This window comes from Dendropsophus ebraccatus, chromosome 13 (assembly GCF_027789765.1).
Source record: "Dendropsophus ebraccatus isolate aDenEbr1 chromosome 13, aDenEbr1.pat, whole genome shotgun sequence".
Classification (NCBI taxonomy): domain Eukaryota; kingdom Metazoa; phylum Chordata; class Amphibia; order Anura; family Hylidae; genus Dendropsophus; species Dendropsophus ebraccatus.
This window is the reverse complement of record NC_091466.1, coordinates 54,697,779-54,841,957: the sequence shown is the minus strand read 5'-3', so window position 1 is coordinate 54,841,957 and position 144,179 is coordinate 54,697,779. Positions and strand designations below refer to the sequence as shown.

General features: G+C 43.4%; 1 protein-coding gene and 1 long non-coding RNA gene across 2 annotated transcripts; one reads left to right on the top strand and one right to left on the bottom strand.

Moving 5' to 3' along the window:
* The first annotated feature begins 22,457 nt into the window (after positions 1 to 22,457).
* Positions 22,458 to 27,801, top strand: LOC138771233 (uncharacterized). The gene is made up of 5 exons (XR_011359569.1): positions 22,458 to 22,717; positions 23,264 to 23,557; positions 23,712 to 23,834; positions 25,681 to 25,731; positions 27,395 to 27,801. It is a non-coding gene; the product is annotated as an uncharacterized lncRNA (long non-coding RNA).
* Positions 27,802 to 49,519: 21,718 nt separating this feature from the next.
* On the bottom strand, positions 49,520 to 119,689 carry ITPKA (inositol-trisphosphate 3-kinase A). Its single transcript, XM_069949932.1, has 7 exons — positions 118,940 to 119,689; positions 68,862 to 68,952; positions 62,935 to 63,148; positions 54,010 to 54,214; positions 52,497 to 52,598; positions 52,003 to 52,074; positions 49,520 to 49,780 (listed from the first exon to the last, which is right to left on the bottom strand). Exons 1-7 carry the CDS (start codon positions 119,477 to 119,479, stop codon positions 49,580 to 49,582), a joined length of 1,425 nt encoding a protein of 474 aa, XP_069806033.1. The 5' UTR covers positions 119,480 to 119,689; the 3' UTR covers positions 49,520 to 49,579.
* Positions 119,690 to 144,179: the final 24,490 nt, after the last annotated feature.

Here is a 144,179-nt window from a genome sequence, read left to right as displayed (position 1 = left end):
CAGGGAGAGTGTCAGTGTAGGATTTAGCGTTCCAGTAGGCAGAGAATATACTAGCAATATAAACAAACAGCCCTTTTCAGGGCTTCAAATCGTTGTTTAATAGTATTACTACAGACTACTGGCTGGGACTTGCAGTGCAGCTACCATGATTTCAGCAGCACACTGTGGTGATCTGCTGCTGGCAGAAAGGGGACATTAGGAGTTGCATACAGACCCCTAAGAAGTGCTCAGTACTCTTTTTTGATTTTGGGGCTGGTGGAACTGCTGTACTACATTGGATTGCTGGAATTTGTAGTACACCTGCATAGAACTTCACTGCTCATTAGACGGGGTGTCAGAGAGTGTGTCTAGGTCCAGCCAGTACCAGATAGTACCGTACAGCCCTCCTTAAACTAGTCGGTACTACACTGTATTGCTGGGATTTGTAGTACACCTTCATAGAACTTCACTGCTCATTGTAACGGGGGTATCACAGAGTGTGTGTATAGGTCCAGCCACTACCAGATTGTACCTTACAGCCCCTCAAAACTTGTGTATACTACACTGTATTGCTGGGATTTGTAGTACACCTGCATAGAACTTCAATAGAATGTTAACCCAACTGCTACAGTCAAATTGAAAATCGAAAGGGTGCTGGGGGTAGAAGACTACTTGTTGGCTACTGCTGGGCCTTAACTGGCATCCATGTTGACTACTGCTGGGCCTTTACTGGCATCCATGTTGACTACTGCTGGGCCTTTACTGGCATCCATGTTGACTACTGCTGACTACTACCTTCCTTGTCTTGTCCATTTCAAACCAAATTATCTGTGGATGTCGTCTTATCTTACGAGTGTTCTATGCCATTCTTTTACCAATACCTTCTACCTTTTATCAATGTTGTAGCCGTTTTTAAGGCAGGATTGACCAGAGCAGTAATGGAGAACCATGTTGACTGCTGCTGTGCCTGCCCTTGCGTCCATGTTGGCTATTGCTGGGCCTTTACTGGCATCCATGTTGACTACTGCTGGGCCTTTACTGGCATCCATGTTGACTACTGGTGTGCCTGCCCTTGCCTCCATGTTGGCTACTGTGGGGCCTTAACTGGCATCCATGTTGACTACTAGTGTGCCTGCCCTTGCCTCCTTGTTGGCTACTGCTGGGCCTTAACTGGCATCCATGTTGTCTACTGGTGTGCCTGCCCTTGCCTCCTTGTTGGCTGTCAACCCGGGGAAAGCAGCTCAACATGAAGATTCTTGTTATCTCCTCTCCTCCTCCTCCTCCTCCTCTTCCTTCAATTCTAAACCAACAGCCAAGTCTTCTTCCGCCATGTAGTGTCTGGCCTAAATTATTGCGGAGGAGCAGGACTGGTTGCCGGGGGCCCGTCGATCGTGCCCCCGCCAACCAGCCAGCTGTTTTATTTTTTTTTTTTTTTTTACTCTTACTCTGTGTCAGGCCTAATTTTTGTGAGGTTCCACGCCTGCCTCATCTAAAGGCTGGTAATGGCCACTTTATGTTTTTTTTTTTCTAACCTTCAATTTAAATGTTAAAATCAAATAGACTTCAATTCAAGTGCTATTTTGCAGGGCTGTCTGGTCATCTATTGTATCTCCAAGATACACGCCACTGTTCAAAGGAACAGACAGTGATAATGGTGGATCCTAATTTAGCATCCTTGTGTTGTCCATTTCGTCCCAGACAATCTGTGGATGTCAACTTGCGGGTGTTCTCTGCCGTCCTTTCATTTTTTAGCTCGGGGCCTCTTAAGAAGACTGTATTGTTATTCTTCGTCCCTACCTCAAAAGAGATGCCTCTAATGCACAACTGCATGAGGGTGTGAGGCTAAATCTAGCCATAATCCGGCTATTTTAGTTTTAGGGTACAAACCCACTTGCCGGATCTGCAGCGAGTCTCCTTGCTGCGTTTTTGCAGCGAGACTCGCTGCAGATCCTGGCCCTATACTTTCAATAGCAGAGAAACTCGCAGCAGGGATGTACATCCCTGCTGCGATTTTGTCTGCAGCCCGCCCCATTAACCCCCCGGCCGCCGGACATTATACATTACCGGGTCCCCGTTCCTGCTTGCTTCGGGGCTCCCGGTGTCTTCACGGCCCGCCCGGCCAATCAGTGCGCTGCGGCAGGGCAGCGCACTGATTGGCCGGGCAGAACGTGCCGGGAGCCGCCGAAGCAAGCAGGAGCGGGGACCTGGTAATGTATATCCTGCCCGCCCCCCCTGCAGCCCCGATCGCCCCGCAGCCCCGGCCGCCCCCCCGCAGCCCCGGCCGCCCGATCGCAGCCCCGGCCGCCCGATCGCAGCCCCGGCCGCCCGATCGCAGCCCCGGCCGCCCAATCGCCCCCCCCCCCGCAGCACCGATCGCTTACACGCCCCCGTGCGATCGGTGCTGCGGGGGGGGGGGCGATCGGGCGGCCGGGGCTGCGGGGGGACGATCGGGCGGCCGGGGCTGCGGGGGGGCGATCGGGCGGCCGGGGCTGCGGGGGGGCGATCGGGCGGCCGGGGCTGCGGGCGGCTGGCTGGGGCATATACTTCACCTGGTCCCCGCTCCGGCTTGCTGAAGACATCGGGATCAGGTGAAGTATCAGCTCCGGCGGCCGGGGGGGTTAATGGGGAGGGCTGCAGACAAACTCGCAGCAGGGATGTACATCCCTGCTGCGTGTTTGTCTGCCATTAAAAGCATAGGGCCGGGATCTGCAGCGAGTCTCGCTGCAAAAACGCAGCATGAAGACTCGCTGCAGACCCGCCAAGTGGGTTTGTAACCTTAGGAGCAGAAGCACTGCCGTGGGTAAGCGCCAACAGGCGGTGTTCAAACTGATGAACAGCACCTTCTACCTTCCTTGGATGTTTTAGCCTTTTGAAGGCAGGATTGACCAGGCCTCTTACCAGTAGCTTCTTTCCTTCCTTGGATGTTGTAGTAGCCTTTTTGGAGGTAGGATTCACCAGGCCTTTCACCAGTACAGTCTACCTTTCTTGGATGTTGTAGCCTTTTTAAAGGCAGGAACGACCAGGACGTTTTAATACGCAGGCTACCGAACTTGCCCTCTCTTAGAGACTCTTTAAAGGATTGAAAGTGTATTCGTTCAAATTCTGGGCCCTCTTGAGAAGACTGTATTGTTCTCTGTGTCCTCACTCACTGTGACGTCACACTACGTCTGCCGAGGAGCGGGACTGGTTGCCGGGGGCCCGCCGATCGCGCCCCCGCCAACCAGCCAGCTGTTTTATTTTATTTTTTTTTGGTCTAGCCGTGGCCTCACCACCCCAGGTCAAGAGGCATCAGGTGTACCCTAGATGGTGACTGACAGCTGGGCTAGCAGTCCAGCACCCGGGTTCGTGTCCACTAAATATCCCAGCCCCTGGACTCACTCCAATTTTTGGGTGGGCTCACTTGCTTTCTCACTCAATTTTTTAATGGTTCTCTGTGTGCTCAATGCCATGCAGTGTTTGGCCTAATTTTGGGGAGGCTCACTTGCTTCCTCACTCACTTTTAATGGTTCTCTGTGTGCTTACTGCCATGCTAGGTCTGGTATAATTTTTGGAAGGCTGACTGGCTACCCCTTCTACCTTGTTCACTCTGTCCTCACCGCCATGCTGTGTCAGGCTGAAATTTTTGGCTTGTTCATGATATGCTACCTCTGTTTTAATGGTTCTCTGTGTTCTCACTGCCATGCTGTGTCAGGCTGAGTTTTGGGGTGGTCCATATGCCTACCTCTGTTTTAACCAGGCTGTTGCACAGAATTAGGCAGCCTCAGAGGCATGCATACATGCTGGCCCTGCTGTTTCCTGTCCATTTCTGTGGTGTTTCCATCATTTTCTGAGGTTGACAGGTTTTCACACGACCTTCCACCTACCGAACTTGGGTCCCCTGCAAAAATGCTTGAGTCTCCCACTGACTGATTCGTCTCGAGTAACGAGCACCCGAGCATTTTAGTACTTGCTCATCACTATAGATAAAGTATCTTTTGAATGTGAACTACTTCACATATGTATTAAGATTCAAGAGAGAAAAGCTGTTATTTTAGCATCATCTAGAAGATTTCTTTAGGGATTGATTATTTTGATGGTTTCTAGTCATCCTTCTGTGGACTTTGTTGCACACTCCTCTACACTCTCACTTTCTCCTTTTTTCCCATTGTACCTGAGGGTGGCGCTATGTGAATTCATTCTATTGATGGTTGGTCCACCAAGATGGTGAATGATGCCTATGTAAAAATAAGTTGTATGGGAATACTTTTCTTCATTATAACAATATTTACCTTTAAGAGAAACAGATCACCGTTCTCAGGGAGCCAAAGATAACACTGTCGGCTGCTGGTTAAAGCACTCAATGCAGTGAAATATTAGGTGCATTGCTCCCTGAGAAACATGAAAATGCAAAAAAAGGTGCCTGTGCAGCCTCATTTAAGACTAGCCAGATATCCCTCCGGAAAGGGCACAGCCAAAGGGTGGCTCCTGTAGGAAAACCACCATATTAAGTGGCCCCATAAGTCAATGTAATGACAAGGGGGGGGGGGGGGAAACCAAGGTCAGGTATCCCTCCACAGACAGCATTGCTCCCACCTAGCCAGAATCCTGCTCCACACTGGTGAGGGGCAACACCCCTTGGTTTTTCCCTTGTCATTACATTGATTTATAGGGCCACTTAATATAGTGGTTTTGTTGGTTTCCCTACAGGAGCTACTCCTTGGCTGAGTCCTTCTTGGAGGGATATCTGGCTAGTCCTGTGTTTCCAGACTCTTAAATGAGGCTCCATGGGCTCTTTTATTGCAATATATACCTTCAAGATATGGGAATAGCAGATGAATCTGTTTCATTGGATAAGCCCTTTAGTCAGGTAGCGTTAATGAGAACATGGTTTAAAACCATTGGGAATGGGACATAAAAGCATGCATGTCGTCTGGGTACTGTATTGTTTGGGTACTTGTGCAGAATGTAATTGTATTATTTGGTTGACCCTAGACCCTCTTCTACTTTTCTAGAATCTATACAAGGGGCTAAACATCATGGTTTACTGGCACACCAATTTTTTTTGCAGAGCTAACAGAACAAACACTGTCCAATAAAAACATTCAAGTTCATCTGCTTCCCCCATAATACAAAAATCTTGATATTTATTTTTATGTAACACTTCTCAGCTACCACGTCTAGGAATGATATGGGGTGTGAATGACAAAAGATAAAAGAACCCTTAAGAATATGACCAGGCTATTTATATGTTATTTACCACTTAAAAAAAAAATGCTGAAAGAGGAGGGATCCTTACATTGTATAGAGCAGACTTTTTCTAACAAGGAGACTGAACATTATCTGTGCTAAAGATACTTGCTCTAAGACAGTGATCCTCCTCCGTTACAGAATATGCACATACTTATACTGCTCATTCTTATTCAAGGTAAGAATTTACTAAATTATTTTATTTACTTACGCTGCTATGTTTATCTCATTGGCCAGTGCTTTAAAAAAAAAAAAAAAAAAGTGTTTCAAATGTTTGGGCTATTTAGATTTAGTGCTGTATCTAGAAATGTGTAAGTACATTTTGAAGACTTACCAAAAATGCATAATCTACCTTAACAATAATCTATGTCAACAGTGACAATGTAATATGACAAAATGACATGCATAAAAAGATTATATCTGATTAAAAAAAAAGTTATACAAATAGGTTTTATTTGGGGACTATTTCTTTTAACACTATCATGAAGTGTGGTCCAAATTTTATAATGCTTTTAGAATACTCAATGGCTAGGTTCACACTATATAAAATTGACGTCCATCTTTTATAATAGCGGCCGGCGTTGTGCAAATACAGTGTGTTATTGCACAAATTGGCAATACAAGCCATACAATGACAATAGTTCACGTTAGTCTGAACTAATGTAAGCGGGAGGTTAAAAAAAAAAGTTATACTGTGAAATAGACTTAAAAAAAAAAAAAAAAAGGATCAAAAAAGTCAGTGTTTTTTAACCCTTTAACCCTTTAAGGACGTGGCCCATTTTCGTTTTTACGTTTTCGGTTTTTCCTCCTTGTGAAAGGTCATAGCACTTGCATTTTTCCACCTAGAAACCCACATGACCCCTTATTTTTTGCGTCACTAATTGTACTTTGCAATTACAGGCTGAATTTTTGCATAAAGTACACTGCGAAACCAGAAAAAAATTCAAAGTGTGGTGAAATTGAAAAAAAAAACGCATTTCTTTTATTTGGGGGAAATGTGTTTTTACGCCATTCGCCCTGGGGTAAAACTGACTTGTTATGCATGTTCCTCAAGTTGTTACGATTAAAACGATATATAACATGTATAACTTATATTGTATCTGATGGCCTGTAAAAAATTCAAACCGTTGTTAACCAATATACGTTCCTTAAAATCGCTCCATTCCCAGGCTTATAGCGCTTTTATCCTTTGGTCTATGGGGCTGTGCGAGGTGTCATTTTTTGCGCCATGATGTGATCTTTCTATCGGTACCTTGATTGCCCATATACGTCTTTTTGATCGCTTTTTATTACATTTTTTCTGGATTTGATGCGACCAAAAAATGCGCAATTTTGCACTTTGGGATTTTTTGGCGCTGACGCCGTTTACCGTACGAGATCAGGAATGTGATTAATTAATAGTTTGGGCGATTACGCACGCGGCGATACCAAACATGTTTATTTATTTATTTATTTATTTGTTTACTTTTATTTAAAACCTGGGAAAAGGGGGGTGATTCAGACTTTTATTAGGGGAGGGGGCTTTTTACTATTAACAACACTTTATTTATTTTTTTTTACACATGTACTAGAAGCCCCCCTGGGGGACTTCTAGTATATACACTTGGATCTCTCATTGAGATCTCTGCAGCGTAGATATGCTGCAGAGATCCATGAGATCGGCACTCGTTTGCTTTCGGGTGCTGCAGCCGAAAACGAACGAGTGCCGAGCCGAGGACGGCGCCATCTTGGACGCGTCCCCGGCCGGCATCAGTAACGGAGATCGCTCCTCCGGGATAAGGTCCCGGAGGAGCGATCTCCCCCACTAGACCCCAGGGAAACGTTGCCTCCGGTAATCGGAGGCAGCTGTCAACTTTGACAGCTGCCTCCGATTAGCTAATTAGCGGGCACGGCGATCAGACCGTGCCCGCTAATAGCAGCGGTCCCGGGCTACTCGCGGCACCCGGGATCGCGGCACTTCAAAGCGGGGCTGCCGCGCGGGCCCGCTTTGAAGTGCAAGTGCGGACATATGACGTACCGGTACGTCATATGTCCTTAAGAGGTTAAGGACGGGGCCCATTTTCATTTTTGCGTTTTCGGTTTTTCCTCCTTGTGTTTAAAAGGCCATAGCACTTGCATTTTTCCACCTAGAAACCCATATGAGTCCTTATTGTTTGCGTCACTAATTGTACTTTGCAATGACAGGCTGAATTTTTGCATAAAGTACAATGCGAAACCAGAAAAAAATTCAAAAAGTGTGGTGAAATTGAAAAAAAAAGCAATTTTTTTTTTATTTGGGGGGTATTTGTTTTTACGCCATTCGCCCTGGGGTAAAACTGACTTGTTATGCATGTTCCTCAAGTCGTTACGATTAAAACGATATATAACATGTATAACTTATATTGTATCTGATGGCCTGTAAAAAATTCAAACCATTGTTAACAAATATAAGTTCCCTAAAATCGCTCCATTCCCAGGCTTATAGCGCTTTTATCCTTTGGACTATGGGGCTGTGTCAGGTGTCATTTTTTGCGCCATGATATGTTCTTTCTATCGGTACCTTGATTGCGCATATACGACTTTTTGATCGCTTTTTATTACTTTTTTTCTGGATTTGATGCGACCAAAAATGCGCAATTTTGCACTTTGGGATTTTTTTGCGCTTATGCCGTTTACCGTGAGAGATCAGGAATGTGATTAATTAATAGTTCGGGCGATTACGCATGCGGCGATAGCAAACATGTTTATTCATTTATTTACTTTTATTTAAAATATGGGAAAAGGGGGGTGATTCAGACTTTTATTAGGGGAGGGGGCTTTTTATTGACAACAATACTTTTTTTTTTTTTTTTTTTTTACACATATACTAGAAGCCCCCCTGGGGGACTTCTAGTATATACACTTTGATCTCTCATTGAGATCTTTGCTGTATAGTTATACAGCAAAGATCAATGAGATCGGCACTCGTTTGTTATCTGCTGCTGCAGCAGATAACAAACGAGTGCCGAGCCAGGGACGGCGCCATCTTGTAGTGGTCCCCGGTTGGCATCAGAGGAGTTATCTCCCCCACTAGACACCAGGGAAATGCTGCGTCCGGTAATCGGATGCAGCTGTCATGTTTGACAGCTGCATCTGATTACTGTATTAGCGGGCACAGCGATCGGACCGTGCCCGCTTATAACTGCGGTCCCGGGCTACAAGCGGCACCTGGGACCGCCGCGGTTCATAGCGGGGCTGCTGCTCTGAACACCTCTTAGGGGCGCATGACGTACGGGTACGTCATGCGTCCTTAAGAGGTTAAAACACATTTTTATTTTTTAATTATTAAATAAGGCTATGTACCCACACAGTATTGTTGCTCAGTATTTTCGTCAGTATTTTGCAACCAAAACTAGGAGTTGATTGAAAACACAGAAAGGCTCTGTTCACACACTGTTGAAATTTAGTGGATGGCTGTCATTTAACAGCAAATAATGGCCGTTGTTTTAGAATAACGGTAATTATTTGCCACTAAATGGCGGCCATCCACTTAATCTCAGCAATGTGTGAACAGAGCCTTTCTGTGTTTTCAATCAACAGGTTTTGGTTGCAAAATACTGACCAAAATACTTAGAAAAAATACTGTGTGTGAACATAGCCTAATACATAGTTTTCTTCTCTTCTGTTATGTCACAAGTAATTACCCATTTTCAACAAGCATAAAAAAGTTATACTTGGTGTTGAATCTGGTCTCCTTTGTATGAGCTACCTATTATTACTAATGTCATATCAAGTGAATTATTTATTTTGCACTTCAGGGCTTTGTTCCCACAACATTTTTTGTGTCCGTTTCAAATTTTTTAAAATGACATCCATGATTTTGAGGTCAAAATGACGTCCGTTATTTTGTGATTTGGCCACCTGTCATAATGGCTGTTGATATGTTGTTCTAGTTTAGGTGGACTGATTGGCCTTTGGGTGCATCTTAAATTGAAAAGTCTATTAAATTTAATAGTAAGGATGGTGATAAAAGAAGAACTGTGTGTGAACAACTAAAAAATAACGTCCGCTGTTTGCAAAGGACGTCCGAAAATAATTGTCATGATCATTATCTGATGTCCATCTCAAAAGACGCCCAATCGCCTATCATTCAATACACTGTATGCCAATGCCGTCCTATTCCATAGACTTCAATGCATTTCATTGAAGTCAATTAAAATTCTGAAACAGACTTTTTTGTTTGTTTGTTTTTAACTTAGTGTGAACATACACTGTCGGGCCAGGTTTACATTATGCAGGTTCCAATGCAATATTGGTCAATGTTTTGTGATGACCAAGACATTCTTTGTAAGGTATGGGCAAAATTGTATTACCAAACAAAAAAGTAAAGAATAAAACGTAGTGCCCATGAATAGGATGCTGCATATTTCAGAAGAGCCTTTTTATTCTATTTCAAGAATCGCAGGCTTTCCTTTACCCTGGACAACAATGGGTGCCCTAATGCCGTGAACAATGGCAGAATGCCTTATTAAGCCCCTTCCCACCAGCTTCCAGTACTCAAGGCTCATGCCCTAGCAGCCTTTTTGTCTAGGTTTATAGGATATCCTCATTGTTCAATTAGTACTGGTTGGTAAAATAGGAGTATTTAAAAAATTACACTGTGTAAACTAGATGGACTGAGGGAGTAAATGGAAGCTGGCACTGCCAAATAATTACATAGTTTTAGATAAAGGGGTATGGTATAAGTTCAGTGATTTATGTAGCTAAAAGAGCAATAAAGAACACTGTATGAGTAAAGAAGGGGTTAATCAGTTAACTCTCCCCACACACACATATCCCCAGGTGGCTGCCAACCTGCTGGTACTGGTACTACTGCCGGCTGCCTGGAGTAACTATCGGTGAAGGGGTTAACTTAGGGGTCAGGGGGAAGTATTGGTGACGCGGACACCGGAGGAGCAACGGAAGATGTCAAATCACCAGCACCAGAGTTGATCAGGTAGCAGTGGGTTAAAATGAGAGGGTTTTCTACCCAGTACAGTGTAAGGATGGGGACACAGGGGGGCTCATTTATCGAATTACAATTTTTAAAAATGATTTGCTTGTCTTGCAGAACGCTCTCAAATCACACTACTCGTAATCCAATGTTTCACTGTATATAAAACTATAACCATGAACTATAATAAATTATATAAGCTATAATTCTATCATTATGTAAACCATATTTCATTGATTAAAAAAAAAAAACCTACGGGGTTTAACCAAAGTCACAATAAATGTCTTCGCAGGGCTCTTGCAGTAATTCAAACGTAGATAAATTGTTCTATTTCCTTATGAAGATAAATTGGACTGTGCTGTGTAACCTTTTAGGCTATGTTCACACAATGTTTGTTTTCAGCCATATTTTTGGACAGCCGTCATTAGGAAATGACGACCGTTCAAAAATACGTCGAAAACAAACGTTGTGTGAACATAACCTTAAAGTCAATGGCCCAGATTTACAAATATTTGCTTGTTTGCACTTACTGACTGGCAAGAACACTTGGACAACACTGTAGTTGTTTCTATTTCTTCTACCCATTATAATCTCAAATCTCACAGATTTACGTATACATAGTATAAGCAGTTGCATGCTTATTGCTTGTAGGAAGGTTGCGCATTTATATTTAGGCATGCACGTTTGCGCAACTACACTGTACTGATATATACATGTACGTTGGAGGTGTGGGTGTATGTACCTGGGGTTTAACCAATCAGTGTAATATGGTACATATAATAGACCAATGTATGACCAAAACAATTAGAGGGTTTGACTAAAACAGTCCTTCAAAAAATTTCCGTTGGCGACAAAAACCATACATTTGCCAATTCCTAAATAGACATAAAACATAACTTTTCTAATACAACACCTGCTCTGTGTGCATACCTCCCAAGTGGCCCTCTTTTGGAGGGACAGTCCCTACTTTTGACCCACGTCCCTTTTTGCCCCTTACATGTCCTTCTTTTTGACCTAGGAATTCCATTTGCATTAATAAACTTTTTATGTTGCTCTAAAAAGTGTCTGGTTTCTTACTGTAGAATAGACCCAAACGCGCAGATTATTCTATCATGTGGTGCAAGTTGGATGCTAAAAATTGTTATATTCAGATGAATCATATGACATTATGGCCCATTTAACACATGCAGTTCATTTGGCCCCATACACACATCTGTAGGTTTTACAGATCCATTCTAAGGACATGTTCCGAGACAGAAAAAACGATTAAGTCATTGTGCGTCCGTCCCACCTATCTAACAGGGGGTCCCTGTAAATGCGGGCAGTTACTGAAACACATTCCTAATCCTATCGCCATTTGCAGGTCCTCAATGACAGACAGGGTTACTGATGTGTGAATGAGATCTAAGGATCAAGTCACACATACAGGATCTGCTGCAGGATCCTGTATGTGTGATAGCATCAATCTGCAGCAGATCCTATATATGTGATTGCATTAATCTGCAGCAGATCCTGTATGTGTGATTGCATCCTTGAAATAAAAAATTTAGAATATATGTCTGTAAAATGTTCCTAGAGTGAGGCTACATTCACACATCAGTATATTTTCAAGGATGAAATTCATGATCCGCATTTTTTTCCTTTGCAATCTGCCAAATATCATCCGTATTGTGCTCCATATTTTACATATCTGCAAAAAAAAGGGGGACGGCTTAAAATGATGTCACTAGCTGTCCCAACCAGCCAGGAGGAGCTTAAATGGTGATGTCACAGAATTGCACAACGCAATTGCGGATGGTTTAGCAGATCGCTTAGTTGTTCTCAAAATGCTGAGGCTCTCATAGACTTCCATTGGATTGTCCATACCACAATTGCGGACCACATTACATCCAGTCCTATTTTTTAAGTTGTGGGTTGTGACCCCCAAAAGAGAATGTGTGAAGTGCACCATAGGAATTAATGGGTTACAAAGTACATATTTGCAGACTAAAAAAGGCCATCCAAAAAGTTGGGAGGTATGTGTGTGTAACAAAGGACCAAAAATAAATTCCCATCGCCATCAAGACGCTGACAGTCTCTTCTATCAACCTATGTGAACTTGTATAACCACTAGTGGCCAAAGGGTGGCAGTAATAGGCTTCCAGTATGCAATGGCACTTAACCCCTTCAAGACCCCTTCAAGACAGAGCCTTTTGATGCACAAAAGTCCGGGTCAAATTAATGCAATGTTCCTCCCCGCCTTTTATTTTTCCACCTACACGGCTGGTTGAGGTGTCATTGTTTTGCACCATGATCTCTAGTATTTATTAATATCATATTGGTGTAGCAGAAAAATTTAGATTGCCCTTTATGAAATTTTTTGTGATATAATTTAAAAAAAATCAGCAACCCTGGTGTGTTTTTTTTGTTTCCGTTTATGCCGCTCACCGTGCAGGAACAATAATGTTATATTTTAATAGATTGGACAATTCCGGACGCTACGATATATAATATGTTTATTTATTTATATTTTTATAATGGGCAAGGGGGTCTTTTAAACTTTTATTGGGAGGGTTTTTTTTTTAATACTTTTAAAAACTTTATTACACTTTTATTTACTGTAAAAGATGCAATCATTAGATTGCATATATTGATCTATGCTATGCCACAGCATAGCATAGATCTGTGTTATTGGCGATCTATGTATAGAGCCTGTCTGAAAGCAGACGCTACACATAGATCGCGGATCCAACAGGACGGAGGTAAGGAGCTTACCCCCGCCTGTTGCCACATGCGATCGGGGGACAGCATGGCTGCGGGGGTCCTGATCACTTAGTGACAGATGCTTGATCTGTCACTGAGCACCTTAAACGCCGCGATCGCTGTAGATCATTGCGTTTAAGGGGTTAGGGTATAAACACACACACCGTATAAGCAGCGTATTTACTGCTGCGATACACAGCAAATATGCAACAAATACGCAGCAGATTAGATCTAAATAACTGAACACACATCTGCTGCGTATACGGTGTGTGTGTTTGTACCCTTAATGAGAGTCGGCTGCGGAATTGCAGCTGACTCTCATTACCTGCAGCCCCGGAGACTGATGTGAGCGGGATCGCTCTCTCTGCAGCGCTCCCGCGCACATCAACATCCCTGTCAGTACAGGGAACAGGTATGTGCAGTAGGAACGTATATATACATATTACTGACGCAAAGGGGTTAATAGTTCTGTCACTGAGATGAATCATACAGATTTAATGCTTTATAATCTGTCACCCTGTATGGAGGCGGTTGATGCTCTAAATGTGTAAGAACATTTCTCTGTAACTGTGTGTACATGTATAAATGTGGTCATAAACTTCTTCATATTAGCATAGAACTCCATGATAACTTAAAACACACACACACAGCTGCTGAGTTTGGTGCTAAGTCCTGTGCTTGCGTCTTTTGGACCTACTTTCTTTGCACCCCCTCCTGCACTCCTTTAGGCAATTTTCCTATGTTTTGTTAGGCAAAATAACTTCCATTATTTTATAATGCCCACCATAAATAAGGTATGCCAAACCAGAGAGTATAGTGGGCACCACCCTATATCCTGAGTGCTAAACCAATGCATATAAGAAACGCAGAAGGACTAGGAAGAAAAAGCATATGCACAAAAAGGTAGCACATCAGAAAAAAAATAAATCTTTATTTAAATAGCCTAATACACAAATTATATATAAAACAGGAGCAGGAGACAAGCCCTAAATGCCAGTCAACATTAAAAAAAAAATAAAAGGTCATCCTTGGTCCAGCTGGCATCCCATCCTGGACTCAACACCCTACCTGACCCCGGACTCAGCACATGAGTACAATGCAAGAAAAAAAATCCCCTAAACTATTACAAAAATAATGGGTAATGCAGTGACTAATAATGAAAATGAAAAGTGTACTGAAAACAATATCACCATGTGCAGTCCAGTAGATAAAAGGATTGGTCAGGTGGGAGCAGCAAAAACACCCCACGCGTTCTGCCGTACCCAGCTTCCTCAGGGATGTGAGTAGCAGTAGTATAACAGAACATATATATAGATAGATAGAGAGAGAGCGAGAGAGAGAGAGAGCCTTAATTACAAAGACAACCCGAGAAACAATCAAAATATAATTACATACCATGTGCAGGGGAACACTGTGTGTTGGACCAAACACCGGCGCCATCTTGTGTATAGGGCACATGCTCCAGAGTCTCAAACACTAGAGACCAAAGATAAGAGTCTACAAGAAGATGGCGCCCGCTATAAAAAGGGAATAGATGGAGTGGACAATCGCTGACAACCTAAATTCTGACTCACAATATGGCATATATTATGGCATATATTAGGGGGTATTGCACTGGCGGAACTACCGCCGTAGCAGCCGTAGCGGCTGCTACGGGGCCCCGCCGCATCAGGGGCCCGTGACGCGGGCCCCTGGAGCATACATATCCTGCAGTACCCGGCGGCTGAGCATGCCTCCCGGGTGCTGTAGCCGGGGGCCGGTCCCGTGCTCCTCCTGACCCGGAGACTCCTTTCCCCAACCATAGGGAAAAGGAGTCACTGGGCCAGGAGGAGCACGGGACCGGTCCACAGCGCTCATGTCACCCCCTGTCTGATGCGCGGCTGCCATCTGATGCCGCGTCCTAGCCCAGGCAGCGCGCGTATCATAGAGTTCTGTGTGGGCTTGTGCTGCGGTTCGACTTCCGGCACAGAGACGTGTGCCGGAAGTCGCGGCCACAGGCCCACACAGAACTCTATGATACGCGCGCTGCCGGGGCTAGGACGCGGCATCAGACGGCAGCCGCGCATCAGACGGGGTGACAGGAAAAAGGCTCGACGGGGGAGCGTGTTGTTAGGTGAGTTTTTTTCTTTTTTTTTTAAACTTGCTTTCCTTGGAAGGGGGCATCTATAAGGAAGGGGGGGGGAGAGAAGGGGGCATATATAAGGAAGGGGAGGGAGGAGAGAAGGGGGCATCTATAAGGAAGGGGGGGGAGAAGGGAAGGGGGCATCTATAAGGAAGGGGGCATCTATAAGGAAGGGGGGGGAGAAGAGGAGGGGGCATCTATAAGGAAGGGGGGGAGAAGAGGAGGGGGCATCTATAAGGAAGGGGGGAGAAGGGAAGGGGGCATCTATAAGGAAGGGGGCATCTATAAGGAGGGGGGGGAGAGAAGGGGGCATCTATAAAGAAGGGGGGGGAGAGAAGGGGGCATCTATAAAGAAGGGGGGGGAGAGAAGGGGGCATCTATAAGGAAGGGGGGGGGAGAGAAGGGGGCATCTATAAGGAAGGGGGGGGGAGAGAAGGGGGCATCTATAAGGAAGGGGGGGAAGAAGAGAAGGGGGCATCTATAAGGAAGGGGGGGGGGAAGAGGAGGGGGCATCTATAAGGAAGGGGGGAGAAGAGAAGGGGGCATCTATAAGGAAGGGGGGGGGGGAGAGAGGGGGCATCTATAAGGAAGGGGGGGGGAGAGAAGGGGGCATCTATATGGAAGGGGGGGAAGAGAAGGGGGCATCTATAAGGAAACGGGGGGAGAGAAGGGGGCATCTATAAGGAAGGGGGGGCAAGAGAAGGGGGCATCTATAAGGAAGGGGGGGAAGAGAAGGGGGCATCTATAAGGAAGGGGGGGAGAAGAGAAGGGGGCATCTATAAGGAATGGGGGGAGAAGAGAAGGGGGCGTCTATAAGGAAGGGGGGAGGGGGGACATCTATAAGGAAGGGGGGAGAGGGGGGCATCTATAAGGGAGGGGGGAGAGGGGGACCGTCTATAAGGAAGGGGGGGGAGGGGGACATCTATAAGGGGGAGGAGAGAGGGCCATCTATAAGGGGGGGGACACCATAGGGGGAGAGCAGGCCATCTATAAGGGGAGAACATAGGGGGAGAGGGGGACAACATAGGGGGAGAGGGGGATATAAACGTACAACATTGGGGGAGAGGGGAACATCTATAAGGGGACAATAAAGGGGGAAAGGGGGCATCTATAAGGGGACAATATAGGGGAAGAGGGGGCCATCTATAGGGGGGGCAACATAGGGGACCATCTATAAGGGGACAACATGAGGGGCATCTATAAGGGGGACAGCGGGGGGGGGGGCAACATAAGGAAGCTATCTATAAGGAGGGGCGACAGAGAGGAGGGCCATATACTAAAATGGGATCACATAGAGTCAGCCTGCCCACTAAATGTGGGTGTAAAGGGGCCAATACAGATGTGCAGTTGGTAGAGATGGTGATGGTGAGTGTGGAGCCTAATATGTCTGTCTGGCAGATTCTGTGGATTCGTGGCCCGGAAAGGTTCTCATAACGGCCCAGGACAGATGGAAAAGAAAATGAAAAGGGAAGAACTCCGATCAGAGAAGACGTCTCCTGTAAGTCACCTGATGTAACTGTACTGTAATTTTTATGGTGTACAGAACCTGTGTAGAGCTGAGTGTGTTGATGGCATAGTGGTCGGTCAGAGGAGGGGGGCCCCAATCAAAAGTTTGCTATGGGGCCCAGCCATTTCTAGTTACGCCCCTGGGGTATTGTCATGTCTCTGGCACCTGAATGTAGTAGTGTTGTACTGAAGCTGGTTCAACGTGGTGAGGGGCACAGTTGGTAATTGTTAATTAGTGATCGATAGATATTGTAATGTGTGACTATTGATATCATTTTACATACTTTAGAACAGTAGCATCATGTATTAATAAGACGGGAGGGTAAATGCGCTGAATAGAAGCTTGTTCATATCGTATTATGAATACGATCGTATGGACGCCATTTTTTGGTGGTCCAGAAAGACTGCATTACATAGCTATTTCAGTATAATTGACGGGCGCCATTTTCTTGGAGTTCAGGGATCCACCTACAATATATTATTTAGTATGCCATTCTATGCAACTCTGTATCTAATGCAATTCAGTGTACCGTTCAGTATCACAGCCATTGTATAACAGCTCTGTAGCAAGCTCTGTATGATTATTATACACAGCGACCATGTTTCTGTGGCCTATGTCTTGAATACATTCGGAAGCTACTTCTCCATAACTCTATAATGTGAACCTTGCCCTGTAGCTAGCAGGCTTGTAAGTCAGAATTTAGGTTGTCAGCGATTGTTCACTCCATCTATTCCCTTTATATAACGGGCGCCATCTTCTTGTACACTCTTATCTTTGGTCTCTAGTGTTTGAGACTCTGGAGCATGTACCCTATAGATGGCGCTGGTGTTTGGTTACATGGTATGTAATTATATTTTGTATGTTTCTGGGGTTGTCTTTGTAATTGGGGCTCTGATATATATATACATACCTCCCAACTGTCCCGGATTCAGCGGGACGGTCCCGATTTTGGGGTCACGTCCCGCTGTCCCGGTACAGCCCCCATGTGTCCCGCCGCCCGCCCCCGCACACTGGTAGAGCAGGAAACATCAGCTTCCTGCTCTGCTAAAACTCTTGTGGCCGAAGGCGTCATTCTGCCTCCGGCCACAAGAGGCCGCTCTCTCCCCCATAGCTCCCAGGGCCGGATTATCACAGGTCTATGGTGCGCCCCCTATACAGTATCAGTACCTGGCAGAGAGAGCTGGGGGCGGAGGAGGAGGCTGCCGGGGTCCGGGGCACATGACCTGCATCAGCCTGGAGGGAGGGAGAGCAGTGGTGAGTGCTCCGGGGAGGGGGGTCTGTCAGGTGTCCCTCAGCTGTGCATGGTGCTTATCCCCTCTCCTTCCCCAGCTCTGTGCCCCCTGTGCTTATCTCCACCAGCTCTGTGCCCCTGTGCTTATCTCCACCAGCTCTGTGCCCCTGTGCTTATCTCCACCAGCTCTGTGCCCCTGTGCTTATCTCCACCGGCTCTCAGTGCCCCTGTGCTTATCTCCACCAGCTCTGTGCCCCTGTGCTTATCTCCACCAGCTCTGTGCCCCTGTGCTTATCTCCACCAGCTCTGTGCCCCTGTGCTTATCTCCACCAGCTCTGTGCCCCTGTGCTTATCTCCACCAGCTCTGTGCCCCTGTGCTTATCTCCACCAGCTCTGTGCTTATCTCCACCAGCTCTGTGCCCCCTGTGCTTATCTCCACCAGCTCTCTGTGCCCCCTGTGCTTATCTCCACCAGCTCTGTGCCCCTGTGCTTATCTCCACCAGCTCTGTGCCCCTGTGCTTATCTCCACCAGCTCTGTGCCCCTGTGCTTATCTCCACTAGCTCTGTGCCCCTGTGCTTATCTCCACCAGCTCTGTGCCCCTGTGCTTATCTCCACCAGCTCTGTGCCCCTGTGCTTATCTCCACCAGCTCTGTGCCCCTGTGCTTATCTCCACCAGCTCTGTGCCCCTGTGCTTATCTCCACCAGCTCTGTGCCCCTGTGCTTATCTCCACCAGCTCTCAGTGCCCCTGTGCTTATCTCCACCAGCTCTGTGCCCCTGTGCTTATCTCCACCAGCTCTCAGTGCCCCTGTGCTTATCTCCACCAGCTCTGTGCCTCTGTGCTTATCTCCACCAGCTCTGTGCCCCTGTGCTTATCTCCACCAGCTCTGTGCCCCTGTGCTTATCTCCACCAGCTCTGTGCTTATCTCCACCAGCTCTGTGCCCCCTGTGCTTATCTCCACCAGCTCTGTGCCCCTGTGCTTATCTCCACCAGCTCTGTGCTTATCTCCACCAGCTCTGTGCCCCTGTGCTTATCTCCACCAGCTCTGTGCTTATCTCCACCAGCTCTGTGCCCCCTGTGCTTATCTCCACCAGCTCTGTGCCCCTGTGCTTATCTCCACCAGCTCTGTGCCCCTGTGCTTATCTCCACCAGCTCTGTGCTTATCTCCACCAGCTCTGTGCCCCCTGTGCTTATCTCCACCAGCTCTGTGCCCCTGTGCTTATCTCCACCAGCTCTGTGCTTATCTCCACCAGCTCTGTGCCCCCTGTGCTTATCTCCACCAGCTCTGTGCTTATCTCCACCAGCTCTGTGCCCCTGTGCTTATCTCCACCAGCTCTGTGCTTATCTCCACCAGCTCTGTGCCCCTGTGCTTATCTCCACCAGCTCTGTGCTTATCTCCACCAGCTCTGTGCCCCCTGTGCTTATCTCCACCAGCTCTGTGCTTATCTCCACCAGCTCTGTGCCCCTGTGCTTATCTCCACCAGCTCTGTGCTTATCTCCACCAGCTCTGTGCCCCCTGTGCTTATCTCCACCAGCTCTGTGCCCCTGTGCTTATCTCCACCAGCTCTCAGTGCCCCTGTGCTTATCTCCACCAGCTCTCAGTGCCCCTGTGCTTATCTCCACCAGCTCTGTGCCCCCTGTGCTTATCTCCACCAGCTCTGTGCCCCCTGTGCTTATCTCCACCAGCTCTGTGCCCCTGTGCTTATCTCCACCAGCTCTGTGCCCCCTGTGCTTATCTCCACCAGCTCTGTGCCCCTGTGCTTATCTCCACCAGCTCTGTGCCCCTGTGCTTATCTCTACCAGCTCTGTGCCCCTGTGCTTATGTCCACCAGCTCTGTGCCCCTGTGCTTATCTCCACCAGCTCAGTGCCCCTGTGCTTATCTCCACCAGCTCTGTGCCCCTGTGCTTATCTCCACCAGCTCTGTGCCCCCTGTGCTTATCTCCACCAGCTCTCTGTGCCCCCTGTGCTTATCTCCACCAGCTCAGTGCCCCCTGTGCTTATCTCCACCAGCTCTGTGCCCCTGTGCTTATCTCCACCAGCTCTGTGCCCCCTGTGCTTATCTCCTTATGGAGGGCACAGAGGTGGTGTATCTACTATATGAGGGCACAGAGGTGGGGTATCTACTATATGAGGGCACAGAGGTGGGGTATCTACTATATGAGGGCACAGAGGGAGTGTATATACTATATGAGGGCACAGAGGGAGTGTATATACTATATGAGGGCACAGAGGGGGTGTATCTACTATATGAGGGCACAGAGGGGGCGTATCTACTATATGAGGGCACAGAGGTGGGGTATATACTATAAGAGGGCACAGAGGTGGGGTATCTACTATAGGAGGGCACAGAGGGGCCTAAGTACTATTTGAGGGTCCACAGTAGGCCTAAACACTACAGGGTGGCATAGAGTGAGCACTGTTACACTGCAGAGCAATATAGATGGGGACTTAGTATAAATGGTGAGGATGGTGCAAAAGCAAAAAGCCTAAAATATTTGTCTGGCAGATTCTTCAGGGACGAGGCATTGCCAGGAGTGGTTTTCATGATGGACTGTACCAGATGGAGAAGAAGAGAAAAAGTGAGCAATTCCAATCAGAGAAGACGCCCCCTGTGAGTCACTGAATGTAGCTGTACTGTAATCATGTAGATGGTGTGCAGAGCCTGTGCACCATTTGTATCTACATCCATATGGGTCAGTGTATGGGGAGATACTGGTCTTTGTATAGTGGATGTTATGTAGTAATGGTATGGGGAGTATAAGTCATGATATGGTGATATTTGTTTTTTATATAATGGTAATAGGTGACGTGGATATGAGGGTGTGGCTATGGGGGCGTGGTTATGGGGAGGGCGTGGCTATAGGGGGTGCGGTGCATTGCCGTGACTGTCCCTCTTTCCTCTCAGCAAAAGTTGGGAGGTATGTATATATATGTGCTGTTATACTACTGCTACTCACATCCCTAAGGAAGCCAGGTACGGTGGAACGTGTGGGGTGTTTTTGCTGCTCCCACCTGACCAATCCTTTTACCTACTGGACTGCACATGGTGATATGGTTTTCAGTTTCATCATTAGTCACTGCATTACCCATTATTTTTGTAATAGTTTGGGGGATTTATTTCTTGCATTGTACTCATGTGCTTAGACCGGGGTCAGGTAGGGTGTTGAGTCCAGGCTGGGACGCCAGCTGGACCAAGGATGACATTTTAGTGTTTTTAATGTTGAGTGGCATTTAGGGCTTGTCTCCCTAGGTTTACTGCTCCTGTTTTGTATATATTTTGTGTACTGTAAGGCTGTAAATAAAGATTTTTTTTTCTTGATGTGCTACCTTTTTGTGCATATGCTTTTTCTTCATAATCCACCATAAATAATAATCATTACTATCGGCGGTCATTATCAAAAAACGGCTGTATTTTTCACTTTAAAAAAAGACGCTGTGGGAATGTTCGCAAAACATTGTTTCTTGTTGGTTTATCATTTTTAAAATGACGTCCATTATTTTGAGGATTGGCCGCCCATTAGTGCAATAACTTATGCTGGTACATTATTCTAGTTTGGGTGGACTAATTGCCCTTTGGGTGTGTCTTTAATTGAAAAGTCCATTGAATTTAATAGTTTAAACTGAGAAAGGACGCAGAAAAAAGAAACTGTGTGTAAACAAAAAATAAACTCCGCTGTTTTCAAAACACATCCGAAAATAATTGACATGATCATTATTTTGACATCCGTCATTTTATACACTGTGTGCGTTGGACGCCCGTCGTTCCATTGACTTCAATGCATTGCAGTAAGCTTAACTGCAGCAATAACGGACATCTTTTTAAATAGAAAAACCGGACGCCTTTTCTCTTTTTTGGATGTTAAGTGAACATTTCCTTTGATTTACGAACATTGGAGGCGATTTATCAAATTGGTGTAAAGTGAAACTGGCTCAGTTGCCCCTAGCAACCAGATTCCAGCTTTCATTCGTGACAGACTCTTTAGAAAATGAAAGGTGGAATCTGGTTGGTTGCTAGGGACAACTGAGCCAGTTTCACGTTATACCATGTTTGATAAATCTCCCCCATTGTGTAAATTGTGATGCCAGTGGTCCCAGTGTCTATTTTCTTGCTTATTTTCCTATCAAGCACCTATTTGTATTATCATAAATTATAAACCATTAGATCTTTATTTGTCATCTTAGTGACAGAACTGTTAGGCCAAGTGTCACGGCATACTGCCACCAAGTGGCCACTGATGGTTATACATGTTCATGTAGGTTGATAGAAGAGACAGTAGGTGTCTTGATGCCTTTGGGCTCCCTGTAACAGAACTATTTCTTTTATTTCACTGTATTATTGCCAACAAAATTCTAACCTTTGTCTTTTGTTATGGGTGTTATATATAATAAGTTATATGTTTTAAATCTATTTAGTAACTGGTAGAAGTTTTTGTAACCAATGGCGATATTTGTAGTAATCAAAATGAGCCTTTTCAACCCAGAAATATTAGATTCCTCCTTGGGAGCATTAGTCTATACACCAGCTAACAATCTGGTCCCATGTACAGGGATCAGTGCTGTCTGTACCCGGTGATGGTGAGCAGGGAGAAACCATGAGTTGGATTAGGATGCAGATGTTGTTCTTTCTAAATTATATTTTTTACAATTTTCATACAATTTTATAATGTTTATTTATTTTTCACTTTTAGTCAATGGATTTTTGGGCTTTCAGCTGGAAGACGTTGTTTTTGCTGATCCTGGCAGCTCGGTAAACCTCACCTGTTTTTCTAATGGAACAAAGCAGATAAAGTGGTACAGAAGAAGAGAAAATGACATACGGACAGTAGTAAAAAACACTTCACAAAAATCTAATAACACTCTTGTCATAGACAATGTTATGGCCCAGGATTCAGGAAAATATTGTGCAGATTTTGATGGAAAAGCTCAAGTCTTTCATAGGAGAAGAACAATCTTTGGGGGTGAGGCGAATTTTTTATTGGCATTCATTTTAACACCTTTAAATAATTTATGGAAGTTTTATGGAAAACCATACAGCAATGTGCAAGATAGTGCTTCTTCTAATATACATTGTATATATGAATGAGAGTCAATTTTGTAATATACATCAGCTCCGGATTTGGCACCAAAATAGGTTTCCAACAAAAAAATTCACTCATAGGTGGCCCAGGAGTACCCACTGGCCAGTATTGGCACAAAACCCACAGGCACATAGGCCTGGAGTCAAAGACCCCCCTTAATTATATACTTTACCCCTAAAATATAACTTCTAGGCAGTTTCACACATAAAGGATCCTCATCGGATTTCCGGGCAAAACATACGGCTGAGTTTTCCCCAAAATATCTGGAGATTGTAATGGGTCTCAGGATCTCAGGAGTGAGAACATTTCAATAGGTATTGCAAATGACAGAAACTCCTTAAAGTAATGACATTGTCCAACATATCCACAGTTCTCAGTTGTTACCCTTGTATTTTTATTGACTTCTATTAATATTTGTGTTTCTAGATATCTCCATCTCCAATACCTCCGTCCATCAATTCAGCCCATCAATGACCAATTTCCTATTCCATTGGCTTGTGTAGTAGTTGATGCTTCCCAACAAGCCTACATAATCTGGATAATATCTGGGACATATAAAGAAGGCAGCACAATCTTTGTGAAGAAACCAGATGGGTCCTTCATCACCACTAATTCTTTCTTACTTTCTAAAGACACCTGGAGAGATGATGAGACCTGTGACCTGTGAAGTCTGGTTTACCTCCACTTCCATTAGTGTCCACTGGGAAATACCACAAAGGGGTAAAAATATAATTTACATTCCACAATGTATTTCACAAAAACTAAGTATATATTATGAATATGTAAAGTTCAGTATACTCTTACCATTGTAGTGTTTCCTAGAGGAAATAATGTTATTGTGCATTTTCGAAACATGTTTTTCCATTGTCTATAGATGAGAGGTTGTCTCTATGTTGGATCTGGGTGGTGACATTAATTGGCGGAGGATTCCTGGTATAAACTTTTAATATATATTACATTTACAAACACCTAGAAACAAGAAAACTGCAGAACAAAAGTGAGTATTTCCTTCATATGCTACATGTAAAGGGGAACTATGAGGTTAGACAAATCTAACCTGATTAAAGCTCCCTATAGTGCATGGGGTGCTGTTCCTGTGCAGTTGTTAATGTAATTGTGTCTCCAGTAAGGCTGTTAGGGGCACTGAGGGTGGAGCTATCACCCCCAGAGCACCAATCCGCCCCATCCCCGGCTGCTCCACTCCACTGGTAATCATTTAAAGGGGTGGGCGGGCTTGCCGGGGATGGGTCTGCACTCTGGGGGCGAGGCAGTGCTCCAAACGGCATTACCGAAGACAAAATTACATTAACAACTGCATAGAAACAGCACTGAGGATGAAGGTCAGAAACATACCTTCATCCCCAGTGCCTCATGCTTAATAGAGGGCTATCAGCAGGTTAGACAAATACCCTTAAAGTGTAATTATCATTTCAGGGGACTTTTCAGCATAAGCTGTTCAGTGTATGTATTGTTTATGAGGAGAAGGACTATATCTGGCCATTCTCTTACTTCTATATGCCATTTTCCACCTGGTTATCACCCTGCAATCTCCATCTCTCTGTATGCTTTTCCTATGCTAAGCTGCAATGTGGATGCAGATTAGTCTCTTTGCTGTCTCCTATACACTATATAAACAAACATCCTGAAATCCTACCTCAATGTATTAAAGTTTAAGAAGTTCCCAGACCAGCACTGGGCAGTCTAACGTGTGCATCCAGCGTTTTCTGTGGCCACAAAGTCTGCACAGGGCTACTTTGCTGCTCTTCCTGCTCACTCATCTCCCTCGTCCTCGACCCCCTCCTTAGAAATATAATGGACAGTGTAAATCAGTCTTCACTTTGCCTCTCTGTAATGTGGACAACTTTGCCTTTATAATGAGCAAATAAGAAAGGGGTGACAGTATAGAAGGCAGCTCTTTTGCCTAGTACAGGTTTTTTCTAATCACTTATACTATTATTTTCTGCACAGTTGTTTGAAATAAAACTACACTTTAAGGCCATGTTTACACATTGTGTGAACATCGGCTGTTTGACCCGGCCCATGTCTGAGATGCTCACCATGCTGATATTGCAGTATTGGCCAGATACACATCACTTAAAGCGACTCTGTACCCACAATCTGACCCCCCACCCTCCCCAAACCCCTTGTACCTTTGGATAGCTGCTTTTAATCCAAGATCTGTCCTGGGGTCCGTTCGGCATGTGATGCAGTTATTGTCCTAAAAAACAACTTTTAAACTTGCAACCCTGTGCCCAACGGCCGGGGCTTAGAATGTTTATGCATTAGGCTGGCACTTAGGAATGCTCCAGGCAGACTGTATTCTATTCATCAGCTGTGTGAATACTGAAAATGGGCTGGACCATTAGGGCACCTGTGCAATGTACAGTCAGGAGAAAATGTTCCAGGGGCATTCCTAATGATGAAGAGGGTGGGGAGGAGGGACGGAGGGGGTGGTGCAAAGTTAGGGCACAGATACTCTAAGCCCCGGTCGTTGGGAAAATCCACTGTGTCCTTAAAGGGTTAAGTTGTCATCTGGTAGAGCGTGGTCTATAATATCCAATCTGGCGATATTGGAGGTAAGTAAAACTTTAGGGGAGATGTCTAGGATTTGAAAACAAGGGCTGTTTTTTCCACACTTCTAGATACAGTGGCACTGTAGTTTGTTCTGGTCAAGTGGATAGTAAACAACTGCAATACCATACACTGCCCATGGACAAGACTGGCACTGTTACTGGAAAAAAAATGTTTAATTCTATAACTATTACTATGACATTTATATATTTATAGCATGTATAATGTAATGTTCGTATAAGGTGTATTTTATTTTTGCATTTATTTTTTAGATTATTAATCTTCTAGATTATAAGTCAAACAAATCTAACTTACATGAAACAGTAAGTAATGTTTTAGTAAAGGGATTCAATCTGGGACGGGGATTCTGGACTTTGAATTTTTATGGTGGCAGGGAAGGGAGTGGACATAAGGTGTGTTGATTATCCAACAATGTTGGTGCTGCCACTTCTTGTGTAGCTCTGCCAGCTACTGCACTGACTAGGCCTGGCCTGAAGCCCGGTAGGCCCTAGATTGCAATGAAGCACTTATATAACCTTCTCTCCCTGATTTGGAAAGATATAACCCATAATGCCTTTATTGGTATGAATAATGTTGAACAGTGTAAGGGTAGGTTCCCGCTGCCTTTTTGCTGTTCGTTTTATAGAAAAAAATGTATGCAATTTGTGCATCTGTTTGAATCTTTTTCCATTGATTTCATTTATAAAATAAAACAGATTAAAATGAATTTCTTTTTTTGCGTACATAAAAACGTTGTTTGTATATTAAAAGTAACAATATAAAAACAGATCTGTTAAACGGACAGCAAAAACACAGTGTGGACCTACCCTTAGGCCCCGTTCCCACTGAGGAAAGGTAGCGGAATTCCGCGACGGAATTGTCCGCCGCGGAATGCCGTTAGCCTCCTGCTCATAATGGGAGTCTATGGGAGGCGCGCGCTCCTGCCCTGTCCGCGCTGAAGAATGAACATGTTCATTCTTCAGCGCGTACAGAGCAGGAGCGCGCGCCTCCCATAGACTCCCATTATGAGCGGGAGGCTAACGGCATTCCGCGGCGGACAATTCCGTCGCGGAATTCCGCTACCTTTCCTCAGTGGGAACGGGGCCTTACAGTTACTGGCACACTATAAGGAAAGACCCTTCAATGGTGGACTGGTAGATCTGAGAAACGCTATAGACATTGCGGGGCTGTGGCTCTGTCTGCTCCCATGACAGTTGTAAGACCTAAGCTAAAGGAGAGAAGATTGAATTGTTCCTCACCACTTCACACTTTGCTGGCTAGTCTGCAACCACTCTATTCCTACTCAGAAAAAAATATATATCTTCGACTTTCTAGGGCTTTTTCCAGTATGCGCTTATTGCTCATGTATCAGCAATTCACGTTCTCTGGGTCTTAAAAACAAAGCAACCAGTAGGTGGCAGCAACATTCACACCACATGAGGATATTAGTATATAATGCAAATAACAGATATATTGTGGGTAGGCACATAATAGAAAGCGCAAATATGGAGGTGACTCCTCTGACAACCACAAAGCAACACAATAAATTGCAAGGGGGCACTACACACCTTTACAGTAGCAAATATTTCATAACCGTCTGACAGTGCCCATTGGTTAGGTTAGAAGAGGCAACAACTCTAAAGTGCAATGCTACCGGTAGTGGATTATAATAGGGGCGTTTTGGGCGGCAGCCCGGGGCCCTGAGCTCCTGGGGGGCCCATAACCACCCAAAAAGACTTAATACTTTCAATGGTGTACTGTCTCCTTGCTACACTTCCGCCATGATTTGCAAAAAATCACAGTTTTTTTATGGCAATTTTGCACAAATCAGGACATCATGACATTATCTATACTGTACTATGAACGCCAGGCTAGTGCTTCCATAGTTACAGTGGGGTGGGGGGGCCCAGGCTTGGTGAACAGCCCGGGGCCTATGGTAAAGTTAATCCGCCCCTGAATGCTACAGTGTCTTCTTTTTCTTCATAGGATAATATAGTTTATGTAGAAGTGAAGATCCAACCCCAGAACCTCAACAGAAGATGAATGAAATCCTGCTCACCCTCCATCAACATCTTATGAAATGGGATTCCTATGAAGCTACCTAAATCCATAAATTCTGCAATATATTCATTAATTAGCTTTTATACTATAGGGGAAATGATTGTCTTCTCACAAGAACATGACCAACCACAAGAGCTGACCACATAAAATTACAAGGCTGAGGTAGCTGCTGGCTTAGAGGGTTTAAGTAACCTACTGGGTGTAGTGTATCTGTTGAGGGAAATACTAACCATGGAGACCACAAGCAAATAAATGTCACCAATGATCTATCTGGTATTGTGTTTGCTATGCACATGGCTAGAAAAGGATAAAGTCCCAACATAATGAAACATTCTGTGTCTCATAAATTCACTCTCTTTGGTCAACATTTAAGAGTTTTTTCCACCATTGCAAATTATTCCCTATCCCCACCACAATCTTGAGAATGGAGTCCCAACCCTCCCGTGGGACCATAGCCAAACGCTCACACAGTGTTGGACTGGGGCATCTGGGGCCCACCAGAGGAAATGATCCTGGAGGCCCACCAATGAAGAATCAGTGATAAACAACATGTCAGTCAGTGTTTGTTCAGTGTTTGTTTGTTGCAGGTTCTAAAGCTGGAGGCCCACCGGAGGATCCTCCGTTCCTCTGGTCCGACACTGCTCTCACTTGCTAACCATGACTCTATTCATTGTTTATGGAAATTGCCAAACGATGTACTAAACCAACTACAGCAACTGCCATAGACAGTGAATGGTGCTGCGATGTGCATGTGCAACCACCACTCTGTTTCAATAGGAGACTCGGAACCCCATTCCTGAAGGTGTCCCAGCATTTCTTAATGCAACTTGCTTGCAATTTATGCAGAAGGTTTGTCATTTTGGTTTAAGCAGTCAGTGTGGATTAGAACCATCCAGTATCTCTCATCTCTCTTCAGCTCAGTAAAACAATGCGGCCACCAGAGGGAGAGAGACAACTACAAACTAGGTTTTCAACACATCTGAAGAATCTTGCTCGGGACTACTGCTCGCCCTTCTCCCTGTGCCCATGCACCCGGAAAGTTTTCTTCTCACACAGATACTGTACACTGGCTGTGTTTTTGGCTTTAGTGAAAAGCATTTTCACTGGACAACAAAGAACATTCCTACTATAAGAAGGCTTGATAAATTTCCACCTATAAAAAGAGACATCTCTGCCATGAAGTTACTTGAAGTGGCTACCTCAGGCAGTGCCACATGCTGACAGAAGAGACAACAGAGGAAGCTTTAGTACCCTGCAAACCAGGGCAAGTGCCAGGGCCTTCTGCTCCTTGGCAAGTCCAACTGTCTACCAGGTGCTGCGATTGGCCCTATCAGTTAATTAAAGGAGAGCTCTGGCAAAAAATTTCATCAAAGTATGTATTACTACCCAAAAGTTATACAAATTACGAATATACACTTATTACAGCAAAGTGCTTTTTTCCCTGCACTTACTGCTGCATCAAGGCTTAACTTCCTGGATAAAATGGTGATGTCACTTCCTGGATAAAATGGTTATCTCACTTCCTGGATAAAATGGTGATGTCACGACCCGACTCCCAGAGCTCTGCGGGCTGTGGCTGCTGGAGAGGATGATGGCAGAGGGATGCTTAGTGTCCCTCCAGTGCCCTGTGTCCCTCTGCCATCATCCTCTCCAGCAGCCACAGCCCACACAGCTCTGGGAGTCGGGTCGTGACATCACCATTTTAAGTGAAGCCTTGATGTAGTAGTAAGTGCAGGGGAAAAAAAGCACTTTATGGTCATTTCCCGTAATAAGTGTATATTGGGGATTTGTATAACCTTTGGGCGGCAATACAATACTTTAATAAAAATGCTCGCCATATAATAATTATAATAATAATTAAAAAGTTAATGGTAAAATGAAGTGTTTCATTAGCCAACAAAAAACAAGCCATAAAATGGCTCTGTAGATAGAAAAATAAAGAAGCTATGGCTCTAAGAAGGCAAAAGGAAAAAAAAAAAACCTCAAACGATTGCATCTTAAAAGGTGTTGAATACAAACTTCTATACTGAGATACTATGGAGCCTGTATGCCTCCTGTAAAGGATCTACACTGTGCCTAAAAAGTAAAATAAAGGCTTTTATGTCTGACTACCCATAAAGTTCTGAGTATGTTCCCTTGTGTGGCTTGGTACCAGTAGCAGTCTTCTGCTTAAGCCAGAGCTCCCTTTATAATATAACTCCTTCCCCCCCCCCCCCCCCCCCCCCCCAGGCCACAAGAGGGGTAGAGAAGAGGAGACGCCGGACCCAGGTGAGTATAAATGTGTGTTTTTTTAATGTTATATGCTATATGAGAGGTGGTTAGCGCACAGGGGGGCTATCCCCTTTGTACATAATTTCAAAGGGCCGGTGAGAAAAAAATGCCAGTTTCCCACTAATGAACATCAATTCTGTATGTATATAGTTCAACAACGTGTCAGGACGGAGCAGGTAGGGACCAGACACGACAGTGAGCCCTGATGCTGAACTCACCAACTGTCCCTACCTACTTGCCTTAACCGACCCTAGGCGGCCGTGGACAACCACGATGACGTTCCCTGCGCTAGATATGTGCACACAGAACAAGACAGACAAACAAACACAATATGGGAGAGTTGAACAGGCAGGGTCAGAACCAAACGGGCAGCACAGTACAAAAACAAGTAACAGTTGGTTAGTCAAAAGTCAAAGCCAGGGGTCAGGTAACACAGTCGAGCAAGCGGAGGGAGTTAGGACGGGGATCGCAGGAACAGACAGAGGGAGCTGGGATCAGGGTATGAACCTAATTAACCAGCAGGGAAAGACTGGCTTCAGCTTTCTTTTATGCTGACCTAGAGCCTGGTCTGAATCCTCATTGGACCGTCGCTCTGATCTCCCAGGCTCCAGACAGGCAGAGGAACCAGTCCATCACACAGACTAATGCTGCGTGTACACGGAGCGATAATTCGCTCGATCGTACGATTAACGATATCGAAAGAACGATGTTTTCTTTAGAACAATCAGCGTTTAGACGGAACGATATATCGTACGGAAAAATCGTTTTGCGATCGCTTAAGCCTATCTTGCACATGGGTTAAATCGGTGAACGACTGTTTACATGGAACGATCTGCAAATTTTTTGCGAACAGCGAACGATAATTTAGGAACATGTTGTAAGATCAAAATGAAGGATTTCTCGCTCGTTGTTTGATCGTTCGCTGCGTTTACACGTATGATCATTCGAATTTGATCGTTATCGTGCAAATTCGAACGATAATCGTTCCGTGTAAACGCAGCATAATCAGCTGCAATAATCAAGCCCAGCAGCTTCTCAGCTTAACTCCGGCATTGCCAGGAAGCTGAGAAGCAAGCGGGCATGTCACACAAAAGCAACAACAAGCCCAGTTCACACCAGGTTACTGCACAATCCTGACACAACGTTTGTGAAAAGTTAACAAAACAACACGTTTACTACTTCAGCTCGGACCTTCACCCGACAATAGACCCTGGTAAGTCACTAAAAGTTGTTGAGTACCACTGATATATAGTTTATAAATAGTTTTACACAATAGTCAGCTGTCATCTCTACATGTAATAGTGATGAATGGCCAATAATTTTAGGATCGAAAGACAGTTTCAGCCAATTATCGCTGTGTAATAGAGCCCTTACTGCAGGATTTACACATGGATTACGTGTCGTTAAGAGGTCTCAGCCTTGTAAGTTCTTTGATAAGCCTCTAACAGAAGGGGATATTGAAATAAGACCCCTTTAATGACAGGTTATATATTTAGTATTTAAACCTGTCTTTATAAACCTATTACTACACCATTTATTGTAAACCTGCTGCATAATCCTAAATAGCCTCCAGGTGGCAGTATTGCTCAATATATGTCTTGTAAAATGCTTCTGCACCTAAATTTGGTTGAACTTAATGCAGTGTCATTTTCACTGATTAAAGCCCTTCACTGATTCACTGAGTTTGGTGCTACTCCTAAAGGGTTTATCCAGCATAAGAGTTTTAAAAAAACAAACAAAAAAAAACCACAGTATTACTTTTGTCCTTTGTGTGTAATATTGCAACTCAGTCCCTTTGAAATGAACAGTCAGAACAATCAGATCATTGCTATTAGTTAAAGGGTTGAAACATCTCTTCACACCAATGTGCTCCCCTGTAAAATTTTTGCATAGTACTAAAAAAAAAAAAAAAAAACTACAAACCTAATACAAGGTCAGAGGCAATAAATATTATACATATAGAGGTGATGACCTGCCACAATGCAAACATTTATCAAGATTCAAGAAACATGAAAAAAAGAACTCAATGGTCTCCAGAACTCCAGTCCAATCCTGCACATCTAGTTGGTAAAAAGACTGACTAGATATCAATAACAACAGTCCGAATGTGATGGGGTGGGTGCAAGTCCCAATCATCCTATGCGGGCAAAAAAAAAAAAAAAAAAAAAAAAATCACACCGACATGCGATGGTCAGGACTTACTTGCACCTCTGACATGAAGATATACTTCCGAGACATGGAAAGAGAAAAAGTAAACACCAATTTTATATTCTCCATACAGTGCATTTAAAGGGAACCTGTCATCACTTTCATGCTGTCCAAACAAGTGATCCGGACCGTCCCCAGTGGATTTCCCCTGTACCACTATCCTTGATTGATAGATGTCTCCCCCAAGGCTGGTGGGAAGGAGGAAAGCCAAATGGGACCACCCTGATGATTTGTGGTTCAGGAAATTCCATTTTAAAAATCTAACATCTTGGTGCCAGATTCCACTGGATGCAGTCAGAGGTCTCCTGAAGACCGATTGGTCAGAGCTATTTTTTTTGGTGGCATCAGGGGGACCTTCACAATATTAGGTTGTTTTAATGTTATGGCTGGTCAGGGTAGTGTAAAGCTCAGAATGTGTTTAACAGCTACCCTGCAGTAAGGTCAGTCTCCTTAGCATCATCACACACCATCATGCCTTAAAGGGGTGGTGTCATGAAGCAAAGTTGGTAAAATCAGATGTGTCCCGTATACATATATGTAAAGGAGAACAAATATGCTGTTTGTCGTAAAGTAATTTACATCACTGTACTGTTTTTCTCACCCATGGATCTAATCACTTGGTTTCCACTGTGACACTGCTGTTGCCATGAAACAATGCACACACTTTCCCGCAATCCCCTTTGCTTGCAGGCCCAGTGGAAACCAACTGCCAGTACTTCCTGAAGACTGCAGTTGAACTGAGCATGCCTGACCACCTTAGTGGGTCATAGCCAAGGACAACAGATTATTAATACAATTCAAGCACATGGAAGATCAGTATGGTTTTATCTATCATCAGGACATTATCATGCTGGCATATTTATAAAATGTTTCATTTCTCATAATGCATCAATTTTACTCGCCCCCTTAGCTTTCTTTCCTGCCCACTGCTGTCATTACTATTGCACAGTAAACACAGGACTGTTTTTTTCACTGATTGTGCATCACATCACCCCAATATGTATTTCTTACTAGCTGATCATGTAGCAGAGCCGACGCGCTATGGTGGAGCTATGGGATGCATAACAGACATCTGTTTATCCAGGGGTGTAGTATAGGTTTAGATCTCTGCTTTCTGACTGTGAATGAAAACATTTTAGTTCCATCCAGACTCTAAGAACATTCATAACACTTACAATATACAGAGCTGTGCCACAAAGACAGGTACATTTGTCTGCATTCACTGACAGCAAGCAGAACCATAACTTTTCATATAACAGAAATCTAGGCTCAGGGACACATGTAAGTCTATGGAAGCAGCACTTTCACTAGCAGTGATCAGGTGCATAAAGATGATGCAGATGATGTCTCCTGGGGGCCTGGTTATCAAGTGAATAGACAGCTAACACCCCCCCCCCCCCCAGAGAGGAGATCACATGTCCTGTGTCTTCAAAGGGAGGGGGAAATAGGGAACAGAGTGTTGTCAGAGAGGACACAGAGAAGATAATTTTATACGTCCAGAGTGGGTATGAGAAAAAAAAAACAGGGAAAGGGTGCAAGATAGGTTATACATGTATATTTGACATAGGGTGGTATTGGGAAGGGGGACTGTTTAAAATATTGTTGTTTTTTTTTACCCGTATAACATGATACTGTATGCATAGTACAATTGGCTGGTATGCCAGATTTTTGTTTTTAGTAGTAAGTACTGTAATAGACCCATATAATCATAGTTACAGAGAACATTATGATTGTGTAAGTGCAAGCACCTCCTTAGAAACCTCTCAAACCTCCAGAATGTGACATTACTATATACTATACATATGGCAGGTGAACAGTTAAAAGCTGGTGAGCTCTGTACAGATGTAAGCATTGTAACCAGAACTGTTACCTGCAGGAACCTGTATGTGCAAAATATGTGATACCAGTAGGGTCTTGGCGGATTACAAAGTGCTGGCAAAGCACATGGAAAAAAAAACGTGTTTAGTAATAGTAGCCATAGGGCATTAAACAAAACACAGTAAAAACAATAGGAAGTACTGTGTTCATGGTATTTATATATAAACCTCTAGGCTTATACAAAATAGTACAAATTGTTATAATAAACCAAGGAGAACTCATGCACCAGATGTTATAGGTTGGATCTAGTGTAAGGCGGCTATTCAGTAGTGGATTATAACAGGGGCGTTTCGGGCGGCAGCCCGGGGCCCTGAGCTCCTGGGGGGCCCATGACCCCCCAAAAAGACTTATACTTTCAGTGGTGTAGTGTCTCCTGGCTACACTTCCGCCATGATTTGCAAAAATCACAGTTTTTTTTATGGCAATTTTGCACAAATCAGGACATCATGACATTATCTATCCTGTACTATGGACACCAGGCTAGTGCCGCCATAGTTAGTGGGGTGGGGGGACCCAGGCTTGGTGAACAGCCCGGGGCCTATGGTAAAGTTAATCCGCCCCTGCGGCTATTTGACGTGTTATATTATCATATTGTCACAGAACTGTAAGAACTTGACATTTAATGGATATGCAATAAAAGTGATATAAACCATATATGTCTTTAAGGCACAAAACATTGGACTGTCACACACCAAAATATCCAACAATAGGAAACATGCAACTATCGCCTGCAATGACTAAAGATAATTGTCATGCCCCATATGAACATCCCTACTGTGTTTCCCCCGAAAATAAGACAGTGCCTTATATTGATTTTCGTCCCAAAAAGGTACCATGTCTTATTTTAAGGGGATTTCTTATTTCTGTCCCCCGGCCTCCCCACTCTGCTCTTCCCCCTCGGCTCTCTCCCCCTGCAGCTCTTCCCCCCGGCAAATTCACAGAACATCAGAACGTGTGGCAGGACAACAGGACATGCGGTGGGTGTAGCAGGACGTCAGGCGGTGCGGACATGGGGGCCATGAAAGTGTACTTGCTGCACCTGCTATCAAGATCCACGAGGGGTGAGTTGGGGGAGGCTATAGGCCTTACTTTTAGGGGGGGGTGCCTTAGGCTGTCACTCAAGAGATGATGCGGCAGACTCATCATGTGACAGAGCCGATGTAACAGGCCAGAGTGGACTTCATAAAAAATGTGCGCAAGATTTATTAAGGGTTTCGCGCTATTTTTCCATCAGCTTCCACTGCCTTCGCCTTTTTTTTCAATTTTTGCACTGGGACGGGACGGGGTTTTCTATTAGCTACTTTTTTCATTAGTTTTATCATGTGCAAATTTTCAGTTTTTGCACGAAACCCTACCCTATGATTGTTCTTGCGCAACAAACAAATTTTGCGCAGCCCATACAAAACTCCTCCTGCTCCAAAAAATTGAGCAGATGATAAATTTTACCCATACACTTATTTCTTCAACCAGGAAAACTTGACTTGATTCAAAATGTCCTGAAACTTTATCTCATAAAGATGGCTTTACATCAGGTGATCAGCACATGGCATGTCGTACTCTGGTCAGTACATGTGTTATGCACTGATCAGGTGACCCGGATGCCCCTTTTAGAGATAGGAGGGATATAGTCTGGCCTAGGCAGATAAACCCCATGCGTTACATCACGTGGATTCCTAACAAAGTACACATGACGGAACACTTACGGTTTATCTGCCTGGTCCCTTTGTGAGATAGCATTGTTATTTCATTATAGTTACTGTGCTTTTTTCTTTTTTGCAGTCCCTTTTTTAGTTGTTTTTGGACCTTAATCCATCTAATCTTTGTATCACGGGCACTTGCACTTTTTTGGCACTTGACAATAGGTTCAGATAGTTTACAAATATTTTATATGTGTGTATCATGTGCTTTTAATTTTTGCTATCTTGACCTTCTTGCCTTCTTCTCCAGAGTCCACCTCTGCCAGTTTCTAGTGTACTGTCTATCTCCTTTGTTTGACCCAGATTTCTGACTACACTTACACGCCTGCCCCCCTGGTGCCACAAACCAGTATCATGTGGTTTGCTGAGCCAATCGCTTCCCCCTACCCCATCCATGCTGGCACCATCCAGGTTCCACACTCTGGAGTGGGATGAAGAGTGAAAACCTACAAGGTACTTTTATTCTGTTTAGAGTGGCCCAAAGCCAAACTGGTTCAGTAGCCCAGCGAGTCCACACCCGTTGCCTGTTAAATTAATATTGCAACTTGAGGGAACACAGTAGATGTTTGCACCAAAGAACAATGCCTTCCACATTTACAGTGAGTGTAATATTCACCCATGCTGATGCCAACATATCGTGTAAACATTACTTCAGAAGGAAAAAGCTCATTAAATCTTAAACAGCTAACGGAACTCGGAAGAACAAAAGGGTAACACATTGGCATCTGACTGACAATTCTGTTCTGCAAATTATAGTCCTTTCATAAACCATCTAGCACTGACAGAATGTTCTTTGTTTCTCCGTTTAATAGTTATAACGGTGTACACTTGCCATCTTCACTCATTGACTTGTCTTTTTTCGAATGGTTATATTAACATATTGTAAGACAAGTCATACAGAGGTTAACAGGACAACATAAGCAACCCACACAGTGGAGCCGAGCTGACGCATCATATTGACAAGAACAAGGTCCAAAAGAAATAATAATAAAAGAACTAAGGAATAATAAAGAACAAATACGTCATTCAAAGAATAACTCACAGTCGGAACATAGAGTTATTATAAAAGATTGTTATTATAAAAGATTGTTACCTGGAAAAAAAAAGGTTAGATGTACAGTAAATAGAGGGGGGAAAAAATTATATAACCATTCTAAGAAGAGGTAGAGAAAGCATAGGATAAACCTGGAGGCGAGAATCTGGAGGACCAATGGAGCTATAATGCATCCAAAATGGCGTCGATGAAGATGGCTTCAACGGGAAAGATTGGCTGGTTTCCATCTAAAAGCAATATGTATTTTAAGGCTATTACTATAAGTTGTATAATTTTATGTGTTTGCAAGATATGCATCTTCTCAGAGCAAAATGTACGGTTTCAGTGTGTGTTAAATACATTGTTGATTATTCTTATGCTGCGTTTACGCGGAACGAATATCGTTCGAATTTTCGGAATAAGGATCACATTTGAGCTATAATAGTTCCGTATAAACACAGCGAACGATTAAGCGAGGAGCGAGAAATCTTTCATTTTGATCTTTCAACATGTTCACAAATAGTCGTTCGCTAAAAGTTCGCATATCGCTTCATGTAAACAGCCTTTCAACGATTCACCCTTTGTGAAAGATGGACTTAAGCGATCTTAAAAACGATCGCAATAAGGATTTTTCTAACAAATTTTCTAACGATTTATTCGTCTAAACGCTGATCGTTATAAAAAACAAATAGTTGCTTCAAAATTGATTGATTGGGTGAATTATCGCTTTGTGTAAACACAGCAATAGGATTCCAAATGACCAATAAAATAGAGCAAGACTACAAGATAAGTCTTTCCCAGATTCATGACATCCCCGGAAAACTTTACTAGCCACATCAGGGTACACAGAGTGCAGTTTGCTGGGAACATAAAAGACTTGGTAGAGAAATTTGCTATTAAAGTTAGTTAAAAGCCATCATTGTAAACCACCTTACATTAATCTAATAATCTGTCCAGCAGTAATGATGTCTTAAAATCTGACTAATGAATGGTATTAAAGGGGTAAGCAAAAGAGCATAAAATTAAGGGTTTTCCATTTTAAAAATATTTGTCCACTATCCGCAGGTTGTGGGGAGTCCAATGTCCGTGGCCCCCGGGGATCTCTCTATAGGTGCCCCAGTTCTTTGGTTATGAATCGTGACGCGGGTCGGTGCGTGACCCACTGTTCCATTTATTCTCTATGGAGCTGCTGGAGAGAGCCGAGTACAGCACTCTTTTCAGTGACTCCATAGAGAATGACTGATACCATAGAGAATATTTTTGAATTCGATTTTTTAATCGAATTATAATTATAATTTCGTACATTTGTAGTCTGCCTTGGGGACTTAATGTAATCAATTCATCATCCATATAGTACACAGCACCTATGTTTTGCTGGATTATCTCAATCTGCTTACTTATTCTACTTATGACAAAGTGACAAAGACATGACAAAGAAGATCTATCATGTCAGCCACATGGGCCTCCAGCTGCCATCAAAACCAATCAGCACATTGTGATTGCGTTGCATGGTGTGCTGACTGGAGAACCGGAAAAAGCTGCATGTGGCAGTGAAACGTGTGTCGGTTCTCGGCTCTTGAGACTTTTTGTTCCATCACCTCTTACTTTCACTTTTCTGGTGCAGGTCAGATACTGGCAGTGCTTTCTCTACCGGGACTATTCACCTTATTGTTCTAAGGTTTTATTTTGGCCTTTGCCATTTAATCTTGTTTATCCACTTGGTATTAGGTTCTGTCCCCACGTACAGACTCGCAGCATAAATCTCACTGCGAGTCTGGCAGGTCCTGGCAGTTCCCTGTCACTACATATTCGCAGCTGTCTAAAAGACCGCTGTGAGTATGTAATTCTGCTGCCCCTTTAACCCCTTCGGCTCCCGCTCTACTGCGTGTATACATTACCTCTCCTTGCTGAATGGGGTCCCAGCGTATGCCGGGACCCGTACAGCAGGATTGGCAGCCAGAGACAGTGACACAAACTAGTATAAAACAGAGACATCCCTGCTTGTTTGATGAAACCAAAAGAAATTCAGCCTTATATACAGGCCCAAAATAAGATAAATCCTGCTCGTCTGAGCTCTAACTAACACAGCAAATCCTGGCTATACAGGGGACGTGCTACCAGTCACCCAACATAAAACAACACAAGTTGGTACAATACCGGTGTGGCTGAGAGTCCCAGCAGAAGCTTTAGCAGCCCTGACCCTCCCCACTGCCAGGAGAGACCTCCATGCACAGCCGCACTCTGCACACTCTGTGCCTCCTCTTATCAGGCAGTGATCAGTGGCCTCCAGCACCTGGGCTGACTTGGGCCAGACACAAAAACCTGGACTGGCCAGAAAGGGAATGACAGGCCCCACTACCAACCTGCCTGTCATTCCATAAATATCCAGGCCCATTTACAGCCACTACAAAGCAGCCAATAGCAAGTAGTTTGCTATGGGTTTTAGCTTTCCTGGATTCCTCCATATCTCACCCAGCTTTCCCTGGATGAGATAGGGACTTTCTGGAACCTGGTGCTCACGTATGATACGTATCTCGGGGAGATATAGCGATTCCCAACCACCATCCCTGTCACTGTCTCACAGTGTGGACAGACCCTAAATAGGCGTGTTTCAAGGGCTATTCTTACTTTTTTACTTTGATATTGGTGCCAAAGCCAGGAACAGTCTATAATCAGAGAACAGGTCATAAAGGGAAGACTGAGATTTCTCCTCTGTTCAAATCAATTTCTGGCTTTGCCTTCAAAAACCTGTCAGATAAATTTCTCTGTGTAAATGCACCATTAGACACATTCATGTGTTTTTTTGTTTCTTGTTTTAGTCCGATGCAATTACAGTCTATGGCCATGTTCACACAATGTATGAGACCGGCCGGTCTCTGAAAAGATCATCACAGCTCGTACTGCAGTACCGGCCTGATGATCTTTAGCCACAGAGTTCTGATGCGGGCGCATCCGTGCGCACGCTCATCAGAACTCTCCACAGTACACTAAGGAGTGAACAGCCGGATCCGCTCGCTTAACAGTGTGCACTCAATGAATATCAGCCGCAGAAAACTGACATGTCAGTAGTTTGCGGTGCCGCGAGACATCCCGGCTGAAGTGTATACTGTGTGTGATCCCATAGGCATCAAAGGCACGTATATTTTCGTAATAATCGTGAACATAGCCTATGTCTGGGAAGCACCACTGGTCAGCATCAGCTAGTTTTCGCTTAGCTTATATACTTAGAACTTTACCTAGTGTCTATGGAAAACAAAAAAATAAAAAATGCAAACACCAGATTACTTGGTGGAGAGAATGCTAGGTGTGTACAGACGCTACTGAGCTAGCAGGAAAAGACTTCAGCTCCAAAACATTCAGAACAGGGAAATAGCTCTGGACAATAATACAACCTTGTACAGTTCAGACTGTGCTGCAAACAGGGCAGGGTTAATGCAATTTGCTGGTTTGAGGGGTAGTTTTGCATGGGGTTTAACCCCTTAAGGACAGAGCCAATTTCTATTTTTGCGTTTTCGTTTTTTCCTCCTTGTGCTTAAAAGGCCATAGCACTTGCATTTTCCCACCTAGAGACCCACATGAGCCCTTATTTTTTGCGCCACTAATTGTACTTTGCAATGACAGGCTGAATTTTTTGAATTGTGGTGAAATAAAAAATAAAAAATGCATTTTGTTTATTCGGGGGGTATTTGTTTTTACGCCATTCGCCCTGGGGTAAAACTGACTTGTTATATATGTTCCTCAAGTCGTTACGATTAAAACGATATATAACATGTATAACTTTTCTTTTATCTGATCGCCTGTAAAAAATTCCTGGTACGTCATGGTGCCGCGGGGGGTGTTCAGAGTGGGGTCCCGCCGGGACTCCGCTCTGAACAGCACCGATCCCGGCTGCAGTGCCTCTATTAGCCGGCGCGGGTCCCGTTTTCACGCCGGCTAATTAAGCACTTCAATGCAGCTGTCAAACCTGACAGCTGCATTGAAGTGCTTTGTATTGCACATCCCTGGTGTCTAGTGGCACGGATCTCCCCCCCGCGATGCGATCGCGGGGGGGGGGGGGGAGATCCGTTCTTCTGGCCAGCCCGGGCCTCAGCCTCGGAATGACGCTGATCCCGGCTCGGCAATAGATTGCTATGGCCTACAGCAGGCCATAGCAATCTATGACCGATATGATGGATCATTGCTGTGTATATACAAGCCCCCCAGGGGGACTTCTAGTTTATGTAAAAAAAAAAAAAGTAAAAAAGTGTTTTTATTAATAAAAAGCCCCCTCCCCTAATAAAAGTCCAAATCACCCCCCTTTTCCCATTTTATAAATATAAATTATTAAATAAACAAATAAATAAACATGTTTGCTATCGCCGCGTGCGTAATCGCCTGAACTATTAATGAATCACATTCCTGATCTCGCACGGTAAATGGCGTAAGCGCCCCAAAAATCCAAAGTGCAAAATTGCGCAATTTAGGTCACATCAAATCCAGAAAAAATGTAATAAAAAGTGATCAAAAAGTCGTATATGCGCAATCAAGGTACCGATAGAAAGTACACATCATGGCGCAAAAAATGGCACCTCACACAGCCCCATAGACCAAAGGATAAAAGCGCTATAAGCCTGGGAATGGAGCGATTTTAAGGAACATATATTTGTTAACAATGGTTTGAATTTTTTAAAAGCCATCACATAATATAAAAGTTATACATGTTATATATCGTTGTAATCGTAACGACTTGAGGAACATGCATAACAAGTCAGTTTTACCATAGGGTGAACGGCGTAAATGCAAAACTCCCCGAAATCAAAACAAATTCGTTTTTTTTTTCAATTTGACAGCGCAAATGATTTTTTTCCGGTTTCGCAGCATATTTTATGGAAAAATAATGCCTGTCATTGCAAAGTGCAATTGGTTTTGCAAAAAATAAGCGCTCATATACGTCTCTAGGTGAAAAAATGCAAGCGCTATGGACTTTTAAACATAAAATGGAAAAATCAAAAGTGCAAAAACGAAAATTGGCTTTGACCTTAAGGGGTTAAAATCGCTCCATTCCCAGGCTTATAGCGCTTTTATCCTTTGGTCTATGGGGCTGTGTCAGATGTCATTTTTTGCGCCATGATGTTTACTTTCTATCGGTACCTTGATTGCGCATATACGACTTTTTGATCATAAACGCATATTTTTGCGCATATACAACTTTTTTTTTACAATTTTTCTAGATTTGATGCGATCAAAAATGCGCAATTTTGCACTTTGGGATTTTTATGCGCTTACGCCATTTACCGTGTGAGATCAGGAATGTGATACATTAATAGTTTTGGCGATTACGCACGTGGCGATACCAAACATGTTTATTTATTTATTTTTATTTATAACCTGGGAAAAGGTGGGTGATTCTGACTTTTATTAGGGGAGGGGGCTTTTTATTGACAACAACACTTTATTTATTTTTTTACACATATACTAGAAGCCTCCCTGGGGGACTTCTAGTATATACACACTGATCTCTCATTGAGATCTTTGCTGTATACTTATACAGCAAAGATCAATGAGATCGTCACTCGTTTGCTTTCGGCTGCTGCAGCCGAAAACAAACGAGTGCCGAGGCGGGGTCCGCGCCATCTTGGCGGAGACTCCAGCAGGTAATAGACAAGGAGATCGCTCCTCCGGGAGCAATCTCCGCCACTAGACACCAGGGAAGTGCTGCATCCGGTAATTAGCAGGCACGGCGATCGGACCATGCCCGCTAATAGCCGCGGTCCAAGGCTACTCGCGGCACCCGGGATCGCGGCGGTTCAGAGCGGGGTTGCCGCGCGGCCCTGTTCTAAAGCCCCTTACCGGCAATAGGGCGTAAATATACGCCCTTTGTCGTTAAGGGGTTAAAGTGTCCACGTCATTTGCAAAGGCCATAGAGGCCTAAAATGTCCTGATTGTAGCAAATTAAATATTGTATAGTGCAGAAGTAATGTTGCATATACAACTTACTAAACTTTTTATGTTGCGTAACCACATATAAACTACAATAAACAATGTGCAAAATATTTAGTACAATATACCTGATAAAGATCCCATTGGGGGATTGAAACGTTGCACCTCTCTGTACCTCATTTAGTCACTGATGTCGGAGTAGTGTGAGAGATAACTTCCTGTAGTATGTAATACAATGGAGGCCAGATATAGAAATGGAGAGATATCAGCAAATAAGAGACTGAAAACTGAAACTTGTTGGCAATTTATTTATACAATAGATATTTTGTGAACAATATACAAGATACAGCTGTTACTACAACTCATGATACAGGTGCTGCAGTTTAGTGTTCTGAATGTGCACTTATAACCGGGTGTATTGTCTTGCAATATTTATATCTTTCTACCAACAATCTCCTTTGTTATAATGTTTTTTTATACAATGAATTAGCATTAAAAGTTTTTTTGTTTTTTTTACATCTCAGTTCTTTTTTTTTTTTAACGACATTTATTAGCAAAATTGTTTCCCATCTGTTCACTGAAAAAATAGATAATATATTATATAACATTTTACAGGCTATTTGTTATCACAGTGCATTCTAAGCCCTCACCCTAGTGGATCGCATCGTCCTGTAGTTGTTTGGGTAAAATAATGCTGCGCTATAGAGTTACTGATGCCTTAGATTACCTAAGGGCCTTGATATGGATGATGTTGGCAAAGGCTTTATGGCTAACCACCGAAATACTGTAACACAAGCAGTAAGTACAGAGAGCACTCATGTACAATATACAGCCCTTAAAGGTGAACTTATTTGCCGCATCGCGGCGCTCCGGTCCCCAGCCGCTTCCTGGTGTGTGACGCCGCTTGAGACGCTACGTCTCAGGTCCGCTCAGCAATTCAGTGAAGGAAGCGGGATCTGAGCGGATCAAGTCACGGATCCCGCCTCCTTCACTAAGTGGCTGAGTGGACCTAAGACGTTGCGTCTCAGGCGGCGTCAGACACCAGGAAGCAGCCGGGAATGGGGGACCGGAGCGCCGCGATGCGGGACCCGCCGCTGAAACCAGGGAGGTGAGTGGACGTCTTTTTCCTCAGCCACCCCCTCCTCGTTCCCATCAAAAAAGTGTCCCCCCCCCGCCGGAGTACCCCTTAAGTCTCCTACCGTTTCCATGCACAGAGAATGGAGGATGAAGGTAAGTCTCCTACCGTTCCCATGCACAGAGAATGGAGGATGAAGGTAAGTCTTCTACCGTTCCCATGCACAGAGAATGGAGGATGAAGGTAAGTCTTCTACCGTTCCCGTGTGCACAAGGCTCTGAGGATGAAGGAAAGTCTCCTACCTTCACCCTTTGTGCCATTCCTGTGCACTTAGTAGTTTAATCCTTGGTCCGGTAAGGCTGTTTGGATCACTTCCCCGCCCCCAGAGGCCAATTTGGCCTTCATGAGAAGGGGTGAACTGGCCGGGGGCGGATTGAGGGATCCCTTATTGCATGGCCTAAAGTTTAAGTTCACACTACGGGAGTTTTTGGCTGTCAAAAAAAACTGCTGCTAGCGGCCATCTATAATGTTCATAATCATTATAGATGTCCGTCATTAGCAAATAATGGACGTCTTTTGTGGCTGCCATCGGCAATGACTCGCGCAGTGTGAACTTAGCGACACACAATAACTATAAAGGCTACATCCTATGGTTTACAACACTTGATCTTTAGAATTATTGTTAAGCAAAAATTCTCTGTGAGGCACATTAGCAATGTAACTATGGGATTGAAATAGATGATCAAGAAGTTTTACACAAGTTTGCATTGTTATAAGTGATAATTATATGGCATACCATTGACTTGGTACTGACATGGCAGAAAATAACATTAATTGGCGCCAGCGAGCTAGGACCTTAAAGGATAAGTCCTGAGAAAATAAGAAGTTTCCATCAGATAGGGGCAAGGGGGACATAAATAACAAGCATTACTTACCCGTCCCAGTGCCTCTGAATAGAGATGATCGAACAGCGGGAAATCTTAGGTTCTATAGAACTTGAAACTTGTTGAACCTTCCGCATTTGATTACCGATGCCTTCCCTGTCCATGGGGAAGGAGGAGACAGCCCTGGTACTGCCTGGAATTCCGGGATTCAGCCTAGGTAATAGGCTGAATCTGAAACCACACGTCACAGGCTCTCGGATCCCCGTCAGAACTTATTTTCCCCCACGTTCTGATGTTGTCACGAAAATGCTCCACCTGGCTGATGGATCGCACGCTTAGCCAATCAGTGACTAGAGCAGGGTCCTTCCCCAGTCAGTGATTGGCTCAGCAGGCAATCCATCATCCAAGTTGTGATGTTGCTGGAGCAGGAGATCCCCGAGCTTTTTCCCGGAGGCACGGGGAAAGGTAAGTAGGGCTTGTTTATTATGTTCCTTCCTGTCTCTACCTGCTTGAAGATTTTTATTTCCTCTGGACTTCTCCTTTATTTCACCAATAAAAAAAAAAAAAGTTTGCAGAACTCTTTTCTGCTCCCCAGAGATCCCTAATCTAGCCGAAACGCCTCCTTGTATCGTTACCATTACTCGATCTTTACACAGCGCCAACATATCCCAGTGCTCAAAATTAAGAATGCAACCCAATTTTTTTTTTTGTTAATCACCAATGTCATCCCCAGTCCAAGATTATTAATATATGGACAAACCGACCAAGCTTCCATAACTCACCTTGACTTCAATTGAGAAAACGTAGAGATAGAGATGTGGCTGCTGTCTAACATCAGAGACCTTTATCTCTGTGTGGGATCCAAGTCATACTTTACTCATTCCTCTAAACTTAACAATTACTTATTGCTTCTAACTTTACATACCTGATGCAATAACTGTTAGTGGGGATACCAAAGATCAAACAGAAGAACAGCATACAAGTAAGGGGAAACTGCAAAACCAATACCTGCTTTCATCTTTGGGACTGTAACAAAAATGAATCCTAAACTAGTACAGTAAGCAATAGTTAAAATAGGGTGGCCTGATAAGGTTTTGGTAAGTCTGTGTACTCCACAAGGACAAATGATGTAGATATCCAGAGCAAGTGTCTGCATGCTGCAACCAATAAAAACATCATGATGGAAATGTCAATGTCATCTTAAATATAGCTTACACTTGTCCATCTGATATCTGCAAGAAAATACTCTTTTCTTTACAAGCATAATACTGGCTCAATATATCATCACCTAGCATGAAGCTAAGAGATGCCAGGCAATGCATTTCGTACAATGGCGGAATATGATATTGCATTTAACTGCACTAAACTAGGACACTTCCAAGCCGCTTCCTTCTTTTCTTAGTCTGCAATGTTGTATTTTCTATTTTGCTTAGATCCATGTACTTATACATATTAAAAGGGACTCTAAGTCACACCTATACAGAATTTAATGGTTACAAGCATTTCTAATCTGTAAGGGTATGTGCACACTGCTTAAAACAGACGGAAACTCTGTCACGTAATCCGTAGCTCATGCCCGCACACGAACTGCGGCGTGCGGGCGCATCTCCGCCCGTGTCATAGACTCCATTCTATGCACAGGAGGATTTTTTCCTCCGTCCAAAGAATGATCAAGTTCATTCTTTGGACGGAGGAAGGAATCCGCCCGTGCATACAATGGAGTCTATGACAGGGGCGGAGACGTGCGGGCACGCCGCTGTCCGCGAGCAGGCGCAATCTGAGAATTCCGCAATGGAGTTTCCGTCAGAATTCCTTAGTGTGCACATACCCCAAGAGTATGTGCACACTGAGGAAAAGGTGAGGAATTAGGTGAGGAATTGAAGAGGAATCCGCTCTTATTTCAGCTTGAAATTCCTCCCGTGAAATGAGATTTCTGCTCTTTTATTCACAGAATTTGCAGAATTTTCAAGCAGAATTTTTTGCCGCTGATCCGCTTTCTGCCCAAAGAATTGACATGTCAATTCCTTGAGAATTCCTCAGTGTGAACCTACCCAAAGGGTAGGTGCACAGCACAGAATCGGCAAAGAGACTTCAAGTAAATTCCGCTGACTGGCCTCTGCTTAAAGTTCCGCCCGGCCCATCGACATTTTCTGTCGAATTACGCCGTCTGCGGAAAGAACTGAAATGTTCACTGTTTAAAGTCTCTGAGCGGATTCCATAGTGTGAACATACCCTGATTTAGATGGAGTTCACACTGATTTTGCGCTTACACTGGAAAGGCTCATGACGTGTGCTGTACTACAGTGGTATTCTCCGATATTCTGCAAGTATGTCAGTATAAAAATATAAAACACAGCAAATAATGCAGTGGTGTACAACCAACCTCCAGCCAATGCAAAACTACACTTCTAAAAGGTGTCCAGGTATGATGGGAAGTAACAGCCAGACTGGTTAAAAAAAAAAGACTGACGGAAATACTATGTGTGAACATAGCCAAACACTGTGTTATTTTAAGTGTGAGGTCTGAGGGGTGGTGCATGACACAGGAACAGGTATAGAACAACCCCAAAGTGAAAATGCACTAAGCATAACAGAGTGTATTAGTGTTTCTTTAAGAAAATAGGAAAATGGAAGACGATTGGCATCTACCTAATAAGAGTTCATTCTGCCTTCCTTTGATTTAAAGGGGTTATCCAGTGCTACAAAAACATGGCCACCTATTGCCAGAGACAGCATGACTCTTTTCTCCAAGTTAGGTGTGGTTTGCAATTAAGCTCCATTCACATTAATGGAAACTAGTTACATACCCCCACCCAAATTGGAGACAAGAGAGGGGCTGTCCCTGGAAGAAAGTGGCCATTTTGTGTGTAGCACTGGATAACCCCTTTAACAGTGAACTCAATATATAATTTTAGCTAGAAACCTAAAGGTGCCTATACAGCTTTAATAGCTTCTGGCTTACCAAAACAGCTATCTCTCCTGTTCACTCCATACTCATGAACAACCAGTTCAGCAAAATAATCATACGTTCAGTAAAAAGAGAGAGGGGATATAAGCCACTGCCAGACAGTTCTGGTGGCAGCTTAACTCTCCAAATACAAAAGGGAGGGTGGGGTTAGTCATCTCATTTATATATGGGCCTTAAGTGTACCACTTTAAAGAAAAAAACTTTGACATATTGTAGAGTGTATAGATCCCAACTAAATGTTCGGACCTTAAACACAGGATCGAGCAAGGGGAGAGACTCTTCCTAGGATGTTCACAATTTAGAGAACACTAGAAACCAAATCACAGAATGATCCACCCTCTATCAAGTATCTAGCATCATAGTGTTATATACAACAGATCACTGTCTGACAATCCAGCATTCAATACACAGGTCTTCTGGATGTGTAGCTGTGAAAATGGTCCATCAGGTTTGGGGTCAGATAACACCCAGTGATAGTTGTGCCCCATGCCCTATGATCATAATGCAGTCAATGAATTCATCGATAAATGGACAGCCCAGGGGGTTCTCAGCCACAGATAACATATAACATATAACAGATAACATATAATGTCTATGTCATATAATGATTGCAGGGGAGAGGTGGCTTTTCTGTAATAAAGTCTGGTAAGGACCCTATTACGCCAACAGATCCCTGACAGACATGTGATTTTTGCAGCCAAAGCCAGGAACGGTCTATGAACAGACAACGGGTCATAAAGGAAAGACTGAGATTTCTCCTCTTTTCAAATCCATTCCTCAATTTGGCTGTAAACATCTGTCAGCTATCTGTTGGTGTAACAGGGCCCGAAATCTAGAAATACAGCGTTAAAAATAGGTAAGGAAATAAAAAACAGACATTTATGATATTGTCAGAAAGCTTGTCCTTATAACACATCATATGATATAAATGAGTTACAAAGTGCAGTGAATAACCTTAGGGCCAGTCCGCATGGAGCAAAAGCGCTGAAGAGTTCCGCTGCGAAATACCGCCTGCTATTTGTTTCAACGGGAATCTGCCCGAGCATAGAGTGGAGACTATGGCACAGGCGGAGATGCGCGCGAGCGGCAGAATTCGCAGCGGGTTATTCGCTGGGATTCCTTAGTATGAAACCACCCTTATGGCGTTTTTTGATCGGTCAGGATCTGAGTGCTGGGACATCCACCCATTGCTAGGACAACCATGGAAGCGCTTGGCTCTCTCTTCCACCATATCCTCGCAGCACAAGATAGATTCTATAGAAAGTCTATAGAGCACATCTCCTGTGATAAAGCTATGGTGAGTGCTTCTCCCCATCTGCTCTAGTGATCAGTGGCGGGCTCAGCATCCAGTAACCCCATCCAATAAAAACTTTTGACTTGTCTCTATGACCTGTCAAAAGTTTTTTAAATGATAGTAACAATTTCAGAAAGCCTTTTGGGCAAGCCTAATTTCCAAATGACAGAGTCTACTTCTTGACTCTTAATACAAAGCCATATTTAGCACCTTAAAAGCCGTACACATTGCACCTGTGAGTCAAACCTGCATATATGATGTGTATGCTGACCTCCTGACCTTCATTCGCAGATGTCAGGGGAAATAAGGATCAGGCTGTTGTATTTTAAGTGTCCAATCCTTTTGTTTTTAGGAATATAAGCTGCTGCCAGATGTATCTAGAGGTGGTCTCCTCCCCTATCCCAACTAAGAATACATACATGCTTAGCTGAGGGGGGGCACTAAAGCCATTACATACATGAGTCCACTTTCTATAAGCGGTCTAGACTAAAACTGTCTGTTAAAATAACTGGCAGTACAAAATACAGGTCTTGTCCGACTCATGCAGCTATGTTATTTGAGAAAATGTGTAAACTCTGATGACATGACTAAAGATTCTGCATTGTAGAGTACGGGAAGGTTTCATCAAACAACGTAAGATTTTGAGAAGATCTCTGCAGAGCGTACCAGGAAGTCATAGGGGGTTGAAAATGATGTATAAATAATCCATTAAAAAAAGTCAGTATGATGAAGATGTACATTACAAGCATTATGATTCCTATGTTAAAAAGCTTCTTCGGTTCCATCACCAGTAGATAAAATCCATCTCAAATAGTAAACAGCATTAAAAATAAATGTCTAATCCTAATGTAGTGGTCAGGGGAAAGTCGCTGAGGAATCCTTATCAAGACGCAATGCTGGATAAGATTTCAATAAGATTGTCAAATCCATAAAGGTAACCATCTTCTCGGTTCCCCTCTTGCCAGGGAATACGGTGATTCAGAGTTTGTCCCTCTGGTAGCAGTGTCGTTTTTCCGAAATCTATAAGCCATACGTTACACTTGCCTTTCTTGTCGTGTACAAACAGCAAGGAGCTTCCAATTACCTAGCAGAAAGCAGAGAGTTATTGTTTTGCTATTACAAAGCAGAACATTTAAGGATAGTGACAACTATACGAGCCGTGTGGCGGGAACGATTCTGTTGGTAGCTAGAAGTCTCCAATAGGGAGGCAAAGTGTTATGTATTTTTATTAAACTTCTTAAAAAGTGGAAGATTATGTAAAAAAGAAATTCAGGTATATTCAGTTTCCTCTCCACAGACTTGTATTCACACATGGAACTATTCAATAGATTATACAAAGAGACTGGAAAGTAGCTATTGCCGGAGGCCTACAAGTGCGGCATGCTAATACTCGCAGGAAAAACCTGGCTCCAGTAAAGCAAAAAAAAAAAAAAAAAGGAAAATATAATACGAAAATAAATCTACAGAGAACAATTCCAATCTCCTCTTCCCTGTAGAGGTGGAGAACGTAACTACACAGGGCTTCAATGGTGGAAAAACAAAGCACATGGACTGTAGTTAAAGGAGAATTTTTTTTTTTATTAAAGTATTGTATTGCCCCCCAAAACTTATACAAATCCCCAATATACACTTATTAAGGGAAATGCTTATAAAGTGCTTTTTCCCTGCACTTACTACTGCATCATGGCTTCACTTCCTGGATAACATGGTGATGTCACTTCCTGGATAACATGGTAATGTCACTTCCTGGATAACATGGTGATGTCACTTCCTGGATAAAATGGTGATATCACGACCTGACTCCCAGAGCTGTGCGGGCTGTGGCTGCTGGAGAGGATGATGGCAGAGGACACTGAGGGACACAGGGCACTGGAGGGACACTGAGCATCCCTCTGTCATCATCCTCTCCAGCAGCCACAGCCTGCACAGCTCTGGGAGTCGGGTTGTGACATCACCATGTTATCCAGGAAGTGAAGTCTTGATGCAGTAGTAAGTGTAGGGAGAAAAGCACTTTATATGCATTTCCCGTAATAAGTGTATATTGGTTATTTGTATAACTTTTGGTGAGCAATACTATACTTTAATAAATATTTTCACCGGACTTCTCCTTTAAATGGTGCCCAAATATTCCACAATGAGTAAAAGACAATCACATGCCTCCATACATCAGCTCTGCAGTTTCTCAAACACAGAGGGAGAGGCTACAATTGCAGTTGAAACTCTTTCATATTTTAATATTTTCTTTTTCTTTAAACATTTCTCAACATTTACAGAAAACCCACAGGCCGAGAAGGGGAAACTACATTCTTTTGAATAGACTTTTTATAAATTCACTGCTGATTTATGCAAATAAAGTGAATAAATAGTGACAAATGAAGAAGTTAATATCGTCACTCATTTATGATGACATCTTCTTTTATTGTAAGAATTCATAAGATTAACGTGGCTTGATCATCAGTGGGTGCTGTCCTGCACTTTTGGTTTGGACTACAAATATACTGAGGGTTTTCGAATGCCATCCACCTAGGACGCCCACCAAACCACTGAAGACTTAAAACAGGTGCTTCTGAGACAAAACGGGAATAAGGTTCCAGTGTATGTGGTGGTGAGCAGGGAGAATGGACGCTCGGAAGACTATTATGGCACCAGATTCAAAATACGTTTACTGTCATGCACAGTGCTGCATGATCATTTCTAAAGAAGAAAAAAAACTTTTAAGGGGAACTACAGCAGGTTAGATTTGTCTAACCTGCTGATAGTTGCCCTTCAAAGTTTTTTAACTTCCTCCTCTGTGTGAGGCCCACACAGTTAGTTGGGGTAAACTCTGGTCCGGAGCACTGTGAGGGGCACTGCCGCATCATACAACCCATCCCTTTTAATGATAATCAATGGGGGATGATGACGCGGAAGTGCTCCTAACGGTGCTCCAAGCAGAGTTTACCCCGACTTAAACACACACCTTCCTCCTCAGCGTCCCGGCCGCTATAGGGGGGCTATCAGCAGGCTAGAATCATTAAACCTGTTGATAGTTCCACTATAATTTTGTTAAAAAAATTAACTATTTGCTATCTGCAAAAAAAGGGTATCCAAAAATGTAAGATATGAATTGTTCTTAAAAAACAAATAGTACAACTGTAAAGAATATGCATCCTGTTTAGTAAGTATTACGGGTATGCCGGCCTTTTGTATGGTCTTCGTTTAGATTTTTATGTTTTTTTACTAGCTCTTGCCGTTTCCGTTGCCCCACCTTGTAGTATGCAATCCCTAGACTTTAACCTACATGCAGGGTGTCAATGATTAACTCACCTCATGATGTTTGAAGAATTCTGAAGATTCCACAATACTTCTAATTTCCTTTAGTCTAATCAGATACTTCTTCTGCAGGATGTAATAAAAAGTTGTAAAATCAGTAGCATGCTTATTACACCTCAAGAAATAACTTTATGCTAGACGAGACCAAACTTTATGTCATTCATATATATTCAAAATATAGCTCTTACTGTTAAAATGCCATTACAGCCGGAAACATATATAACCTATCCACAGATGGTACTGTAAATGTTAAGTTGTTAAAAGCTAACTGCTGGGACACCTATCTATCACAAGTATGGGGCACACATGCTCTGTGTCTTTCATAGAGTTGTATGGAGCAACAGGATACATTTACTGTATCTCCTCCAAGCATGTATGTGCTGATGAGGGGCAATGGAGGGCTGGGGGACCCCCTCCTGCAGCTAAATGAGGACCAAAATGGTTCATCCAACGCTGTGCATAGGTGTTCATTCTACCAGTCTACATACCAAGATTATGATATTTCCATCAATAAATTCAAGGAAGGCTTTGCGGACTTGGTCCCGAGTTTTTGTCGTCTTAAAGTGTGTGTTGCATGTCCCATCACCTTTCTGGAAAATTAAAAAAGCATGGAGAACATTAGTCTTCATTTCTGAAAATAACATCTACCAAGAACTGTTGAAATAGACACCAACTAGTGCTACTATATTTTAAGGCTAGGTTCACAGTAAGTAAAATTGACAGGCATCTTTCATATTAACAACCGTCATTGAACAAATAACATCTGTCATTTCAAAAATATTATTTGCGCAATGACGGTTGTTATTATGAAAGACAGTCTTAATTTTTACATAGTGTGAACCTTTCTTTCTACCACTGCAATATATAAGCAAATAATCATGTTGACTTCCAGTTCCCACTGTGCTCCTCTTGGTCACAAAAGGATGCATCCGTGTGCCTATCCTTAGACCTATCAGAATGTGATCTCTCTTCCATATCTCGGCATTAGCATATATAAAGCATAACAATCAATATAACTTCATGTCTTATAATATTCCTTCTGCCTGGCCATCAAGGCACACAATGCATCTGCACATGCGTGACTGGTATGTGTGCGGACGGGAATTGCCAGTGACATGCTTTCAGTGGGTCTGTGTACTTCCAGTCTGGTGCCATGTTGGCACACTTTGCCTGTCAAAATATTACTAGGGGGCAGGGACACCAACCGGTCACTCCCGACTGAGTGCCACAGCTGCTCCAAAACCCCCCAGCGGAAATGCCCAGGTAATGCCACCTTACACTCTACATTGCAACCAATCACTGACCTCAGAAGCCACATGACCGCTGAGGTCAGTGACTGGCTGCAGCACTACAGTGTATAGAGAAATTTTTGCTGGTCTTCCACAAGAGACTTCAGAGCAGCAGTGGCACTGAACTAGCATTGACTGAAAAGGGTAAGTATAATTTTTTTACGTGTGTACTATTGATTTTACAGGCGATTTTAAGAAACTTTGTAATTGTGTTTATTAGGCAAATATGCCATTATCTGCATTCAAAAAGACTTTCCCCAGGTCCCCCCTCCCCCTCTCTCTCATTCACTGCTCATTATCAGAAAATCTCGACTCTTTTACATTAATCGGCCCCAGTCTGTTCTATGGAGAGGGGAGGGGGAGGAGGGAGATTAGTCGCCAGCAAAGAGCAGAGAACAAAGGATTACACAGCGGGACTGTTGTGAAAGCCAGTATTCAGAGGTCAGAGAGGTCAGTGCTGACTTCAGAGGAAATAGCCCGGTAATGTAGCTGTAAATTAACTCTTTGTTGTCCTATTTTGGTGCCTCATCTCCCTCTATCCCTCCCCTCTTTATAACAGAACCATGAAGACAGGGGGAGAGCTTCAAACTGCTTTTTCATGATACAAATGCATTTTTTGGCTAATAAACTTAATTACAAAGTTTCTTTGTCCCTTGGAAATGTTTTGACAACTCTGGAAAACCCTTTAAGTGGTACAGCATAGCACACTGACCTTAATACCCTCAATCCTAAATCCCAAAGTAGATGTTGAGCTAATAGTTTCTCTCCACTGCATGTATCGGGGTTTGGTGACAGCTTGCTGAGCACTTTCCTCCTCTGTAGGTGCGTTAGGATCCACCTCAATCATCTTCTTATACATGTCCTTCCTTAGCTTGGGCTTTCCTCGGGCCTTCGTCAACTCCTCTTCCAAATACGTCCTGCAAGATGAAGATGATACAAACCAATTATACACAATGCACATCTGTGGACCTCCATATATTCTGAAACCAATTTACAAGTTCATGTATTATTCCATCCATTGACTCTTGCACTTCTGCTTCCCTACCACAAGCTTCCTCATATGTTTTTGTAACCTTGCCTTTTTTTTTTTGCGTAAACTAAAAAAAGACAAAGATTCTGTCCTATCATGCCCTGGGACTGTGTCACAAAACACATCCCATAGTCTTTTTGGAAAGAGGAATGGAAAGAGATGATTTTTTACATAATAGAAAATTTCTTTTTAACAAGCATAGTTGTGAATGTGATTTAGTGCAAGACAAGGCTCTGCTTAATGTTATCTCTGCGTTTTGCTTGAATTCATTTTTTGGGATGTGATGACATGGTTGCAACAATGCTGCTCCTTAAATCTATCCTCTTTTGGTGTTGAAAGGTTGTTTTATATAAGCAGTCCTTTAAAAGACACCATCTTTCTGGACTATCCGTCTGCCTGATCCCACTCTGATCTATAGCTACAGCTACAAAGCTATGGTCAGAAACGAATCGATAAATCTGGGCCAATGTCTCCAAATTACATGGTTGGAAACCGAGTGAGCATGGCCTGGGTATGAATAGTACATTCCACTTTATATATAAATGGATACAAGAAATCCGAGCTAAAGCCTCACAAGAATATCTAAAAATACATAAATGTTAATCTGTAAATTAAAATGCACTAAACAATTAACGAACAACAAGAGGCGGCACTGCCAAATATTAATGATAAATTATACCAACATAAAAAGTTTAAAAAAAAAATCTTCTTTGTTCTGGTACTGCTCCTCTTTTCTCTTCTCTTTTTTCTAGAGACAGCACCTCTCTTGCCTCCAGTTCAGGCGTGGTTTGCAATTAAAGGGAACCTGTCACGTGGTGTGACGGGGCAAAGCCGCCTGACCCCCGTGGAGCCCTGGATACTTACTCTTTTCTGGAAGTCCTGCTCCTGGACCCGGGATGGGGATATCGCCGTCGGCTCCAGTCATTTTCTATGGACGTCAGACTCATCTCTGGTAATTAGCATACAGCGCGCGCTCAGCTTCTGACATATCTCTATCCCGGGATCGGGTCCAGGAGCGGGACTTCCAGAAAACAGTAAGTATCCAGAGCTCCACGGGGGAGTTAAAAAACCTACACCCAAACTGGAGACAAGAATGGTGCTGTCTCTGGAAGAAAACGGCCATGTTTTTGTAGCGCTGGGTAACCCCTTTAACTTGCAAATGGTGATAAAACACTCCCACAGCATAATTTAGACTAGTACTTGGTCTATATACATGTCAGAGGCACAGCACATAATTATATTTAGTAATAGTATATAAGTAATAGTAATAAGTTACTGAAAAAATCAAGAACATTCTCTATTTTGAATCTCAAGTAACTAAGCTAGTAGAGTACAAGCAGCTAACCTGTTTACTTGCGGGTCCACAAACATAACACCATATTTCATCTTTACAACTTAACAGCTTTTTGAAGTTGGCTGTGCTAACTCAACTACATGGAAATGTAATAAAAAATGATAATATGAGAATTCTTTGTAGGTGATGTGACGTTAATAATAAAAAGAAAAGGGTAGAGATTTAAAAACACGCACTTGTTCTTATGCACGTCACCCGATTCGGTTTCCTTCCTTTACCCAACTGCACTGTTTATAGTGTTGCTGTTTTATTGGTTTCAGTTTTTATAGCATAGCTCAGACAATGTGAGCTAGCTGTTTGTTTTGGGTAAAAACAGGGTCACATATTGCACATTTCCTTCAAATCCACAGCTATTTCAATAGTAGGAAGGCTATGTAAAAATGACGTCTGTCTTTCATGACAATGGCCTTTTTTGTGTAAATTATACTAATAATTGACATGATCATTATTTCAATCATTATTACGGCGATTGTTTGAAACAACGCATTGTTTGCATTGACTTCAATGCAAATCATTGAAGTATGAACAACAGACGTTGTTTTCATAAAAAGTATGTAATGTGAACATAGCCTTATATAGTGTGAACCTAGCCTAAAAGTGCAAGAGGTTTTTTTTTTTTAAATTATCCACATCCATCATCCAAAATCAATAAGACGTTGTTCGGTCATTCACAGTAGCAACTATAGGACGACTGCAAGAACGATCATTAGTAACGATCATTGTTCCGTGTACAATTTCAGGTCGTTCACCATAGCGGTCGTTTGAGATAGTCGAAAAATCGCTTTGTGGAATAGTACCCTAAGGCCATGTTTACACTATGGTCTTTTTATATAAACAATGGACGCTGATTCCATTGCAGTCAGCGTCCATTAGTTCTTTATTGCAGGGGGCAGGATTGCATTGCCGTCTGCAGTATGCACACATTGTTATTATAATGTACATGCCTATAATTTCCAGACGCGGTCCACAGAACAGCGCCCGGAAATGATAGCTGTTCACACAAAAAGTCTAAAAGTTTAAAAAGTCTCCATTGCTTAAACATAGTGTGAACATAATGAAGAAAGAAGAAGAATGCTCACCAGCTCCCAAATGTATTTCAATGCTTTATTTTAATTCATACAAACACCGACATGTTTCAGACCCCACTGGGTCCTTAGTCATGGTTTTCTGATGATACATTCATCCTCTCCCACCGTCTGTGCCCGGTGTCAGATGGATTTCCCTACATGATGTCAATATAGATACCACTCTGCCGCTCTATGTCAGGGACTGGTGGGAGAGGATGAATGTATCATCAGAAAACCATGACTAAGGACCCAGTGGGGTCTGAAACGGGTCGGTGTTTTTATGAATTAAAATAAAGCATTGAAATACATTTGGGAGATGGAGAGAATTCTTCTACTTTCTTCATTGTGAAATACCCCAGGAACAAGGGGCACCTCTCACGTGCTCCGTGCAAAGGCAATCCAGCCAAAAGACATAACTGGTTAATCTTAAGACTGTGTGCTGACCTATAAACTTATCGGTTTGCTAGTGTGAACATAGCCTAAGATTGCTGAGACAAAATCTTGTCTCCAAATGTGCCAGCATTTTTATTAAATGTGCTAGACATATTCAGACTCTGTTCCCACTACGGGAACATAATGGGGAAAGGTGGACATCTGGACAATATAGACGGCCAAAAATAATGATCGCGATTATTATTTGCGGCCCTCTATTTAACGAGACCAAATCCGTAGTGGGAAGATAGCCTTATAAAACAAAGCACACATTCCCAGTCATGTTTTAAGTCTCCTATTAAGGGTCTGTTCACACGTACAGACTCGCTGCGTAAAACTCGCACACAACTCGCACGAAAGTAGCTGCGTTTTTTGTGGTGTTGAACTTGCCTGTGAAAATCATGTGAAAATTAAAACTTGCAGGTAAAAATCGCACCAAACACGCAGCGACAATACACATACATTGACTTGATAGCAATCAGTATCGGGGTACAAACACACACACACCGTATATGCAGCAGATACGCAGTAGATTTCATGGTGCAGATTTGATTCTGTGTTCAGTTATTTAGATCTAATCTGCTATGTATCTGCTGCGTATACGGTGTGTGTGTTTGTACCTTCGCTGTGGATTTATGGGTGAGAAACTCTCAGCGATAAATACGCAGCGAGTCTGTACGTGTGAACAGACCCTAGAGTGAGACATTGACTTCAAGGGAATGCTACCTTGAAGAGGTAGTGTGCGAGCTGCACCTCACCTGGCGCTCTGGTAGTCATATTGTTTATAGTCAAATAATAAAATAAATTTATGTTCATTAACATTTCATTCATGTAAGTACATATTTTCCAAGGTCCTAATAAAATAATGTATTTAGGTCATGTTAGGTAACCTACCCTATGACAGATAATAAAAACTATGTCAACAATGACTGTCTACATCTCACTGTAGCTATAAAAGTTAATGTGTTATTGCAAGTGGTAACCTGGAAATGTCCTTCTCTATATCTATATTGTTTACTAGTAAAAAAAATAAAATAATAATTATCATGGATCTGTCCTGGGCGTTATCCTTCTACACCCAGTCTGCCAACAGCGATTCATCAGATTCCGTGTTGAATCATTATCTTATTGCCTCAGCTGGCGAATCAATGGCTACGTATGGCGAGGCCATGATCTGCCAACAGGTACTGCTAGAGGTGGGTAACCAGGCCGGAGCTTTTGTGCGAATAGTCTTGCCGTCTACCACAAGTAGTGACTATTTATGATGGACCACTATATGGATTGAGGGTACAAACACACACACCGTATATGCAGCAGATACGCAGCAGATCTGCAGCAGATTTGATGCTGTGTTCAGTTATTTAGATCTAATCTGCTGCGTATCTGCTGCGTATTTGCTGCGTATCGCAGCAGTAAATACGCTGCGTATACGGTGTGTGTGTTTGTACCCTAAGGATGGTTTTAGAAGTTTTCATGGTTCCTGTCTTGCTGCGACCAAAAGCAAAGTCTGAGCAATGAACTCATTTTCACAAGCCCTATAGTAAGTGAATGTGCTCTGCTGCTCCCTTTCAATCTGTTGACAATTGACTCCCATTATTGAGATCACTTGCAGCTGTTAGACCACCACTGATCACCTAGTTATAACCTTGAATAGGGGACAGCTTTTAATCTTGGGATAACCCCTTCAACATAGTGATTTCCCAAACATTGAAGGGGTTATTCAGTGCTACAAAAAACATGGACATTTTCTTCTAATTAATTGGAATTGCAATTAAGCTCCATCCATGGAAATGAGTTACAAAACACCACTTAAACTGGAGACGAGAGTGGTGCTGTCTCTGGAAGAAAGTAGCCATGTTTTTGTAGCGCTGGATAACCCCTTTGATGGTCTAAGGCTTTGTGCACATGACACAGTTTTGTGCATCATCACCATAATAATTTTAATTTATAGTGTAGTTTAATCTTGGAATAACCCCTTCAAGCAATGTTCTCTTTTTCAACCTAAAGCAACAGAGCCCAGTCAAAAACAAAAGAAAATTGAGGTTTTCTTTTTGCTATACTTCCTATTTCTCACAAAAACAAACAACTTTTAAAAACCTGCTTGTAAAAGGAAAGAGAAAGTAAAAGTATTGCATAAAAATGAACCTTGCAGCGTCTGATTTCCTTTTCTCTGTTCTCACCACAATCACTACGGCTCATACATAAGTAGTGATTCCTCAACTTACAATGGCCTCAAGTTACAATATTTTCAACATACAATCTTTCTTCCTGGACCATCGAAACTTGAGACCAGACTTATGGTACTTTTACACAGGACGATTGATCGTTCGTTTTTGCACGATAACGGTCAATTTCGAACGATAATCGTACGTGTAAACGCAGCGAACGATCAAACGACCAGCAAAAAAACGTTCATTTTGATCTTTTAACATGTTCACAAATCATCGTTGATCGTTCGCAAAAAATTCGCAGATGGTTTCGTGTAAACATTCTTTCAGCGATTTCACCTACGTGTGAAAACGATCGCATAGCGAATTTTCCGTACGATGTATCGTTCCGTCTAAATGCTGATCGTTATAAAAAAAAAACATCGGTCATTCAAAATCGTTAATCGTAAGATCGGGCGAATAATCGCACCGTGTAAAAGTACCATAAGGGCCATATTACACGGCCTGATCTGATCACAAATGTGAGCACTGATCTGCTAGATCGGTGCTCGTTTACTAAGCCTATTACGCGGCTCGATAATTGTGCGCACAGACATCATTAGCAACTTATCAGAGGCGCACAACTCTTTATAGATCTTGATAAATCTAGCACATCTTAATAAATTTTGCCACACCCCTTCTCCACCCATATGGTGAGCTAGGGCGCAAAAAAAACCACAATTTGTGCGCAAAGGGAGGGCTCTGCAGCTGCCCCTTAAAGTCTGCCCACAGAGTTTTGTACGAAAATACGTTTTTTTTTTAAACTGCGATATGTGATGTTTTATTTATTCATTTTACAGTGCTCGTCAGTAAGGTCACTCCAGTGTTCATCTTTGTAGAGTAGGGAAGATCGGTGCACTGAGGGTGGTAGTCCCACCCCCAGCACACCAAACTACCTAAATAGATTTTTTTTATTTCATACATTCCTATGGGATCCTAAGCAGGAATCTAAAGGATTAGCGTTAGCATACAAGACTCTAGCTTCGCAAAAGAGTAGTATGCCCTTTGTGACCAAGTGACAGATTCCGTATTAAAACGCACATTTACACAGCAACAGTGGATGGAAATGTATTATTTACCATCAAACGTCATGTTTACTTCATGTGTGGTTGGAGTGCCCGCCACTTCTGATATAAATTTGTAGAACAACTTCTTGGCTACCCGCTATTATGGGGCCTGAGTCCAGCCCTGCTCTCCTTGGACATAGAGGATGTACCAGTACAGGACCGTGCAGTGCTGGTACATGTGCTGATGTCCCCTAGGACAGCATAGCCAAAAAATGAAAATCCATCGCTCAATGAGATCAAAGCAGCAGTACAATTCAATTACCATATGGAATACACTATAACTATGAGGACCAACAATATTAAAATGGTAGAGAAGAATTGCCGTGCACTCCAGCTTCCACGGCAGGACCACAGGGGGGAGAGAAAATCAAGATGCTTAGTAGATATAGTACTCAGCTAGGTATACGGTGTGGCTACTCACTGAGCATATGGAGATAGTGTAAACTATGAGAAATTCCTATGATGGCTGGACCTTAAGGGTCCTATTCCACGGGCCAAGGATCATCGATGTAAATGAGCGGCGATCTAGCAGATTTACTGGGCCTATTCCACGGCCCGATGATCATTGCCGATGTCCTTGCAGCCCTTGCAGCAATACATTACCTGGCTGCAGGGCTTGTCCTCCGCTCCGGGTCCCCCACGCTCTATCTTCTGAATGGCCGGTCAGCTGACAGGCCACACTCAGCTAATCACAGGCCGCGGCGGTCCCGGCCTGTGATTGGCTGAGCGCTCCGTCAGCTGACCGGCCATTCAGAAGATAGAGCGCGCGGGACCCGGGGATGAAGACAGCGCGGAGAAGAAGCCCTGCAGCCAGGTAATGTATGATGATGCTGCGGCTTCTTCTCAAATCGTCGGTTGCCTGCCGCGCACCGCTATTCAACCGTAGCGATGCGCGGTGGGGGAACGATGATTTTAGGTCTGGCCCTAAATGAACGATCAGCCGATGACACGATCATTGGCTGATCGTTCTCTCTATTTCACCGAACGATAATCGGCCGAATCGGGCCAAATGGGGCCGATCCGGCCGATTATCGTTACTGTGGAATAGGGTATGGAATGCTGCAAGACAAGACTGATTGTGTTTTGTTATATTGTTTATTTTATTTATGTGAGACGATTGTTCCTCGGCTGCTGTTGTATGTAATCTAAAATGAAAAAGTTTATAAAAATTTAAATCACTAAAAAAAAAGGGAAGACTTAAAGAAAATGGCACTTTTATTCCCAGCGTCCCGTGCGCTATAGAAACACAATAGTAGGTCAGAGTCTTCTAACAGAGACTTATTAAGAGGTTCATGCCCATGGTGGTCCATGCGTCATGCTTCTGAAATTTACGCTAGTTCAGAGTTAGCATAGATTTTACTTACAATTTATGCTACCTCTGTTTAAAATTATTTTAAAGTCTGTATCTAGAAAATGATAAATTTCCCACTATGTGTGAACATAGCCTTAGTGTAGGTTTAAAGTGAATGTACCATCAGGCCTGGGCTGAAGCACTGGAGGCGGGCCGACCCACTCTCAGTGGGAGGAAACCCCTGCCCCTCTATGATACGGCTCCATTGATTCTAATGGAGCAGCATCATAGAGGGGCAGGGGTTTACTCCCACTGGGGGTGGGTCAGCCCGCCTCCAGTGCTTCAGCCCAGGCCTGATGGTACATTCACTTTAACGTGCAGAAAGCCCTAGGATGCTTTTCAGGGTTGACTGCGCAGAAGCCCCCAGTCCATTATTCCATTCCCTTTGTTGATACTGTACTCATGCATGGCCACAGTGATCAAGGGGTTAAAAGGCTTTGCTATAAAAAGGAACTATTAGTAATAATTTATTCATAAAGCAGGAATGTACAGTGAACTGTGGTTAGGGTAAAAAAAAGTGGGGTCCCTTATTCAGGACACCCCATCTATTAACCAGGATGGGAGGCAGCAACAAAGAGCATCTCTTTCTGGAAGAACCAGCGGGTGCACCCTTTAATCAGCTGATTGTTGGGGGTCTCTTCCAAACAGACAGGGATTATGTAATTGCAATTATAGCAATTATGTCATGTGATTTAATAAGGCGTGATGAAGCAGGGTTGGCTATATTGATGTACATCATACTTGCTTTCAGTTTACACCGTTTTATTCAACAAGCCCTACTACATTACGATTGTTCTCTAGTCTTGGAGGAGTCTTGGATAATGGTCCCTACAACAATATTGTAATGTGCACAAATAAAAGAAAACGTGTAAGCAACGGTTTATCATGCTCTTGCCTAAAATATCATTAACGCCGCCAAAAAATGTAAACCGGGGCCATTACTTGCCCTTTTACCCCCCAGTACGGTTACTATGGTGATCCTCTCCATAGCAGATAATATATGGCCTTGATGCACATTATTCAATAATTGTTGCTAGTCTTAAAAATGTCATTGTGTGGGCAGGAAAAGAATACAGACAAGAAGTTGATATTTAACAGTAAAATTCGCACTACATTTTCTGACACCCACCTGACACCCATCTTACAGTCCATGACACAGGGTTCATCAAAGCTGTTCAGGAGGTCGTCCAGCTGGATGTAATTTTCCCCGTCTCGTTCTGTCACCCCATGGAAAGTAGGAACGCAGGAGGCGAGGGAGTCTTTCATCACTAGCTCAAAGCAATTCTTCTCATTTTCAGAGTAACGCTTTAATATCGTCCCCCCAGCAGCTGCTTTGAAGCTTCCTAGAAAATACAGATAGCAGACGACATTAATACAATACATCTGCATTCAATACTACATATACTTATTTACTGGCACTGAAGAAATCATTACTATAAACAATAGCCTAAAGCCTAAGACAATGGAAAGCGACATCATTTCATTGTTAAAATGGGCGAATAAACCCAGTTCTGTACAGCAGACCCAAAACACCATATACATTTTCCTATAAATATTAATACTTATATAATAGAAATGTTATATATGTAATCCCCTAATATATAAGTGAAGGATTTCCATTTTTCATTACATTGCATTACAGAGGACCTGTGATCACTTTGTAGACATCCATATATCAACTGCATTAGTTTGGGTGACATTTATCTAATAAATTGTCAATTGGGTGGTCTCCACCTTTCACTTTTCAATGGGAAGAGCCTCAGGTCCACGCCTCTTTAGACTGTCAATGAAGCAGCCATCACTATTCTCAATGGGGCGTGAACATTTTACCCACGCGACGTGGCATCTGGCTGCAAGACACCACAAGGTTGCGATCTGTGCGAGTGGATCTGACATAGGTGGGGTCCAGCCTTTTCAGTTCAGGTGATACTAATACAAAGCACCAAGGGGCCGGGCAGAAAGTTGTCCAAGTACAGGCTAAGGGCTAGACTGGCACAGTACACTCATAGTCGATAGGGGGCTTGTCAGGGAGGGTAGTACAGGTTTAGATGTTATGGACAAGCCAAGTTTAGACAGGAGACTATAGCATGATTCAAAGGAGCAGCAAGAGATGGGGCAGGAAGCAGGCCAGAGTCAAATACAATGATGGAACACCATGCACACACCTTCACAGGAAACTAGCACGGTAAAGTTATTTTGCTCAGGTAGGGTGTGGCTATTACACTGCCTAATATACTAGGTGAATAAAAAGGGCTGGCTGGGAAAGTGTTTTGGTGTGTGTGTGCTGGCCCTTTAAGAGGAAGAGAATAGAGATGAGCAAACCGGGTTTGGGTTCGAGTCCATCCGAACCCGAACGTTCGCCATTTGATTAGCTGGGGCTGCTGAACTTGGATAAAGCTCTAAGGTTGTCTGGAAAACATGGATACAGCCAATGACTATATCCATGATTTACACATAGCCTTAGGGCTTTATCCAAGTTCAGCAGCCACCGCTAATCAAATGCCGAAAGTTCGGGTTTGGATGGACTCGAGCATGCGCAAAGTTTGCTCATCTCTAGAAGAGAGCATGCACACCCTCAGAATTAGTATAGGCATTGCGGCAGGAAGGAGCAGGGACCTGGCAATATGTAGTGAAGGTAACCCTGCGGCTGTCCCTGACAGGATCAGCAACACACCAGTGGGGGCAGACCACCAGCTTTACATATATTTTCTTATGTAAACAGAATTCTCAATTTTTGCCTGCAAAATACTGTTATGTGAGCTATACTGGCCTCTATGCTGTGTCCTGGGGTAAAGAATTTCTTTACTGTTGTACACAATTGTCCTCACATAGGGATAATCTGATAATATCCTGCTGGATGTCTGGGTCTCAAATGCTCTCTGGTTTCCCTCCATACTTACCCACTGCCGTCTGTCACTGAGCTTCCTGCAACAAACTATAGTAAAACTGTATGCATCTGCTGGTGGATCGGCACGAAAAGAAATCCACCTTTCTCACATACCTGAGGGTTACTATGCTGTGCTTCAGTGACAAAAGTTAGCATGATTTAGGGAGTCACTACTTTAGCATTTCAAATACATTCCTTGAAGCAAATGTGGTATTTCACTTAAAGGAGAAGTCCAGTGTTGCAGTTATTTTCTGAAAAAGCAGGGGTGGGGGGTGCCTGTCCAGAGCCCGATCGCCGCTTCGGGACAACTGCCAGAATCCAGGATGTTCTTCTCGGCCAACGTCACAACCCGGCTGATTGACAGCCCACTCAGCCAGCCAGTGACTGGGGCAGGACACCGCTCCAGTTGCTGATTAGCTGAGTGGGCTGTGCATCATTCAGGTCAGGCAACCCCCCCAAGTTGGGACTTCATCAAAATTTGGGGGGAGTTATTTGTCTTTGTAACAGAAGATACCAGTTGCAGCTGCTGGGTCAAACAAGACCAACTTTTAATTTCTTAGTGCTGCAATGAGCACAACCTGATGGACTGGCCGATCAGCCGGTCAGTGACTGGGATGGGATGCTGCTCCAGTCACCGATTGGCTAAGCGGTCAGTCCATCCACCCAGAATAGCCATTTCCCCCGAGTTGTGACTTCGGGCAGGGGTCACGAGGCTGGTCCTGCCACTCACTGGAGGCACAGGGAGAGGTTAAATGCCTACTCTTTACCAAATCCCCCCTGCCCCTGCAAGTTGCCGGATTTTAAACATCCCCGTACTTCTTTTTTAAGGCCCTATTACTCCAGGCAATTATCAGCCTTAATTGGCCGATTAACAACCATTCAGGCCGTATATCGTTAAGTGCAATAGCACATGTTGAAAGGTAATGATTGGCTGACATGCACAGTCGGCTGATCATGATCTTTCAACATGCCGAAAGATCATATTTTGTCAGTGACAGTCTGCAGTGCGTTGTCCCATGTAATAGCAGCCGTGACCGCAGCGCTGCTAACTTCAATGGGCCACCCAAACAATCTAAGGCCTCCAGCTCACTGTCTGTGCTTGTAATAGCACAGTGCAGTGAGGGGAGAATGAGGGGGAAGCGAGACCTGAGCTGACAGCTCAGCGCTCGCTTCCCTGGAGCACTGCGCCGTGTAATGCGGCTTTTAGTGGCCGCTAAAGTAGCACTACTGAAGACTGTATTAGTCACGTATTTCAGTTTCCTGGACCCCCGTGATTGCAACATAGAGTTATTAGGTCCAACTGCAGTGAACAACCTGCTGGAACAACCTGATGTGTCCTTGAGTAACTTCCAATGCTGCACATTTTAATCTAATGTTCGCCTTCTGATGTTTTTATTCTTTATTGTAGATTAACAGCCTTGGTTTCCTAGGCATAACTTGTACAGGAGTAAATCATTAACTACGAGCCAAGGTTAGAGCCAAGAAACTGCCAGGTGCTCCCCAAAGCTTTTAATCTGTAAGAAACATGAGAGCTCAGCACAGCAAGGGTTAATACGGGGTTAGCGACAACACAGGTGGATGCGTCTGAAGGCTGGCGTTGAAGGCCGCGTACAATCCAGCAGGCGGTGTCAAAGTCACCATGGCTTTTTACTAATCTTATCAATGAAATAGCACGTTACACTTTTTCACATGAGAAATGTAACAGAGCGGTGGGGTGACGTCATAACAGACGGAATCCTCCAGCTGGAATGGCGCTGCAGCTCTTATCGTCTTCAGCCAGCCGATACTGTACACAGAGGAGTTTATGGAAGGAAATCCCCTGACTAAAACATACACTGCTTCAGACACTCTACAGTATTGCTGTAAACCTCCTTGTAAAAAAAAAAAAAATACAAAAAAATAAATATACGTCTGTCCTATCAGACTGGCAGCTTAGGCGAGTAGTTTTGCATCTAGTAATACATGGGCTACCTGTGTACTAGAACAAAACTCCAAAAAAAAAAAATCCTTTAAAGGGAATATATTACAAAGTCTGGGCATACTAACCTTTCGGTACATGGAAAGATATTTAACGGAACACAAGTCGCCGCTTGCTTCTCCCTCATTCCCGGCTCGCTGCACTGTGCCATTACACACACAAACAGCGAGCGAGGGGGAAACTCCCAAATGATCCTTATATCGAGTGGCGCTTCAGACCATCGCTGATCTTTCAACATGTGCTATTATACTGAATGCTTATCGGCCTAAACGGTCGGTAATCAGCCAAGTAAGTAATTGGCTATGTCAGTAAATTTTTACGAATATTCAAACACTTTTTAGCACATGATGCCAGGAGTTCAGCTCAGCTTCACACTCCACAGCATCCATGGAATATGGACCTTGGAAAAAAGGCCTAAGGGCCAGTTCACATGGAGCAAAGGTGCCTGAGTGTGACACTGTCTCTCTATGGGAGGGCTTGCGCGCCTCCGCTCAAAGAATTGTCATGTCAATTCTTTGAGCGGAGAGCAGCGGAGAGTGGAGGCACACAAGCCCTCCCATAGAGAAACAGTGTAACACTGAGGTAGGCGGGATTTCATGGCGGACAGTTCCACTGCAGAATTCTGCCGGTTTTGCTCCGTGTGAACTGGCCCTAAGGCAATAGAGCCTAGTGGTGCCACTTTACTAGACAGGAAGGGACTTAGAATTCATCGTTTTGGAGCTACCACCTGCACCCACACTTGTGCTACCCCTACAAAGCCCAGTACTGATGTGTCCAGGGGTGGGCAGCGCCACTCCTGGCCACTGTGACAAGTGCCCTAGTAAGAACACCAGAGCCCACTTGCTGTTGCCATCTAAGCCCCCCGGGCCATGGCAGCAGCTTATCAGGGACTGCTCCTCCTGCGTAATCTTTGCACAATATGTCTTTTCAAATTATTTAAAATATCTTGGTCTATATGTTTGATTATGTAATAAAATTGCTTTGTTATGCATTGTTCCATTGTTCTGAAGTCTGTGTGCACCATTTTAGATTGCTGAGTGTTTGGTTGTAAACTTTGCTGCTTAAAGTGTCACTGTCGTTTAATTTTTTTTTGAAGAAATGAATAATACAGGCGATTTTAAGAAACTTTGTAATTAGGTTTATTATCATGAAAAAGCAGTTTGAAGCTCTCCCCCCTGTCTTCATTGTTCTCTATGGAGAGGGGAGGGGTGGAGGGAGATGAGGCACCAAAACTGGACAACAAAGAGTTAATTTACAGCTACATCACTGGCTATCTCCTCTGAAGTCAGCACTGACCTCTCTGACCTCTAAATATCGCTTTCATGCAGCTCCTGCTGTGTAACCCTTTGTTCTCTGCTCTCTGCTGGTGACTAATCCCCCTCTCCCCCACTATAGAACAGACAGGGCCCGACTGATGTAAGAGAGTCGAGATTTCCTGATAATGAGCAGTGAAGGAGAGAGAGGAGGGAAGGGGGGGGGACCTGGGGAAACTCTTTTTAAATGCAGATAATGGCATATTTGCCTAATAAACCCAATTACAAAGTTTCTTAAAATCGCCTGGACTATTGATTTCTGCAAAAAAAATAAAAAATGAAACGACAGTGACACTTCTACAACTAACAGATTCAGGGGCGGATTAACTTTACCATAGGCCCCGGGCTGTTCACCAAGCCTGCCCCCCCACCCCCACCCCACTGTAACTATGGCAGTGCTAGCGTGGTGTTCATAGTACAGGATAGATAACGTCATGATGCCCTGATTTGTGCAAAATTAAGGTAAAAAAGCAGCCATTGTTTGCAAATTATGGGAGAACTGTAGCCAGAAGACATTTCACCACTAAAAGTATAAGTCTGTTTGGGCAGCCATGGGCCCCCCAGGAGCCCTGGGGCCTGGGCTACCGCCCGAAAAGGACCTATTATAATCCGCTACTGAACAGACTTGTAAATAGTTGCAGAAATTTCTGGATCATATACTGTATGCCATGTAAGAACATGCCAAAGGAGTTTACAAAATATAAACTTCTGTGTGTCTACCCTGCACCCACATTATAAAAAATATACAAATCAAGTGCTCTACCTGTCATCTATAAACCAACAATGGGTGTTTGTGCACAATAAAAAAAAAAATTAGAATCTCAGAGTTTTTTTTTTCTTAATGTCACTGAGTTGAACTATACTTCCACCACACTCACCTGTATGGCCAGCAAGCTGCACCCAGCGTCTCTTAAAAGGGCTGATAACAGGAATGTTCACAATGGTTCTGATCTTCTGCCAAGATTTGTTCTGCAAGCAAAGGGAAGACAATTAATGTTATGTAATAGAACACAAAGAAAAAAATAATGTGATACGATACACTGATCTAAAAAAAATACATGTGATTGCAAGTCTTTGTTCGCACTATAGTCAACGTGCACATTTAGTGCAAGCGTTGTGAAATACTTTCTAAGCACAAGATGAATAGCTCCTGGTAGGTATACGTATACGCGTAGGTAAGCACAGCTTTCCTATACCCCTATCTATTGTATAGCGCTAATAAATAATAATAATAATAATAATAATAATAAATTACTGAAAACTTTTTGTTATAATATTTTTTGCATGTTGTCCTATGGATAACATATATATTCCTAGCATATGCATTAAAGTGTCACTGTCATTTTATTTTTGCAGAAATCAATAGTCCAGGTGATATGAAGAAACTTCGTAATTGGGCTTATATGCCATTATCTGCATTCATAAAGACTTTCCACAGGCCCCCTCCTACCCTCTCTCTCTCATTCACTGCTCAATATCAGGAAATCTCGACTCATCAGTCGGGCCCTGTCTGTTCTATGGAGAGGGGAGGGGGGAGGAGGGAGATTAGTTGCTAGCAGAGAGCAAAGGATTACACAGCGGGACACAGAGGTCAGAGAGGTCAGTGCTGACTTCAGAGAAGATAGTCTGGTGATGTAGCTGTAACTAGCTTATAACTCTTTGTTATCCTGTTTTGGTGACTCATCTCCCTCCACCCCTCCCCTCTTTATAAAAGAACCATGAAGACAGGGGGGAGAGCTTCAAACTGCTTTTTTTCATAATAAACCCAATTATAAAGTTTCTTAAAATCGCCTGTACTATTGATTTCTGCCAAAATTTTTTTAAACATTGTCACTTTAAATATGAACATGCCACAAATCCACAGAATTGCTTTGAATATGCAGATTCATTGCTGTTTTCACTTCCACTACAGTGAAAAATCGGCAAAAGACATGAACTGCCGTGTGTAAATTTCCCTTATTCCTGCTGTAGAATAAACATCTGTACAGGCTAAGAACCTGGTAAGCTGGATTATCTGAATAAACAATGTTAAGCACCGCTGCACAAACATGGAGTAATCATTACACATTAGGAGGTGCCTGTAACCCGCACTCTCTGCGGTGACTCACGCTCCGCTACAAGCTTCTCGTAGTTTATATCATTATACATAATTAGGGGAGCAGTGACTGATACATACATAATGCCTCTTCCTATAACTTGACATATAACATATGAGACATTACACACGGTACACACGTACACATGGTACTTCTGCATTCGGATATTTGTAGCGCCTGAAGCTCTTGTATTCTTGTAAGTGCAACCTCATTTTTTTTAAAGATTTCACAGATCACCTTCCTCTTCCTAAAATGTTTCCATGCTACAGCCCAGCAGTCACACTGTGTGATGTTATGTAGTGATGTAATGTCTATAGTTATAACACTGCCATATGGCTTCTTCTTACCGCAAGTACTAAAAAAAATAAAATCACCTATTGCACGTGCACATATTACTGTGTAGAGGTGAGTGGATCAGTCCCTAAGTAATAGTAAGAGTTTGCTGTAAGTTTTTTAAGCTACCTATTTAATTTATTTGGGATTTGTTTTGGGCCATTTGCTTACATAGGAACAGGGACGACTGTCAGTGAAGGTCCCTGCTTCTGTACCATGAGGGGCAATACATATTCTACAGAATTCTCTAGGCATGAATGCCTCCAACACCTGGCAGCCAAGAGCAGGTCTATCCTCCTCCTCCTCTCTCCCCATAAGATACTTGGATGAGCATGCAAATGTATGGAGGAATCAGAAGACATAGCTGTCACCCTTAGGCTATGTTCACACAACGTCCAAAAAAGGGAAAAAGCGTCCGCTTTTGTGTTTAAAAAGCATCAAAAGCAATATTGCATCATTTTAATTGGCTTGACTAAAATGCATTAAAGTCTATGGAATAACAGACGTCTTTTTCACACATTGTATTGAATGCGTCTGCCTCAAAATACATCTGTCATTCGATACAAGGTGTGAAAAAGACGTCAGTTTTACCATAGACTTCAATTTATTTTATTCAAGTCACTTTAAATGATGCAATAATGCACGTCTTTTTAAACACAAAAAGCGGATGCCTTTTTCAGACGCTGTGTGAACATAGCCTAACAAATGTTTAGACGATGGTTATCTAAAATGTATGACCAGATCAAATGTGCCACTTAAGCCCCTTTTACACCAAGAGGTTATTGGCTGTATTTGGCCAATAATCGCTTGGTGTAATAGCTAGTATTAAAAGGCAACAATCAGCTGACATGTACGACTGATCCTTGTCTTTCAACATGTCGAAAACAACTTCAACGATAACGATGGTCCCAGATGATCTAGAGATTGTCTTGGCTGCCCCCCGCAGCTCCCCACCTCCCCCCTGCACTTACCGGCTCACTGTCGGCCTGTGTGTAACAGCACCAACAGTAAGCGGGGAATGCGTAAGTGAGCGCCTCTCGCTTTCTCTCCCCGATCCGGCCTTGTGATAGGGCCTTAAGCCTGAATGAAAGGCGATCCAATGCAGGTGACCACATGCATTAAATAAACGTAGATTGCTGATTGAACAAACTACCCTTCAATAAACAATCATTTGTTCATAAATTTCATTCGTGGAACATTTTGGTTAAAATCGTCTACTTTCATCAACTTTACAGGGGTTATCCAGTGCTTCAAAAACATGGCTACTTTTTTCCAGAGACAGCACCGCTCTTGTCTCCAGTTTTGGTGTAGGTTTTGTAACTCAGTTCCATTGAAGTTAAAGGGGTAGTGCGGCGTTTAAGATTTATTCACTAAATAACACACATTAAAAAGTTATACAACTTTGTAATGTGTGTTATTTAGGTGAATGGTCCACTTCCCCGTGTTCCCCCCCTTCCCGGAAGTGTGGTGCATTATACTCACTGACCCTGGCCGCCATCTTGGGTCGACAACGTCATCTTCGGGAGGCCGGCCGTACCGCTCTAGCCGTCCCTCATACCGGAGCCCCTCTGCCACATCATTAGCTGCTCAGCCGCGATTGGCTGAGCATAACTGTGTGCGGCTGGCCTCCCGAAGATGAAGTTGTCGACCCAAGATGGCGGCCGGGGTCGACAGTAATTCAGTAAGTATAATGCCCCACACCTCCGGGGTGGGGGGGACATGGGGAAGGGGGCCATTCACTTAAATAACACACATTACAAAGTTGTTTAACTTCGCAATGTGTGTTATTTAGTGAATAAATGTTAAACGCCGCACTACCCCTTGAATGGAGCTTAAAGGGGTTATCCAGCGCTACAAAAACATGGCCACATTTCCCCCCTCTCTTGTTTCCAGATTGGGTGGGGTTTCAAACTCAGTTCCATTAAAGTAAATGGAGCTTAATTGCAAACCACACGTAAACTGGAGACAAGAGAGGGGTAAAAGTGGCCATGCTTTTGTAGCGCTGGATAACCCCTTTAATTGCTAACCACACCTGACCTGAAGACAAGAGTGGTGCTGTCTCTGAAAGAAAGTGGCCATGTTTTTGTAGCGCTGCATAACCCCTTTAATTGCTAACCACACCTGACCTGGAGACAAGAGAGGGGGAAAAGTGGCCATGTTTTTGTAGCGCTGGATAACCCCTTTAATTGCAAACCACACCTGACCTGAAGACAAGAGTGGTGCTGTCTCTGAAAGAAAGTGGCCATGTTTTTGTAGCGCTGGATAACACCTTTAATCTAAGGTGTATGGACACCATAAGATTTTATTATCCAAGGGCCTAAATAAATGTATGGGGTATGGGTCATATACTATGAGGTAATACTAGAAGAGATTATGAACCTATTTCACTCTGATGTGTGGAAAGCCAGTATGACTACATAGCCATGTAATATATGTTATACGTAATGTAATACATTGCTAAATCTTGTTTGTCTTACAGGCATGAAAAAGGGCCAGGGTATGGGTTCAGACCCTGACCGATCACTAAAGCGAGCCAGGATAAGTGGGCAGTAAGGACGCTCTCACCTAGTTCTGTACCACTTAATCGTCAGAGCCTGAACACTATAGACCCTATTCCACGGAACGATTATCGTTCATAAACTCGCTCCAACGACCGCTCGTTAACGATAATCGCTTTGTGGTTTTGTCTTATGGTCATGTCTTATGGTCATGATCACCCGGCGAACGTTTTAAACGACCATGTAACGACCGCAAAATAATCGTTACACTACATATATTGTTCACGTTATGTGTTATCATTCGCTAAAAAAAAATTTGTTTAGTGATCGTTAACGAGCGGTCGTTGGAGCGAGTTTATGAACGATAATCGTTCCGTGGAATAGGGCCTTAAGACCTCAACTAACCAAACCTTTGACCTCTCTATGACACGTCAAAAGTTTTTTTAAAGTGACATGTACCCATTGAAAAGTTATTGTTTAGTTACACTTATATATAAAACGCTAATATATAAAATGGTGCTCCAGATATCTGACGTAATTTGAGCCAACAACTCCGCCTTATATAACCTCCTAAAAAAAAACTTCAACTGAAACCTCTGCACATAAAAATCATATTCCGTAGACTCCATTTACTCCGTAGACACTCAGTTTTAGTAACTGAGAAATATAGAGCATACAGCCAATTACTAAAGATCAAATATTCATGAAACATGAACCACAAAAAAAAAAAATGGTGGCATTCTCAGGGGCAGTCATATGGTGGGGTAGATGGTATGAGACTTTTTCGACAATCGACATTTGAGATTCCGTAAAAAGTAAATAAATATTTTGGCAGAATGTACAAATTCACGTTTGGCAGGAATAAACATAAATAATTGCAGAACAAGTACTAGTAAGATATCTAGAACACTCTGTGCAATCTTAGAGAATAGTCACAAAGCTGACTCCATTCTGGCAGTACATGCCTTCTATCAAACCCTATCATCAAGTACAGAAAACATGTTGCTGGATCAGGATTTTTAGTATATTACTGAAATTAGGGTTTATTTCGGATCCTGTTCACGTACGTTAAGATCTTTTAGTCAAAAATCAAAACTATTGGCCTTTATTATGTTTAGTTTTTTACTATTGGCCTTCATTATGTTTCATTATTCACTTTACCTTCACATTTTGTCCACATGCACGCCGCCATACACCGGGCACGTGAACTGAGTAAAAGACGTGAAAGACGTGGGTTTGTGGAGCATAGGGCATCAGGCTTGCCTGCTATCAGATTAAAGGGAACTTGTCACCCTACCGTGCCGGGGTGACAGGCTCCCGACCCCCCGCTACAGCCCCCTATACTCACCTGATCCCGCTGGGTCCCGCTTCTGGATCCGGTCGGGTCACGGAGATCTCAGCCGCTGCAGCCCGGCGAGATGAGTCCAACGCTCATAGAGAATTCTCTATGAGTGTTGGACTCATCTCTCAGTGCGCGCCGGGCTGCAGCGGCTGAGATCTTCGTGACCCGACCGGATCCAGAAGCGTGACCCGGCGGGATCAGGTGAGTATAGGGGGCTGTAGCGGGGGGTCGGGAGCCTGTCACCCCGGCACGGGGGGTAACAGGTTCCCTCTAAAAAAGACACTGCCAAGCAACTTATATTGGCATATAAAATACCAATTTTTTTCAAAAACACTGCATGCATTACTTCGGTCCACTGAGAACGTTCGGGAGTCGTTCTTTACATTGTGTGCACAAGCTATGTTGTGCGGTTGCTGTTTACTGAATAGCGTGCGCACAAAATAGACATGTCCGTTTTTTGACTTCTCCCTCAGCCACCTTCTCCCCGGTCCCAGCAAAAAAGTGCCCCCCCCCCGCTGGAGTACCCCTTTAATAGAAATATGAGGCCTTGCAGACTTTTAACCAACAAGGCCTTCCACATGGTGACGTAAGGATCTGTAAAAAAGTATATGCAGTATCTAAGCTTGTGGACAGTGCGGAGAACTGCACAAGTACGGGGGGGTGACAATATCACTTTAAAGGGGTTATTCAGCACTACAAAAACATGGCCACTTTCTTCCAGAGACAGCCCCACTCTTGTCTCCAGCTTGGGCGGGGGTTTGCTGCTTGGTACCATTGAAGTGAATGGAGCTTAATTGCAAACCTCACCTGAACTGGAGACAGGAGTCGTGTTGTCTCTGAAAGAAAGTGGCCACGTTTTCGTAGCACTGAATAACCCCTTTAAGTGGCACAAAAAGAACAGTATGCCCTTATGAACAGACACAATCTAGTCTGCCTACTGAAATCTATAGAGATGTGCAGATTCCTCTGGTATAGATCAACATACCAGTTGGCCGACATATACCGTACCACAAAAACAGCATAATGACAGGTGTGAACAAGCCTCCACAATAGATGCCAAAATACAGGTTCAAATAAAATGTGAAAAGAGCCTAAGGGCCCTATTTCACCGGACGATTATAGTTCAGATTATCGTTAAATCGTTCGAATCTAAACGATAATCGTTCGGTTGAAATGCAGTTAACTATTAACGACCGAACGAGAAATTGTTGATCGCTTTATAAGACCTGGACCTATTTTTATCGTTGCTCGTTCGCAAAACGTTCGCATTGCATAAGACATCGTTCGGTCATTCGCAATAGATACAAACGCATCAGCGAATAAAAGAAAAAACGATTGCAATCATAAGTAACGATTATCGTTCCATGGAAATGAGTGAACCTTTTCAGGTCTTTCGCAATAGCGGTCGTTTGAGATCGTTAATCGTTAATGATTATGCGAACGATAATCGTCCAGTGGAATAGGGCCCTAATAATAGACTGTATGTGGAAAAAAAAAAGCTTTTATCTTATCCACAAACAAAACCCATTAGCCCAGACATGACCATATCTGATGAATCCATTACACAGGCTAATAGATGATATACAATGTACATTAACGCATTAGCCTTTTATTGCTTTTACCTCCTTTAAAACTAACGTTACATTTCGGAAGTAAAGTTTGCATAATAATTTGCAGTGTCTGTTCTTGATGGTAAAGGGAATGTGTCTATACTGATACAAAGCCTTTTCTTCGGATCTGTTTTTATGTTCTGATTGTAGATGTATTTTATTACGTGTAGAGGTAGGATGTGCAGCTATCAGACTTTTGTGTTTGAGATGGGAAAAGGAACAACTCAGGAAATTCACCCGCTGTGGCTCTCTGCACGGGCTGTATTAATTGATCAGTCGTGCGGTCATCCTCTATTACACAGGAAGGTATATGGCCGACGTAACGATAATCTTTCACCAGGTCAAAAGAGCACGGTCAGTTAAAGAAAGAACATTTGTTAGTTTATTTGCTGATTGGTAGCCCTATTTTCCCACTGCATAAGTTTCGTAATAATCACGGCCGTTGTAACAGCGGCCATGATTACTACGGAACATATGTAGTGTTATCTTCTAAGGAATCCTGGCCGGAGTGTATACACATGGTATACACTCCTGCCGGGATCCCTAGCGGCATCGCAAGAAACTGACATGTAAGTTATCTGCGGCTGCTATTCAGTGAATTGTGGTCGCAGAGAACCTGTCAGTTCACACAATGGAGTGTGCGGCCGGGGAATTCAGATGCGGGCGTGCGCGGATGCTCTTCTCAGACACCAGCCGTTCCTTGACCCGGCTGGGTCAGGGAATGGCTAATGTCTTACAGAGTGGGAACATGGCCTTACACAGGATGATACTGACCATGTGTAATCCAGACCATAGTGCTGCTTTATCTCTCTCTCTATATATACAGTATATATATATATATATATATATATATATATATATATGTATGTAAATATGATTCTGTAATATAACAACTTTAAACAGGCACTGATACTTTCAAAAACATATAGACAAATACAACGGAAGAGTCCTATACACATGTCAAAAGTTTTGATCGATCGCTTCACTGCCTGGCTCACTGCCTTTTCCTTCTTGCTGCAGGTGACAAGCTCCACCGTAAGGGGCCTAGTAGACAAAGTGATTTTTCGCTTCCTCCAATAAGCTAGCACTTTTGGAAATGACCTGAAATCTTTCACCAAAATACATGAAACAGCCGTTAGTTATGATCATTATTGTGGTTATCATCTGCTCATAAGGGATTACACCTAGCAATTGACCGAAAGATTAGCGATTGATTAGTGAGCGACTAACGATGATTGCAGGGTCAGCTCAAAAGATGCAACCAACAACACACGAACGACCTCTTATTAGTCATTTGATCATTTCCTGCATGCACACGGAATATCACGATTTTTCGGATGATAATTGTCCTGTGTAATAGGGCCCTAAGGCTGTATTCACACATTCAGTGTTTCGCGCGGAACACGGACGTGGAATGCCTGTAACAGACTTCTCCCCCCCCCCCCCCGCCCAGACAGCATCTGTGATAAGATGCAGGGAGCGGAGGAACTGTATAGATATGCGCCGCGCTGTAATGACAGCACCGCACAGCTGATTTATTACAGCGCGGTGCATATGCATACAGGGGGAGAAGTCCGTTACAGGCATTCCACGTCCATGTTCCGTGCGGAACACGGAATGTTTGAATGCAGCCTAAGTCTATGGAGCCCGTCTCTTGCAGTGTGACAATGGTAAAGCACTCAGCCAAGTAATTCTCTTGACATTTGACGATGTCTCTGGGCCACATCAATTTTTTTTAAAGCATTCATGTTTTAAAGTAATTTTAAATAATGGTGGTATATAACAGTAGCTGTATCTCAGGATCACTGTGGAGACCTGCAGTGATCCAGAGATACAACAGCACATGTCTTCTTCTGGACGACAATCATATCCAACTCCTTCTCCTCACTATATTCTATGAAGTGGAAGAATCTTTGGCTGTGCTCTCTCCCTGGCTATATCTCAGGATCATAGAGGATTTCAGCAGAGAGACGCTAAAATCAATCAAAGTTGACACATGCAATAAGAAGTCAAAAATTATTTTAAATGATGGTAATGCACGTCGTCATTTAATGGGCCTCTACTGTAAGGCTATGTTCCCACAACGTAAGTTCCTTTTCAATCACGGCCGTTGTTACAACCACTGTGATTCCCACGGAACTCACGTAGTGCTGCCTTTTGAGGGAATCCCGGCCAGAGAGTATACACATAGGGGGACATGTATCATCCGGCGTATTTTTTTTTTTCGGCGTAAAGAGCCGATTTGCGAATATTTTATTCGCAAAACGGCTGATTTGCGAATAAAATATTCGCAAATCGGCTCTTTACGCCGGGTTATCTTTTTTTTATTTTAAAGATACACCGAAAACCTACTCCAGTCCTCAGCTGGCGTAGATTTTTGGCCGTGCGCACCAGCTCGCACGGGATTCATGTAGAGGCAGTCCACCTCTACATAAATCTCCGTAGCGCCTGAGATGCGGGGGCATTTTTAGGTCCGGCGCAGAAAACGCCGGACTTAATAAATGTCCCCCATAGTATACACTCTGGCCAGGATCCCTAGCGGCGCCATAGAAAACTGACATGTCAGTATTCTGCGGCCGCTATTCAGTGAATAGCAGTCACAGAAAACCCTGTCAGTGCACAGTACGGAGCAGGCGGCTCTAGCCGAAGGCTTCATAGTGTGCTGTGGGGAGTTCTGATGCGGGCGTGTATGGATGCACCTGCATCAGAACTCTGCGGCGCTAAAGATCACCCGGCTGGTACTGCAGTATCGGCCAAGATGATCTTTTCAGAAACCGGCCATTACCTGATCCGGATGGGTCATGGCACGGCGGTCTTTTACGTTGTGTGAACATAGTCTAACACTGTATGCCTTCAATATCAGAAGATATAACAACTGCTTTTTGAACTGCTTTCAGAATTAATGTCTATACACTAAAGCATTTCAATATGGCTGAAGAGCTCTGAGAAATTTCTAAGACCTTATAGGAATGAGCAGAATACTAGCACTGTATACAGAACCTTGTATTTTCTCAATGAACCTTTTCAGAGCAGCTGCAGTCATGTTTGTGAGTCTACAGCAATGAGAAGGCAATAACTGAAGACCAGGACAAAAAGATCAGTGAGAAATAGATTTCATGTTTTTATAACAATTGCATTACAATTTTTTTTTTTTAAATATGCATTTTAGCTTTTTATTATGAATTTAAGGGGTTATTCAGCGCTACAAAAACATAGCCACTTTCTTCCAGAGACAGCAGCCCCCTTGTCTTCAGTTTCGGTGCAGGTTTTGTAACTAAGTTCCATTGAAGTGAATGGAGCTTAATTGCAAACCGCACCTGACCTGGAGACTAGAGATGATTGAACAGCGGAAAATCTTAGGTTCTATAGAACTCGAACCTTGTCGAACCTTCCTCATTTGATTACTGATGCCTTCTCGGTCCGTGGGGAAGGAGGAGACAGCCCGGGTCCCGCCTGGAATTCCGGGATGTCTCCTCCTTCCCCACGGACCAGGAAGGCATCAGGAATCAAATGCGGAAGGTTTGACAAGGTTCGAGTTCTATAGAACCTAAGATTTTCCGCTGTTCGAATATAGAACCGAAGATTTTCCGCTGTTTGACCATCTCTACTGGAGACTAGAGTCGTGTTGTCTCTGGAAGAAAGTGACCATGTTTTTGTAGATGGATAACCCCTTGAAGACAAAGATGTTTATAGAAAAAAGAGCAACTGAGAAATCGGGAATGAAAGAGAAAGAGGAGAAAATCAAGTACTAACTATGGTTCAAATTTGTCAGCTTTAAACAATAGCTTTTGTTTTAAAGGTTCCCCCTCACGCTAAGCAGATGATGGGAGGTCCCACTGCTTGGACCTCATGTGATCCTTATTTTCCCTGCAGTGCCACCACAGGGCGAAAGGAGCATTACACAGTTCTCACCAAAATCAGCTACACACAGATATGATGGGTCCTCCAAAGCAAGAGAAGCTCTTTGCAGGTCCTCTCTGCTATATTCCCCAATAGGATAATAGGATAAAATGTAAAAATAACTCCTTACCTTACTGTCCAGACTTTGTAGTACATTAATATTCACTACACCAGCATCAACAGATTCAACCTCCTGATGGGTCTCCATTATATAAAGCTTTGACAACTACAGACAATGTATGGGAACCACATTGTTCTCTTCGCACTCCCATCTGTTTCCAGAAGAAGACAATGAAACCCTCCAATATATAACTTTTCCCCAGAGTCGCCAGCCTAAATGAGCTACCACCAACCTAATATCTGTTTTACTCCTAATTATCAGATTTCTAATTATATGTCTCTAATTCCAGCTTTAAAATAGTAGTGGAAATAACTTAAATGAGTGCACGTCCCCAAAGAGCGGGAAACTGGAACATCATATAATCTGTGCCAGGCAACATGGAATAGGATGGAATATATCCGACACAGAAAGAGACTCTAAGGATAAATATATAGGCAATAATCTTCAAAGGATTGAAAACGTAGGGTGACCCTTAAAGCGACTCTGTACCCACAATCTGTCTCTCCCAAACCCCTTGTACCTTCAGATAGCTGCTTTTAATCCAAGATCTGTCCTGGGGTCCATTCGGCAGGTGATGGAGTTATTCTCCTAAAAAACTTTTAAACTTGCAGCCCTGTTCCAAACGGCCGTGGCTTGGAGAATCTGTGCCCTAACTTTACACCATCCCTTCGTCCCTCCTCCCCACCCTCTTCATCATAAGAAATGCCACTAGAACATTTTTCTGCTGTCTGAACATTGCACAGGTGCCTTAACAATCGAGCCTATGTGCCGTGCTGACACAGGTGATGAATAGGAGACAATATGCCTGGAGCATTCCTAATGATGAGGAGGGTGGGGAGGAGGGACAGAGAGGTTGTGCCAGCTTTATGCATAAACAATCTAAGCCCCGGCCATTGGGCACAGGGCTGCCAGATTAAAAGTTGTTTTTTAGGACAATAACTGCATCACCTGCCGAACGGACCCCAGGACAGGTCTTGAATTAAAAGCAGCTATCTGAAGGTACAAGTGGTTTGGGGGGGGTCAGATTATTGGTACAGAGTTGATTTAAGATGAACAAATGTGCTATTATATACTTTCATGACCTGCTGAGCTTTGTTTCCTGTAGTCTCACCCCAGGAGTCTTGCTTTGTATTCCAGACCGCCCCTTAAGGCTATGTTCACACTAAGTAAAACTACGGCTATTGTTGCCGATGGCAACAACGGCCATAGTTTTTGCAGGGTGGAACAATGCCTTAGTTTCAATGGGATCCCGGCCGGAGTGTATACACATCGTATACGCTCCTGCCAGGATCCCGTGCGGCCCCGCAAATAACTGACATGTAGGAAACCCTGTCAGTTCACACTATGAAGCGAGCGGCTCCGGACGCACGCTCTATAGTGTGCAGGGGGAAGCTCTGATGTGGGCGCGCGCTGATGCTGGCCGGTACTTAAGTACCGGCCGGGATGATCCGGCAGAGACTGGCCGTTCCGTGACACGGCCGGGGGCACGGAACGGCCGGTCTCTTCCGTAGTGTGAACATAGCCTAAAACTGTTAAGAGAACTAGGGGGTGGTCCAGACTACAATGACTTCTCTGCAGACTTTTTTATTTTAAAGGGAACTCATCATCACCTTCATGTTGCCCAAACCACAAGTCATCAGGGCTATCTCCCAGCCCCACCAGCCTTGGTTGATAGATCTGTCAACGCTGTGTTTAGAATAGGGGAATTCCAAAGGAGCAGAGTTTTTCCAGAAGGGTGGCTGCCCCATAATAATGTACAAAGAAAAAAAGAAAAAAAAAAAAAAAAAAAAAGCTACAATCAGAGAATAGAAAGGGAGTATAAAAATAACACATTTCAGTTCATCTGGCTCTAATGTGTTTTTTTCCTTAAAGGGAAAATGTCAGCTAGAAAAGCCTACATGGCTACCGAGCTATGGAAGCAGTGAGATGATCTATACCTTTATTGTCACTGTCCAAGGCGGAGATCACCTTAAAAAATACTTCGCACTGCCACGTTGTACAGCCACAGCTCTGGGAGTCGGGTCGTGACATCACCATTTTATCCAGGAAGTGAAGCCTTGATGCAGTAGTAAGTGCAGAGAAAAAAGCACTTTATAAGCATTTCCCGTAATAAGTGTATATTGGTGATTTGTATAACCTTTGGGAGGCAATACAATACTTTAATAAAAACTTTTGCCAGACTTCTTTAGGCCTCACTCACATTACTTTGTAGCCTATATGTTCAAGGTATAGGTCAGGACTTCATCAAGAAGGGGTATTGGTGTCTACCACAGCACACTTGCAGCTGGACTAATGGTTTTAATGGCCCAACTCTAGTCTACTAGTGACTACGTTCAGTCCCTTTTTTAAATGTATGCATACTTTCTTTGCAACTGATATACACTTTCTGAGTCCTGAAAAAAAAAGTATATGTTCATAAATGTCCCTAGTAGAGAACATTCAATCCATTAAACTCAAAGGGCCCATACACACTACAATATATATTGACATGCCTTTTTGTTGATGCGAAACATTATGTTAGTGGGGGCTTAATCAAAAATAAAATTTGCAGTATATTTCTCTGAACAAATAATAAAAGGCTAAGGGTGCTATTACACGGAGCAATTTTTTACGATTAACGACTAACGATACGCGATCACAAACGAGATTGTTAATCGTTAACCTGAAATCGTTCACCACATTATACAGAACGATAGTTAGTTACGATCGTTATTGTGATTGTTACTATGATTGTTTACTCCATCTGATCCCAGGAAAACAATGAACAATGTGCAATTACACTGAATGATTAGTGAACAAATGCAGAACTTGAGCGAACAAATGTGGAATTACAGCGAACGATTAGCGAACAATTAACGATAATTTAAGTCAACGATCAACGACATACAAACGATTTTTTGATCAATGCCTGCAATTACACAGCGCGATTATCGTTTAAATTTAAATGTCATAACGATTTTTCGCACAATAATCGTCCTGTGTAATGGGGCCCTAAGTAATGTGTAAGTATATAACTTTTTATGCACAGGTTGTAGCTTGGTGATCAGATCTACACCAGTCGTTTGCCTTGTAATTCATTTCCCTTGCAAATGAATAACTGACCACTTAATGCTTGGACAAGTCAGATCCATCAGAGATAAATGACACAAGTTACAAAGTTAATAAGGTTGAAAAAAGCAAGAGTCCATCAAGTTCAACCTATAACCCTACTGTGTTTATCCAGAGAAAGGCAAAAAAAAAAGAAAAACGAATGAGGCAGATGCCAATTGCCCCATCACGGGGAGAAAAAAATCCCTCACTATAATATGTCAAAAAGAATATATTGCTGGTTCAGTAGAAATCTAGTAGCCATAACTTGTATGTAATATCATATTTTTGAAGAAAAGCATCCAGACCCCTTTAAACTTGCTTAAAGAGTCAGCCCTGACAACATCATGTGGCAGAGAGTTCCATTCATTGCTCTTACAGTCCCCATCTGTGATGATAATGGTGTAACCTTCTTGCCTCTAAACATAGATTATACCCATTTGTCGTGGTTACACGTCTGGCTACAAAAAAGATCACTAAAAAGAATAATCTCTGAGTTGTCTATTCATAGGCTGTCTTTTTTTCTCAACTAAATAAACTCAAGCTTGATAATCTGTTTTGGTACTGTAACCCACCGATTCCCATAATGACCTTGGTCATCCTCCTCTGCAAGGACAGGGGTTATTTTGAGATGACTACAGTATCTAAACATTACAGATATCAAAATACAAAGATCACAGCAAAGAATACAAAGATTACACAAATGTAGTGGACTTGGCCACTCAAACATAACTTTTGATATGTTGCTGTCCATGGTGAAACAATTCCTTCCATACTTGTTATTATCTATTCAGTCTCCTTCCCCCAGCTGCTGCTTTCTGCTAAAAACACAAAAATCTGTATGCGAGCTTTTCTCTCTGCCTCCCCCTCCTTCCCCCTCCCTTCTGAGACGAGTGGTGTAAACAAATCCCTGACTGGCTTTATCGGCAGGGAGGATTAATCACAGTGAGTTCATTAGCAACTTGACCCTCAGATTAAGGGCCAGTTCACACTGAGAAATCAGCGCTGAATTTCTGCCTAAGGCCCCGTTCCCACTGAGCAAAGGTAGCGGAATTCCGCGACGGAATTGTCCGCCACGGAATGCCGTTAGCCTCCCGCTCATAATGGGAGTCTATGGGAGGCGCACGCTCCTGCTCTGTACGCGCTGAAGAATGAACGTCGTGGAATTCCGCTACCTTTGCTCAGTGGGAACGGGGCCTAAAAATATAGGATCCACTTTCCGCCAGAAGAATTGACATGTCAATTCTTCTGGCGGATTCTGCTGGCGGAATCCCATTGAAATGAATTGAGCAGTGAGTTTCTGCTCTGAAATTTTTCAACACGGAATCAGCGTGGATTCTATGCTGACAGCTCACAGAAATTCAGCACAGAATTGAAAAAAAAAATTGCACGGAATTCTGCCAAAGGTGATTCTCCCAGAGGTGATTTCGGTCAGAATTTGCACGGAATTTCGCAAGAACACTTTCCGCCTGGAACACTTTCCTAGCTGACTCACAGCTGATTCCTCAGTGTGAACTGGCCCTAACCCTCCCAGCATTACAAAGAAGATACAAAGTTGCAGATAAAGCCAGTCAGGGACTTGTTTACATCAGCTGTCTCAGGGGAGACGGAGAGAAAAGCTCACACACAGTTTTTATGTCTTCAGCAGAAAGCAGCAGCTCAAAACTGGAGGAAGGAGACTGAATAGATAATAACAAGTATGGGAGGAATTGTTAGTCTCACCATGGGCAGCAACATATCAAAAGTTATGTTTGAGTGGAATACCCCTTAAAGTGAAATAGAACCCTTGCTACATTATTATACTATCAGGGGATTGTGGTCGCTGACCGGCACAGTGATGAGGTTTGGTTAGGGACTCATGTGTATCAGAAGACCTGCACGTGGTACATGAGGCAATATGGTTTGGCCAAATTATATACTAACTTCTGATGTTGGTTTTAAATGTAGCTGAACAAGCTTTCGTGTCAGCCATGGGTGCGATGTGCAGCCATTTCTGTCTTTTTGGCTTGTGCATATTTATTATACTATCAGTATTGTTTCTGCAGATACATGAATACAAGATCAAAAAGGAACAAGGCTGCTGTCTACAGCAGCCAGATAATACTAACCTATACAGACATTATACCTCCCCCTTCATATTACAATGTACAGTGCTATAATGTTATACTCTTGTTAGGAGTAACATGGCTACAGGCTCTGTATAAAATCATTTCAGATAACAACACTAAGTACAAAAATTAAAAGGACAAACTATAATTTGCAGAACCACTCCTATTTTGGCAGTCTATATTTTTGGCACCCTCCAAGGTAAGGTGTGTTTGTTCATACACCTATTGGGTGAGGCATTCATGAGTAACCTACAGGAATGCAGTAGTGAAGCAAGATCAGACAGGTGACACAAAACGGCCCTTATCTCAATTTTATCTGAGACACAGGGCCAAAAACTAAGATCGCAAGTCATCAGTCTCTTCATAAATATATATATAGTTCAGAGTAAGCAAATTCTGAAAAGAAAAACAAAAAAAAACAAAACAAAGGAGAACACTGTTCTTGCATTACTTTCCACGTGCCATATTCAGGTAGCAACAAGACAAGAGGATTAAGGTAGATGCATCCTGAAGCCGTCGCTGTAAGTGAAGCGTCTTTTTTCACATTTTGGCCTATACACGCTGCAATTGATATACACAGTCAGGTTTAATAACTATTAGACTACATTCACACACGACAGATTAGGTGCATAAATATGAGCTGTGAGCATTGCCTTACAAACAAGAACTGTGAAGGCATGGTATATATAACGCTATACAGCCACACACCTGCTGCAGATAAATAAAAATCCCATCTAAGGGCCCTATTACACAAAGTGATAATCTGACGAATCAGGACGGTTAGGCGGATCATCGCTTCGTATAATAAAGACAATGATCATCGGCTGATTGTGTCTTTACGCCCTGACCTAAAATCATGGGCCGCCAACTGCGCAGCGCTACGTGTAATATTGACGTGCCTCCGACTGCTGATGACTGTGTAAAGAAAAAAAAAATAAAGGTATATATACCTGTCCACGCTCCTTGATGTCCTGCTAGCTACAGACTGCTACAGTGTCTGAAGTGAAAGGCCGCTCAGCAAATTACTGGCTGTGGCACTGTCCCGGTGATTGGTTGAGCGGCTTATCACGTCAGACACTGCTGTTAAAACAAGAAACCGACAGGGAAAAACTAGTAAAAACCAACAATTTGATGCTGAAAATTAGAGATGAGCGAATTTACAGTAATATGAAGTGAACCTCTTCGTAATCTCTGCAATCCGCTCATCAGCCGGCTGCCTTTTAACTCACTGCCGCTCCTCCCCGGGTGCTGGGAAAAGCTGGATCCAGTCCTGGGAAACTGGGAGATGTTTCCCAGGACTGGATCCAGCTTTTCCCAGCACTTGAGGAGGAGCGGCACAAAGAAGCAGTCAGTTATGGCAGCAGGCTGATAAGCGGATTGCAGAGATAACGGAGCGCTTTGCTGTATTATTACTGTAAATTTGCTCATCTCTAATGTAAACACATCAGGGCCATAAGCCACAGAAAATAAGGCCTCATTCACACGTTCAGTAATTTTTCTGGACCGCAAAACCTCCTGCTATTTTTACTCTGTAGTCTGTATAAATTCATCCATATTTGCATCCGTAATTGCATCCTTTTCGGTTTCCGTAAAATGTGAATAGTACTAGTTTGCATATATTTGATCTGTGTTTTTTTACGGACGTCACGGATGTGACATCCGTGACGTCCGTAAAAAAACCCCGGATCCCATAGACTTCTATTGGTAATCTGTACCACAATCACAATCCGCACTAGAGCATGTCCTTTTTTTTTTTTGACGGAACAGATAACGGATTAAAATTAACACAGACTGTGTGAATAGCTGAATAGAAATCAATGTGCTCTAAGCTGAACCGTGATTACGGATCTGGAAAAACGGACAACTTTACTGAACGTGTGAATAAGGCCTAAGCATTTCCCTTGTAGCTTAAAGGGAACCTGTGACCCCGCTAGAGCACCTTATACGTACCTGATCGCGCCGGGTCCCGCTTCTTGAGACGGTCCGGTGACGCGCTCCTGAGATGAGTCCAGCGCTCATAGAGAATAACGGAGCATCAGACTCACCAGTCATTCTCTATGAGAGTTGGACTCATCTCAGGAGCGCGCGCCGGGCTTCGGGCGCTGACATCTCCGTCACCCGACCGTCTCAAGAAGCGGTCAGGTACGTATAAGGTGCTCTAGCGGGGGGTCGGGAGTCTGTCATCCCGGCACGGGGGGTGACAGGTCCTCTTTAAGGGTGCATCTACTGCATCTTCATTGTAATGTGTTGGGGCACCCACAGTTCACATTATTCATTCAATCTGAAAAAGCTCATAAAAGTATCAAGTTCCAACTACTTATAGACATCTTTGGAAAGAGGAGGTTGGAAAAGATAAGGAAAGACAGATGCAGAGAGAGACAAACACACAGGCAGGGCTAGAGTTGTGGTGTTATTCCACATCCCAGGGCTTGATTCCCAGCTTAGACTGCTTAGTATTACTTTATAATGTCCTCCATGATGCTGCTGCTTTCTATTGTGTTCTCAGAGCTATAGAGCAGCAGAATGTCCTCTCCTGCGCATGTGTAGTGTACGGGAGCCATTGTAGCAACTAATCTCTCCACTAGCTCCAGCAGGTCAAATGCTCAGCCACCACTGTCTACAAGATTTCCAAACAAAGCTCTGTTCTGCACTCAGCGATGTTTGGACATCCAGTAGAAAATGAATAGAGCGGTGAGCATGTATGTGTGTTGTAAATTATATTCATCCTTGTGATCGGTGGGGGTTGCAATGGTCACAAAGCTTTGATCGATACACTAGTCTAAACTGGCTGATCACCAAGTGTAAAGTGGAAAATGATCACATAAAAATCCATAAGCACATTACTGCTTTGGCAGACGGTAGTCTACCATCCGCCATTATGGACAATAGTTTGTGTATAACGTTCAGCTATATTCTCTTTATTAGGGTTAACTAAATGTTCGTTGTTTTAGCTAAAAAGCTAAAAGATGGTAAGAAAAAAGCATACCAGAAAGAAGCAGGATGTGGTTAGGCAACTCTCCTACTTTACACAAAGGGATCCCCTGGTTTGTGGCACACGGCACACATACATTCTACACAACCAACACTGAACAAAATACAAAGTTTTTAATGGAGAATTCATATGTGGCTTATTTGCTGCACTTAAAGGGGAACTATCAGCAGGTTAGACGAATTTAACCTGCTGATACAACTGAAATCGAAAGTTTACATACACTTTATAAAAAGACACATATGCATGTTTTTCTCACGATTGCACATGCAATCAGAATAAATCTTTCCTGATTTAGGTAAATTAGGATTACCTAAATTATTTATATTTGCCCAATGCCAGAATAATGAGAGAGCATGAAGTTTTTAGGCTTTTTTGATACTTTCTGCAAAGTCAAAAGTTTACATACAATTCATTAGTATTTGGTACCACTGCCTTAAACTGTATGACTTAAATCAATTGTTTAGGATATCCTTCCGCAAACTTCTCCCAAAAGTTGATGGGATTTTGTGGCCATTCTTCCTGACAAAACAGGTGTAACATCGCCATGTTTGTAGACCGCTTCTTCAGCTTTCAGGCAGTCAGGTGATTAATGGACATATTTAGCCGTGACTCTCTGTACTGGCCGGGACTTTATGTGTTTATTCTGTTTTTTTTCAACCAGCTCAAGACTAAAAAGCTTCAGGAGACTGGACCTGGATACAAGTAAGTATAGCTTTGTTTTTCAGCATGATAGGGACAAAACAAAAAAGTAATGCAAATTACTAACATGCTTTATATCACATCTACTGCTGATTTCTGGGCAAGCACACTTGCTTTAGAAGATCAACAGTACTCTCCAAATCCACTCATAGGACTTTACCCTTAAAAAGGAAACATACTCATGAAAAAGCTGCAAGACGTAACAGATGTAACCTTCACGAGCAGAGTGTCGTCCTTGGCATTCACTTGTCTACTGTTCCCACTTAATAGCAGGACTTGTGTGATTCACATACATGATAAATTATCATGATAATACTGACATTTCTGCTATATAAGATATAAAACTAGAGAATGAGAACCCTGAAAGAAGTTGCCCTGAGCCTGAGCACATCTAGTGTTTCCTCTTTGGCTTCTTTATATATACCTTAATGGGGTATTCCAGGAAAAGTATCCTGTGGATAGGGGAAAAGTAGGAGATCATGGGGGGGTCTGACCCCTGAACTCCCCGGTGATCTCCGTATTGGACCCCGTCGACTCTATTATGAGTAGAGCCCCAGGTCAGCACCTGTGACCCGTGGCTCAATTCATTCCTATGGAGCGACGGAAAGAGCCACTCGGCTCTCTGCTCTTTCCGATGCTCCATAGGAATGAATAGAGCCGTGGGTAGCATGCCGATCAGAGGCTCTATTTATAAGAGCCAGTGGGGTCCGATACAGAGATCACCGGGGGGTTCAGGAGTCGGACCCCCCCATGATCTCCTACTTTTCATTTTCCTGGAATACCCCTTTAAAGGGGTATTCCGGCAAAAATCTTTTTCTTTAAAAACAACTGGTTTGGGAAAGTTATGTAGATTTGTAATTTACTTCTATTTAAAAATCCCCAGTCTTTCCATACTTATCAGCTGCTGTATGTCCTGCAGGAAAAGTTGCTTTCTTTCCATTCTGACACAGTGCTTTCTGCTGACATCTCTGTCCGAGACAGGAACTGTCCAGGGCAGGAGCAAATCCCCATAGAAAACCTCTCCTGCTCTGGACAGTTCCTGTCTCGGACAGAGATGGCAGCAGGGAGCACTGTGTCAGTCTGGAAAGAAAACAACATTTCCTGCAGGACATACAGCAGCTGGTAAGTATGGGAAGACTTGAGATTTTTAAATAGAAGTAAATTACAAATTTATATAACTTTCTGAAACCAGTAGATTTGAAAGAAAAAGATTTTCGATAGAGTAACCCTTTAAATGCCCAAGCGCTAGAGCACTTAGGAGTCCCATCCATTTTATCAGAAGTCCTCTGCATTGGCATACAGCACACAGACCATTTGCAGGGGAACATCACTAAGAGCTGAAGTATAAATGACACATACACAATCAGCAATTGTTTCGCCTATCCAGCCGTAATGGCCGTATGGGGGTAAAAGCTGCAAACATGCCGTATGCAATACAGAACAGGATAATGTATTTCATGATACTGCTTCTTCAGAATTGTGGACCTTAGCAATAAAGCAGACTTATGACCTCTTTGTCACACTATTGTGCATGAACGTATTCTGGAGTGTACACTACTCTTCTTCACGTAGAGAAGAAGAATCAAAGAAAAAAACAGGTGTATCCTTTCTTCACATCCTGTTTGTACCACAACTGCAGCTGGTATAAGGGTTATAAAGTAACAGAGGTACGCTAGAGAATTGCGTCCAGGCTTCTGTTTACTCTCCAAGCCAAGGACTCTCTAAATGTCAAGACCTAAAGCACAGGCTGCATCATTAAAGGGAACCTATCTCTAGCTTCAGGCAGCATGAAGCACTGACAGATGTCCCTTACACGGTGATATGTAATGCACTCTGTACTACTGGGCCATTTCAGTCATTATAGATGTAATTGCGGCCTCGAATGGGCCTCCAAACCAATTATCAGCCGTATTTAGCAGATTATCAGCTATTACAACCGATAATCACTTTGTGTAATAGAAGGCAATGATCAGCCGACATGAACAATGTCGGGTGATCATTGTCTGTTGTTGTCTTACAACGTGTTGAAAGATAAACAACTAAGATCTGCTGCCGTCGCAGACCGCCGCTATCTCCTATGCAGAAGAAGAGCCCGTGGAGCCTCATTGAAGAGTCTTAAAACACAGGACTATCCAGATATCCCTCCGGGAAGGACCCAGCCAAGGGGTGGTTCCTGTAAGTATACTACCAAAACCACCATATTAAGTGGCCCTTAAAGTCAATGTAATGACAAGGGTAAAACCAAGGCCAGGTATCCATCCACTGACAGCTGTTTTGGGGTGTTGCCCCTCATCAGTGTGGAGCAAGATTCTGGCTAGGTGGGAGCAATGCCTAGTAAAGCCATAAGAGAAATAGATCGCTGATCTCAGGGAGACCAGCCAAACGATAACACTGCCAGCTGCTAGTGAAAGCAGTCAAACCAGTGAAATCCTAGGTGCATTGCCCCCTGGGAAACATGAATATGCAAAAGAAGAGCCCGTGGAGCCTCATTAAACAGTCTCGAAACACAGGACTAGCCAGATCTCCTATGGGCTCCCTGGACGATCTAAAGATTTCCAGGGAGCCCCCCCCCCCCCTGTAGCTCCCCGCCCTGCACACTTACCTGTTCGCTATTACACGCGCCAGCAGCACACGCTTGCTTGCTCCAGAAAAGCCCCCCCCCCTGTAATAGGGGCTTGACAGATCTTGGCCCCTCAGCATAAAGGGGGATAACCCTCTGGGGACTGCCCTCCAGATTCGGAGCCCCACTCCTGGCCCAAATTCTATGCATACTCTGAGACATAAAAAAATCATTGTTGACAACAAACTCACAGGTCCCAATTCTTAACCTCATCCCTAAAATATAATTTTTATTATGCTGTTTAAAAAAAAGGACAGTGTTGAGCTTAGAAACACAACTGCTGTGTGATTGAAAATGCAGTAAGTTGCTGGAGACCTATGTGCGAACTTCCAATATAATACTTTATAAGGCTCCATTCATACGAAGTAAAACTGGCGAAATTCCGCGGTGGAGAATCCCGCCAGCCTCCGTGTCATACTGGGAGGTTTCTTCGCCTCCTCCCTCCATGCAAAAGACGGGCATGTCCATTCTTCAGCGCGGAGAGAGGAGGCGCGCAAGCCTCCAATAGACTCCCAGTATGAGAGGAGGCTGGGGGGATTCCACCAGGCTACAGGCCACCAGGCTACTGTCTAGGCTATGGTTAGCCTAGACAGTATGGCGGCTCAGTGGCCAGCCTTGCAATGCTGGAGCCAGGGTTTAAATACCACCAAGAGCAAATGAATCATCTGGTGCTAAAACCATCAATGAAGCCAATATTGGTTACATTGTATTCTAGTGTCTTATTCTTTTCCCTATACTGAATTGTACACAGTTGTGTTCACAGTCACAGTGAGGAAGCAACTAAATAGCATGCCTCTTGGTCACTCTCTATGAATATTTTATTGTCAGGGGGCCACGCTCACAAAAAAGAGACAATGGCAAAAGCATAAATTTCCCTTTAATGTATATGTGTATAGCAAACCTAAGTGAGTTAGGGCCCTATTACACTAACAGATTATCTGACAGATTTTTTTGAACCAAAGTCAGGAATGGACTATAAACAGGGAACGGGTCATAAAGCAGACAACCAAAATGACCAACAAGAAATCGTTGATTGTTTGATAGAACCTGGACCTATTTTCATGGTTGATCGTTCACAAATCGTTCAAACATCGTTCGGTGTAATAACACGTGGTAGTTTCCTGGTCTATCATCCAGGAAAGGATGAGTGCAAGAACGTCCGTAAGTAACGATCATCGTCCTGTTTAACAGGGTGAACGATTTAAGATCATTTGTCATAGCGGTCGTTTAAGACTGTTTATCGTTAATCGCCGAAAAATCGTCCCTTGTAACACCACCCATACTCACTATAGGACTGTAAAATATGAACTGAGTGTAGTAGAAGTCAAGCATCCACACTGCTGCTCTAGTCACAAGGATACCTCAGTCTACTACATGACAATACAGAAAGCTATCCTAATCTTAGTGGGACCAATGGCAGATCTTTATTATAGGAAAGTATTGGCCAAATAACATTAAATACCAAGTCCAGACAGGCAGGCAAGCAAAAGTTATACTTGCTGCCGATGACTTCAAAGGTTCTATTATGGCATATAAAGCCTAGGTGTACACAGTCATAAAAAGTCTAATATTGCTATTTACATCTAGTTACAGATACAAAAGAAAAGCTGAAAAGGTCTTGATAGTGCATTCCTCCAGTACAAAGTACGTGACCACATCGGGTTTCTAAAACAGTGTATGAAGGTTTGCAGGCAGTCAGGACGTTCTCTGCCAAGTTCTGTGTAATCGGACCCAGCCTCTTGGGAGGTAGGTAATGTCAACAGAGCTTATGACATTGTTATCTGCACGGGGCGTTGTATTTACCTTTGGAAAATGCCACATCCTTCAGCAATCACCCTCTTAGCCACCTTAAGGATAAAACTACAGTCAGCTAAAGTCCTATACAAAAAAGTCCAATATCACACATTTGACACATACTTTCACGGTTTCTCATTTGTGACACCATTTGTCCTTTAACAGTAAGTAGTCACTGAAGAAAATTTCCACAACCATCCGAACCGAAACTTACAGGGAAAGCTGCACAAATCCGCACAAAACTGTGTCCATTTTTATGTATTTTGGCCAACCACCAGGGATTGTCCTGCGCATTTTCCAGGCAAAATCCATCTTGATGGGGATGCTTATGGAGTTCATTGCAGGTTATGACTCTGGATTGACTAGTTCTGGATACAATTCTTCATTAAAAACTACATTTTGTGTGCTCAGCTCTCTTTCTATAGCCTGTGTGAGCTGTCCTCCAAGGTTCCTCTCCCTCCGTTCACTCTTTGAGCTGGTGTGTAATTTACCCCACCTCCCTGCTGTTTATACCTGACAGAGCAGAGAATCTGTCTGATGGACTTGTCTTTTTTCTAAGTGGGAGCTAAATGGTAAAACACTTCTACTCACCTGCTCTGATCCCTCATTGCTATCTATCCGATGATGCCTGGTTGCTCAGCAGTTCTTGATTTGGGTCAGCTTAGAGCTTACAGCGGGCACATGGAATTTACGTAGAGGCTTTTGCTTACACATATATTCTGCATGCCTGTGCACCACCGGGGAGATTTTTAAGATCGGTGCAGGAAATGCAGTTTTTAATAACCCCCTCCGGCCTTGGGTCCAGACAGAATCAGTAACTACTGGTCATTGTCAGTACCGCAGGAGATGTCTTGTTTTATTTAACCGAGCCTGAAAACATTAAAGGGGTTTTCCTATCTGAGCTTGTTATCCCTACTACCATCTACCACAACCTGCACTCCTATTTATTTTAGATGGGGCCACGGAAGTTCAACATTAAAAAGTGTTTGGTGCCCCTATAGAGAATGAGTGCAGGCCATCTGGCCGTGCAGGCATGCTGAGCATTAAATTTACTTTGGGGTGATTGTGTTTCCATCCTCGGGATCGCTGGGGATTTGACCCCAGAACTCCTAGCAGATAGGGGATAAGTTGGAACTCCTAGCAGATAGGGGATAACAAGGTCACATTAACCTAACCTTAGCCCTTTAAGAAGTACAGAAAAAAAAAGAAAACTAAAAACATCCATCTTCATCAGAATAGGTGAACAGTAAAGGTCTATTACAAGCTTACCAAGCCAGGTTTTTAAAGGTTTCCTGCACTAGAGTTCTGAGATTTCACATAGGTAAATTATCGCTGACATGCACAACCGGTCATGTGCCATCCGGCCATCTATAAGGATTTCTTTAACTGGATCCCATGAATATTTTATCTGCTTGCATATAGTGAGAGTAGCAAACATCCACAGATCTAAATGACTTGACTCGCAAATGCGTCTGTACGCTGCACTATCCTGCAATAAAGTCAATGTCATTCAGCGACTTGACTTCTGAGAATCGATGAAACTTCATTGCAGGACACTGTGAACAGTAATGGGCTGATCTACAATGGTCATTATATGAAATTATTCTGAAATGGTTTTATGATAATATTTTATCTTTAGTCCTTAAAGATATTCAGTAACAGAGATATTTACATAGATTTACATAGTTTTAAAGGAACGATTGACTCTTAAGATGAATAATAAATGGTAAACAGAATAACCATATCAGAACTGCTCTCCGTCTGGAGGATTATCTCCATATTCCTAAACAGTCTAGTATAGACCTTGCAGAGATCGCAGGGGTAATCTAACAAAGCTAATCCTTGTTTGTCCATAGGAAGCAAGCATTTTTGTCATCTAGTGCCCCTATATATTAAGCTGCCAAAAATACTAATGTATATCAACATCTTAAAAAGGTATTCCTAACTCACTAAGATGGGCCCCAGGACCCTTCCAACCTGCTTTCAGCTACCTAAGGTGGTTAAGAAGCTAAAAACAGCCAAGTCTGGTTGTAGCTCCCCAATGCTCTCCGGTAGCACCTAGCAGACTGCAGGGGGCCCAGTGGATCTCTTATTGAGATAGGAATACCCCTTTAGGGTATGTTCACACTGAGTAAAAGAGGCGGAGTTCCGCAGTGGAGCCCCCACCTGCCTCAGTGTGTCAATGGGATTCCTCCGCTCTCTGCTCAAAGAATCGACATGTTAATTCTTTGAGCGGAGAAAAGCGGAGAGCAGAGGTGTGCGAGGCATGGTATTGACACACTGGTCTTGTTTTTCTAACCTGTTCTCTCCAAGGTAAGATACGTCAGGCCATTCAGTGTAGCACTGCATGTTGGTCATTTACACCATGGCTAACCATAACATGCATAGACAGATTTGGTCCAACAGAGAGACTCTACATTCTGGTTCATAGGCATAAAGACAGTAAAAACAAGCAAACGAGCAAATATGGTAGTGCTATTGTAATAATAAATAGAAATACAAATATACAGTAATAACGATGTGAATCGCTTCATTAGCTCTGCGGTCAGCTTATCAGTCAGCTGCCTTTTAAAGTGACTCTACCCACAATCTGCCCACCCCAAATCACTTGTACCTTCGGATAGCTGCTTTAAATCCCAGATCTGTCCTGGGGTCCGTTCTGCAGGTGATGCAGATATTGTCCTTAAAAACAACTTTTAAGCTGGCAGCCCTGTGCCCAACGGCCAGGGCTTAGATTGTGTATGCATTAGGCTGGCATATCCTCTCTGTCCCTCCTCCCCCTCCTCCTCCTCATCATTAGTAATAATCCACGCAGATTGTCTCCTATTCATCAGCTGTGTGAACACTGCAAATGGGCTGGATCATTAAGGCACCTGTGTAGTGTTCACTGCAGAGGAATAGCAAAAATATTGCCATGGGCATTCCTAATGATTTGGAGGGTGGGGAGATGGGACGGAGGAGTGGTGCAAGGTTAGGGTACAGATACTCTAGGCCATGGCAGTTTGACACAGGGCTGCAAGTTTAAAAGTTGTTTTTTAGGACAATAACTGCATCACCTGCCGAACAGACCCCAGGATAGATATTGGATTAAAAGCAGCTATCCAAAGGTACAAGTGGTTTGGATAAGGATAAGCCTGCAGTTTGCTAGTTTATGTTATAAATGGAACAATCCAGACAGTCACTGTACCTTGTCTTCATTCCAGTCTGAACTGTGGAATATGTCTATCAGATTCTCTTCCATGACTGATCTGTGGTAAACACGTATGAACTTATGAGGACGCATGTGGGATGGATTCTGAGATAGTAGAACACCCTACCACCCAACTAATTATGGTGGAGGTTTGGATATCAATGACCAGAAGTACAATGGAGAAATACTGACGATCAGTTACGTCGATTGTGAAAAGTCTATTGCACCACTTATAATAAATGCTCATTTGCAATTATTCAAACCCATGTAAATCAATTTATTGTGAAAACTGTACCGACGAGAAACAGAAGTGTCGTTCACCACACAGCAGTTATACTCCCTACTAGGGTCCAACAAACTAGGTGCAACTCCTTCCAGCGGACACTCCTCAACCAAGACGGAAAAGTGGTGGAATGATGGAAATCACAGGATCAATAGATATGGTACTGATGTGCAAGTGATTAAAAAAAATGAGGAAAAATATGAATACATGCACTTACACGCCATCAATGGGGCTATCAATGGTTCTGCCATACTGAATGCTCTTGGGCACATAAATCATCAATATCCTCAGCTGGAAGCTCCCTTTGCAATTGCTGAATAATGACGTCTCAGATGTTCTGGATGGGAGACAAACTGGGAGACACTGCAGGCCGTGGTACCAGACTAGAGGCGTCTACGCAGGGCCGATTCTAGCTTTTCTGCCGCCTGAGGCGAGAAACGACAAAGCGCCCCCCCCCCCCCCCACTTGAATGAGCTGACAAATTGCATTTCAGCATTATATCCCTGTTCCCCTACATTCCCCCTACAAGATTATCATGCTCCCTGCCCTCCTCACATTCCCTGTAATAACACCATGCCCATAGTGCCCCTCACATTCCCTGTAATATTACCATGCGCATAGTGCCCCTCACATTCCCTGTAATATCACCATGCCCATAGTGCACCTCACATTCCCTGTAATATCACCATGCCCATAGTGCCCCTCACATCCCCCATACAAGATTATCATGCCCCCTGCCCTCCTTACATTCCCTGTAATATTACCATGCACATAGTGCCCCTTACATTCCCTGTAATATCACCATGCCCATAGTGCCCCTCACATCCCCCATACAAGATTATCATGCCCCCTGCCCTCCTTACATTCCCTGTAATATTACCATGCGTATAGTGCCCCTCACATTCCCTGTAATATCACCATGCCCATAGTGCCCCTCACATTCCCTGTAATATCACCATACCCATAGTGCCCCTCACATTCCCTGTAATATCACCATGCCCATAGTGCCCCTCACATTCCCTGTAATATCACCATGCCCATAGTGCCCCTCACATTCCCTGTAATATCACCATGCCCATAGTGCCCCTCACATTCCCTGTAATATCACTATACCCATAGTGCCCCTCACATTCCCTGTAATATCACCATGCCCATAGTGCCCCTCACATCCCTATACAAGAACTCCAGCACTCCCAGGTCCCCCCATTCAACATGATTAATGCCTCAGCTGAGTATCCTATCCTGTGACCTGACAGCAGTCTAAACTGCAGGGACCTCAGAGCAATAGTCAGAGAGAGAAGATGGTGTGTATGGGACAGCACTATAGATAACAGTGTGCGCCCTGCAGTGACCAGATTTTTTAACTGTTTGAGCCACTATGGGCCCCCTGAGAGCTTCAAAACAAACAACAATCTACAACTGCTGACCTCTGACCTCAGGAGCCGGAGAAGAGCCATAAAACGGGCTGCTCTGTTAACTCTTTCAGTACTGCAGAATCTAGAGTATTACTGTGCATCACTTACATTCTGCAATACAGAGTATAATAACTCTGCATTATTGAAAGGGTTAACAGCAGGAGACACTATATCTGTGACTTATGTGATGTGACTACCTCCTCAGCGCTTCTCATGAGGCAACTGACAGGAAGCACGGCTGGGCACTGAGCCGTAACTAGTTGTAATGATAAGGACACAGGACGCTGATGCTGCCCCCCTCAAGGGCTGTGTTATCTGCCGCCTGAGGCAAAGACTTCACCTCGCCTCATGGCAGATACGGCCCTGGGTCTACGGTACATTGATACTGTACAATGGTATTCATGGCAATATGTAAAACTGGGACAATAACTTCTGATTCTTAACAGACCGTAGCCTCCTCTATGGGTCACAGTGGACAGCCACTAACAAGTAGCAGAAGATCCTGCTCTGGCAGAATCAGTCTGTCCATGTAATACATAGACAGCCATTTATTTGATTGGCCACATGTAATACTACATATATCCTACAGGGGTCGAAATGACAGTCAGATTACTGTAATGATATGGTGATGGTTCTTTTTTGGTGATCTGCCACCAGCATACTGTAATTCAGTGTATTCCCTCTAACAGCCATTACATACAGCACCAGGAGCAGACTTCAAGGTGGCATGTCAGAGTCTGTACAGGGTCTCCATCATAAAATTCTTTAAAGGGGTTGTCCAGCGAAAATCTTTTTCTTTCAAATCAACTGGTTTCAGAAAGTTATATAGATTTGTAATTTACTTCTATTTAAAAATCTCACATCTTCCCATACTTATCAGCCACTGTATGTCCTGCAGGAAATGTTGTTTTTTTCCAGTCTTAGGGCCCTATTCCATGGGACGATTTATCGTTCGGATAATGGTTAACGATAAACGATCTCAAACGACTGCTATTGCGAACGACCTGAAATTGCGAACAATGATCGTTACTTTTGTAACGTCTTGTCGTCGCTATTGCGTTCGTCGCTACTGCAAACGACCGTACAACGTCTTATTACATGTGAACGAGCAACGATAAAAATAGGTCCAGGTCTCATTAAGCGATCAACGATTTCTCGTTCGTCATTTAATAGTTAACTGCTATTCAACCGAACGATTATCGCTGCATTCCAAACGCTTTAACGACTGTCCGAACGATAATCGTCCCGTGGAATAGGGCCCTTACACAGTGCTCTCTGCTGCCACCTCTGTCCGAGACAATAACTGTGCAGAGTAGTAGCAAATCCCCATAGAAAACCTTTTCTGCTCTGGACAGTTCCTGACATGGACAGAGGTGGCAGCAGAGAGCACTGTGTCAGACTGAAAAGAAATGAAAAGAACATATACTTATTACGCCATCTACCCTTGGATGATTCCTGGCTGCACCGCTGTGTGCAAATGTGTATACTCCTGCGCTTACCGTATTCTGGTGTGGATTTGACCCTTGGTCCTGTAGTCGCCTGATTACACATCTGCAGACTGAAAAGAAAACATTTCCTACAGGACAAACAGCAGCTGATAAGTATGGGAAGACTTGAGATTTTTAAATGGAAGAAAATTACAAATCTATATAACTTTTTGAAACCAGTTGATTTTAGCTGGACAACCCCAGACAAAAAGCAGCATTCAGTCTGGCTTATGTCTGGTTATAAACCAGTGAAATGATGGACACCAGACGGAAAGCCAGTTGACCTCAATGGGGTCCATCATGCTCTATTAGTACCTGTTAAGCATTGGACCGGCTAGCTCTGTTATCTGCTGCTAAATGAAATCTTCTGCAGAGACCCTGAAAAGAGCCTCCAACACCGATGTGACCCTTGTCTGACCCCCACTCTGTATTCTTATAAAGAACCCTACACACAAGAGCTTCTCATTTATTTTCAACACTGATCACCAGTGAATTTCTTTACTTGACAAAGAAGCAACCTAAGCAGGAAAAGTTTTCACTTTGTTTATCAGTAAATTACAGTTCAGCAATATGTAAAAATAAGGGGCTCAATGAATGGAAACTGATTTGTTATTATGTATTTAGTCTCCTTCAACCAGTTCTGAGCTGCTGTTTTCTGCTGAAAACTGTATATAAGCCTTTCTCTCTGTCTCCTCCTCCATCCCTTTCAAGCTGGCTAATGTAAACAAGTCCCTATCTTTTTGTAACGCTGGATAACCTTTTTGATCACAGTGAGTTCATCAGCAACTTGACCTCAGAATAACTCTCCCAGCATTACAATGAAGCTACAAAGTTGCAGATAAAGCCTGCCATGTACTTATTTTCATCACCCGTCTAGGGAGAAAGAGGGGAGGAGGGGGAGATGGAGAGAAAAGTTCAAATACAGTTTTTTGTGTCTTCAGCAGAAAGCAGCAGCTCAGAACTGGGGGAAGGAGACTGAAAAGGTAAAGTATGGACGGAATTGTTAGTGTCACCATGGGCAGCAACATATGAAAAGTTATGTTTTTGTTCTTTGTTAAAGAAGTCCGGCGAACATTTTTATCAATGCATTGTATTACCCCCCAAAAGTTATACAAATCACCAATATACACTTATCATAGGAAAAGCTTATAAAGGGCTTTTTTCCCTGCACTTACTACTGCATCACGGCTTCACTTTCCGGATAACATGGTGATGTCACTTCCTGGATAATGTGGTGATGTCACTTCCTGGATAATGTGATGATGTCACTTCCTGGATAACATGGTGATGTCACTTCCTGGATAATATGGTGATGTCACGACCCGACTCCCAGAGCTGTGTGGGCTGTGGCTGCTGGAGAGGATGATAGCAGGGGGATGCTCAGTGTCCCCCCAGTGCCCTGTGTCCCTCAGTGTCCCCCTGCCATCATCCTCTCCAGCAGCCACAGCCCGCACAGCTCTGGGAGTGGGGTCGTGACATCACCATATTATCCAGGAAGTGACATCACCATGTTATCCAGGAAGTGACATCACCATGTTATCCAGGAAGTGAAGCCTTGATGCAGTAGTAAGTGCAGGGAAAAAGCACTTTATAAGCATTTCCCGTAATAAGTGTATATTGGGGATTTGTATGACTTTTGTGGTGCAATACAATACTTTAATAAAAATTTTCGCTGGACTTCTCCTTTAATAAAATCCCCATAAAAGTATATCTGCTAGATGTTTTATACCAGGCCATCCCTTTAAGTACTGTTTTAATTCAATGCATAACATATAAAATAGATATTTTAACAATTCTTTAGATTTTCACTTTTTTTTTTAAATAAACCAGTTGAAGTGTTGGCGCTGAGCACTTAGATATTTAGCAAGCGGCCTATTTTCAATGTACACAAACTGCTCAAGTATGGAAAACAAAATCTTCAAGCATGATGCGTCATGGATCAGCGCACCGTAACAAGCCTGGATCCTGGAATATGCCTGTAGTGATGTGCAGACAACTGAGAGCACGTCCCTCGCTGCTAAGCTCTCCGTACCCATTAGCCAAATGCCACCAGTCACCCACAATAGATCATATGAGTGCACCAGTGCATGAACCAAAACTGAACGGGAATAATACTCAGCAGGACTCTAAACACAGCCATTGTTCCAGAATAGATTTCATTAAGCATGATCTGGCCTTTCATTTATAAAGATGTTCATACACATAGCGTGAACCTCATTCATACTCGCCAACCTGCTTGTTTTACAGTCTTTACACCTTACCCTTCTACTTCTCTGCACAGTGAGTGGCCAGCAGTCAGGAAAACGCTGAAGAAACCAGGTTGATGAGTTGGATAAGATGTGCTCCTTCTGTAATCTGGTGGTATTAAAAAAGTTCAATCTCGGCACTCACCATAATGCTTCATATTTTTTTTTTCATAGGCTATGTTCACACTGCGTACGAGTCCGGCCGCCTTTCGTACGCCGCCGTACATGTGCGGCTGAAACTACGGGCATGGGAAAAATAGACATGCGGCCGGATGCGTACGAACCGCGAACATACGCCCGTAGTACAGTTATGCTTCCCTAGCTTGTTTCGAAGCAATCTGAGGCAGGTCATTTACTTGGAAATCTTCGCCCAGCCCCGTAAACCACACAGAACGTTTTGGATCGAAAAATCAAGTTCAATTTGGCAGAAATAAGTACTCCGTACGGGACCGCATGGAAATCCACGGCCGTGAGTTTCAACATTTCCGTCCTCAAACAATGGTCTTGTTCATTTTTCACAGCGCCGTATACGATCCGGCCATAAGCTCATACGTAGTGTGCACTGTGCGGGCGTATATCATATACTTTCCAGCGTACACATTAACCTCAAAACTATGGGCGAATATTCGCGGTTCGCACTACGGCCGGAAACATACGTAGTGTGAACATAGCCTAACTGTGGAAAAAAGTCCATTACAAAATACAGCGGAAACAGGACGTTTCGGCATCAAGCCTTCCTAGACTGTGACGCTTGACGCCGAAATGTCCTGTTGGCGCTGTATTTTGTAATGGACTTTTTTTTTTTTCCACAATAAAAATTATGAAGCATTATGGTGAGTGCTGGGATGCTGGGAGCTCCCAGCCGTATTTTACATTGTGGGCTATGGCTAATTGGAGTGTGGGCACAGCCCAATATGCCTGCATTACAAATAAAGTGATGTTTACCCAGCCAGGTGAACATCACAGACAGTGGCTGTTTTGCCATGTGTGAACGTGGCCTAAACGTTCATGCTAGTGCGGCGGTCAGTACACTTAAGAAAACCTTTAAACTGTTTAGGAGCTTTCCACATCATAATCAATCACAATGCTGGGAGCTTCCGGGTCCAGTCCACAGAACACCATCCGTATACGGACAGAATTCGACAGATGCGTGAATGACCCCTAAGGCTAGGTTCACGCTATGTAAAAATGATGCAAATGCGAGCGACGCCAGTTATTTAAGGTGTGTGGGGGCCTTAAGGAGAATTTCAAGGGTGCTCACTGGGGACAACTTGCATGACACCTTGTATTGCACGACAACCTATATCAGTTTTAGGTCAGGGGATCCTCATAAACATAGTGATTCTTTAAACCCAGCAGGTAGCTGGTTTGTTATAAAGTTTTTTGGTTCTTTTTTTTTCCTATGCTGATGTTCAGGAGAAAATAAAAAAAAAAATTTTCTTCAATGCTCAGTCTCTATGACAAAAGTAGAATAATTGTAGTTACAGTACAAGTCCTTGCAATAAATACTGTAAAAAACTGGATTCCCAGACTCGCTTTACATTACAAGCTGTGAACCATTATGTGAATGAAAAGACGCTTAATGGGAAATCAAAGTTATTAACAGAAACTCTTACCAGCATTGTCCTACATAAGAGGAAATAACATCTGTGCACAACACATCAAGAGAATAAAGTCTCCAGCGTTGTTCTGGAGTCGCCAAGTTTCATTTGCTGCTGACAACTAGTCATGTCCAAAGCAGCCCAATATCTCACATTAGGGCTGGGTTCACACAGGGTATTTTGGTCAGTATTTGGAGCCCATTCTAGAGGATATTTGTTGCCAAAACTTTCCACTATAGTTGTTTCCTTTGTAAGTACCACTCCTGGTTTTGTTAAAAAAAAATTAATAAAAAAGATACTGACCAAACACTGACTCGAATATTACGTGAGAACCCAGCCTTAAGCCACATTCACACACATTATGGATGTGCAGCAGTCTGCAATTGCACAGGCCCATTATAGATGATAGGTGATCGATGCCGAGCTTTCCGTGTTCTCTATGGAGAGGGGTAGGGTAATGCTGCGTTTACACGTAACGATAATTGGCCCGATCGTACGATTAACGATGTCGGAGTAACGTTTTTTTTTTCATAACGAGCAGCGTTTAGACGGTACGATATATCGTACGGAAAATTCGTTGTGAACGCTTAAGCCTATCTCACACATAGGTTAAATCGGCGAACGACTGTTTACACGGAACGATTTGGGAATTTTTTGCGAACGACAAACGACGATTTGATAACATGTTGAAAGATCAAAATGCGCGATGTGTCGTTCGTCGTATGATCGTTCGCTGCGTTTACACGTACGATTATCGTTCGAATTCGATCGTTATCGCGCAAATTTGTACGATAATCGTTACGTGTAAACGCACTATAAGCCGCAGCCAGACAACTATGTTGGTAGCTTAGCTTTCCAAGAACAAAGGGGTTGGGGTAGTGATTGTCCCCCTATGCCCCACACACTGTACACCGACAAGAATATAAAGTGTTTAAGGGACCTTTAGCTTAGTTTTATGTTTAGCAGTAAGCGTGAAAAATGTCAGAATTATTTCCATTTTCAACATTAAAATACCGATATTAAAATTAAAAATCTGAAGAAAAACCACCAAAATCCTAAAAAATATAGGTAATGTTGTGATGACACATTCCCTTTAAAGGTGAACTCCAACAAAAATGTTTTTCTTTCAAATGAACTGGTGTGAGAAATTTATATATATACTTATCAGCTGCTGTATGGCCTGCAGGAAGTGGTGTATTCTTTCCAGTGTGAAACCGTGCTCTCTGCTGCCACCTTTGTCCATGTCAGGAACTGTCCAGAGTAGGAGAGGTTTTCTATGGGGATTTGCTGCTGCTCTGGACAGTTCCTGACATAGACAGAGGTGGCAGCAGAGAGCACTGTGTCAGACTGGAAAGAATACACAACTTCCTGCAGGACATACAGCAGCTGATAAAAAACGGAAACCTTGAGATTTTTCAATAGAAGTAATTTATGAATCTGTATAATTTAGTGACACCATTTGAAAGGGGGAAAACAATTGCCAAGTTAACTTTAAATTATGACTGCAGCTAAATAGTTTGTTATGTTATGCTACACTACAGAGCAACCCCAAGCGGCGTATTGATCTGGGTAAACTATGTGAGAAACCTATTGTAATATTATTGTAGACACACAAATGGGTTTCAGATCAATACATCTAAAAGCGATAACATAAACTTTCTAACAGCAAAACAAACATGTTTCCTCAGGCACAGTCTCGCTCCGCAGCTCCGGCACTTGTTTCTGCATACCTACCTAATACTAAGTAAACTCTATGGGAAAACATACAGACAATGCTGCCGGCTGTACAGCACAGGTCTGCTATGCCCTGCCCTGAAGTACAATGAAGGGCAGCAACCTGCGGCTCGGCTGGACTACACCTTCACAGGATCACTGTGTCTCCTAGTACAATGTTTGTTTCCGGCACATGGCTGTTATGTAATGCTATTTCATCAGACCACAAGACTGAGCAAGGCGGAGAAATTAGGAAACTCCTCTGGTTAAGAAAGTAGACGCTGCACTCACATTTTATTTTGGACAGTCTTCCTAACGCTTACCAACCTGTTTAAGGCTCTGTTCACACAACCCACTATTTTTGAAAAGAACGTCCACTGTTTTCTATTAAAACAACAGCCGTTCTTTTTATACTGCAATGATATGTATTGAAGTCAATGGAACAACGACCCTTGTTTTCACACAATGCATTGAACAGCGGCCGTTGTGTGGCACGTTGTGTGAAAACATCGGCCATTGTTCCGTTGACTCCAATACATATAGCAGTATGTTTTATTAGAAAAAAAAAATGGCCGTTCTTTTCAAAAATAGTACGTTGTGTGAACGTAGCCTTATAGTCCACTCTGAGGCCATGTTCACACACACTGTATTTTTTTCATTAGACAACGTCAATTGTTGCAGGTTGCAACAATGGCCTGCGAACGATTGCATTGCAGCCTATGACAGCGGAACGATTGCATTGCAGCCTATGGAACCTGCGCCAAAATGTATACACTGTATACACTACGGCCGTGTTTCTCAGCAGCCACACAAAATAAATGACAGGTCTATTTTGTGCGGTCGTACAAGATAGCCTGTGCTTGCAGTGTAAAGTACGGCTCCCGGTCATACTTTAAATTGTGGGCTATAGCAAATTGGAGTCGGCTGGGTGAACATCTAAGACATTGGCCGTTGTTTGACCTGTCTGGGTCAAACAACGACCGATGTTCCTACAATGTGTGAACATGGCCTATAAAAGCAAGAGTCAGCGTCAGAATGTTCATTTGGCCGACAGCTATCTCTCGCAAAACCCCCATATACATGTACCCCTTCACTGTGGGTGCAATGTACATTGAATGTGCATCTACAGAAGGGGTAGAAGACCTTGGCTCTCCAGCTGTTGCAAAAGTACAACTCCCATCAGGCCTGGAGTTAAGCTTTGACTGTCCATGCATGATGGGGGTTGTAGTTTTGCAGCAGCTGGAGAGCCAAGGTCTTCTACCCCTTCTGTAGATGCACATTCAATGTACATTGCACCCACAGTGAAGGGGTAGTGTACATGTATATGGGGGTTTTGCGCTAATGGTGACAAAGCTTACTGAGGAAAGTGGAGACTTGTGTAGAAAGAAGTAACAAGAAGTAATGGCTCCTTGGACGGAGGCCAACAGGTGATAATGAATTGTACAAATTAAATACAAGTCACAAAGTCCTGACTCTTGTCCCATTTAAATAGATGAGAGATTTGTTCTCTCGGTGGATTTATTGTAGGATAATGGAAGTATTCGCAGGCCTGATGATAGAACGCTCAAGGACACAGTGAGTCACAAGGATCTTACTAGAAGCTGTAAACCTATAAAAGGAAATGTGGGAGCTTTAACTCTTCTGTATTACTTATATGAGAGCAGTTTCACCTCCTGGACTCCGATCTTCCCCAATGTCTAAGATCTGTCAAATGACTTTACTGTCCGGTGTATGGACACAATGGTATGAAGACATGTCCACTCTCCTATAATTCATGCTGTTTGATATATCAGGTGCATCTTTAGGCCATGTTCACACAACGTAATTTCCGTACTGATCACGGAAATTGTTGCAATGGCCGTGATTGGTACGGAACCTACGTTGTGCTGCAGGCCGAAGGAAACCCGGCCGGAGTGCATACACAGGGTATACACTCCACCTGGAATCCCTAGCGGCGTCGTAATAAACTGACATGTCAGTTTTTGCAGCCGCTATTCATTGAATGGCAGCCGCAGAAACACTGTCAGTGCACACTATGGAGCAGCCGCTCGCTCTATAGTGTGCAGTGGGGAGTTCTGATGCGGGCGCGCACAGATGCGCCTGCATCACAACTCATCTGGCCAGTACTGCAGTACCGGACAGGATGATCTTTTCTGAGACCGGCCATACTTAGTCTGAACATAGCCTTACACTGTGTTCACACATGGCGCTTATTTTGTGTTAAAGGGAACGATCACACAAAAAATGCTGTTACAGCTCTAAATACGTCCCTGTATGCCCCCCCCAGGATATATAAGTAAATGTTGTGAGCGTTACTAACTTATATGTCCTGGAAAACTACTTTGTAAAACTCACCCATCTAGTTATGTGGGTGTTCTGGAGTTCCTAAGTAGTCACGGCCGAGGGGAAATCGAGGGAACCGATTCTTGTAGCAACTCACAGCACAGATATGTATATATGCATGCTGTCAATTTGAAGGTCACAAGCAGCAGTGCATTCTTACATCCGTGCTGCTTGTGATCCCGCTGACCCGATCATCTGAAGATTGGGCGTTTTCCCTGTTCTCGGCTGATCGGTGTCACTTTTACATAGGCCGATTATCGGTCGCAGGAGGGTTTTCTAGCAGCAGAATGAGGCAGACATCGCCCTGTGTAATAAAGACAACGATCAACCACGGAACCGTTCATCAGCTGATCGTTGTCTTTTAACACGTTAAAAAATAATCAACCACTGGCCACACATGGCTCTGTGTTATAGTGATGTGCAGCCAACGCCTGATTAAAGGGTAAAAGAAAAAAAAAATAAAGATGTATACTTACCTGTCCATGCTCCCCCGTTGACCGCTTGGTCTCTGCATTCCCCACTGAATGCAGCCGCCTTTTACACTTTCTAACCTATTTCTGCAGTGTCTAATTCAGCTAGTGATTGGGTGAGCGGCCTGTCACTACAGAGATGGGTTATGAAGTAACCACGGCGGAATGCAGAAACAAGCCAGGAGGGCAACGGGAGAGCTTGGACAGGTAAGTATCAACTTTGTCCTTGCAACCCTTGCTGCACGATAATCTAAGAGGCTCTGTAAGCCATAGCTAATACACTGTGTTTACACGGAACATAGTTCTTGAAGGGGTTGTCTGGCAAAAAAAAATCTCCCCAAAAATGTCCAGGCTAAAAATAACTGTACTTACCTTCCTCACCTCCTGCAGCCTCCTATGTCACTGTGCCCTGTCTACCCTTTGCTTTTCCTGCTGCTTGCAGTCACTGACTGCAGAGGAGCCCTGAGCCCATCCACATCCCCATTCTCGATAAGAAATGCCCTATTCAGGATGAGCCACACCCGCTTAACAAGTGATGCCACAAAAAGTGTCTAAAATCTATCCAGAAATCAAATACAATGTAAGAAAAGTGACTACAGCCCCTATTACATGGGGCGTTATTGAGGAGCAGCAAGCGGGTGAGAGCCAGGGGGCCGCAGGGAGCTGCGTAGGAGGGGGGGGGGCTGCTTGGGTGATTGCTAGCCCACAGAGTGACGGCAGCAGATCACTGCTATCCTGGTCGTTTGTTATCGCTGGTTTTCCTAGTCAGCAAATCGTTGCCTTTTATTACACAAGACGATTATCGGTCATAACGTCCGATAATCGTTTTGTGTAATAGGGCCTTAAGGCACATAATAAACGTCATTCAGGTCATGTATGCCAGTTATTTTTGGCAACATTGTACCAGATAGGAACTCCACCTCTGCCTACACCCAACCTTCTCACAGTGGTTGACACTACTGTGTATGTAGATACCGAGCAGCCAGCCACCAATCCTTACTGAGAGAGGTGGGAATGTACAGGGAGGGTGCTCTGAGCATGAATACAGAAGGCAAACACTGAATTCACTATATTCTGATCAATCAAATCAATGAACCGTACAAAATGTTTTGTGGTGTTTTGGGTAGTAGGGAAGCAGATCTATCTTACACTGGGACCGTAGTCTGACAATGCATCAGCTTTAAAGTTCCCATACACTTTCTAATAGCTGTCGGACAAACGCTTATGTGTTGTCAATGAAGATAGAAGGCATAAACCACTGCCAGACTCCTCTGGCAGCAGCTAATTTCTCAAAGAACAAAGTGGTTGGGCAGAAATCCAATATGCCCGATCCTTCTTTCCCCTAACATCACCTGTCAGGAGGCCGCCATACACATTAAACAGTCTGCCGTTCCCATTAAACTTGGCGAGTTTGGTCGACTTTTGACTAATGTGTATGGGGACCTTTAGAGCCCGGCTAACTGGCAACTGTTGCTAGGATTTATTCCTTTCCAAACAATACGAGTAATGAAGTGTAAATGCGCAAAAAGATCAATCACAAATGATAAAACTTCTGTTAATACGACCGCCATGTAAGGACAGCTTAGCTTGTGCAATGTTTACAGGTTGTCTGACACGTATTCCATCAGAAGGCAGCGGGAGCTCGGATTATGTAACGTGAGGGAACATTTACATGAAGCTGTCTAGACACCTGCATTACCCGGCCGCACAGCTATTATCCTCTATGTCCCTCCATACCGAAGACACCGCGCATGCAGCACCCTCACAATCAGCTGGAAATCAATGGTGGCTGAAGACAGATCTGACCACCTCAAAACTAAGGGATTTCAGGGGACATTCTCTATGGAGTCACCGGAGACAGCCAAGTACAGTGCTCCATAGGAATGAACAGAGAGCAGTGGGTCACATGCCGCACCTACGTCTGTATTCATAACAAAGGAGCCGGGGGCTGATCTGGACATCAGCAAGGGATACAGAGTTCGGACGCCCCCCAAAAAAAAACCACTAAGCCCACTCAATCTCTTACTTGTCCCCTATCCTGTAGGGACAAGTTAGTTTTGGGTGGACAACCCCTTTACATGGGTAACATACCCTGCAAAAAGTTCAGGCAACCACCGACTGCTAGAACTAGCCGAAACAAGTGTGCACTAGGCGCATTCTCTCACAGCTCTGCCCACGCATCCGAGACAGACTCCTCAGTAGGGTCTTAACACCTAAATCCCTGCCAATTAAAACTTTTTTTTTTTTTTTTTTGTCTCTACGATATGGCAAAAGTTTTTGAAACTGAAAGTAAAATTCAAGGCAGCACTTCTTGAACTGTAAGAGTTAGAAAGAGTGATATAGGAGGAATCCCACCACGGAATCCTGGGGTGGAAAGGGCTTGCACACCTCCGTTTCCACCGCTCTCCGCTCAAAGAATTGACATGTCAATTCTTTGAGCGGAGAGCAACGAGGGCGGAGGCGCTGAGGCAGTTGGGATTCTGTGGCGGAGAGCTCCACCTATATTACTCAGTGTGAAAATACCCTTAAGCAGAATACACTGACAATGCTAGCTCTGTTTTATTAGTGTAGGTCTATAGTAAGGCTATGTTCACATTTGGTATGTGACCGGCGATTCTGTGACCCGGCCAGGTCACAGAACAGCCGATCTCAGAAAAGATCATCCCTGTCGGTACTGCAGGACCGGCCGGATGATCTTTTGCGCCGCTGAGTTCTGATGCGGGCACATCAGTGTGCACCCGCATAAGAACTCCCCACTGCACACTATGGAGCATGTGGCCTGACTGCATGCTCCATTGTACGCACTGACAGGGTTTTCTGCAGCCGCTCTTCAATGAATAGTGGCCGCAGAAAACAGACATGTCAGTTTTCTACGGCACCGCTAGGGATCCCGGCCAGAGTGTATACAATGTGTATAAAGTCCAGCCAGGATTCCCTCGGCCTGCAGCACAACATAAGTTCCGTACCAATCACGGCCGTTGTTGCAACCGTGCCGTGCTCCATAGTGTGCACTGGCAGGGTTGACATAGTGTGCACATGTCAGTTTTTTACGGCGCCACTACAATGTGTATAAACTCCGTCTGGAATTCCCTCGGCCTGCAACACAACGTAAGTTCCATACCAATCACGGCCGTTGTTGTTGTTGATTAGTACTAAACTTACATTGTGTGAACATGGCCTAACAATGGATAAAATACCAGGACTCAGAAGTCCTTTACCTAGGGGGCAGTACAACTGCATGGAGAACACAGGGAAGCTGCTTTAGAGGAAAAGGAGAAATGACCAGAGGGACTCACTCCTTCTTCAACATCTCCTGGGCAGAAGTAAGAGCTCTTGACTCTCCTCATCCAACACCTCTTGGGTTAATATATTACAGCCCCTATAAAAAGCCTTATGGCAACATGGCACTCTCCTAGTCAAGAAAAGAAAAAGCAGTTCCTGGATATTACAGTACATTACCGCACTGAAGCCAGCTGTCTGGCTCTATAGCTCTTTTAGTTTCCCTATGCTAATATGAGGTGTTCTAATCCCTTGGGAAATTGGCACGGGTAAAAAGGCAACAGATTGTCAAGTGCACACTTAGAGATTCACTGTATACAAATAAAATGGAAATGTGTGGCGCTGAGGAGTTCCCTGACACTTCAAGCCGTCAATTACTAAATATTTGCACAGTGGCGGCCTGAGGCCTGAGACACGTTATAGAGACCGACCGCAGAGAATGCACAGGAACGCTGTAAGTACTGCCGAACCCTTCACAGGAATGACTTAGTGTCATACACATATCTCCCGCCTTTTACATTAAAATGGTTTGTTTTCAATGTGATTTGTGCTGCTAAGGAACAATGGGGAGATTTAGTATTACTTAATAGAACTTATGCCGGAGTTTCTTCTACCGTATGCACCAGATTCATCACCAAGACATATGGGATGGTGCAACACCAAAGCCTTACTCCCTCATGACAACTTTGGCCTCACACAGTACTAGTCATGAAAAATACCTCTTGACAGGTCATCAGTTTTTTCAGAAGTTAAAGTGTCACTGTCGGTTAAATTTTTTTGGCAGAAATCAAGAGTACAGGTGATTTTAAGAAACTTTGTAATTGTGTTTATTAGCCGAAAAAATGCATTTTTATAATGAAAAAGCAGTTTCAAGCTCTCCCCCCTGTCTTCATGGTTTTCTATGGAGAGGGGTGGAGGGAGATGAGGCACCAAAACAGGACAACAAAGAGTTAATGTACATCACCAGGCTATCTCCTCTGAAGTCAGCACTGACCTCTCTGACCTCTGAATACCAGCTTTCACTCAGGTTCCGCTGTGTAATCCTTTGTTCTCTGCTCTCCGCTGGCGACTAATTTCCCTTCTCCCCCCTCCCGTCTCCATAAGTTAGACAGGGCTCGACTGATGTAAAAGAGTCGAGATTTCCTGATAATGAGCAGTGAATGAGAGAGAGAGAGGAGGAGGGGGACCTGGTGAAAGTCTTTTGGAGTGCAGATAATGGCATATTTGCCTAATAAACCCAATTACAATGTTTCTTAAAATCGCCCAGACTACTGATTTCTGCAAAGAAAAAAAACAAAAAATGACAGTGACACTTTAATGATTGCATTGAGTCTAACTGATGAAACCCTATATGATCATACTGCAATGAAGTCGATGCAAACAATGGCCATTGTTTCACACGAAGTATTAAACAAAGTCAGTAGTTTACGACCGTCGAAATAATGATCATGTCAATTATTTCCGGCCGTTGTCCGCAGACTTCAATGCAATTTTCAAACATCGGCTGTTGTTTGATCTTTAAAAGAACGGCTGTAGTTTTGAGTGCCAAATGATGGCCGTTGTTTATACGTTGTGTGAACATAGATTACGGCATAATAGTGGTTTATATTATATTGTAATACATTCATGGCAATAAGAAACACTCAGCGTGGTACTATTTAAAATGCACTTATACAGAGGAGAAGAGTACCCATTAGGGTATCTAATAGTAGAGGGAACCTCTATGCCACATAGTAACGTCCCCTATGTTACACAGATTGTGTTCTCAGATTAGTCACCATTGCTATATTACTTCCGCCATCACTTATTCTGAATAAGTGGCAATATAGGCCAGGGTTATATTCTATTATATTACCAGACAATACTTTACAAGTTGATTTATCATTCATGACTCATCCATCATTTATTAACACTTTCATTCCCAGGCCGTTCTATTCCCAGGCACCGGACGGGGGTGAAGCAGTGGGAGGGAACCCCTGCCCCTCTATGATGCGGCTCCATTGCTTCAACCCTGACTATAACTTCTGACTGCCTAATTCCAACAATGGAAGTCAATGAGGCTGATGGGGAGTGGACTGCGCTGCTGCAACTTTCTCTCCCCGGCTATATATCCCCGATCACAGAGGGTGTCAGCAATGAGACTTATGCTGCGTTTACACGGAACGATTATCGTGCGAATTCGCATGATAATGATTTCGAATTCGAACAATAATCGTACGTGTAAACGCTGCGAACGACCAAACGACGAACGAGAAATCGCTAATTTTGATCTTACAACCTGTTCTAAAATCGTCGTCCGCAAAAAATTCGCAGATCGTTCAGTGTAAACAGTCGTTGGCCGATTTAATCAATGTGTGAGATAGGCTTAAGCCATTGCAAAACGATCGCAAAACGAATTTCCGTACGATATATCGTACTGTCTAAACGCTGACCGTTATGAAAAAAAAATTGTTACTCCGACATCGTTAATTGTACGATCGGGCCAATTATTGGTTCGTGTAAACGCAGTACGGAAATTTGTTTTGCAATCGTTTCGCAATCGCTTAAGCCTATCTCACACATTGGTTAAATCGGCAAACGATCGGTTAAATGTTTACACTGAACGATCTGCTAATTTTTTGCGAACGACGATTTTAGAACAGGCTGTAACATCAAAAAGATGTTCAATTTCTCGTTCGTTGTTCGCAGCGTTTACACATACGATTATCGTTCGAATTCAATCGTTATCGTGCAAATTTGCACGATAATAGTTCCGTGTAAACGCAGCATGACTGTGATCAATAACTTAATAAATTGAATCTGTCCGCTGTAATTCACAATCCAATCTGCTGACAATAAGAGACAGCTCAAGGAGAAACATGGTACTTTTCATATATCCATCTTTGTTTCCATATTGTGACATATCCTCCCATGCAAAGTCCCAAGTTTCCTAAGCTTATTATTGGTGGGGATCTGAACACCCAGACCCCAACCAATCAAAAAATTGTCGATGCTTAAAGGGATCCTACGATTAAAACTTAGGGTCCTATTACACGGAGCGAATTTTAACGATTAACGACTAACGATAAACAATCGCAAACTAGATTGTTTATCGTTAACCTGAATTCGTTCACCATATTACACAGTACGATAGTCGTTAGTCACGATCGTTACTACTATAGTTATTGGGATCGTTACTACGATCGTTTATTCCTTCTGATCCCAGCAAAACAATGAACAATGTGCCATTACACTGAATTATTAGTGAATAAATGCGAAATTTGAGTGAACAAATGTGGAATTACAGCGGACGATTAATTATGATTTTAGATCCAGATTTAAATCAACGATCAATGACACACGAAAGATTTTTCAATCGTTGCCTGCAATTACACAGAACGATTATTGTTTAAATTCGACCGATATAGCAATTTTTTCGCACGATAATCATCTCGTGTAATAGGGCCCTTACTTGCTGACCCGCGGCCCTATTCAAAACAAAGAAGCCAGGGGTCAATCTGGAGATCGCTGGGGGGTACAGCAACCTATTACTTGTCCCCTATCATGTGGATAGCGAACAAGTAAGTTTTAATCTTTTTTTCTAATTTGATGCTAAATCAGTGTATACCTATGTTGTCTAACATTCATTGTTAGGGTGCTAACACACACGACCGATGCGCAGCAGATCTGCAGCAGATTTGATGGTGCAGATTTGATGCTGTGTTCAGCTATTTACATCAAATCTGCTGCGTATCTGCTGCGTATCCGCTGCGTATTCGCAGCATAAAATTCACTGCGATACGGTGTGTGTGAAGCTACCCTTAGGGTACAAACACACACACCGTATACGCAGCAGATACGCAGCAAAAACGCAGCAGATCTGCAGCAGATTTGATGGTGCAGATTTGATGCTGTGTTCAGTTATTTAGATCTAATCTGCTGCGTATTTGCTGCGTATCGCAGCAGTAAATCTACTGCGTATACGGTGTGTGTGTTTGTACCCTTAAGCAAGCTTTATTAGTGTAAAACAAATTTTACGTCCCGTTCTAGGGTAATGTATTGCATTTTACTATAGGCTGTAAAATTAGATGTTTATGTCAATGTGAAGCCTATTGTTTGACATCTAATGACTACTAAAAAAATTTTTTATTCCATTTACTTACACACTTACACATCATTATAGAAGATGTAGTTTCCGATATTCCAATAGCATTAAAGGGGTAGTTCAGCAGTCCCTGACATGGACAGAGGTGGCAGCAGAGAGCATTGTGTCAGACGGGAAAGAATACACCACTTCCCGCAGGACATACAGCAGCTGATAAGTATTGGGAGACTTGACATTTTTTAATAGAAGTAAATTACAAATCTAAATAACTTTCTGGCACCAGTTGATTTATATATTTTTTTTTTTGGATGAACTACCCCTTTAATGAAGATGATCCTACATTGTAAACATGCCACCTAAAGTGGGCATGATGGCTACAGCGTTTCCTATCAGCAATGTTTGGACACCCTTAGGTCAAAGATGCTCAGACACAAATGTTTCTAGTTGTGTAGCCAGAAATATACATGGCCTATTCTCAGATCACCCCGCAATATACCCAAGCAGGGTATAAAGGATATAGATAAAGGGACGTGTGAATAATGCCACTGCGGGCATGCACTGACACCAGATCATACGCAGAGCTAAGCAGAATTCTTATGACAAGACAGGAGAAGAACCCTTCACATGACCAGACACTTGGCACAAGCAGCAATTGTCTCATCGCTGGAATCCTTGGGAGTTTTTTAGTATGTGCCAGCCGGACCACTCACATCTGAATGTCTGCCACTATCAAGCATGTCACCTTACAAATCACAAGAATATACCAAGTATCAATATACTGCCACAAGAAGTGTGCCAGTCAGAATATGTCATGCACCCATCTCCACTCTGACCCTGGGTACCTGCCCCGTGCCACTTAGGCACTATCCTGCAGTCAAACACTTTCTGACTGATGGGCACCCTGCAGAGTCCCTGGATTACCAATATATGAATCTCTGTGCCATCTTGTCACTCCCAGACTCCTTTTAACTATTGTTTGACAACTTTTCCACTATGAATGTATTCAATGTCCTGCACCCTGCAGCAATATCACCCACCCAATTCCATTGTGGTACTGTCTGGCACTTTGTGCCACTATAAAAAGATTATATAAAGATTTCACTCTGTGTCAGGATATACCATCTTATATCCTCTCTGCCACCTATTCACCTATAGTCACCATGTATCAGTCAGATGCCATCTGTTACATTAAGCAACTACACCAGGTCTTGTACTCTGTGCCAGGCAAGGTGAGGCAACCTGCGCCAGCTAGTCACTATCAAACTCCACATGTCATTCAGCCATTGTCTCAGCATATACTGTATGTGCCACCCAGACACTGTCTGTCACTTTGTGCCACTATAGCTGTCCAAAAAGGTGGGCACTGTCTGGCACTTTGCACCACTAGGTAAAAAATACCTTGCAACCTGTGGCTGTCAAACAACAGGACATTCAGTGTCAAATAGTCCCTGCCCTGTGCCACCCTGGGGCAGCCATGGTATTTAGCAACTACCCTGCACTGTGCCGCTGTCTGGCAGCCATGGTATTTAGCCTCTACCCTGCACCCTGTGCCACCATAGGGCAGCCATGGTATTTAGCCACTACCCTGCACTGTGCCACCTTCTGTCAGCCATGGTATTCAGCCACTACCCTGCACCCTGTGCCCCCTCTGGCAGCCGTGGTATATAGCCACTACCCTGCACTCTGTGCCACCCTCTGGCAGCCATGGTATATAGCCACTACCCTGCACCATGTGCCACCCTCTGGCAGTCATGGTAAATAGCCACTACCCTGTCCACTGTGCCACCGTCTGGCAGCCATGGTATATAGCCACTACCCTGCACTGTGCCACCTTCTGGCAGCAGGGGTATTTAGCCACTACCCTGCACCCTGTGCCACTCTCTGGTGGCCATGGTATATAGCCACTACCTGCACCCTGTGCCACCCTCTGGCAGCCATGGTATATAGCCACTACCATCACCCTGTGCCACTCTCTGGCAGCCATGGTATATAGCCATTACCCTGCACCCTGTGCCAGCCATGTTATTCAGCCACTACCCTGCATCCTGTGCCACCCTCTGGCAGCCATGGTATATAGCCACTACCTGCACCCTGTTCCACCCTCTGGCAGCCATGGTATATAGCCACTACCCTGCACCCTGTGCCACCCTGGGGCAGCCATGGTATATAGCCACTACCCTGCACCCTGTGTTACCCTCTGGCAGCCATGGTATATAGCCACTACCCTGCACCCTGTGCCACCCTCTGGCAGCCATAGTATATAGCCACTACCCTGCATCTTGTGCCACCCTCTGGCAGCCATGGTATATAGCCACTACCCTGCACCCTGTGCCACCCTCTGGCAGCCATGGTATATAGCCACTACCCTGCACCCTGTGCCACCCTCTGGCAGCCATGGTATATAGCCACTACCCTGCACCCTGTGCCACCCTCTGGCAGCCATGGTATATAGCCACTACCCTGCACGCTGTGCCACCCTCTGGCAGCCATGGTATATAACCACTATCCTGCACCCTGTGCCACCCTCTGGCAGCCATGGTATATAGCCACTACCCTGCACCCTGTGCCACCCTCTGGCAGCCATGGTATATAGCCACTACCCTGCACCCTGTGTTACCCTCTGGTAGCCATCGTATATAGCCACTACCCTGCACCCTGTGTTACCCTCTGGCAGCCATGGTATACAGCCACTACCCTGCACCCTGTGTTACCCTCTGGTAGCCATGGTATATAGCCACTACCCTGTGCCACCCTCTGGCAGCCATGGTATATAGCCACTACCCTGCACCCTGTGCCACCCTGGGGCAGCCATGGTATACAGCCACTACCCTGTGCCACCCTCTGGCAGCCATGGTATATAGCCACTACCCTGCACCCTGTGCCACCCTCTGGCAGCCATGGTATATAGCCACTACCCTGCACCCTGTGTTACCCTCTGGTAGCCATGGTATATAGCCACTACCCTGCACCCTGTGTTACCCTCTGGCAGCCATGGTATACAGCCACTACCCTGCACCCTGTGTTACCCTCTGGTAGCCATGGTATATAGCCACTACCCTGTGCCACCCTCTGGCAGCCATGGTATACAGCCACTACCCTGCACCCTGTGTTACCCTCTGGCAGCCATGGTATATAGCCACTACCCTGTGCCACCCTCTGTGTATATAGCCACTACCCTGCACCCTGTGCCACCCTCTGGCAGCCATGGTATATAGCCACTACCCTGCACCCTGTGCCACCCTCTGGCAGCCATGGTATATAGCCACTACCTACACCCTGTGCCACCCTCTGGCAGCCATGGTATATAGCCACTACCCTGTGCCACCCTCTGGCAGCCATGGTATATAGCCACTACCCTGTGCCACCCTCTGGCAGCCATGGTATATAGCCACTACCCTGTGCCACCCTCTGGCAGCCATGGTATATAGCCACTACCCTGCACCCTGTGCCAGCTCCCACCTCTGTGCAGTAGCTGCCACCTATTCATTGACAGACTCCATGTGTCAGTCACTTTGTGCCACTCTGCCAGTCCTACAATGTCTTGCACTCTGTGAAGTTTGTGGCAATCTGTGCCAACTAGTGACAGTCTGGCTGCAGTGGGCACTGCCCCCCCCCCCCCTCGGTGCCCCCCGGTGCCCCCCTTACCAGGTTCTGCTCCTCGCTGTGCTCCAGGTCCACATTGCCTTGGCTCTTGCTCTCGGAGTCGCTCAGCAGGTCATCCTCGGAGTCCTCCAGGGCAGACGAGGAGCCGGTGGAGGACAGGGACGTGCTGGACACTGACAGCCGCCGGTTGGCCAGCTTCAGCAAGCCCTCGCTCCTCACGCCATCCCACCCGGGCACATGGACGAGCCCTGCCGGGCTGGGGGGCGGCTGCGGCTCCTCACTACTGGTCACCAGCAGCTGCGGGATAACGTGATTCTTCCGCGCAGCTTCCCAGCTCCCTCTCCTCGGATCCTCAGAAACCTCCCCATTGCTCCGGTGCCAGCTCCCGCTGCCCATCCTCCTCCGCCGCCTCGGCTCCCTGTGCCCGTCCCGCTCCGCCGCGCACCGAGCCTCGAAGTACAGTCTCAGCTCCCCGACGCTCAGTCGCTTCCGACCACTGCCTAGGTTTGGAGAGATAGGGGGCTCCCCTGAACCCCCATTATGGTTCATTCCGGTGCCGCTTGTTACTTCTGTGGGAATCATCCAAAACGTCTGTCACGGGGGAGGAAGGGGGGGATCGGGGACAGCGTGCTACAGACAAGTGTGAGTGACTGTCATAGAGGTGTCTGTAGGCTGCTGCGTGAGGCAGAGCACTGAGGTGCAGTCACTGCTACACACTGTACTACTCACTTCCTCCTTCTCAACCTGGGACTTGTTATTATGTGTGGGAGGGAGGGCAGGCTCGTTCTCCTCAGCGTGTGTGCTGTCTTATAGACAGGTTCTACAACTCTGCTGGTCCCTGTCACAGTGCAGCAGTCAGTCACAGCCCAGGGACTGGTGACACACCGACTGCTCAGCCATGGATTGGTCTGCTTACACTATCAGAAACTATGGAAAAGAAAAAAACTTTGTTGCATTTGACTTGCATGCCACATTGTGACCACTTTGCTTTTTTTTGTTGTTGTTTTTTTTGCATGCTTACGCTATGTTCAGGTGTTTTGGCAGTACTTACATTTTTGAAATTGAAATTTCTGAAATTGAAAAATTAAATTTTTTTTAAAAAAAATTGTGCACTTTTTTTCTGCATGAAAACGTCATTTTTTTTAAATGTGGAAATACGCCCCCCCCCCCCCCCACACACACACACACACACAAAAAAAAAAAAATTGAAAAAAGAAAGGGACACTTAATTTTACGGGGAAATTTTAAAGCCTCCAAGACGAAGCAAGGCAGAACGTGCATGGAGGTGCGTGTGCGCTAGTGTGCGACATTGTTATTTTGCTACTTTGTATGTTCACATATTGTACTGGTGTGCGCTATGCTGTATATCAGGGGTAAGGAGCCTTGGCTCTCCAGCTGTTGGGAAAACTACAACTCCCAGCATGCCTGGACAGCCAAAACAGAGTTTTTGGATCTTATTTTCAGCCATTTTTATGTTCACACACAGGGGAGGAAATTTATTGCGTGGTCTTACAGTAAAATTTTATTTGTTGCCCATAGCAACCTATCTCAGCTTCCATTTTACCAGAACAAGGTGAGTGGTAAGGTTGCTATGGGCAGCAGAGACTCTTGCTTAAAGGGGAACTTCAGCAATAAAAAAAATCTAGTACTAGAGGTTTGTAATTTACTTCTATTAAATAAATCTCAATTCTTCCAGTACTTATCAACTGCTGTATGTCCTGCAGGAAGTGGTATGGTATTCTTTCCAGTCTGGAGAGCAGAAGAGGTTTCCTATGGGAATTTGCTACAGCTCTGGACAGTACCTGACATGAGGTTGCACCAGAGAGCACTGTGTTAGACTGGAAGGAATACATCACTTCCTGCAGGACGTACAGCAGATGATAAGTACTGGAAAGAACTGAAGATTTTTTTAATAGAAGTAAATTACAAATCACTTTCTTGCACCAGTAAATATTTTGTTGGAGTACCCCTTTAATGAGCCCTGGTAAAAGTAAAGCTGGTTGTTATGGATAACAAAGTACATCCTTACTATAGCAGGTTGCTTGCAACACCGCGTTGCTGCATCTTAAGGATAAAAAAAAAAAGTGTTATATCAAAATATAAAATAAAGGGTTTTACCCTCTTAAGAGATTTCTTTAGGCTGCAAACTGTGTAAAAAAATAAAAACTTTATTCATCCTTAAATCTGCAGTCATTCCAGTGCAGCCACTGCCACTGGCATCCTGGAAGGACGTTGAGGACGTCGTCATCAAGGGGCAGCAGCAGTGAGGCTGGGACCAAGTGGATAAGTAAGTAGATATTTTTCTATTTGTCTTGCTATTTCCACCGGCACTGAGCAATTTGTCAAGGGAGCTGGGAAACTCCTTTAAGAGCGAATCTAGACACGGCTGATTTGTTACAGAATTGTCTGCAATTCTCCAAGCCGTGCAAAAATGCATGTGCTTGTCGCCCATTCACATTTGTAAACTTTCAGTAGCAAACCTGCTGCATGTGAATTCACTGTCAGGCTATATTCAAAAAACTGTGGTACAGCCCGCAACCGCCAGCACTGTGCATCTGTAGTGCTCCGTGCTTTATGGAGCACTACATTCACACTTCATTACCCTAGCGATCCATGCCGCAAAAACCGTTCTGCATTACAACATGTCCTTTTTTTTTGCGGCCCCTATTTTCCTTCTTCCTTTTCTCCATGTTCCCAGTGCATCTAACCAAGCGGTCCATAGGAGACTGATATGTTCTTCCATCTAATCTTCCCTTCCAAAAGGGATTTCAATATCCCTGTGACTCTTTCCATATAGATTTCCATAGAGGAGAAGTCCATTATAATTTTTTATTAAAGTATTGTATTGCCCCCCAAAAGTTATACAAATCCCCAATATACACTTATTATGGGAAATGCTTATAAAGTGCTTTTTTTCCCTACACTTACTGCTGCATCAAGGCTTCACTTCCTGGATAACACGGTGATGTCACTTCCTAGATAACATGGTGATGTCACTTCCTGGATAAAATGGTGATGTCACGACACGACTCCCAGAGCTTTGCGGGCTGTGGCTGCTGGAGAGGATAATGGCAAAGGGATGCTCAGTGCCCCTCCAGTGCCCTGTGTCCCTCAGTGTCCCTCTGCCATCATCCTCTCCAGCAGCCACAGCCTGCACAGCTCTGGGAGTCGGGTCGTGACATCACCATTATATCCAGGAAGTGAAGCCTTGACGCAGTAGTAACTGCAGGGAAAAAAGCACTTTATGTACATTTCCCGTAATAAGTGTATATTGGTGATTTGTATAACTTTTGGGGGGAAATACAATACTTTAATAAAAAATTTTGCCGGACTTCTCCTTTAACATCTTGGGCTAGGGCATGCTTCAACCTCACATATTCCCACCATACCTTATCGGACAGCCCAAACAGCCATTCTTTAATCTGCCCACCATCTATCACATCGGACACTTTCTCTATACCACCATCATATAGTCCTCAAGGGATCCCCAATTTGGCTACTTCTTCCAAATTAAAGTTATTCCATAGTGGGACTATCTTCAAGGGGCCTTCTACCCCAATAATCTCCTTAAGGGTAGCTTCATACGTACCGGATACGCAGCGGATTTCATGCTGCAAGGTTGCAGTGCCGTGCACTGATTGGCTGATAGGGAGCGAGGAGAGCCGGAAGCCTCACACACAGCCGAGCAGGTAATGTATTCTCCGGGCCGGGGGCTGCGGGTAGTGGGGGGTTAAAGGGGCCGGGTCACATACTGGCAGGGGAATAAAAATTCCGCTGCGGGTATGTGACCTATTCAACTTTACACTACCAGGATCCGCAGAGGGTTTCGCTGCAAACTGGCAGCGTGAAATTCGCTGTGGATCCGGTACGTATTAAGCTACCCTAAATCTAAACCAGACCCTATAAAATGTATCCAAAATCAATTTCTCCCTTCCCTACCCCCATACAGGGAAAGTCCAGTGATTGTTTACTATGTTCCCCCCTGCCCCTGCAGGCTGACAATTTTTTAAATCACCTTCAAGGCCTAAAAATGTTTGCTTTACAAACAAAAACAAGCCATAAAACTAGTTTGAGCTCTTTTTATTGCTTTTGGAGCATTTGTATGCACATTTTTGTTCTTCAAAGCTTTTTTTGGAGATTTTATCAGTGTTTATGCAAAATCAGGTCTGAGTGTGCAGTGTTTTAATGTTTTTAAGCAGTTGTGTGCAAAAAGGGGCCCAAATAACTTTAGGGCTATGTTCACATATGGATCGGCCGCTGTCTGAGATGAGAGACCGCAGTATCAGCCGACATTTGGGTGTGCCAGCCCTCCAATTAGCCATAGAGGACAATGTAAAGTATGGCCGGGAGCTGTACTTTACATTGTGAGAACAGTCTATTTTGTGCAGCCGCTGTTCACTGAATAGCGTCCGCACAGAATCAACAATGCACAGTAAATAAAAAGCAGGCAGTCTATGTTCACACATAGTAAAAATAAGAAAAAATGACGTCCGTTGGTGCAAATTAACGGCCGCCATTATTATGATCATTAATAGCGGCCGTTATTTTGCAACAACAGCCGTTATTTGCCCTTTTTCATATTGTTGGTAGAATTTTGAGAGAGAAAAATGACAACCATCATCCCAGCTCCTGCAGACAGCTGCAAAGGGAGGAAGATAAAAGTAGGTCAGGAACATAATAGTATGAGGTTCTACGGAAACTATAGTGTCTACCTTAAAATTCCATTATTTTGACAGTCCAGAAAATCTGCAGTCCAACAGGTTTTTGTTATTTATAGCTGAGAAAACAGTGGTGACAATTCATTGGAATGCGTTGAGTTGTATGAACATGCAACATTCATTTTGACAAAATATCAAGGTGAAAGGTTAAGCAGGTAGGCTCTACAAGGGGAACATTCCTTATTTATGATCATTATAAGCGGCCATCTATATTATGAGACGGCTGCCTTCCCCCATTATGTTCCCAAAGTGGGAACATAGCCAAAAGGTGCAATTGTTTACATAATTTTTTGTTTATCAGGTCCACTCTTGGTTTTGGCTAAAATACTGTATGTAAACTTGGCCCAACAAAGTTGATATCACACAGCCAAAGTTGCTACACTATGCAGCCATAGCCTTAGCATTTGTTAAATATCTTCTCTCAACATGTCTTGCACCACCTATCCGGCTCTTCTCTGGGCGTAATACAGGATATTTAAAGGGGTAGTGCGGCGGTAAAAATTATTCACAGAATAACACACATTACAAAGTTATACAACTTTGTAATGTATGTTATGTCTGTGAATGGCCCCCTTCCCCGTGTCCCACCACCCCCACCCGTGTACCCGGAAGTGTAGTGCTTTATACATACCAGATCCGTGCCGACACGCGTCCGCCAACTTGTGCCAAACGTCATCTTCGGCCGGCCGGCCCCAACACCTCCGATCTTCCCGAGTGCCGGCCGCGTCATCAGCTGCTCAGCCGCAATTGGCCGAGCACAGTTATGCTCAGCCAATCGCGGCTGAGAAGCTGATGACGCGGCCGGCACTCGGGAAGATCGGAGGTGTTGGGGCCGGCCGGCCGAAGATGACGTTTGGCACAAGATGGCGGACGCGTGTCGGCACGGATCAGGTATATATAAAGCACTACACTTCCAGGTACACGGGTGGGGGTGGTGGGACACGGGGAAGGGGGCCATTCACAGACATAACATACATTACAAAGTTGTATAACTTTGTAATGTGTGTTATTCTGTGAATAATTTTTTACCGCCGCACTACCCCTTTAAGTAGAATTGCCAAGTCACTGATATAGCAAAGGTGATGCCAAAATTTGTCAGCTACACCTTGCTGTGGAATAAAGCACTGATAGGTTTTAAAGTTCAGAAAAAGCCAATCAACCTTGTCTAGAAGAATGATATCAGGAAATCTGCTATAGCCTGGGGAAAAGGTCAGATGGCAATACTTCATACTTGACCTTCACTACTGTATTTCCTGCTGCCATGATGTTCTCCATGAAATAATTACTGTCGACCCAAAGGAGCTCTGCACGCTCAAATGAAGTCCCTGGTGAACAGCTCATATTGCTGGGGAGGTTGCGACGAGATACATATATCCAATGTATTAGGCCTTTGTGAGAAAATCTACGTAATACAATCAATTCAATGGTTAACCAACTATATAATACATGGATAGGTCCTTTGGAGTAAGAATATTTTTGTTAGCGACTGCCTGCTCTGGTTAATAGGGCGAGGTCTCAAGTGGGGAGCTCAAGCAAGCAGAATCAAAAACGGTGGAATTCGCGGCGGAATCCTGCAGCGAGTGAATAAGAGGGCACGTGCGTATCCGCTCCCTCCGCCCTCCGCTCAAAGAATTGACATGTCACTTCTTTGAGCAGAGAGGGGAGGAAGCGCAAGCGCACACATCCTCTCATTCACTCACTGCGGGACACTGAGCACGGCGGGTTTCTGTGGTGGAGAGCTCCGCCGCGGAATTCCACTATTTTTGCTTAGTGTGAACTGTGCCAAAAGAAGTGACATGTCACTTCTTTAGTGGAGAGTGGTGGCAGTGAAGGAGCACGCGTTCTTCCATATACAAGCTTTGGCACACTGAGGCACACAGGATCTCTCCGCCGCGGAACTCGGCCTGATTTACTCAGTGTAAACATACTCTTAATAAGGAATATATAATATCTCTTATATTAGACTTTCACTTTTTATTCTTAAGTTTTTGAACTGCTTTAAACCAGGGATGGGGAACCTTCGGCCCTCCAGCTGTTGCAAAACTGCAATTCCCATCATGCCTGGACAGCCAAAGCTTTAGCGTTAGCTTTGGCTGTCCTGGCATGATGGAAATTGAAGTTTTGCAACAGCTGGAGGGCCGAAGGTTCCCCATCCCTGGTGTAAACAGCCAATGTCATTTGAACAAATTTTGCATCAATCAATAGTACAAGTTAATATAAGAACATTTGTAATATATCTTAATGTTTATTTGTCCTCTTAAGATTTTTTTTTCTTCTAACAAAGTGTTCCTTTATAATAGTCAGTAGTTGGTCAGTAAGTGATTGGGTTGCATGCTGCCCATATAAGTCTATGTAGTAGGGAGGGGTGGGATGGAAGGGGGAGTGAGTTAAGTGAGCAGAGGCAGCCAAATACAAAAATTGTAAGCAATAAGCTATCCCCCTAAGGCTAGATTCACAGTTTCAAGTATTTACTGCTGTTTTTTAATTACCTCCATGCTACTGCTGCTTTTTAGGGTCTGCTATAAAGACATAGAATAATAATAATTGATAGAAGAACAGGATCCCCTTTTCTATGTGTGTAGTCTATGGGAGCCATCTACACACCAGCTCAGGGACAACTGAAAATGACAGGTGAAGCCTAATGCTGCGTTTACACGGAACGATTATCGTTTGAATTTTCGCCATAACGATCGCATTTGAGCAATAATCGTTCCGTGTAAACACAGCAAACGATCAAGCGACGAGTGAGAAATTGTTCACTTTGATCTTTCAACATGTTCTCAAATCGCCGTTCGCTAAAAATTCGCAGATCGCTTTGTGTAAACTGTCTTTCAAAGAATCACCCTATGTGAAAGATGGGCTTAAGCGATCTTAAAAACGACCCCAGTAACGATTTTTCTTACGAATTTTCTAACGATTTTTCTAACGATTTATTCGTCTACACGCTGATCGTTATAAAAACCAAATCATTGCTTCAAAATCGTTAAACGATCGATTGGGCGAATTATCACTTCGTGTAAACGCAACATAACAAGCAGAATTCTGATGTAACATGCCGTATAGAATTACATGCATGTGGAGTATTTTTCCAATTGAAATTTAATACAATTTCTACGCTGCTTTTTCACCCATGTTACCCAATTGCTTGACTGTCTACCTAGACAAGGGTTTGTTCTCTGTACCGATCCCTAATTTCTGTAAAATTACTAATATGCATTATCTTCTAGGTTTATCACCGGGTTTATAACCCATATACTATGACATCACTAAATTCATTATCCATGTAGTGTGACATAGCTGTGTAGATAATCCTTGTATTATGCGGCTTATTATCCTTGTTCTGTCACATTAACATGTTTCCAGCCATGAGCTGTGACATCACAGTGTTTCTAATGATGCTTCAGTGATATTATCCCTAACACTGTGCATTATTGCTGGACTATGAAATCACTCTTTCCAGTAAATGATCAACTATCATAGTTTATTATCTGTGTATTATGACATCACTATTCCTACACATTGTCCCTGCTCAGATATATTACTGTTTATTATCTCGGTTTTATGACAAAAGTGTATTTATTGTCACTGAGTTGTCACATGACTCTGCCATTATTCATGGGATGTGATATCATTGTGTGGAGATTATGCAAACATACAAATACACAGAGAAATGCAACAGCTCACCGCAATGGCAAGATACAGACCAAATACAGATATGAAAATCCCCAAAAGCAGCCCCCCCCAACTGCTAAAAAAAATCTCCATAGAAATAATGAGGCTCTTGGTTACCATTTGCAAATAGTATAAACTATCCCACCAATGATAAGGTGGTCTCATGCCGGGATGGAACCTACACTGTACTAGCCTCTCCATGGCATAGGTCAAGTGCTTCTTTGCAACTTCATCCATAGCAATGTGCTCCTGCCTAGTGTGAATAGTAATTTAGGAGAGCTGACCAAATTTGTCTTTTTTTGTTGTGTGGAGATTATGTCGGACAACTGAAAGAACTATTCCAATGCAGTGACATGATATCACTTTGAGCACTTTCAAGTGTTTCAGTATATAAGGCACAAAAAGTGCAGTTTAAAGAGGATGTACCATCAGGTACATCCTCTTTAATCTGACCTAGGGATAGAACGGCGCCGTCACGGAGAAGCTGGTGCCGCGGTCCGTTTTTTGAACCGCGGCCTGGTTCCTGTGTACGCCGCTGTTCTATCCACGGTACCGGGTCGGGGCTGAATTCTCTCCCCTCTATGACCCCTCTAGAGGGGTGGGGAATTCCTCCCACTGGGGGGGGGGTGGCCCCCCCTCCTGTGCTTCAGCCCCTGCCCGGTATCTGTGGATAGAATGGCACAGTACACAGGAACCGGCCCGCGGTTCAAAAAATGGACCACGGCACCGGCTTCCCCGTAGTGGTGCCGTTCTATCCCTAGGTCAGATTAAAGAGGATGTACCTGATGGTACATCCTATTTAAGGCCATGTTCAGACAATGTTTAAACATCAGCTGTTGTCTGAAATGAATTTATGTTCACCTGGCCGATACTCCAGTATCGGCCAGATGAACATAAATTCATTTTAATTCAAATTAAAATTGGAATTTAATTGGCCGGGAGCCGTACTTTACATTATGAGAGCACATTCTGTGCTTTACGTCCCAGCCGTACTTTACATTTTGCTTTATGCCCCCACTATGATCTATGCCCGTATTTCCAATTGAAATGAAGTGATGTTCACCTGGCAGATACTGCAGTATCGGCTGTGTGAACATCTGAGACATGTCAAACAACGGCCGGTTTTCATACATCCCGATGGCGATGAACTCTTCACTACACCATAAATAATAGCCATCAATGATTTGCACTTGTTGCTTAATTCACAATAACTTGAGCGTCATTATTTCCCTAAGGCAAGATCATTGCTGGAAAGAAAGAGTAAACTTTAATGATCTTTCAGACACTAACCAGGCGTAAAAGTGAATTTTCTCACCTGCCCTGTTATCTGTAGAATGCTTCCATTGCAAAGCATTACAATTCTTAAAAAAGTATCAGGCATTGGAAAATATTTATTGTTAATACGTGTAGACATGTTGCAGTTCGTAAAAAAAAATAAAAAAAATCATCCTGTAAATTGCTCCAAAAGCTATTCCTAAAGCAACTGTATCTCTCTTTGTCATGTCCACCAAAAGTTATACAAATCACCAATATACACTTATTACGGGAAATGCTTATAAAGTGCTTTTTTCCCTGCACTTACTACTGCATCAAGGCTTCACTTCCTGGATAAAATGGTGATGTCACGACCCGACTCCCAGAGCTGTGCGGGCTGTGGCTGCTGGAGAGGATGATGGCAGGGGGACACTGAGGGACACAGGTAGATGAAGTGTCGGATCCTCGGGGTAGGCGTGGACCACAGGAGCCAGAATGACAGCGCTTCACGGCTTCAGGTTAAATTAAGTAAAATGATGAATTTTAATGGTCTCATATACAACGCGTTTCGAGGCATAAATTGCCCCTTTGTCAAGTAGGAGAGACATGTAATGGCAAGGGAAAAACCAAGGCCAGATAACCATCCAAATACATCTGTTTCAGAGGGTTGCCCCTCATCAGTGTGGAGCAGGATTCTGGCTAGGTGGGAGCAATGCCTAGTAGAGCCATAAGAGAAACAGATCGCTGATCTCAGGGAGACCAGCCAAATGACGACACTGCCGGCTGCTAGTGAAAGCGCTCAATGCAGTCAAGTCCTAGGTATTTCCTTGTCATTACATTGACTTATAGGGCCACTTAATATGGTGGTTTTGGTGGGGGGTTTTTACAGGAGCCACCCCTTAGCTAAGTCCTTCCGGGAAGGATATCTGGCTAGTCCTGTGTTTGGAGACTCTTCGATGAGGCTCCACGGGCTCTTCTTTTGCGTAGACTGAACGTGTAGACATGTTGCAATTTGTAAAAAAAATATATATATTCATCCTGTAAATCGCTCCAAAAGCTATTCCTAAAGCAACCATATCTCTCTTACCCTTATAAGGCCCTTGGCTTTGTCATAATGCCTGAATGGGATATCCTCTTTTGTTTCATAGAGAAATGCAGTGACAGGGTCTTTCTAAGGCTATGTTCACATATCGTTTAACCACCGGCAACACTCAGCCCGTTCCTGCAGCCAGGGCCATTTTAAACAGAGGGCACATGGTGCACGTGCATCGGGCCCACTGGTTAAAGGCCCCCCCCCCCCCCAGGCCAGCCGTTACTATGTGCGACCAGTGCGGTCGCACAGGGCTCCGGCCACCAGCCTGTCAGGGGGGAGCGCCATGGATGGGTAATCTACTTACCCATCCATGGCCCCTCCCGCCGCTGCGCTTCAGCAGCAGCAGCGGTACTGACAGAGAGAGAGCGCCATTGGCTCCCTCCCTGTCAGTCACTCTTGTGGCTGCACTTCCTGCGGTCACAAGAGGCAGCACTCTCCCTCTGGTGTCTGACGTCACTGGAACGTCGGCACGAGGGTAAGGGGAGTGCAGCCTCTTGTGACCGCTGCAGTGCGGCCACAAGAGGGAAGAGAAAAGTAACGCGTGGACCCAGGTGAGTATAATTGTTTTTTTTAATGTTATATGGGAGGGCAAGCACACATCAAGGGGGCTATATACTATTGGGGAGAGCTATATACTATTGGGGAGAGCACAGTGGGTCTATATACTATGGGGGAGCACACGGGGGGGCTATATACTATTGGGGAGAGCACAGGGGGTCTATATACTATGGGGGAGAGCACTGGGGGGCTATATACTATTGGGGAGAGCACACAGGGGGTCTATATACTATTGGGGGAGCACAGAGGGTCTATATACTATTGGGGGAAGAGCACAGGGGTGCTATATACTATTAAGGGAAGAGTACAGGGGGCTATATACTATTGGGAGAAAGCACAGGGGGTATATATACTATTGGGGAGAGCACAGGGGGTCTATATACTATTGGGGGAGACCCCCGGACGAAGGCAACGAAACGCGCGTCGGGGTGTTGGCATCCTGGAGGATACACATTGTAATTCACCGCAAAAGGTATTTGATTGGCTGGATCTCTAGATGTGGTGGGGCAATAATAGTTGATGAAGGGTGGATAGGAGATTTACTAACTGGGTGTATGTCAACTTTATGAATTGAATGCACTAGCACTTTATTTTTACTAAATCTATACAGTGTCCTACTGTATGATACCTAGAATATATCCCCCTGTGTTATGATGTAGGTTGTTGGTCAGGGATCCTAGCACATGTGATTTGGTAACAATAGAAACACCTCCAGGATAGCCACCGTTCTTTTAATGTTTGGTTTGTCTCTCTTTTTTATGAATTGTTTTAATATATATATTTAATAAAGATATGAAAGTTTTTGCTACGAAAAATCAGCATTTGTTCTCTTTTTTGGTTGTAGTTTGTAGTAGCTGTAGTAGCAGCATAACGGCTGTTTGCAATAGACCTAAACTAATCAGTACTTACATTTCACAGGAACGCAGGTATTGCATATAGACAAAACCGTGAACTTACTATTGGGGGAGAGCACAGTAAGGGGGCTATATACTATTGGGGAGATCACAGGGGGTCTATATACTATTGGGGAGATCACGGGGGGCTATATACTATTGGGGGAGTGCACGGGGGGCTATATACTATTGGGAGAGAGCACAGGGGGGGTCTATATACTATTGGAGAGATCACAGGGGGGCTATATACTATTGGGGGAGTGCACAGCAAGGGGTCTATATACTATTGGGGAGATCACGGGGGGCTATATACTATTGGGGAGTGCACGGGGGCTATATATTATTGGGAGAGCGCACAGGGGGGTCTATATACTATTGGAGAGATCACAGGGGGGCTATATACTATTGGGGAAGTGCACAGCAAGGGGGCTATATACTATTGGGGAGATCACAGGGGGTCTATATACTATTGAGGGAGAGCACAGAAGGGCTATATACTATTGGGGAGACCATAGCAAGGGGGCTATATACTATTGGGGAGAGCACAGGGGGTCTATACACTACGGGGGAGAGCACAGGGGGGCTATATACTATTGGGGGAGTGCACAGCAAGGGGGCTATATACCATTGGGGAGATCACAGGGGGTCTATATACTATTGGGGGAGAGCACAGGGGGCTATATACTATTGGGGAAGAGCACAGGGGGGCTATATTCTAATGGGGGAGTGCACAGCAAGGGGGCTATTTATTATTGGGGAGCACACAGGGGGCTATATACTACTGGGGATAGTGCACAGGGGGGGGCTATATACTACTGGGGAGAGCGCACAGGGGGGCTATATACTTCTGGGGGAGCACACAGGGGTTCTATATACTAATGGGGGAGCGCACAGGAGGGCTCTATATAACTGGAGGACCACACGAGGGTCTATATACTACAGCGACACCTTAAAACTATGGAGGTACAGAGGGGTGTAACTATATAGGGGTACGGAGGGGTGTAACTACTATATAGGGGTACAAGGGACCTAACTACTGTATGTGTTGGAGCCTAAAATATTTGTCTTGCAGATTCTGGAGAGAGGATTCACAGCCAGGAGAAGACTTCAAGGTGGCCCAGGCTGGATGGAGAGAAAAAGAAAAGGTGACAGACTCTGATCGGAGAAGACGCCCCTGGTGAGTCACTGGATGTAACTGAACTCTGTTATAGGGACTGTAGTGAAGGGGTCATGATGTGGCAGTATTATGTAATGGTATCATTGGTAATATCTTTGTTTTGTTCAGTGCAGTTTTCATGTAATATGTAATCACTGTATGGTAGAAATAGTGTTATAAGGTAACTACTGTATGTATTGGGGCTCTTAATACAGTGTGGGGGCAAATTCAGTACATTATACCATGTGCCGAAAGGGAAGGGGGGGGCCTACTCTTGAGGTCTGTGCACGGGGCTCACCAATGTATTAAAACGGCCCGGCCTGCAGCCAATACCTCTTTTGCGAGGGGGGTAAAGACAAAAAACAACCTTGGTGGGATACCACACTTACAGAACCAAACAAGAAAATTGGGGCATGCCCTACCAAATAATGAAGAAAGAGGGTGCTTCTTAAAACATACCAAAATATTCCACACACCATAAAAGAAACAGGAATATGTCATATAAAGGAGCACTCCAAAGTTGGAAATAATACAACAATATATTTATTAGTTATTACAAAAAATACATATAATGACACAAAAACTGGCAAAGGAATGGAAGTCCCTGCACATTTAAAAACAATTAAAATTCACAAAAAAGGGAGAAACAAGGCGGGACCCACACAATATTGATACAGAGTGGGTAAACAACATAAACAAAAATAAAAGTGTCCTGAACGGAAATTATGTATGTGTCATGTGAATGGTGACTAAATTGTGAAGTGATAAACAATACATCAATGTCATAAAGAATGAAGACTATCAAAAAAGCATATCACCAAACAGAGAGGGAGAGGAGCAACTCGTGGCGACACATGATGCCCTACTTACAGTCTGCCACAAAAGGGGTTAAGTAAGGATGCATGGCATGCACACTTAACCCTTTGTGTGCCAGACTGAACAATGTGGCCCCCAAGGGGTTAAGTGAGGGTGCATGCCATCCTCCCTTAAATCCATGGGGGCCATATTGATGTCACAATGTACCCATTATGACTGTGATCCTGGCCGCATAGTTGTGCTCCTGGGAATATGTGGCCAGGATATTCCAGGGAATCCATTGTGAACTCCCTGGAATATCCTGGCTGCATATTCGCGGGATCGCAAGTATGCGGCCGGGATCTCAGGCATAATGAGAGAGCGCCGATGCCGTCGGACCAAAAGTCCGGCGGTCCGCTCATCTCAAGTGTAAGGCAAATCAAAAACTTCCATTGACTCCCAGATGGCACTTTTATTGGTGTTTTTCATAAAAAAAAAAAAAAAGGCAGTGTGAAGGCAGCCTGAAAGGACCCTTAGCCTGGGGAAAGAGGCAGGTGCTATAGGTTTGGGAGACATGTGCATATCAGGTTGCATGAACTGCACCTTTGCATATACTGAAGTCCCAGGAAGTGAGCCTGCGCTAAATCAGTTCAGAGCCATTTCTTATGTATTTAGAAATGGAGAGGCTTAGGTTATTTTTTATGCATGTTTTGTTATTATTTCTGTTATCTACAACCTAAAAATAAAACTGGCAGGAGACAGTAGCGCTTTGCTGCAGGTGGAGACTGCAACTTTCTGTCTGCTGCAGAGTATTTATCTACCATATGAGATGGCTGTTCTGCCAGCTAATTACTTTCAATAGATAATAGTTGGATTTATATGTTTAATATTTATAGAAACATTGGGGGAGATTTATCAAACATGGTGTAAAGAGAAACTGGCTCAGTTGCCCCTAGCAACCAATCAGATTCTACTTTTCATTCCTCACAGACTCTTTGGAAAATGAAAGGTGGAATCTGATTGGTTGCTAGGGGCAACTGAGCCAGTTTCACTTTACACCATGTTTAATAAATCTCGCCCATAGTCCTTACAATACCCTAAATTTCCATATTCTGTTTTTCTGTTGAACTTGTAGAACAAATGTGAGCTTTCGGTATATATACTACATTACACACTCAATTATTCAATCAAAACACTATGTAATTGGAAAGTTGCAAAGAATACAAGTACTTATTGGAGTGAATTATTAGCTATTATACACTATGTTCATAGACTTCTTGCAGTGTATAAGTTGATTCTACAGCCCACTCTGTATACTGAAACTTAAATATGTATATATATTGATAAAATTATACATTTCCAAATGTCTTCATAATAAAATAAGACTTTAACATAAACCATAAAGTAGTATTAATGTAACTATGGAAACCTAAACCAATCCTGCAATCTGGAGGAGGCTGTTTGTAGCGCACCCACATATGTGTGAGGGGAAAAAGATGATATATGATAACTTGTGTAAATGCATCTTTTTCATGCATTTTGTATGTCTTATTTTAAAGTACTGGGACTTTAGTAAATGGTCTTTGAATGTGGGCATAAATTAATTTTCTCAGTATCTTCATACACACAAAAGATAGCAGAAAGATAAGAGTTTAGAGTGAACTTATAGGTTTTGTTCATACATAGCAATTGTAACCAAAAATAAGGAATATAATTGACAGAGAAAAGTTAGGCTGGGTTCACACTACGTTTTTGCAATCCATTTTTTGCAAAAAAAACGGATGGAAAAAATGGATACAACTGTGTGCATCCGTTTTTTATTGACTTCCATTATAAAGAAAAACGGAATAAAACTGATCCATTTTTTTTTTACGGACACAAAAACGTGGTTGAGCACGTTTTTGTGTCTGTCAAAAAAAACATCTGTTTTTTTTTTTTTTATAATGGAAGTCAATGGAAAAACGGATGCACACAGTTGTATCCATTTTTTCCATCAGTTTTTCATACGTTTTTTTTTTGCAAAAATCGGATTGCAAAAACGTAGTGTGAACCGAGCCTTATAATGGAAAGATTTGCACAGTTCGGCAATGTTACCACAATGTCTTTTTTTGGCTAAGTCCAAATCATGGCCCTTATTTCATATTAACATCCGTTATTGTATAAATGACAGCCATTATTATTGAAACGGCCCAAAAAAATGCATTGTAGCAACCTAGTTTTCAACTCATACTGACCAAAATACTGGCCGAAATACTATGTGTGAACATAGCCATAGGGTTGGGTTAATGGGCACACAAGATTTATGTACAGTGGAAGCGCACAACTCTACATAAATCCAAGCACACCCTTTTCTGTATTTTGGACCTACTATCGTTTTGATAAAAAATGCTGTCCAAGTTGAGTCTCAAATAACTGAGTGAGAACATAGCCTAAAAATCCTGTAGGCATATTCTGCTACTTCCAGTAATAAAACCACATACAAAACCATACTGCTTACATACTACAGCATATAGTAGTCACATGTAATCGGTCTCTAAAAAGAATAGCTCCGGCACAATAGACCCACTGATGAACCCATCATATGTGTATAAGAGGGCCTCAATGCCCCAACAGATGAAGTCTAGAGAGAGAAAGATCAGGCAAGTTGCAGTATCAGCCACCACTAGAGGAGGCTGGCAGTAGCTTATCCTCTCCCTTTCCCTTTATGTGTATGGAGGGATTAAGAGAAATAGCTGTTTACCAAAAACATTCAACCAACAACTATACGGTATGTGTATTGCAGTCATGCTGGTAGTAGATTGTTTGCCATGATTAAGAATCTTGCACAGCTATTCTATCAATTTCAGGAGGTTGGATCAGAGCTGAGCTGCTTGTCAGTAGTACTCACTCAGGGCTTCCTTTTACTTATTTGTCTGGTCAATCACAGAACAGCACTAACTACTCTCACAGCAACGGCAACTTGAGATTAATTTTTTTGTGTTCCTTTTTGCATTACGACTGACATTTTAGCGTTGTTTTCGTAGGGCAGAAGCATATTTGCATTGGCTGCTTTACAGTGCACAGAGGGTCACTATGTAAAGACCTAACTGAAGGGAGAGAGACTTTAGGTGGACACATTAGGTGGACATGCATTTGAACAGCAGACAAGACTCTACGTAAGTCCTTATTGAATTGTCTTTTAAACAGTATGGTAACAGGAAACTGTACGAACCTGTAGCAGTATGGTTTCTCATTCCGGCGCTGGTGTTCTTAGTTTTCTAGGTTGCGCCATTTTGGAGTAATTTCTTCTCAAATAAATATGCAGATTAGTACATTTGGGGCACTGGGGACATTTTTCAGTGCATTAGTGCACTATTCTGCCTGCCGACTCTGATGTGCATGCCTACGGGCGGCGGCCAGCGGCGGTGCAGGGGTTAGAGGGGCCGGGTCCCATGCAGGCAGCAGATCCGCTGCGTGTATGGGACCCATTGAACTTCACAGTACAGGATCCGCAGCTGATTTTGCTGCAAACTCGCAGCATGAAATCCACTGCGGATCCGGTAGGTGTGAACGCACCCTAAAGGAGTTATCCAGTGCTACAAAAACATGGCCATTTTCAGAGACAACACAACTCTTGTCTCCAGTGCAGGTGCGGTTTTCAATTAAGCTCCATTCACTTTAATGGAACTAAGCAGCAAAACCCGCCCAAGCTGGAGACAACAGTGGCGCTGTCTCTGGAAGAAAGTGGTCATGATTTTGTAGCGCTGGATAACCCCTTTAACCTAGCTTCTGTAGGCAAAGCTGCCATGGAGTCTGTTGATATTTTCTGTCAACTGACCTTAAACAGATACCACCCTTTCTGTAGTCCGCATGAGTTCACAGTCTGCAAATAAATTCAAGGAACCTTACAAAAATTAGAAGGCCATTATTATCTAACACAAGAGTTCAGGGTTAAATTAAAAAATGTCAGCTTGCAGGCCCCAGGGTGGCTGAAAGCAGGTAAAACAACTCATTTTAAATTAAGCCACTCATCTTATTTTGCTTTTATCCGGAAGACATTTTCCTTTCTCCATGTCTGAAGGCTATTTTACAATGTCAACAGCTGAATCGTGGTCGGATTCTGTCTATTTGTAAGACTTGTAGAGCACTATATATGTATACAGTGGTATCTCGGTTCTCAAACTGCTTGGAACTCAAACTGTTTTTTCAAGGAACGTTTGCTTTGGTTCTCAAACTCTTGCTCGGTTCTTAAACACTTTTCGGGCCCCCAGTCTTGAAGTACTTGGTATCTGAACATTTTTGTGAGCGTGGATGGTGGGTTGTACCTGGTGAGTTTAGCACTGGTGAGGCTTCATATACAGTACAAGGCTGGGTTCACACTACGTATATTTCAGTCAGTATTGTGGTCCTCATATTGCAACCAAAACCAGGAGTGGATTAAAAACACAGAAAGGATCTGTTCACACAATGTTGAAATTGAGTGGATGGCCGCCATATAACAGTAAATAACGGCCATTATTTCAATATAACAGCCATTGTTTTAACAGCAACAGCAACAGCAAATATTTGCCATTAAATGGCGGCCATCCACTCAATTTCAACATTGTGTGAACAGAGCCTTTCTGTGTTTTCAATCCACTCCTGGTTTTGGTTGCAATATGAGGACCACAATACTGACTGAAATATACGTAGTGTGAACCCAGCCCAATACTGTATAAGACTGCTGGAGTGCATATACAGTACAGTAGTAGGACAGTCAGTGCACCATCTCCCATCTGTTACAGTGCTGGGGTGGGGGGGACTCTATACAGTAACTATTTTACTATAATTGCTGGTTTTGTTGAATGTTTCTTGTGTATAATGTACTGTACAGTGTACAATGTACTGTTTCCTATGGGAAGACACTGCTCGTTTCTCAAACTGCCTTCCGGAACCAATTAAGTATGAGACCCGAGGTACCACTGTATATATATATATATTTATATATATATATATATTTATATATATATATATATATTTATATATATATATATATATATATATATATATATATATATATATATAGTGTATGCTCTGTGATGTGGCCAAAAAATTAAATCTATTGTTGCAGAATCCTGGCTGCAGCCACAAGAGTGACTGGCAGAGCAGAGAGCCAATGGCTGCTTGCTCTGTCAGTCCACTGTTTTTACCTATAAGGGCCCATTAGGAGCCCTTATGGTTAAATACATAGGTGTAGGTGCAGACTACCGTCTGCTTAACCTCTTAAGTACTGCAGTGTGCAAGTGATCCAGTGTTCAGAAGAATATTTTTTTCATTTGTGAATGAAGCTCACAATTCTAACAATTTTTTGTTGGCCAATAAAGGTATCACTCCTAAAATACTTTGATCATAAGTATTTACCACGATATGAATATTTTTTTCAGTAATTCAATTCAAAAAGTGAAACCCCTATATTATACAGATATAGATATATGTCATTACAAATAGAGTGGACTTTTTTTTCAAGCGTCTCTTTCTGTTATTGTGAATGATCATGGCTTACAGCCAAGGAAACCCCTAAATTCATTATCTCAGAAAATTAGAACTATTAACCCAAAACACCTACAAAGGTTTCCTAAGAGTTTTAAAAGTTTCCCTAGTCTGGTTCAGTAGGCCATACAATCATTGGGAAGACTGCTTACTTGACAGATGTCCAAAAGGCAGTCCTTGACCCACTCCACAAGGAGGGTTAGCCACAAAATTGCTGAAGAAGCTTGTCTGTTTACAGAGTGCTGTATCAAAGCATATTAATGGAAGCTTGAGTGGAAGGGAAAGGTGTGGTAGAAAAAGGTGCATGAGCAACCAGCATAACCATAGCCTTGAAAGGAAAAGGCCATTCAATAATTTGGGGGAGATTAAATGTGGACTGCTTCTGGGATCAGTTCTTCAAGAGCCACCACACACAGACATATCCAGGAAATGGGCTACAACATTCCACTTATCAAGCCACTCATGACCAATGGACAATGCCAGAAACGTCTTTCCTGGGCCAAGGAGAAAAAGAACTGCATTGTTGCTCAGGTGTTGTTTTCAGATGAAAGTAAATTTCGCATTTCAATTAAAAATCAAGATCCCAGAGTCTGGAGGAAGATTGGAGAGGAACAACCCAAGCTGTTTAAAGTCTAGTGTGAAGTTTCCACTATTAGTGATGGTTTAAGGATTTTGATTCAGCTTTTGACGGCACCCAGAGCGGAGCGACACTAAGGTAAAAGGCAGCCGGCTCACAAGGCGAAGCTAAAAAAGCTATGTGGATGTTGGATCCTTGTGGTTCTTTAGAGGGACATAAACCTCTTTAATTATATGGAGGCCTTTCTAGTTAGACTGGTATGGTTTGTCTGGATGGTATTCCAGGGAATGTTTTATTGGTTTACTAGCCTTTTGCAGTACATTTGGTGGTGCTCCTGAACTTGTGGGTGGGGGTGGCTGGAAGTAAATACATATTGATTGGCATAATAGCAATGGGGAGTTTGTAACTCCAAGGACCAATCCCACTGTTAGATTATTCTCTATGTATAGATGCAGTCTTGTTGGAACAAAACAGACAGCACTGTAGGACTAATGGAGGTAAGTTTGCATGATATGGGTGTTAAAAAAACTGTGGTACTTCTTTTACATGATTTATAACCTTTACAGGTAATTAAAGATTAAGGCTGGGTTCACACTACGTATATTTCAGTCAGTATTGTGGTCCTCATTTTGCAACCAAAACCACCAGGAGTGGATTGAAAACACAGAAAGGCTCTGTTCACATAATGTTGAAATTGAGTGGATGGCCGCCATTTAATGGCAAATATTTGCTGTTCTTTTAAAACAACGGCTGTTATATTAAAATAATGGCAGTTATATACTGTTATATGGCGGCCATCCTCTCAATTTCAACATTGTGTGGACAGAGCCTTTTTGTGTTTTTAATCCACTCCTGGTTTAATCCACTCCTGAGGACCACAATACTGACTGAAATATACATAGTGTGAACCCAGCCTAAATTTGTATTTTTACCAACAGTTCCATGACCAGCAAGAATCTCTGTCATCATCACCCCTGTTAAACATAAAATGTAAATCATCATATACTTGCTTTTGTGCTCAATTACCAACTTTTCACAGACATGACAGATTTAATAATGCACAGATGTTCTAGATATTGACATGCAAATAAAATACTTTTAGGCTATGTTTCCACAACGTTTTTCCTCTGGTGCATTATTCTAGTTTAGATGGGATAATTGGTCTTTGGGTGTGTCTTTAATTGAAAAGCCTATAGAATTAAATAGTTAAAATGGTGAAAGGACGGCAAAAAAAGAAACTGTGTGTGAACAACAAAGCAGTCAACGTCTGTTATTTATTACACTGTGTGCATTGGACCTCCATCAATCCATTGACCTCAATGCATTGACTCCATCTGCCTTATTCTTGGGAACCAAAACTTAACCCATACTGTGCTGCCATAGGATGTCCAGGAAACTATAATTATATATACCAGCCAGTTTATCGTTAATTAAGATAGAAATACCCCTTTGGCTATATGAGCACTATTCCTTTAAATTTACAGCAGACAAGTGATAGAACTACAGCAGAGAAAGAAGCATGGCAGTGGTGGCTAGGATAAGTGGTGTGTGCACAGACTGGGAGCCTGCAGGACAGATAAGTGTAAGGACAAGGACAGGAGCCGCCCACCAGCATTACACAATTATGTGTGTGTAACGCTGCCGAATGACACTTACCAGAGGATTTATAGAGGCAGCATATCTCCATCTGCCAATCCAGGGCCACCTGCACTTATTTAAACCAGCTACACCCACTCCTATTTAAATCAGCTTCGCCTACTCCTTCCTAAGTGTTGTTGCATTTGTGTAGTTGTGTTTCTGCTATTCTGCTCACTATTTGGGAATTTGAACCTGCGCCAGTTCTCTGGATTACGCTTTCTGCTAGAGCCCTGTCTGTACCGTCTTTCCTGTTGCCAACGTGAATTGTCCGACCTGCCTTTGAAGCCACTTGCCCTGACCCTTCACCTTTCTGACTACGATACCCATTTCATCCCTGGTACTGCGCTGACTCTCCCACTGATGAGCCTTCTTGCTGACCACATATACTTGGCCTGGTGCCTTGCATCAACTCTTCTTCTTTGGAACCAGCTGCTGTTCACATTGGGACCACACTTGTGAACCAACCTGGTATCCTGTAGGTGCAGAAGTGTAGCTTCTGCATTCTGGAGCAGGATGAAGGGTAAAGACCTAATTTGACCCAGTAGCACAGTGGGTCCACACTCGCTGTTTGTTACAGTGTGTCAGGCTGTATTTAAAAATGTTATTCTCTTTCGCTTGACCCTCAACATTCTCTTATAAAAATCAGGTACCAATAGTTTTCTCCTGTGTTGCACTTTTGGCTTGATCATGGAGCTTAGCTGACCGCCTAAGCTATCTGAATTGTCAGCCTCTTGAACCCTCCATTCCAACCTGGTTACTTGCTATTGATATCTTGTTTTGTAAACCAAGCCCATATTTTCTAATAAGTTGCTTTGTACAATGTGCAAACATGCCCCTCACTCACAGGAATTTATGACTTCAATAATTGTAAATATTGGGTACGGCTAAGATAAAAAAAAAAATGAAAACCTTTGGTCAAATATTGGCAAATGCATGATGAAATGATTGCAATAGTAAATATTGGAAAAAGGGGAGGTGAAAATATAAGTTGAGTTAAGTAGCTTTTATGGACATTTATACACAATTGTATATTCCTTTTTGGGTGGCATATACAGTAAATGTTGGACGAAGTCTTCTGCCATTAATGGGTAAATTATCAGGTAATGCATATTCCTTCTAAAGTTGATAGGATCTTAACATAGAAATAAGACAAGAAGGAAAAAGGGTTCTGGAGGATGGTGCCTCGTGTAATCCTGTTACTTGGAGATGTGTAAAATAAAAGTATAGGTAGGTTCTCACCTTTAAGCCCCTTGGGATTTGTGAGTATGACCCCGTTTTGGGGTAGCTCGTTGTGTCAGATGATAGCTGCCGGCCGAAGGATCCAGGAAAAGGGAATCTTCCAGCATCGGGCCCATGGTTTCATGCAGTGGAGAGAAGAAAAAAAAGGTACCTGGGTAGATTTTTTTGGTGTTGCAAAAGATTCTTTCACAGCAAGTAAAGTATAAAAAATTAAATGCCTGATTTATTAGATAAAATCGGTTAAAACCATATATAAAAAATTGCTAATTTTATGTACGGTTTTAACTGATTTTACCAAAAAAATTAGCCATTTTATTTTTTGTACTTTACTTATTGTGAAAGAATCTTTGTCAGCGGCAGGATATCTACCCTGGTACCTTTTTTTAAGCGTCCCTGTCACCTAAAAAAAAGAAAAAAGTTTCATATGTCACAAATTTTAATAAGATGACATATGGGTGACCTCAACCAATACTTATTGAAAACTAGAGGAAGCGCAAAGTTTTCAATCTCTGTCTTGCTGCAGGAGGTTGGCTCTATTGTATATCTATGAAACCTTTTTGTACTGGTAGAATTACAGATAAGAGCAGTGTAAAAAACACTGTTCTTTATAAATTCCCCCATAGACCAGGCTTTGATAGGTACAGATATAGACTTAAAATAGAAGTGCAATGTTCCATCACTCCTCTGTATAATAATAGATAATATGCATTTAGCAATAAGCATCAGCAAGATGTATGGCCAACATTTTATGCTGTGGGCTTTGAAGTCTGCTCTGCTCCGTGCTGCTCCTTCGCGGGTGCTGAGAAAAGAGGGATCCAGTCTCCCAGTTCCATCTTTTCCCAGCACCAGGGGAGTAGCGGCATGGAGCAGACTTCAAAGCCGCAGCCTGATGAGCAGAATGCCGATAGGAACGAAGCTCTTTGCTTCCTTTTTACTGTAAATTTGCTCATCTATAATAATAATAATAATAATAATAATAATAATAATAATTATTATTATTATTTATTTAAACTGTTATTTAATTAAACTTTATTGAAAGATATAGGTTATATAAAGCATTAGACAAAAGGTCTACCAATTGTTTTTCCAAAAAGTAAACAGAAAATGGGGACGATCTCCTGAAACCAGGTATTGAAAAACTTTACTTTTCATTTATTAGTAAGGGTCTTTATCCAGCCCATTCGGAACAGGAAGTCTACTTTGTGAGGGAAGTCTACTTTCTCTCATGCCTCTGCTCTCTGCCGCTTTCCGGCCAAATAATTGACATGTCAATTCTTTGGGCAGAAAGAGGAGGCGCTCGCTACATCCCATTGAAATTCCGCCACTTTTGCTTAATGTGAACAGGTCCTTAGAGTAAAAGAAGGTACTGTATCTTGTACCCACAACTGTAGAATAATTTTATAGTACATGTGGCCGCTGTCCAGACATGAAGAAGTCTCTTCTGGTAGGACAGAAGTTTGGCAAAGGGATGGTCACTTATATTAAATTGATATTTTAAAGTAGTGATTGATTATTAGAAATGATTCACTGTTAGAAAAACATAAAGTATAACATACATTTTTCATGAATGTCCTATAATAATACTTGCAGACAAAATAGCAGACAAAACAGTCTTTTGTATTCTGAAGAATTTATCCTGCTGCCTGTACTGTATATACTGTATTCTTCATTGTTTTTTTTGTACGTGATATCTTAGCACCTGCTAAAAATAGTCAGGACAGCTGGCAGACAAAGGGCAGATTTAAGAACATTAATTAAATAGACATGATAAAAAATACTATTAATTAATAACTTTTGGCAGATGCCAACCACCCAGCCAGCTCATGTATCACCACCCACGCATATAAAACACCTGGTGAGTTACATAACTTGTTAACATTGGCTATTCAGAGTACAAGAACAAAGGTAGTTGTATAAAAAAAATTTGGGATACATTTGCTATTTTCATGTAAATACGTAAATAATATGTTAATACAATAAAAACTACATTTTTACAAATTTTTTACTTTTTAGAGGTTCCTGCAACATTTTACTTTTGTCCTGCAGAGTAACAGTGGGTAGGTAGGTGAGTTAGGTAGGGGGAAAGGTAGGTCCTTCCCTTTAGTAAGGTTAAGTAGGTAGGCCCCAGTAAGTAGGAATGTGCCTCCCTAAATAGGCAAATAGAGCTATAAAGCTAATGGT

What these genes read in the sequence shown, in the direction of transcription:
- ITPKA (XM_069949932.1), bottom strand. Translation starts at nt 119,479, where the DNA reads ATGATTCCCACAGAAGTAACAAGCGGCACCGGAATGAACCATAATGGG. An exon ending in ACAGCGAGGAGCAGAACCTG is followed by an intron (nt 68,953 to 118,939) that starts GTAAGGGGGGCA and finishes CTTTGCTTGCAG; the next exon opens with AACAAATCTTGGCAGAAGAT. An exon ending in ATGGAAATATCATAATCTTG is followed by an intron (nt 52,075 to 52,496) that starts GTATGTAGACTG and finishes TACATCCTGCAG; the next exon opens with AAGAAGTATCTGATTAGACT.